The 105,534-nt window shown below is 42.0% G+C and overlaps 4 protein-coding genes and 1 pseudogene across 7 annotated transcripts; 2 read left to right on the top strand and 3 right to left on the bottom strand.

Annotated features, from left to right (window-relative positions):
• Positions 1–571: 571 nt before the first annotated feature.
• Positions 572–38,701, bottom strand: LOC135508278 (TOG array regulator of axonemal microtubules protein 1-like; annotated as a pseudogene).
• On the top strand, positions 38,686–51,029 carry LOC135508279 (kelch-like protein 28). Of its 3 annotated transcripts, none has more exons than XM_064928353.1 (6): positions 38,686–38,765; positions 42,418–42,678; positions 44,892–45,529; positions 45,639–46,082; positions 46,864–47,072; positions 47,182–51,029. In XM_064928353.1, the coding sequence occupies exons 1-6, from the start codon at positions 38,751–38,753 to the stop codon at positions 47,343–47,345; spliced, it is 1,731 nt and encodes a 576-aa protein (XP_064784425.1). In that variant the 5' UTR covers positions 38,686–38,750; the 3' UTR covers positions 47,346–51,029. The 3 variants fall into 3 exon arrangements, with proteins under 3 accessions (XP_064784425.1, XP_064784426.1, XP_064784427.1); XM_064928354.1 differs by lacking the exon at positions 38,686–38,765 and adding an exon at positions 41,038–41,129; XM_064928355.1 differs by lacking the exon at positions 38,686–38,765 and adding an exon at positions 41,093–41,152.
• Positions 51,030–51,080: 51 nt separating this feature from the next.
• Positions 51,081–59,765, bottom strand: LOC135508280 (uncharacterized protein C14orf28 homolog). The gene is made up of 5 exons (XM_064928356.1): positions 59,567–59,765; positions 57,275–57,799; positions 54,861–54,950; positions 52,961–53,095; positions 51,081–52,724 (listed from the first exon to the last, which is right to left on the bottom strand). The coding sequence occupies exons 1-5, from the start codon at positions 59,650–59,652 to the stop codon at positions 52,541–52,543; spliced, it is 1,020 nt and encodes a 339-aa protein (XP_064784428.1). The 5' UTR covers positions 59,653–59,765; the 3' UTR covers positions 51,081–52,540.
• A 304-nt stretch (positions 59,766–60,069) lies between these two features.
• Positions 60,070–77,982, top strand: LOC135508277 (C-1-tetrahydrofolate synthase, cytoplasmic-like). Its single transcript, XM_064928352.1, has 28 exons — positions 60,070–60,338; positions 64,709–64,793; positions 65,183–65,242; positions 65,541–65,594; positions 65,753–65,889; positions 67,722–67,822; positions 67,929–68,065; positions 68,315–68,426; positions 68,639–68,766; positions 69,450–69,547; positions 69,783–69,956; positions 70,131–70,267; positions 70,388–70,434; positions 70,538–70,645; positions 70,770–70,844; positions 70,946–71,048; positions 71,362–71,438; positions 71,532–71,672; positions 71,790–71,858; positions 72,332–72,443; positions 72,542–72,681; positions 73,992–74,033; positions 76,189–76,289; positions 76,378–76,555; positions 76,926–77,033; positions 77,248–77,400; positions 77,553–77,665; positions 77,798–77,982. The coding sequence occupies exons 1-27, from the start codon at positions 60,301–60,303 to the stop codon at positions 77,640–77,642; spliced, it is 2,805 nt and encodes a 934-aa protein (XP_064784424.1). The 5' UTR covers positions 60,070–60,300; the 3' UTR covers positions 77,643–77,665; positions 77,798–77,982.
• A 6,314-nt stretch (positions 77,983–84,296) lies between these two features.
• si:dkey-248g15.3 (uncharacterized) lies at positions 84,297–103,288 on the bottom strand. Of its 2 annotated transcripts, none has more exons than XM_064926947.1 (5): positions 103,265–103,288; positions 85,392–85,439; positions 85,143–85,153; positions 85,030–85,056; positions 84,297–84,617 (listed from the first exon to the last, which is right to left on the bottom strand). In XM_064926947.1, exons 2-5 carry the CDS (start codon positions 85,402–85,404, stop codon positions 84,414–84,416), a joined length of 255 nt encoding a protein of 84 aa, XP_064783019.1. In that variant the 5' UTR covers positions 85,405–85,439; positions 103,265–103,288; the 3' UTR covers positions 84,297–84,413. The 2 variants fall into 2 exon arrangements, with proteins under 2 accessions (XP_064783019.1, XP_064783018.1); XM_064926946.1 differs by lacking the exon at positions 103,265–103,288 and adding an exon at positions 85,572–85,628.
• Positions 103,289–105,534: the final 2,246 nt, after the last annotated feature.

The following is a 105,534-nucleotide window of genomic DNA, read 5'->3' as shown; positions in this document are numbered from 1 at the left end:
TGAAGGAAAGAATGAATCGGGCCATGTATCATGAGATTTTGAGTGAAAACCTCCTTCCATCAGCAAGAGCATTGAAGATGAAACGTGGCTGGGTCTTTCAGCATGACAATGATCCCAAACACACCGCCCGGGCAATGAAGGTGTGGCTTCGTAAGAAGCATTTCAAGGTCCCTGAGTGGCCTAGCCAGTCTCCAGATCTCAACCCCATAGAAAATCTTTGGAGGGAGTTGAATGTCCGTGTTGCCCAGCAACAGCCCCAAAACATCACTGCTCTAGGGGAGATCTGCATGGAGGAATGGGCCAAAATACCAGCAACAGTGTGTGAAAACCTTGTGAAGACTTACAGAAAACGTTTGACCTCTGTCATTGCTAACAAAGGGTATATAACAAAGTATTGAGATAAACGTTTGTTATTGACCAAATACTTATTTTCCACCATCATTTGCAAATAAATTCATTAAAAATCCTACAATGTGATTTTGTGGATTTTCCCCCCTCATTTTGTCTGTCATAGTTGAAGTGTACCTATGATGAAAATTATAGGCCTCTCTCATCTTTTTAAGTGGGAGAACTTGCACAATTGGTGGCTGATTAAATACTGTTTTGCCCAACTGTATATACACATATATATACATATATATATATATATATATATACACACATATATATATATATCCTTAACAAAAATATAAATATGTTTTGATCACGTCAGTACATTTTGGTCATGCAAAAAGTAAAACGCTAAGACATGCCAGAACACCACTTCATCAACAAATTGTTACAATAAGATTTACAAACCATATACAATAGATACATTATATACCGCAACATTGTACAGCATACAGATTAGGCTAATACTGTGCACTCACATATTTTTTTTAGCTATACAAAATATTTGAAATCATTAATCTTCACTCTGACAAATCTTTTAAACAACCGTATAAGACATCTTAGAAATTTCACATCAACTGAAACAGCTAAAATATACATCTTTCAGGTCCCGTTTCCTTTTTGTGCATTTCAAATGTACATTCTTCATAATGTTGTCTCCAAAATGCGTACAATAAGATTCATAAAAAACAACAGCAACAATCATATGACGATACATACCAAGCCATATTCATGACGACAACCATCATGATAGTGAGCGACATCTTCAAAGTGCAAAGAGAGCAGGTTGTTGAGAGTGTAAGACCTGATGCCAACAGCTGAAGTCTCTGTCTGCCTGTGCTCCTTTATTAAAGGACACCATAGCTTGCTGAGAAGAGGGTTGATTTAAGGGCTCTCATCTTAAGGACTTTCTATACTCTGTAGCGTTAAAAAAGTGCAGGCACTATCAGAAATGTAGAACATCTCTGTCTTTAAGGAAGGTCAGTGTTTCTGTTCTTCTGTCTAGGGGGGGGGTTGATTGTGTTTTGAAGGTTGTGTTTTCTGAGGGGCCCTCAGGGGTAGGAGAGGGTCCTCATGAGCTCGTTGAGGCTCTTGTGGACGTTGGCAGACTGGGAAGCGGCAAACTCTGCCAGCCCAGGCCCCATGTGGGTGTAGAGGGCTTGGCACAGGTTGGAGGTGGCTCCTCGCACGCTGCCACCCCGGCCGTGGACAGTGCCACTGTGGCTGGATGTGCCCAGGAGGTGCCACAGCAGGGGTAACGCCTTCTGTTCCACCACCTGGGGCTTACGGGGATATAATTCTATCACCAGATCTGAAAGACAGACCAGAGGAGAAGAGGAGGGAGGGAGGTTGGAGGATGAGGAGTCAGAGTTCAAACACGTTGTAACAAGGAACTTATGAAATGCTGAGAGCATATGGGCCTGACATATGTTTCTCCCTCCTTTTAAGAGGCTAAAGACTCTTTGGGTGACAAGGCAGAAAGACAGTTGCCAGTGAACTGTTGCTTAAGAGTTTTTGTCAACTCAGATCCTAATTGAAATGTTAAAAGCCAAATGAAGTTTACAAAGTGTCATCTATGTAACTTAGGTACTGAAGGGAATATCTCAAACAAACTGTTTCAGTGAACATACCTGCAACCTTCTCTATGAGATCCACCTTAGCCTTACCACTCAGGAACTGGGCCTTGGTGCAGAAGGGCTGGAGGAGGAGAGCGTTATCTGTGAACAAAGTCAAGCACAAAAAGTCAAGCTACGTTCAAGCCTCAAAACAGATGATGTGATGGGAAACATCATCAGACACCCACCCAGGTTTTGGATGAGTGTGTGGATGGCTCCAATTGCAGCAGTGTAGATAGCGTTGTTCTTGGAGTTGAGGTGATTGTCCACGATGGCTGGGACCAGGATGTAGATTACCTGGGCAAGGTTATCCTTCATCACAGTGACAATCTTCTGCAGAGACTCTAGAGCGTACAGGTTGACCTTACTGTTGGACTCCTGCAGTCTGGCCTTAAAGGCATCAAACACCTGCGAGAAGGAAAGAGAGATGAGAGAAGCATTACTACAGATTCAACTATGACCTGCTTACACAGGCCATTTTATCTATGGTACTTTGCATGGTTGATTTCATCAATAAAATGTATAGCTAGTATTTTTTGTGATAGTCAGAGGATTTCGGCCATTAGCATGTTAGGGTATATGAGGCTAAAAAATATCCAGTTTTGTTCAGCTGACATCAGTTACCGGAAAGATACTGCTGATGACCATGTTGGGGTTGTGCTCGCAGTCCACCATTAGCTGGTCGATGCCCTTGATGCGCTCTCTAAAGTCCTTTGAACCTAGCAGGGCTGTGAGCTGCTTGATGTACTCGATCTTGTCTGCAATGCTGTGAGCTTGAGGTCTTCCGTTATACTGCCCAGACTGCCTGCAGATACACAAACAGTAGGTAAGACATGGAGACGGAGTTCATACTGATGGATACACACATGAACAAACTCTACATTCATTGACACAAACTGTGCTAATGCAAAAACAAACAGCAAGGCTAGCCATGGCTTCAATCATAACAGTTCAGTATATAAGAGATGTTGACTTGAAGAGAGACTAAATTCAGGGATAGTATGGAAAGTGCTACATGTTTCAGTTGGTGCTGCGTTTTCCCACCTGTTGACCACTTTGAGTGGTTCCCTGTTGAGTGATGAGGCCCTCACTGTCCCACTGCCAGGGTGGGAACGCCGGCCCCTGGCTGACGGGGTGTCCTGGGGCATCTCTCCCAGGCCCTGCAGAACACATTAACACACGTAACTCATAGATCACACAAATGTACAGTACCAGTCAAAAGTTTGGACACCTACTCATTCAATGTATAATTGTTTTTATTTTTATTTTCTACATTGTAGAATAACAGTGAAGACATCAAAACTATGAAATAACACATATGTAATCATGTAGTAACCAAAAAGTGTTAAACAAATCTAAATATATTTTAGATGTTAGATTCTTCAAAGTAGCCACCCTTTGCTTTGATGACAGCTTTGCACACTCTTGGCATTCTCTCAACCAACTTCAACTGGAATGCTTTTCCAACAATCTTGAAGGAGTTCCCACATATGCTGAGAACTTGTTGGCTTCTTTTCCTTGTCCAAATCATCCCAAACCATTTCAATTGGGTTGAGGTCAGGTTATTGTGGAGGCCAGGTCATTTGATGCAGCACTCCATCACTCTTCTTCTTGGTCAAATAGCCTTTACACAGCCTGGAGGTGTGTTGGGTCATTGTCCTGTTGAAAAACAAATGATGTGTGCAAACCAGATGGGATGGCGTATCGCTGCAGAATGCTGTGGTAGCCATGCTGGTTAAGTGTGCCTTGAATTCGAAATAAATCATAGACAGTGTCACTAGAAAAGCACCCCCACACCATCACACCTCCTCCTCCATGCTTCACGGTGGGAACCACACATGCGGAGATCATCCGTTCACCTACTCTGCGTCTCACAAAGACAAAGACAGATTTCCACTGGTCTAATGTCCATTGCTAGTGTTTCTTGGCCCAAGCATGTCTCTTCTTCTATTGGTGTCCTTTAGTAGTGGTTTCTATGCAGCAATTTGACCATGAAGGCCTGTTTCACAGTCTCCTCTGAACAGTTGATGGTGAGATGTGTCTGTTACTGAACTCTGTAAAGCATTTATTTGGGCTGTAATCTGAAGCTGGTAACTCTAATGAACTTATCCTCTGCCACAGAGGTAACTCTGGGTCTTCCTTTCCTGTGGCAGTCCTCATGAGAGACAGTTTCATTATAGCGTTTGATGTTTTTTTGCGACTACACTTGAAATGTTCATAATATCTTCATAATATGGACTTGGTCTTTTACCAAATAGGGCTATCTTCTGTATACCACCCCTACCTTGTCACAACACAAATGATTGGCTCAAATGCATTAAGAAGAAATTCCACAAATGAACTTTTAACAAGGCACACCTGTTAACTGAAATGCATTCCAGCTCTTGAAGCAGTTCGACAAAATGCTAAGAGTGTGCAAGAGTGTGCAAAGCTGTCATTTAAGGCAGCTTTAACATTAGAAGCCTCCTCCCTGCTTTAACACACTCCACCAACCCGGATGTCCTAGCCGTGTCTGAATCCTTGCTTAGGAAGGCCACCAAAAATCCAGAAATTTCCATCCCTAACTATAACATTTTCCGACAAGATAGAGCTGCCAAAGGGGGCGGAGTTGCAATCTACTGCAGAGTTCTGTCATACTATCCAGGTCTGTGCCCAAACAATTTCAAGCTTCTACTTTTAAAAATCCACCTTTCCCAGAAACAAGTCTCTCACCATTGCTGCTGCTTGTTATAGACCCCCTTCAGCCCCCAGCTGTGTCCTGGACACCATATGTGGATTGATTTCCTCCCATCTATCTTCAGAGTTCTGCTGGAAACTTATATTTCCCTCTCTAACTATAAGCATCAGCTGTCAGAGCAGCTTATTGGTCACTATACATGTACACAGCCAATCTGTAAATAGCACACCCAACTACCTCATCCCCATATTGTTACTTATCCTCTTGCACCCCAGTATCTCGACTTGCATATCTATCACTCCAGTGTTAATGCTAAATTGTAATTATTTCGCCCCCATGGAATTTATTGCCTTACCTCCCCTCCCTACTCTTCTAAATTTGCACACACTGTACATAGATTTTTTGATTGTGTTATTTACATTTACATTACATTACATTTAAGTCATTTAGCAGACGCTCTTATCCAGAGCGACTTACAAATTGGTGAATTCACCTTCTGACATCCAGTGGAACAGCCACTTTACAATAGTGCATCTAAATCATTTAAGGGGGGGGTGTGAGAAGGATTACTTATCCTATCCTAGGTATTCCTTGAAGAGGTGGGGTTTCAGGTGTCTCCGGAAGGTGGTGATTGTTATTGACTGTACGTTTGTTTATGTGTAACTCTGTGGTGTTGTTTTTGTCAAACTGCTTTGCTTTCTCTTGGCTAGGACGCAGTTGTAAATGAGAACTTGTTCTCAACTGGCCTACCTGGTTAACTTTTTTAGGATAGGGGGCAGCATCGGAATTTTGGATGAAAAGCATGCCCAAAGTAAACTGCCTGCTACTCAGGCCCAGTAGCTATATATGCATATAATTGGTAGATTTGGATAGAAAACACTCTAAAGTTTGTCTGTGAGTATAACAGAACTGATATGGCAGGCGAAAACCTGAGGAAAATCCATCCAGGAAGTGCCATTATTTTGAAATGGCTGTTTTGCCAATGAAAGCCTATCCACCATTTAAAGGGATAGGACCCAGTTTCTGTTCCCTATGGCTTCCACTAGTTGTGAACAGTCTTTAGTAATTGTTTCAGGCTTTTTTCTGAAACATGAGGGAGAATGACCACATTGAGTGAGTGGACCCTGGGGTGACCCCAGAGCTGGTTACTGCGCACGACCGAGAGCGCACTTTTCTTGTTTTTCTTTTATATTGACAACGTTATTGTCCGGCTGAAATATTATTGATTATTTAGGCTAAAAACAACCTGAGGATTGATTGTAAACATTGTTTGACATGTTTCTACGAACTTTACGGATACTATTTGAAATTTTCGTCTGCCAGTTGTGACCGCATTTGAGCCATTGGATTACTGAACAAAACGCGTCATCAAAATTGAGGTTTTTGGATATAAAGAGGGACTTTATCGAACAAAACAAACATTTATTGTGTAACTGGGAGTCTTGTGAGTGCAACCATACGAAGATCAAAGGTAAGCGATTAATTGTATTTCCATTTCTGACTTTCGTGACTAATCTACTTGGCTGTTTGTAACTGTTTGTAATGTTATGTGTGCTGAGCGCTGTCCTCAGATAATCGCACGGTTTGCTTTCGCGGTAAAGCCTTTTTGAAATCTGACACGGCGGCTGGATTAACAACAAATTAAGCTTTATTTTTGACGTATTGCACTTGTGATTTCATGAAAGTTAAATATGTATAGTATTTGAATTTCGCGCTCTGCAATTTCCCCGGAAGTTGATCCATATGAAGTTAAATAAAGGTGAAAAAAAAAGTATAAATAAAAAGGCATAAGGTGGCTTCTTTGAAGAATCTCAAATATTAAATATATATTGATTTGTTTAACACTTTTTTGGTTACTACATGATTCCATATGTGTCATTTCATAGTTTTGATGTATTCTCTATTATTCTACAATGTAGAAAATAGTACAAATAAAGGAAAACCCTGGAATGAGTAGGTGTGCCCAAACATTTGACCGGTACTGTAAATTAAGTGCAGCAGGTTCATACAGGAACCCCAACTGATAGCATCAGCTAATATTGCAGCAATTAGATTCATCACGCTACCTTAATATGGCGGTTTATTTAGTTGACCGGGTTCTGCACACACATTCTGATGGCTGCTGCCCAGTGCCATGTGCTGGTGTTCTTGGTGACATGCCATTGCTGTAACACGTTACTCGCCATTCATTTCTGTTTTCTGCTTTCCCACCACTCTCCCCAGCCTCCACTTGTTTGGGCTCTGCTTTTGTACAGTCAGAGGCATTGGTATAGTATACCTTGGCATTGGTATAGCTACCATGAAGGAGCAGAGCCTAACGCAAAGACTAATGTACTGCATTTATTGTCGTCTTTTCTAATAAATGTTTAAACTAATGTGGCGTTTCCTGTCTAAACTGCTGCTTTCTTACAGTAACAGCGTCTTGTCTCAAAACGCAAGTCCCCAGCAAGGGGAGACTAAAATAGACAGGAATGACTCATAACAGTCCCACACACCTTCTCAGTTAGACGGTGTTCTGTACCTTAGTGTTCAGTGTGGAGAGAGTGTGCTGTACCTTAGTGTTCAGTGTGGAGACAGTGTTCTGTACCTTAGTCTTCAGTGTGAAGACAGTGTCTCTGATGGGAGCCAGGTCTTTGGCAGGGATATATTTCTCCAACATCTTATCGAAATCACTGTGCAGTGACAGAAATAACAGCATCCGGCGTCCCTGGTACCTGAGGAGCAGAACAGCCTCAGAGTCAAACAATGTCACTCACTCTATTGATTACAGACACACCTGCTACTATTAAAACAAACATTCATTGGTATTGAACAGAATTCCCTCCCTACCTAGCTTCCTGGGAGGAGTCTTGTGCCAGCTTGGTGACGGCAGGTAGTATTCGGTCGGTGAGGTCTTTCACTCCAGACAGCAGGCGGGCAGCACCAATGTTCTCCATCAGGTTGGCCATGTGATGACCCGCGCACTTCCTCACCACAGAGTTCAGGTGACTGTTCACAAGAGACAATATCAGGGATGTGGTCAGCACCACATAGAAAATAAAGCCTAATGACCTATTTTAATGATAAGATACAAGCATGATAAAAATGTAATGTCTACACGCAAAGCATGTAGCCCTAATTCAGGTAAAGAACTGCTAAAAGTGCTCTCTTGTGAGTGTGTCTGACCTGAGGCCGCTGGTGAGCAGAGCATTCAGGCTGCGTGTCGGGGTGCAGTGTTGCACCATGCTGTCCAATGCTGCATCCACATCCTGTCTGATGAAGGCGTTGGACTCCCCAGCTTTCTGCAGCAGAGCCTTGGCTGTGCCCTCCAGCTCCTGGTCCATGCCCTTCTGCAGAGCAGTGTACAGCTCACCCATTGCCCCAACCGCAACACGGGACACACCCGAACGAAGGTTCCTCACCTGAGGAGCAATACAATCAGATGATATCATTAAATCAGTTAGATACATTTTTTTTATAATCAGACATCTGAGGAAGGATGGTCAAATGAATGGTCAAATGTCCTCATTAGGACATGGGAAAATCAATCATTGAGGGCTAAAGTCTACAAGAACCACCCTGTATTGAATTGATTGAGGCAGAGATTATGAATAGAAGGGGATTGATTGAGGCAGAGATTATGAATAGAAGGGGATTGAATGAAGGTCCCCAGGACAATGGACTGCCGTTTCACGTGAACATTTATAGAAGACTAAAAGAATGAGGAGTCGTGGTCGTACCTCTTGGATGAGTGCGAGACAGACGTCATGCAGCCTGTTAAGTAGTATATCTGAATGGTACTGCGTCAGACCACGGAGAAAGGTCAGGCCCTCAATCTTCTTCTCCCTTCAATCAAAAATAGAGAAATATACATTTTGTAAATCCAATTCATTGCTTATATGCATAGAACAGTCATACATTGACTTTTGACATAGGGTCTTACTAGACAATGTTGAAGTATAGCATCTGGTTAAAGTAACTGTCCAGTTACAAATGAAAAGTCCAGTGAAAAGTAAATATTATGTTAACTCATACCCAAATAATGTTGTTGACTCGTCCTATACTCGTATTTCTGGCCAAAGCATAATTTGGAGAGAAAACACTTAAAAACTCAAACTGCGGCGATTTGAAAGAACATTTAAAAAATATATTATGAATGCTACAACCTTCTGTCTGCTGTAACAGATATTACTGTAGCACAAGCAAGACGCAGTCTACACAATGCATTGGGGCAAATCTATCAGCGTTTCTGCCATATGGCCAGAGTTGCTGAATAAAGAACACTATGACATTGACTGCCTGTCTGCCTCCCAGTAGCCAATGTTTGCACATTAAATCGATGTTGACTGCCTGTCTGTGTCTTGCTTGTTTGATATGCTGCAAACATATAGCTTGCCTAAATAGCTGCATATAGGCTAACTCACCTGAAAAAAGAACATGAAATCGCTACACTGCATGTTATGTGGTACATATGTTTGCAATAGATTACTGTTACAACAAAGAACTACGTGTGTTCAAACTGTCTTTCGTGTTTACGCAGCAGCGGAGCACTGAGCAGCAGCTGAAAGGAGGAGGAAGTGGTAGCGGATCCTGCAGAGTCCTCGGGATCCTCGCGAGTGGCGCAGAGGTCTAAGGCACTGTATTTCTTTGCTAGAGGCGTTACTACATTCCCTGGTTCGAATCCAGGCTGTATCACATCCGGCCTTGATTGGGAGTCCCATAGGGCGGCGCACAATTGGCCCAGCGTCGTCCGGTTTTGGCCTTCATTGTAAATAAGAATTTGTTCTTAATCTGACTTGCCTAGTTAAATAAAGGTTACATAAAAAAAATATTAAAAAAATGTGTAGAAATCCCTATATACACTATATAGAAAAGTATGTGGACACCCCTTCAAATTAGTGGATCTGGCTATTTCAGCCACACCCGTTGCTGACAGGTGTATAATATCTAGCACACAGCCATGCAATCTCCATAAACAAACATTTACACTATAATGGCCTTACTGAAGAGCACAGTGACTTTCAACATGGCACCGTCATAGGACGCCACCTTTCCAACAAGTCAGTTCGTCAAATTTCTGCCATGCTAGAGCTACCCCAGTCAACTGTAAGTGCTGTTATTGTGATGTGGAAACGTCTAGGAGCAACAACGGCTCAGCAGCAAAGTGGTAGGCCACACAAGTTTACAGAATGGGACCACCGAGTGCTGAAGCGCGTGGCGAGTAAAAATCGTATGACCTCGGTTCCAACAGTTATTAACGAGTTCCAAACGCCTCTAGAAGCAAAGTCAGCACAATAATTGCTTGTCGGGGATCTTCATGAAATGGGTTTCCATGGCCGAGCAGATGCAAACAAGACTAAGATCACCAACGTGCAATTGCCAAGTGTTGGCAAAAGGGGTGTAAAGCCCGCCGCCATTGGACTGAAGTAGAGGAAAAGCATTCTCTGAAGTGATGAATCACGCTTCACCATCTGGCAGTCTAACGGACGATTCTGGGTTTGGCGGATGCCAGGAGAATGCTACCTGCCCCAATGCATAGTGCCAACTGTAAAGTTTGGTGGAGGAGGAATAATGGTATGGGGCTGTTTTTCATGGTTCGGGCTAGGCCCTTTAGTTCCAGTGAAGGGAAATGTTAACGCTACAGCATACAATGACATACTAGACGATTCTGTGCTTCCAACTTTGTGGCAACAGTTTGGGGAAGGCCCTTTCCTGTTTCAGCATGACAATGCCCCTGTGCACAAAGCGAGGTCCATACAGAAATGGTTTCTTGAGATCAGTGTTGAAGTACTTGACTGGTCTGCACAGAGCCCTGACCTCAACCCCATCGAACACCTTTGGGATGAATTGGACTGCCGACAACGAGCCAGGTCTAATCACCCAACATCATTGCCCGACCTCAGTAATGCTCTTGTGGCTGAACGGAAGTAAGTCCCCGCAACAATGTTCCAACATCTAGTGGAAAGCCTTCCAGAATACTGGAGGCTGTTAGGAGGCCCATGATTTTGGAATGAGATGTTCAATGAGCAGGTGTCCATATTCTTTTGTTCGCGTAGTGTATTTATTTACAAAAAATTGGGTTTCAGAAAATTCAGAATCGCAGCCATGCCGCTCTGTTGTTGGGGTATGCCTACACCATTCCAACACAGAAAATCTGTTTTTTAAACACCCTTGATTACAATTTTTGTGAAGAAAAGTTATTTGACTCATTGTAATGAATTATTAGCCATATGTCATAGACATCCGGAAACACTGGACAGTTACTTTAAATGCGGGAGGTGGGGTTCAGTTGGACACCAGGAAGATTTGCAGTTGATAAAACGTCAGCTAATAGGGATCCAAATGAAGAATAAAGCTCACCAGTCGTCTGAGTTGAGGAGTTTGAAGCTCTGTGACAGTGCTAGCTCAGGTTTGGAGAAGGGCCGTAGTTCAGGCTGCTCTGTCAGGTCTCTCGTCTGGCTGGGAATGCCTGGGGACATCTCATCTGGAGGACAACCATATCATTAAATACAACACTATAATAACATATCTCTATGGCCACAACAACACACAGCAGATTGTTACATTACACCTCTATTGGTACATTACAGTTGTATCAGTCATTGGCTAAATGAAGCAGCATGCGTGGGAGGAGATGTATTAATAGAATGTGTGAAAACAAAGCATTGCACTCCATTATCTACATCTCATTTACCATTGCTAAGCTCTGCTACTGTTGGGGGGCTCTGAGGGGCTAATTAGTAGTGCACTGAAACACTTTAGAGTCAGGCTGTACCTAAATGCCTGAGTGAGATATGATGTGTTGACTTATTAATCTATTCACCATGTTAAAAAAACATCATTAAGTTGCTCAAATTAATGAGAGAAATCACAGAACAAACAGTTTTGTATTGAACGCTATAATGAAAAACAGTGTAGCGCTTTAGCTGCTATAACCCTATAACTGCAAAGATATTACATGATGACTGCCAGAATGTTACACTGACCTGAGCTGTGTGAGAGAGACAGCCGTGTCCTGCTGAGACTGGGAGCCCTCCTCAGGCGGGGCAGGGTGCTCCCGGGGTTGGCAGGGACCGTGGGGGGCTGGGCTGGTGGGGGGGACTGAAACATTTAATAGGGCTCTGGGATCCCTGGGGGCTGGTGGGTGACTCGTCTTGGAGAGAGTCAGCCTTGGTGGACGTCACCATGCTACCATTCAAATGAAAGTCTGTTAGGGGAAGAAAAAACATTTTAGAGATGAGCCACAAGCCCACGCAGGAAGACATCCTGCTGTCAGAGTAGAATTACCCAAATTATTGCAACATAACAAGTTAATTTAGATTCTACTGCATGAAGTGAAAGCTTGTACTAGGGTAAAGGATAGTCTTGGAGGGTTAAGGAAGAAATATTGCACCGTTGGAAATGGCTGCTGTATCCTCTGTAGCCACGTCATTTTGCACCTGTCTGAGGCGCAGACGCATCCTGTCAGCTCTGTGGCGATCCCCCAGGGCAACCTGGCCCTCCTGCTGCTCCAATCGGTGCTGCCGCATCTTGTCCCGAGCAAACCTTGTCATTCTCACCTTCTCCTTATCCTGCACACAAACACACAACCCCCAGTTACACACATTCCACAGACTGATAGCAGTGGTAGAGGGCAATTATTTTTCAAGCTGCAAAGCCTGATGGGAAATGTATATCAAAGAGGTTGTTGGTTGTGTATGTACAGTATGGTGGACCTGCTCACCCTAGCCACCTCTGAGGCTGGGATGTCGTCGGGGTCCAGATGGTTGCCGGGGACTGCATGGCCATAGATGCCAGCTGGGGGGTCACTGGGCAGCCTGGTCATACAGTCGCCCTGCTCCATCGACATGGCAACCCCTGGATGGCTGGACAGAACCACCGAGCCAAACACTCCTGCAGAGGGGGGAGGTGAGGAAAATTCAAGAGTGCTTAAGCTAATTTTCATTGAAACCATTATTCAGCAAAGCTGAAACTTAAGCAGCACAGTGTATTCACATAGCTAGAAAATACTGTAAGCAGTGATGACTTCCAAAATATGGCATGCTCTGTCCTTTGCATGTCAGCATCTGTTTATCTGCCAACAGTAAGTATATTGCCAACCACAAGAGTTATTCCAAACAATTCTTTAAACTTGGCCCTGATATTGTGTGGCCCCAGACAGGGCCTTGTGTACTGTGAGACTTGGCGATCTGTTGTTAAACACAGCCCTGAAACAGAACATCACGACCTCAGAACACAATATTGGATATCTGAACAATGGCACAGAGTCGTAAATAAGACGGATGTGGCCTGACCTCTGCCAACCACACCTTCAGGCATGTCAGTGGCTGGTGAGTTCCTGTTGCTGTAGCTCTGGGAACCTGAGGAACAGATAATGGAGAAACACATATACTGAACAAAAATATAAACTCAACATGCAACAATTTCAAATGTTTTACTGAGTTACAGTTCATATAAGGAAATTAGTCAGTTGAGATAAATTCAGTAGCCCCTAATTTATGGATTTCACATGACTGGGAATACAGACGTGCATTGGTTGGTCAGATAATTGTAAAAAATGTAGGGGCGTCGATCAGAAAATAAGTCAGTATCTGATGGGACCACCATTTGCCTTATACAGCACGACACATCTCCTTCGCATAGAGTTGATCAGGCTGTTGATTGTGGCCTGTGGAATGTTTAGGGTTGCACATGTTGGGGAATATTCAGAAGTGGAAACTTTCCGTGGGAATTAACGGGAACTCTTTTCAGCAAAACTCTAAACACATTCTCAAAACACATTCTGCACACTAATGCACATGTCATCCATACTGGTAAACACAAGTGGCAACAATCAAATACAAATAGAGAACATATGTCATTGATTGAACACAACCACTCAAAATTGATTTAACCTGTTTCAAATGATGCGAAACAACCAATATAAGCCAGTTCAGAGAGCAAACAGGTTGTTGAAGGTAGAAAGGAGAAAGTCTGAGAATGGATACTGTAGTACAGTGCATTGCAGGCTGTATACTGTACAATGGATGAATTGTATGGCCCTGAACATTGTGCTTTCCATTTATTAACAGTACTGACTGCTCAATAGATTTTGACTGGTTGTAGGTTCATATCAACAAAGAACAAGAATTACAGCATCACAGAGACAAGGACAAGTTTGTGAGATGCAGGGTACAGTACTGTAAAAATAGGGGTACAAGGAGGAGGAAGAACAATAAACAAAATTGCAAAGAGCAAAGCAGAGCAGTAATTTCTGATCAATTTCGAGCTACTATGATAGAACATGTTTTCGTTCATCAAAGGACAATGACGGAAAAATATGAATATTTTTGGGGATTAAAAATGTACTTCTCCCTGAGAATTGTATGTTTTGAACTATGTGTTTTCTATTTTTCGGTGTATTGTATACTGACTGCTTGAGAGTGTATATCATTTTGATCACTTTGTTTATGATTTGAGAGCAGTGTTTGATTTTGAACACAGGTAAAACTGTTTTGAGGCAAATGTTTCATTTTGCAAGAGGAGTCAGAGGTTATGTAAATAGTGCTTGAAGATGAGGTTTTGTGTTTAATGTTTTCAGGAAATGGAGCAAGGTTTCAGTAATTGTGTTTTAGCAATTGAGAAAAACTGTAATAACATTTAAATGTAGATGTTTTTTGCATTGGATAGATTTACCATATCATATGGAAACAGAAACAAACATGTAACCTTATCATAAGTAGACATAATTGCAAATGACTAAATCCTTCCAATATAAATTAAAAAATATATTTAGTTACGAATTGAACTTTAATTAAATGAGTTGACACTTCACATGGGATGATTTCACTGAGCAACAAAATAAAGAGAATATTGAATGATCCCCAATTATCCATCACATCTCCAAAAAACATTTTCAACATATACATAGTCTAGAAACTAAAGCTTTGGTTGTCTTCCTCTCAGGTTTCATGTCTTCTCCCTGGACCTCCTCAATGTCCACCTCTTGAACATCAGACTCTGAGGCCTCATCTACACTGTCACTTTCCAACCATGTTGAGGATGTCTTGTTGCCAGGCTCAAAAAGCCTCAAATTTGCCCGGATGGCCACCAATTTTTCAACCCTTGTATTCGTCAGCCTGTTGCATGCTTTGGTGTGTGTTCCCAAACAATGATCAGTTGCACTCGGAGGCGGCTGAAGTTGGTGGGATTTAGAGGATGATGGAGGCAACAGGGGAAAGAGCCTCAGATCCACAAAGTCCCTTCCACCAGGTGGCTGATGAGATATGTTGGCACGACTGCCATATTGCATCTCCATCCCAAAGCCCTTGCTTGGAAGTGTACTTCGCCAGATTACCAAGAACCCTTCTCTCATCCAGGCCAAGGTGGCGAGACATGGTAGTGATGACACCATAGGCTGTGTGGATCTCTGCACCAGACAGGATGCTCTTTCCAGCATACTTGGGGTCCAACATGTACGCTGCGCGTGCATGGGCTTCAGACAGAAGTCTTCAAGCTTTTTGATGTATTTCAGAACTGCAATTTCCTCTTCTTGAAGCAACAGTGAAGTGGGTAGGGTAGTACGGATTTCTTCACTTGTATCTGCAAGCAGAGTCTGAACATCAAACAGGATGAAATTGTCTCCCTCAATCCGTGCAATGGCTACTGCTATAGGTTTCAGGCTGCTTACCACTCTCTCCCAAAATACATCATCCAAGAGGATCCTCTTGATGTGGCTGGCCATATCGGCAGACTGTGTTATGGCCATTGCTTGGAGAGACTCCTTCCCCTCCAGGAGACTGTCAAACATGATGACAACACCATCCAAAGGGGTGAAGCTTCAATGTGGTGCTCTTATTCTTCTCACTTTGCTTGGTGAGGTAGATTGCTGCTATAACTTGATGACCCTTCACATACCTAACCATTTCCTTGCCTCTCTTGTAGAGTGTATCCATTGTTTTCAGTGCCATGATGTCCTTGAGGAGCAGATTCAATGCCTGAGCAGCACAGACAATGGATGTGATGTGAGGATAGGACTCCTCCACTTTATACCAAGCAGCCTTCATGTTTTCAGTATTGTCCGTCACCAGTGCAAATATCTTCTGTGGTCCAAGGTCATTGATGACTGCCTTCAGCTCATCTGCAATGTAGAGACTGGTGTCTCTGTTGTCACTTGTGTCTGTGCTCTTGTAGAATACTGGTTGAAGGGTGGAGATGATGTAGTTAATTATTCCTTGCCCACGAACATTCGACCACCCATCAGAGATGATTGCAATACAGTCTGCTTTCTCTATGATTTTCTTGACCTTCACTTGAACTCTGTTGAGGACCATGAGCTGTTGCTATCGATAAGGTGTCCGATTCATAATTTTCACCTCGAATAGAAGTAGAGGGACTTTTGTCAGAGGTTGCTTGTTGTGAGCACTGAGGGAACTTTATGCACTTGGCCATATGATTCTGCATCTTTGTTGCATTCTTCAAATATGATTTGGCACAGTATCTGTGAATGTACACAGTTTTTTTCTTCTACATTAGCTGCAGTGAAATGTCTCCACACATCAGATAGTGCCCATGGCATTATCCTCTAAAGATTAGAAAAAAAACGAGTACAAAAAAAAATACATTCCAGGGCTTAACTTCCGATGAAAAATTCCGGAAATTTACTGGAAAGTTTCCGACCCATTGCAACCATAAGACTGTTGTCCCACTCCTCTTCACTGGCTGTGCAAAGTTGATATTGGTGGGAACTGGAACACGCTGTTGCACACGTCAATCCAGAGCACCCCAAACGTGCTTAATGGGTGACATATCTGGTGAGTATGCAGGCCATGGAAGAACTGGGACATTTTCAGCTTCCAGGAATTGTGTACAGATTCTTGTGACATGGGGCCATGCATTATCATGCTGAAACATGAGCTGAATGGCACGACAATGGGCCTCTGGATCTCGTCACAGTATCTCTGTGCATTCAAATTGCCATCAATAAAATGCAGTTGTGTTCATTGTCCGTACCTTATGCTTGCCTATACCATAACCCCTCCGCCACCATGGGGCACTCTGTTTACAACGTTGACATCAGCAAACCGCTCGCCCACACGACACCATACATGCTGTCTGCCATCTGACTGGTACAGATGAAATATGAAACTGGGATTCATCTCTGAAGAACACTTCTCCGGCGTTATTTTCCCACTGAAGTTGGGTACCCCCGGAAATTGCAGTCAGGCCATGACCCTGGTGAGGACGGTAAGTACGCAGATGAGAGTCCCTGAGACAGTTACTGACAGTTTGTGCAGACATTCTTCAGTTGTGCAAACCCACAGTTTCATCAGCTGTCCGTCCGGGTGGCTGGTCTCAGACGATCCCGCAGGTGAAGAAGCCAGATGTGGAGGTACTGCGCTAGCATGGTTACATGTGGTCTGCAGTTGGGAGGCCGGTTGGAAGTACTGCAGAATTCTCTAAAACGACATTGGAGGTGGCTTGTGGTAGAGAAAATAACATTACTTTCTCTGGCAACAGCTCTGGTGGACATTCCTGCAGTCTGCATGTTAATTGCATACTCTCTCAAAACTTGAGACGTCTATGGCATTGTGTTGTGTGACAAAACTGCACATTTTAGAGTGGCCTGTTATTGTCCCCAGCACAAGGTGCACCTGTGTAATGATCGTGTTGTTTAATCAGCTTCTTGATATGCCACACCTGTCAGGTTGATGGATTATCTTGGCAAAGGAGAAATGCTTACTAACAGGGATGTAAACAAATGTATGCACAAAATGTTAGAGAAATAAACTTTTTGTGCGTATGGAAACTTTCTGGGATCTTTTATTTCAGCTCATGAAACATGGGACCAACACTTTACATGTTCTGTTTATATTTTTGTTAAGTGTAGTACTGGACAAACAACATATTGCAAACATAATGAAAATACACTGTTTTTAGACAGCGATATGCCTCAATGGAGCAGACCTCTTTGCAGTGACTGACCTTTGGCAGGCCTCACGGCTCTGATTGGCTCACGGCAGGCTAGTCTACTTGGGGGTGGAGAGTATGCTGTAGTCCTGTCCTCTTCCTCAGGTTCCATTGGTCCGTTCGAGTAGGTGACTCTTTGACCAACCACACTCACTTCAGGTATGATTTTATCTCTGAGTGGAATGCCTGGTGGAGAAAACACAGAAACACCATTAGAGCTAAATAGAAACAACGACTTAGCCAGTAATAAGAGAGATCGTTTTACATGTTAAATCCTCACTGTACCTTGAAGAGCACTGAAGTCCATGGAGACTGAAGATCTCAGCTTAGCAGAAGGCACTCTAGCAATGTGAGGCTTTGTTGAAGAGGAGGCAGAATTCCCAGGGCTTTTGAAAGAGGTCAGAGGTGAGTCATCAGGAGGGATATCAGATCCATCATACCTCGGGTGTGTGTACTTGAAAGTGGGACCATCATAGCATGGCCCCTTTGCCCACCATAATTCTTGAAACAGGATCTCATTTGGTTCAACCTAATTGAACCAAATGGTTCAACTTAGTCTACTGGTTGTCTACGTAGGTCTAAGAATCTTGTGGAATGTACCTGGTTTTGGTGCCATTGAGGGTGGTGTTTGGGGGTGAGTAGAGGCTGGAGAGGCCGCTCTCGCTAGCTGGGCTGGTGACGGTGGGAGAGTTGTGAGAGGGGAAGTCCAGAGCCAGCTCCAGTTTCATGGCTGAGTCTGGGCTATCTGGGTCAGGGTCTGAGCCACTCAGACTCACCTTAGCCGCCTTCTTAGCTGCGCTGCAGCGCAGAGAGCGCAGGGAGTTCAACATCTATAAACAACAACACATTAGCTCATCAGTAACCTGAGAGCAAGGCAAGAGGGTGCTGTGCATACAGATAATATTTTATGCAAGGGTGTTATATCCATGACAATTTAGATGTCAAGTACTATTTCCCCAGCACTAACATTACATCAAGGATACTTAGTCCCAAATATGACCCATTTCACCACCACTGCAGTAATGAAGGGGAAACATTATCCACATTGCATATTCTTGCACTGAGTTATTCTGAGTACAGATATGAATAAAACCCTGATGGCAAGATGGTAGCTTTAAGACAGTATCCTAGCTAAATCCATCTGGAGACTTCACTAAGCAGAACCTTGTGTGTAAAACATTGATCCTGACCTCCTGCCGGTCCAAGGGGTCCTCTTCTTGGTCTTGGTCCTGCAGGCTGAGGTGATCCAGGTCTAGGCGAAGGTCCCTCTCAGACAGGTGGTCCTGCAGGCTGGATGGAGATGGAGCTAGAGGACTAGACCACTGGCCATTCTGAGACAAGCCCCGCTCTGGCAGGAGAAGGCCTGAGGATGGGGAGATAGGCAGCCCGGTCCGCGTCCTGCTCAGAGCCTGTCGGAAAGACGAGGCAGATGAGGAGCTCACCAGAGCAGCACGGTGAGGCCGTGGAGAACACCTGCTGGATGAGAAGTCACCTGTGGGGACAAAGAAAGCACTCAACAACATGCCTCAAATAAATTACATGACTATCAAGATCTACCCAATATGCAGAAGACACCAGACCCATACTTGACATGTCTTTCCAGGGGCTGGGGTCTCGTCTTTGAGGGCTGCTCTCTCTCATGTTGGGCCAAGTGTTGGACATTGACAGTGAGGAGTCAGCGCGGCGGTGGGACAGTGTAGGGGTCAGCAGGCCCTCGGGGAGTGTAGCCATAGGGTAGGAGGGCAGTAGGAAGGTGCCCTGGGCCGAGGGGTTGGATAAGGTGTGCTCAAAGCCGGAGGTCCCAGAGAGGAGACGGGCCTTGTGTACCACTGCAACACAAAGATCCTTCAGTTACCTTTCAATGAAACTGTTCTGTAGAAGGCACAGACTGAGCAGAGTAAAGACTTCCTCACCTCCCTCTGTGTCAGAGAAGTTGGTAGATTTAAAGATGTCAGGGTCTAAGTCAAGGCTCCCACTCCTTCTCAAGCGTCCAGGGGATTCCCTCCTAGAGGACAGGGTTTTATGGGGCTCTGCAGAACCTAGAGGACAACAAATCAGCTATTACTGTAGTGTACCTCAACCATCATATATTGTCTATCAATACAATACGATGACTGGTTGCTTCAGCAACTCATATTAAGTTTCAAAGTGATATGGTCAATGGAGTCCTCTTCATTGAGGTCAAGCTAAAGCTGGGGTCAGGCAGGCTTGTGAGCCCAGTTCCTGGCATGGGGAATGTAATCGGATACTAGTTTGTTTCACTTGATAAATTATTCTGTCTAGGTTTAATACCTTTAGCTAAGCCAAAGCTTAGTTAAAACATCCAAACCCATTCGTTCAGTAATATTTAAAAACAGACTTTATGAGAGAGCAGCGAAGGGGGACATTTGTGCGGACACTGTTTGTTTATACTGTGCAGTAAAAGTTGTTGGTGTGTTCTGTAGCCTGCTTTAAAAAATACCAAGTCCAGTCTTGCCTGCAAGCACAGGCTAATCTTGTAAACAGTGGCTACGTAGAGGGTCACAAACACTCAACTAACTCACACAAGTTTTACTTTTGTATTTCACTGCATGCTTTACTAGCAAAAAACATACAGCAGAAATATTGTATTATCATTTTACATTATTTGTAGGCTACTTTAGCAAAGTCTTGTACAATATTTTGAACTCATTTCAAATTCACAATGCACCCGATTCAATAGTATTCACTCGTATACATTCAGCATTGTGTTAGATTACATACTGTAGGTATACAGTACGGATAGGCAATACAGTACCAGTCAAAAGTTTGGACACACCTACACATTCCAGGGTTTTTCTTTCTTTTTACTATTTTCTGCATTGTAGAACAATAGTGAAGACATCAACACTAAACTCAGCAAAAAAAGAAACGTCCTCTCACTGTCAACTGTGTTTAACATGTGTAAATATTTGTATGAACATAACAAGATTCAACAACTGAGGCATAAACTGAACAAGTTCCACAGACATGTGACTAACAGAAATTGAATAATGTGTCCCTGAACAAATGGGGGGAGGGTCAAAATCAAAAGTAACCATCAGTATCTCGTGTGGCCACCAGCTGAATTAAATACTGCAGCACATCTCCTCCTCATAGACTGCACCATATTTGCTAGTTCTTGCGGTGAGACGGCATCCCAGGCGGCATCAGTTCCAAGATGGCGTAGCAGTAAGTCGTCCTGTCGTATCGTCTCTCTGTAAATATCGTCTCTTTTTCGTTTTAGATATTTTTCTTCGCATATCTTTAAAAACATTTTTGCTCGCTTCCAAATACTCTCCTGCAACCCGCCTCACCCAATGTAGCTACTTTTCCTAAAGTATTTATATTTACTTCGGAACCGGAACCCCTCAACTGAAGCTAGCCAGCTAACCACCTGCTATGCTAGCGGTCTTCAGCTAACCGGTCATCAGCTAACCCTTAGCTCGGAAAGCTCTCGCCAGTTCGAACAACGCGACGCTAACCAGAGCATAACGGACCTATTTATTTTTTTAACCCCGGATTCCCACCGCAAACGGAACATCTTTCAGCTGGATCTTCACAACTAGCTATCAAGCTAAACCGCAACCCTGGTTGATTACTCCTGGCCAGCGTTTCCACCCACGTAGCTTGAAGCTAGCCCGGCCAGAGCTCTTGTGCTCATAGCATACTCCTGGGCTACAATACCCGGACCCACGACCGGTCTATCGATGTCACTGCATGAAGAGGAATAAACAGACTCACCCCAGGCGAACTCTCTAGCCCTCGCTATCTCCTTGCTTGCTAATTCGGCATGCTAACTGCTAGCTTGTTTAGCCCAGGTCCGCTAACTACTACCTTGTTTACCCCGGCCTGCTAATCTGCTAGCACAGGCCTGCTAATCTGTTAGCTTGTTAGCACAGGCCTGCTAACCGTCTGCATTGCCGCGTCCCAAACACTCAGTGGCCCATATGTACTTTCTATCTCTTCCCGATTTTTTTTTATTTTTATACCTTCCGGAAATCTGCCTCAACCAATGTGATACGGAATCGCTATTATTTTTAGAACACACTCAAGAACCTCCAGAAGCTAACCAGCTAACTAGCTACAAGCTATTTAGTCATTGTTAGTTTTTTAACCTGGATAACACTCGCCAGTCCAGCCCCCCTGCCCCATGGACTCTGATCACTTGGCTACATAGCTGATGCACGCTGGACTGTCCATTAATCACGGTACTCCATTCTGCTTGTTTGTTTTATCTGTCGGCCTCGTTGCCTAGTCAATGCCATTTTACCTGCTGTTGTTATGCTAGCTGATTAGCTGTTGTTTCACCCACTGTTTTAGCTAGCTTTCCCAGTTCAACACCTGTGATTACTGTATGTCTCGCTGTATGTCTCTCTCAATTGTCAATATGCCTTGTATACTGTTGCTCAGGTTAATTATCATTGTTTTAGTTCACAATGGAGCCCCTTGTCCCACTCCTCATACCCCTGATACCTCCTTTGTCCCACCTCCCACATATGCGGTGACCTCACCCATTACAACCAGCATGTCTAGAGATAAAACCTCTCTCATCATCACCCAGTGCCTGGGCTTACCTCCGCCGTACCCGCACCCCACCATACCCCTGTCTGCGCATTATGCCCTGAATATATTCTACCATGCCCAGATACCTGCTCATCTTATTCTCTGTCCCCAACGCTCTAGGCGACCAGTTTTGATAGCCTTTAGCCGCACCCTCATACTACTCCTTCTCTGTTCCGCGGGTGATGTGGAGGTAAACCCAGGCCCTGCATGTCCCCAGGCACCCTCATTTGTTGACTTCTGTGATCGAAAAAGCCTTGGTTTCATACATGTCAACATCAGAAGCCTTCTCCCTAAGTTTGTTTTACTCACTGCTTTAGCACACTCTGCTAACCCTGATGTCCTTGCCGTGTCTGAATCCTGGCTCAGGAAGGCCACCAAAAATCCAGAGATTTCCATACCCAACTATAACATCTTCTGTCAAGATAGAACTGCCAAAGGGGGAGGAGTTGCATTCTACTGCAGAGATAGCCTGCAAAGTAATGTCATACTTTCCAGGTCCATACCCAAACAGTTCGAACTACTAATTCTGAAAATTACTCTCTCCAGAAATAAGTCGCTCACTGTTGCCGCCTGCTACCGACCCCCCTCAGCTCCCAGCTGTGCCCTGGACACCATTTGTGAATTGATTGCCCCCCATCTAGCTTCAGAGTTTGTTCTGTTAGGTGACCTAAACTGGGATATGCTTAACACCCCGGCAGTCCTACAATCTAAGCTAGATGCCCTCAATCTCACACAAATCATCAAGGAACCCACCAGGTACAATCCTAACTCTGTAAGCAAGGGCACCCTCATAGACGTCATCCTGACCAACTGGCCCTCCAAATACACCTCCGCTGTCTTCAATCAGGATCTCAGCGACCACTGCCTCATTGCCTGTATCCTCTACGGTGCCGCAGTCAAACGACCACCCCTCATCACTGTCAAACGCTCCCTAAAACACTTCTGTGAGCAGGCCTTTCTAATCGACCTGGCCCGGGTACCCTGGAAGGACATTGACCTCATCCCGTCAGTTGAGGATGCCTGGTCATTCTTTAAGAGTAACTTCCTCACCATTTTAGATAAGCATGCTCCGTTCAAAAAATGCAGAACTAAGAACAGATACAGCCCTTAGTTCACTCCAGACCTGACTGCCCTCGACCAGCACAAAAACATCCTGTGGCGGACTGCAATAGCATCGAATAGTCCCCGCGATATGCAACTGTTCAGGGAAGTCAGGAACCAATACACACAGTCAGTCAGGAAAGCTAAGGCCAGCTTCTTCAGGCAGAAGTTTGCATCCTGTAGCTCCAACTCCAAAAAGATCTGGGACACTGTGAAGTCCATGGAGAACAAGAGCACCTCCTCCCAGCTGCCCACTGCACTGAGGCTAGGGAACACGGTCACCACCGACAAATCCATGATTATTGAAAACTTCAACAAGCATTTCTCAACGGCTGGCCATGCCTTCCGCCTGGCTACTCCAACCTCAACCAACAGCTCTGGCCCCCCCGCAGCGCCTCGCCCAAGCCTCTCCAGGTTCTCCTTTACCCAAATCCAGATAGCAGATGTTCTGAAAGAGCTGCAAAACCTGGACCCGTATAAATCAGCTGGGCTTGACAATCTGGACCCTCTATTTCTGAAACTATCCACCGCCATTGTCGCAACCCCTATTACCAGCCTGTTCAACCTCTCTTTCATATCGTCTGAGATCCCCAAGGATTGGAAAGCTGCCGCAGTCATCCCCCTCTTCAAAGGGGGAGACACCCTGGACCCAAACTGTTACAGACCTATATCCATTCTGCCTTGCCTATCTAAGGTCTTCGAAAGCCAAGTCAACAAACAGGTCACTGGCCATCTCGAATCCCACCGTACCTTCTCCGCTATGCAATCTGGTTTCTGAGCCGGTCACGGGTGCACCTCGGCCACACTCAAGGTACTAAACGACATCATAACCGCCATCGATAAAAGACAGTACTGTGCAGCCGTCTTCATCGACCTTGCCAAGGCTTTCGACTCTGTCAATCACCATATTCTTATCGGCAGACTCAGTAGCCTCGGTTTTTCGGATGACTGCCTTGCCTGGTTCACCAATTACTTTGCAGACAGAGTTCAGTGTGTCAAATCGGAGGGCATGCTGTCCGGTCCTCTGGCAGTCTCTATGGGGGTGCCACAGGGTTCAATTCTCGGGCCGACTCTTTTCTCTGTATATATCAATGATGTTGCTCTTGCTGCGGGCGATTCCCTGATCCACCTCTACGCAGACGACACCATTCTATATACTTCCGGCCCGTCATTGGACACTGTGCTATCTAACCTCCAAACGAGCTTCAATGCCATACAACACTCCTTCCGTGGCCTCCAACTGCTCTTAAACGCTAGTAAAACCAAATGCATGCTTTTCAACCGATCGCTGCCTGCACCCGCATGCCCGACTAGCATCACCACACTGGATGGTTCCGACCTTGAATATGTGGACACCTATAAGTACCTAGGTGTCTGGCTAGACTGCAAACTCTCCTTCCAGACCCATATCAAACATCTCCAATCGAAAATCAAATCAAGAGTCGGCTTTCTATTCCGTAACAAAGCCTCCTTCACTCACGCTGCCAAGCTTACCCTATTAAAACTGACTATCCTACCGATCCTCGACTTCGGCGATGTCATCTACAAAATTGCTTCCAACACTCTTCTCAGCAAACTGGATGCAGTTTATCACAGTGCCATCCATTTTGTCACTAAAGCACCTTATACTACCCACCACTGCGACTTGTATGCTCTAGTCGGCTGGCCCTCGCTACATATTCGTCGCAAGACCCACTGGCTCCAGGTCGTCTACAAGGCCATGCTAGGTAAAGCTCCGCCTTATCTCAGTTCACTGGTCACGATGGCAACACCCATCCGTAGCACGCGCTCCAGCAGGTGTATCTCACTGATCATCCCTAAAGCCAACACCTCATTCGGCCGCCTTTCGTTCCAGTACTCTGCTGCCTGTGACTGGAACGAATTGCAAAAATCGCTGAAGTTGGAGACCTTTATCTCCCTCACCAACTTCAAACATCAGCTATCTGAGCAGCTAAGCTATCGCTGCAGCTGTACATAATCTATTGGTAAATAGCCCACCCATTTTCACCTACCTCATCCCCACACTGTTTTTATTTATTTACTTTTCTGCTCTTTTGCACACCAATATCTCTACCTGTACATGATCATTTATCAATCCAGTGTTAATCTGCAATATTGTAATTATTCGCCTACCTCCTCATGCCTTTTGCACACATTGTATATAGACTCCCCTTTTTTTTCTACTGTGTTATTGACTTGTTAATTGTTTACTCCATGTGTAACTCTGTGTTGTCTGTTCACACTGCTATGCTTTATCTTGGCCAGGTCGCAGTTGTAAATGAGAACTTGTTCTCAACTAGCCTACCTGGTTAAATAAAAGGTGAAATAAATAAATAAATAAAAATCCCCAGCCGCGCCCTCAGAGCATGCGCAGACCAGCTGGCTGGTGTGTTTACGGACATATTTAATCAATCCCTATCCCAGTCTGCTGTTCCCACATGCTTCAAGAGGGCCACCATTGTTCCTGTTCCCAAGAAAGCTAAGGTAACTGAGCTAAACGACTACCGCCCCGTAGCACTCACTTCCGTCATCATGAAGTGCTTTGAGAGACTAGTCAAGGACCATATCACCTCCACCCTACCTGACACCCAAGACCCACTCCAATTTGCTTACCGCCCAAATAGGTCCACAGACGATGCAATCTCAACCACACTGCCCTAGACCATCTGGACAAGAGGAATAACTATGTGAGAATGCTGTTCATCGACAACAGCTCGGCATTTAACGCCATAGTACCCTCCAAACTCGTCATCAAGCTTGAGACCCTGGGTCTCGACCCCGCCCTGTGCAACTGGGTACTGGACTTCCTGACGGGCCGCCCCCAGGTGGTGAGGGTAGGCAACAACATCTCCACCCCGCTGATCCTCAACACTTGGGCCCCACAAGGGTGCATTCTGAGCCCTCTCCTGTACTCCCTGTTCACCCACGACTGCGTGGCCACGCACGCCTCCAACTCAATCATCAAGTTTGCGGACGACACAACCGTGGTAGGCTTGATTACCAACAACGACGAGACGGCCTACAGGGAGGAGGTGAGGGCCCTCTGAGGGTGGTGTCAGGAAAATAACCTAAGGAGATGATTGTGGACTTCAGGAAACAGCAGAGGGAACACCCCCCTATCCACATCGATGGAACAGTAGTGGAGAGGGTAGTAAGTTTTAAGTTCCTCGGCATACACATCACAGACAAACTGAATTGGTCCACCCACACAGACAGCACCGTGAAGAAGGCACAGCAGCGCCTCTTCAACCTCAGGAGGCTGAAGAAATTTGGCTTGTCACCAAAAGCACTCACAACTTCTACAGATGCACAATCGAAAGCATCCTGGCGGGCTGTATCACCGCCCTGTACGGCAACTGCTCCGCCCACAACCGTAAGGCTCTCCAGAGGGTAGTGAGGTCTGCACAACGCATCACCGGGGGCAAACTACCTGCCCTCCAGGACACCTACACCACCCGATGTTACAGGAAGGCCATAAAGATCATCAAGGACAACAACCACCCGAGCCACTGCCTGTTCACCCCGCTATCATCCAGAAGGCGAGGTCAGTACAGGTGCATCAAAGCAGGGACCGAGAGACTGAAAAACAGCTTCTATCTCAAGGCCATCGGACTGTTAAACAGCCACCACTAACATTGAGTGGCTGCTGCCAACACACTGACTCAACTCCAGCCACTTTAATAATGGGAATTGATGGGAAATGTAAAATATATCACTAGCCACTTTAACTATGCCACTTTGTTTACATACTCATCTCATATGTATATACTGTACTCGATACCATCTACTGTATCTTGCCTATGCTGCTCTGTACCATCACTCATTCATATATCTTTATGTACATATTCTTTATCCCCTTACACGTGTGTGTATAAGACAGTAGTTTTGGAATTGTTAGTTAGATTACTTGTTGGTTATTACTGCATTGTCGGAACAAGAAGCACAAGCATTTCGCTACACTCGCATTAACATCTGCTAACCATGTGTATGTGACAAATAAAATTTGATTTGATTTGAGATGTTACCCCACTCTTCCACCAAGGCAAACTGCAAGTTCCCGGACATTTTGGGGGGAATGGCCCTACCCTCCGATCCAACAGGTCCCAGATGTGCACAATGGGATTGAGATCCGGGCTCTTCGCTGGCCATGGCTGACATGGCCAACACTGACATTCATGTCTTGCAGGAAATCAAACACAGAATGAGCAGTATGGCTGGTGGTATTGTCATGCTGGAGGGTCATGTCAAGATGAGCCTGCAGGAAGGGTACCACATGAGGGAGGAGGATGTCTTCCCTGTAACTCACAGCTTTGCAGATTGCCTGCAATGACAACAAACTCAGTCCGATGATGCGGTGACACACCGCCCCAGACCATGACGGACACTCCACCTCCAAATCGATCCCGCTCCAGAGTACAGGCCTCGGTGTAGCGCTCATTCCTTCGATGATAAACGCGAATCCATCACCCCTGGTGAGACAAAACCGCAACTCGTCAATAAAGAGCACTTTTTGACAGTCCTGTCTGGTCCAGCAACGGTGGGTTTGTTCACATAGGCGATGTTGTTGCCGGTGATGTAAGGCATGTCCTCACCTGACAACAGGCCTACAAGCCCTCAGTCCAGCTTCTCTCAGACTATTGTGGACAGTCTGAGCACTGATGGAGGGATTGTGCGTTCCTGGTGTAACTTGGGAAGTTGTTGTTGCCATCCTGTACCTGTCCTGCAGGTGTGATGTTTGGATGTACCGATCCTGTGCAGGTGTTGTTACACGTGGTCTGCCATTGCGAGGACAATCAGATGTCCGTCCTGTCTCCCTGTAGCGCTGTCTTAGGCGTCTCACAGTACAAACATTGCAATTTATTGCCCTGGCTACATCTGCAGTCCTCATGCCCCCTTGCAGCATGCCTAAGGCACATTCACGCAGATGAGCAGGGACCCTGGGCATCTTTCTTTTGGGGGTTTTCAGTCAGTAGAAAGGCCTCTTTAGTGTCCTAAGTTTTAATAACTGTGACCTGAATTGCCTACTGTCTGTAAGCTGTTAGTGTCTTAATGACCGTTTCACAGGTGCATGTTCATTAATTGTTTATGGTTCATTGAACAAGCATGGGAAACAGTGCTTAAACCCTTTACAATGAAGAACTGTGAAGTTATTTAGATTTTTACGAATTATCTTTGAAATACAGGGTCCTGAAAAAGGGACATTTCTTTTTTTGCTGAGTTTATGAAATAACACATATGGAATCATGTACTATCCAAACGTGAAAACAAATCAAAATATATTTTATATTTGAAATTCCTCAAAGTAGCCACCCTTTGCCTTGATGACAGCTCTGCACACTAATTGCATTTGAGGTTTGGTCCAACAGAATCGGTAATTTAGACACCAAAAGATATTGAGAGATTATTTTACTGTAATAGAAGAGTAGTTAACCTTTCCAACGCTACCCTTTTTATGTATAAACTCCTCAAAGTGTGTGCAGAGTAGATGCTACTAAAACAGGAGTATCAGTGAACATTGATTCTGGAAAATGAATGCTCAGTTTGTCACGCGCGGCATTAAGCCAGCATTTTAGCCAGACTGTTATACTGGCTGTCTAGTCCGTTTATAAATGTGCAATAAGCATAAAACAATTATACACTGAGTGTTCAAAACATTAAGAACACCTTCCTAAAATTGAGTTGCGCAGGGATGCTGGCCCATGTTGACTCCAATGCTTCCCACATTTGTGCCAAGTTGGCTTGATGTCCTTTGAGTGGTGGACCACTCTTGATACATACGGGAAACTGTTGACCATGAAAAACACAGCAGCATTGCTAAGGGTTAGGGTTAACATACACAATCTATGTCTCAAAGCTTAAAAATTATTATTTAACCTGTCCCCTCCACTTCATCTACACTAATTGGAGTGGATTTAACAAGTGACATCAATAAGGGATCCTAGCTTTCACCTGGTCAGTCTATGTCACTAAAAGAGCAGGAGTTCATAATGTTTTGTATACTCAGTGTATAAGGAATTGGCAATTCGTTCTCATTCTGAGAAATAAGTAAATTCACTTGATTTCAACATCTGAACAAAGTGGACAAACTAGCATGCTGTTCAAATGGAGTGTGCAAGCTGTCATCAAGGCAAAGGGTGGCTACTTGAAAGAATCTCAAATATAAAATATATTTAGATTTTTTTAACACTTTTTAGGTTACTACTTGATTCCATGTGTTATTTCATAGTTTTCATGTCTTCACTATTATTCTACAATGTAGAAAGTAGTACAAATAAAGAAAAACCCTTGATTGAGTAGGTGTCCAAACATTTGACTGGTACTGTATATATCGTGATTTGCCCATAAGCAAAAATAATAATAATTAAGATGATTTTTAGGGCATATCGCCCAGCTCTAGTATACCAGAAGGTACTAAAAGTAGTGGAGGTACTAGTTTCTAAGTCCTATAACAGAACAATACTTATTATGTCCAAATCAACCAACCATACAAACCACATCAGGAGTGTGGCATGCATCTTATTCTCCTGTCACTACTCCGCTGCTTCACTGTAAGGTATCTAAACGAGAGGTCAAGTTGCACAAAAATACCCTGGCAATTGAATACCTAAGTACTATCGCTAGCATTCCCGCTTCAGATGATACCAAGTTTATGACACAGTATCTGCTGTATAATCTCTATTGGCTTCCCCACCTAGACTGGTCCTTTCCATCCTTTGAGAGCTTTTCTCCTGACCACTGCCTCTGGTTGTCTGACTGGGTCTTTTCAGTGAGCCAAGTCAACCGTGGGCTAGTTGACTGCAATGGGAAGGAAGCCTCCAACAGGGTGGTGGCCGTGATCACAAACCAACTGTGACTGCAAAGTGGAGGAACTCTGATAAATCACTGAAGCTAACTATTGCTTTCATCAACTTTAGTAATTACTGGCCTTCCTACCTAAAAATCAATACCTCATATATTCTCCTTTGTCAACAGAGAACACAAAATGAATGTATTTGATCACACTGTTTTCATAGTGAGAACCAGATCAAGGTTTAGTACTAACTTATTGCATTCTCAACAACTCATTCTCAATGCCAGCCTCCATGCCTCATATTAAGTGTCTATTTATTGAACGCCTACGAACGGCATTGGCGCTAAACAGCAGAAACATGAAGAGGAGTGACTGACTGACTCCCACTGACACATCAACCATGTTTAGAGAAAGCACCACCCCGTCACTTCAAGGACACATCCATATATTGTCACAATACATTACACAACTCTCCATCTACCTATGCATTCTTGTAGAGACATTTTTACACCAGTTCAAGATGGAAAGCACAACAGTGGTTAGGATTTCAAGGGTGAAACATGCTAATGTACTTGCTTGGTACTTGTCTTGTGTACTCAATGTCTTCCCAATAATGGCAGCAAAATATAGGCAATTACGCCATGGAATTGTTAAATACTAGTTTCTGATTGGCTTAAAAGGCGTTCTACTGGGCATTATTTCCCTATAATGTACAGAAATAACCAACGGCTATGAATTTGTTTAATCCTTGTTGCGCGAGACCTGCATGGCACTCTTCTTTCTACTCAGTCATGTCAGTGCTCTGAATGGTGTGCAATGGTGTGGATACATTGACTCTGTGTGATAATCCTATTCAAAACTGGTTTAATCTATAACCTGGCTAACTTCAGCACTGACAGCAACTGAACTGTCAGCTTGTGCGGTAGCTCTTGATGCATGCAAGAGACAGAAGTGGGCACTTACCGAAACTGGGGACATATGTCTCCGGACTCAGCTTCTGGGTATGGGACAGGCAGTCTTCACTGATGACCTGAGGAGATAAAATCAAGGGGTAACAATGGTGACACTTATCCATCACTGAGAGCTACAATACTGGGTCAAGTTCACGTCAAACATAAACGATTATTTGAAAACATAGAGAGCCTACCATGGATCAAATGTAATTTCATCCATTGGTGTCAACAAAGCAATGTTTAGCTCAAAGTAATTGTGTGCTCTGGGACTGTCAGTGTATAGACACGAGCTCAAATTGGCATCTGTCTACGTCAATGACATGTACCACTCTTATTAAACTTTTAAAGGTGTTGCCATGGCACATTTGTAAGCCTCACAGTAAAATAGATCTCTGAGGTAAGGAGAGTGATGTGCAGTTTTCACCTTAAACACCAAAGCTTCCCTCAGACAGGGTGTTGAGATCCATCTCACAGCTATCTGATTAAAAGCAACTCACATTGTCTTCAGACGAACCCACCTTTAGTCTGTTATCCCCACCAGTCTCTGTGACAGTGCTGGGATTTCTCCCCCGCAGATCTTCATCCGAGTGCATTGCCTATACTTTTGTTGCATCTTTGCGACTATTCAGTAGTCTAAGTAGGCTACTCTCTATTATGCGAAACAGGGAAGATGGCCAGTGTTTCCCACTACGAACCTATGCCACTGTCTGACACTGACAGCTGGGTGTTTCAGTATCTGAGAGAATGAAACGTGCAGATTAGCAAATTGACTTCCCTGATGAGTGGATCTTGGAGTAAACCCATTGTAGCCTGGGGTTCCCCGCAGCTACATAGATAAAGCTCTTTGGATTATCACTCATCGAGGTACAGGTGCCCTGTAATATTAGGTACTTGTCTCCCCCAAGCAGTCAAATATGTAGTCTCACCTTTTCTGTCTAATGTGGATCATGCAATAGATATGTATTCAAACCCTCTATTGATGTACAGTAGGCCTACATTATTATCCTACGTATTCTTCAGATATACTACATATTCTATCCATGTCTACACATCCCATCACTCACACACACATATTTTATACAACGGACTCCGACATTACTTGTCCTAATATTTCGGGCTCATGAGTGGCGCAGGGGTCTAAGGCATGGCATCTCAGTGCTAGAGACATCAATACAGACTCCCTGGTTCGAATCCAGGTTGTATCCCAACCAGTCGTGATTGGGAGTCCCATAGGGCGGTGCACAATTGGCCCAGAGAAGCACAAGGTTGAACTTCACTCAACTTTCCAGAGATTTCCACTTCAGTCAACACTATCAATGTTTCGCTCTACTGCGGGAAATGTGCTTGAATCAACGCAATATTAGCCACTTTCAATGTAACATACCGAAACAAAACAAACTATGCAAGACTTAGTATGCAAAACTATGCAAGAGATTTTGCTGTAGGCAAAGCGCATTGGAGTAGGATTCTATTGCATTGACAGACACGTGGGCCTCCCGGGTGCAGTGCCAACTGTGCCACCAGAGACTGAGTTCGCGCCCAGGCTCTGTCGTAACCGGCCGCGACCGGGAGGTCTATGGGCGACGCACAATTGGCCTAGCATCGTCCGGGTTAGGCCGGTAGGGTTTGGCCGGTAGGGATATCCTTATCTCATCGCGCACCAGCAACCCCTGTGGCGGGCCGGGCGCAGTGCACGCTAACCAAGGTTACCAGGTGTACGGTGTTTCCTCCGACACATTGGTGCGGCTGGCTTCCGGGTTGGATGCGCGCTGTGTTAATAAGCAGTGCGGCTTGGTTGGGTTGTGTATCGGAGGACGCATGACTTTCAACCTTCTTCTCTCCCGAGCCTGTACGGGAGTTGTAGCGATGAGACAAGATAGTCGCTACTAACAATTGGATACCAAGAAATTGGGGAGAAAAATGGGGTAAAATGTAAAAAAAAAAAGAAAAAAAAGACCTGTGCACATTTGTTCATATTCTTTGCTAGTTATTAAGTTATTAGCCCAGTTATCGCTCATTTCTAGTCAACAATGGGTGAGTGGTTGCTTCCTATAAGAGCACAAAATGTGTGCATTTTAAAATAGTTTTCTTAATGTCTTAAAGGAGCAGTGTTGTATTTTGAGACGGTTTTGAATAAGCGAAGTAGCCAATAGGCAGAGGGTAGCATAATTTGTCTGTTTCTCTAATAATGGTATGGGAATAATAATACATTTTATTTTGTAAAGTGGTTTCTTACATCAAACAACATTTTCAGTCACGTACTTGTTTGAAGGACAAGTGGATAAACAGGTTAATGTCAAGCCCTGTATGTTTTTTCAAAAGTATCATGGAATGTAGGGCTACATTGAACACCACACATTTGCTGTGAGAGACGGAATCTAAAACAAAATACCAGACAATCACATTGTATGATTTTTAAGTAATTAATTTGCATTTTATTGCATGACATAAGTATTTGATCACCTACCAACCAGTAGGAATTCCGGCTCTCACAGACCTGTTAGTTTTTCTTTAAGGAGCCCTCCTGTTCTCCACTCATTACCTGTATTAACTGCACCTGTTTGAACTCGTTACCTGTATAAAAGACACCTGTCAATCACACTCAATCAAACAGACTCCAACCTCTCCACAATGACCAAGACCAGAGAGCTGTGTAAGGACATCAGGGTTAAAATTGCAGACCTGCACAAGGCTGGGATGGGCTACAGGGCAATAGGCAAGCAGCTTGGTGAGAAGGCAACAACTGTTGGCACAAATATTAGAAAATGGAAGAAGTTCAAGATGACGGTCAATCACCCTCAGTCTGGGGCTACATGCAAGATCTCACCTCGTGGGGCATCAATGATCATGAGGAAGGTGAGGGATCAGCCCAGAACTACACGGCAGGACCTAGTCTATGACCTGAAGAGAGCTGGAACCACAGTCTCAAAGAAAACCATTAATAACACACTACGCCGTCATGGATAAAAATCCTGCAGCGCACGCAAGGTCCCCCTGCTTAAGCCAGCGCATGTCCAGGCCCGTCTGAAGTTTGCCAATGACCATCTGGATGATCCAGAGGAGGAATGGGAGAAGGTCATGTGGTCTCATGAGACAAAAATAGAGCTTTTTGGTCTAAACTCCACTCGCCATGTTTGGAGGAAGAAGAAGGATGAGTACAACCCCAATAACACCATCCCAACTGTGACGCATGGAGGTGGAAACATCATTCTTTGGGGATGCTTTTCTGCAAAGGGGACAGGACGACTGCACCATATTGAGGGGAGGATGGATGGGGCCATGTATCGTGAGATCTTGGCCAACAACTTCCTTCCCTCAGTAAGAGCATTGAAGATGGGTCATGGCTGGGTCTTCCAGCATGACAACGACCCGAAACACACAGCCAGGGCAACAAAGGAGTGGCTCCGTAAGATGCATCTCAAGGTCCTGGAGTGGCCTAGCCAGTCTCCAGACCTGAACCCAATAGAAAACCTTTGGAGGGAGCTGAAAGTCCGTATTGCCCAGCGATAGCCCCGAAACCTGAAGGATCTGGAGAAGGTCTGTATGGAGGAGTGGGCCAAAATCCCTGCTGCAGTGTGTGCAAACCTGGTCAAGAACTACAGGAAACATATGATCTCTGTAATTGCAAACAAAGGTTTCTGTACCAAATATTAAGTTCTGCTTTTCTTATGTATCAAATACTTGTCATGCAATGAAATGCAAATTAATTACTTAAAAGTCATACAATGTGATTTTTCTGGATTTTTGTTTTAGATTCCATCTCTCACAGTGGAAGTGTACCTATGATAAAAACATGCTTTGTAAGTAGGAAAATCTGCAAAATCGGCAGTGCATCAAATACTTGTTCTCCCCACTGTATGTGTATGCGATCAATAATATTATTTGATTTTCCCTGACTGACCACAACTTGAAATGCCTGAGAATGCATCTCTGAAATGACAAAAAAATGAATGTTCAATGTCACATCAAGCATCAAACAAATAGTTTGCTTGCCTTCAGAATATGGTAGAGCCCACCCCCTTTTCTTATCTCAAATTTAGACTAAGTTGATTGATAAACACTGACATGGTAGCTGTCATCTCTCTCCTCCTAATTAGCCACAAGGCAACTGACTGCTCACCAAATGGTTGTCATGGCAACAAAACAAAATAAACTACCAGCCCTTGCAGACAGGTGACAGTCCTTTTCAGGCCCTTTGCAATCAGTGCACTCGGGCTTTGATTGTGGAGACAAACAAATCAACTGAAACACAAACCCTGAGGTTGATGTTGAAGTCAATAGGAAAGATGCTACTCCAAGAGCACAGTAAATCAGTGACTGATTGAAAGGCAACTTATTCCATTGGATCTGCATTAATATTTTTAGAAGCCCTTTACACCATTAAACATGTGAACTTTGATTGCTGAGTCAATAATGTCAACCAAAGGGAAACATTTGCATCATCACTGCATACATAACTACACTGAACAAAAACATAAACACAACATGTTAAGTGCTGGTCCCATGTTTCATGAGCTAAATAAAAGATTCCAGAAATGTTCTTATACACACAAATATTATTTCTCTCAAATTTTGGGCACAAATTTGTTTATATCCCTGTTCATGAGAATTGTATCCTTTGTCAAGATAAGCCATCCACCTGACAGGTGTGGCATATCAAGAAGCTGTTTAAATAGCATGATCATTACACTGGTAAACCTTGTGCTGGGGACAATAAAAGGCCACTAAAATGTGCAATTGTATCACACAACACAATGCTACAGATGTCTCATGTTTTGAGGGAGCATGCAATTGAAATGCTGACTGCAGGAATGTCCATCAGAGCTGTTGCCAGAGAATTGAACATTCATTGCTCTACCATAAGCCGCCTCCAATGTCATTTTAGAGAATTTGGCAGCATGCCTCACAACTGCAGACCACGTGTAATGGCATCATGTGGGTGAGCAGTTTGCTGATGTCAACATTGTGAACAGAGTGCCCCATGGTGGCGGTGCAGTTATGGAAATGGGCGTAAAACAGACAATGAAATCAATTACATTTTCAATGGCTATTTGAAAGCACAGAACTACTGTGATGAGATCCTGAGACCCTTTGTGACGCAAAGGTATCTGTGACTAACAGATGCATGTCTGTATTTCCAATCATGTGAAATCCATAGATTAGGGCCTAATGAATTCAATTCAATTGACTGATTCTCAAATGAATTGTAACTGAGTAAAATCTTTGAAATTATTGCATGTTGCATTTATATTTTTGTTCAGTATATTAGGCCTACCATTTTCACAGTATGCAGTGAGCCAATTAATATAAATTGTGTCCTGGATTTTTGCACGTACAACTCCATATAGTCCTAACACAAGTATTTGTCAGTATCTAGTATACTGCGTGTTGTATACTGATGTAGTATACAGCGTGTTATTGATTCAGTGTAGACATGTTTGGGGTCGTTTTCATCAGGTTCCTGCAAACTAATATTTGATAGATTTATACTTTGGGTGGTTGCAAACCTCATTCTATTTGCACCTTATTCAATGGAATTATGGTGCCTCTATGGAAATAAGATTCTTATACCTATATAGCCTAGAGAGGATGTCTTGATATTTCTTTCTCTAATGAGACTTTGCTAAATCAAAACAGCTAGATAGACCAGTGTCGTCTTCAGACTTTTGCTTGATGTAACCTTGCTGTCATCGATGACCAACCTGATCAGAGGATTTCCCCTTAGGGGCACTGCGTGGCTGGGTGTTCACTGTGGAAGGGAGGCTTGACCTCTCCCAGGGCAGCTTGTTCTTCCCTTTGCCTGCACTGACAATTCTCCTCTGCAGTGGAAGGTCATCAACAAGGGAGCCCAAGCTTCCATAACCATGATACAGCCTGTCAGAGTCTGGTTCTGTCCTGATGCTCCTGGCACTGCTGATCCGCCCACCATTGAGCACCCACTCCAGGTCAGCTCCCGACCCAAACTGAGGTGAGCATCGTTGTCCTGGTTTAGGGATTACAAGGGCATACTCCACCATTCCATCCGAGGACAGTCTGGGAAGTATGTGTCTGGCTCTTCTTGCTTGCACAGCTGCCATAAGACCCTCCACATCCCCATTGAGCTCAACTCTGTTCACAGCCTTCATTAGGGGCTGTTTTTTCCCTGTGTCAAGGCAATGGTCAAAAACGGCAAATAGTTCTAGGGCTGCATGGCGGACCTTCTTCTTGCTGTCTGCCAGGTATGGTGCAACTTCAAAGCAGAGGCTGGGGATGTTGAAGTCCTTCCTGGGGTGGGTGAGCATAGCTGCTGTGATGATGTTGATGACATCCTCTCTGACCCGGGAGTTCTTGTGTCTCAGGTGTCCAATAACAAGGTCCAACACTTTCTGTGGCCCTACAATTCTAGTCAACTGCCTGAACACATTCATATACTCATTCCTGGTGACAGCGCGGGTGTCCCCAAGGGTTTTCAGAGCCACACACGCTAACTGTTTGAAATATGAGTCTACATTGTAATCCAATTTCTGAATGAGTAGGTTTATCACCTGTAAAGTGCCGTACAAAACTTTGAAGTTGCTGTCATCTAGAAGTCTGCGGAGAAAATTGATAAACTCCACAATACTGTCTGAGGGGACTGGCTTCAAGTCCAATCCAAAGAGGATATTTTTCAGCTGTTCCACACCATTTGTTCGATTTTGGTAGTTTTTGAGGTCTAGGAGCTTTTCGTGTAACTCTTGGGATATCAATCCAAAAATCATAATGGATGGTCCTTTGGATATGGTCAAATGGGGAAATCTAATGAAGCATTCACATTTCTGTGAGGACAGCAATATTGTCCTTTACTTTGAATCGTCATCTTGGTGGGTAGATTTAGCCTCTTCATTGCTGTATTTCACAGTGGCAATACTGTGGTTGCCGTCCAGTACAATTGCACTCAGATATGTCTTTATATGGTAATAGTCAGTTCAACAATAAGTTTTACACCTGTAGGCAGCTGGTATTAGGAAAGACATTTGAACATGTCCAAGCATAATCAATGCATGACATTAAAATACTTAATATTTGCAGCTTCTTATGAATAAATGTTCTTTGTTTTGTTCTACGAGACAACTGGAACGTGAACAGTGAAAGCAACGTTGAGTGAAAATAAAACCACTTGTAAGGTTGCTGTGCTTTCCCTACATAGCCACGACGGGGGAAAAAAAGCAGAGTGGAATGTTATATTTGAAAGCCCCTGTTGTATTTCAGCTAACTGCATTGGTAACTAGGTAGCCCACAATATGTTTCCATTGCTTCTAACATCATTCATTGTTCAGAAATGGAGTGTCAGGGCGACGTCGCTGCCAGTACCTCTTCCGATTGATGTTTTCCATATAATTCAATATCATAGCTAGCTTTTAGCTACGTCTTCAAGGCTTGCGGCTGAGTAGCAACTTGGTGGTGGCTATCTTGGCTAACTACTTAACGTTAACTGGCGAAGTTAGAAAACAGACAAATTCGGACTTCGCATTCCGATTAGTCGTTCAAATTTGACGTCCGGGGTACGAAAACGTTTTCCAAATCTTCATGACCTCCTCGGTTAAATGTCCGACTAATAATACGAATTGAAATCCCCTTGTAACTGTATGAGATTCTATGTTGAATGTTTGTAGCTAATCTAGCTAGCTGCGCTGAAGTAGAGACGTTCATCGCCGTAGCCCACGCCAAGAAGCATCAAAATGGCGAATACAACATGACACAAACGGACCGCTTCCATGGTGACGCGAGTGGTAGGTTGAGAATCGGATGGAATTTGATGTATACCATTCCAAGGTTTCTTTATTTTTACTATTTTCTACATTGTAGAATAATAGTGAAGACATCGAAACTAGTACCTCCACTACTTTTAGTACCTCCTGGTATACTAGAGCTGGGCGATATAACGTAAAAATAATCTCAATTCAAATGTTTTGCTTATGGGCGAATCACGATATACAGTACTCATTCAATGTTTTTTTTTCTTATTTGTACTATTTTCTACATTGTAGAATAATAGTGAATACATCAAAACTATGAAATAACACATATGGAATCATGTAATAACCAAAAAAAAGTGTTAAATCATATATTTTATATTTGAGATCCTTCCAAGTAGTCACCCTGCCTTGATGACAGCTTTGCACACTCTTGGCATTCTCTCAACCAGCTTCACTTGGAATGCTTTTCCAACAGTCTTGAAGGAGTTCCCACATATGCTGAGCACTTGTTGGCTGCTTTTCCTTCACTCTGCGGTCCAACTCATCCCAAACAATCTCAATTGGGTTGAGGTCGGGTGATTGTGGAGGCTAGGTCATCTGATGCAGCACTCCATCACTATCATTCTTGGTCAAATAGCCCTTACACAGCCTGGAGGTGTGCTGGGTCATTGTCCTGTTGAAAAACAAATGATAGTCCAAATAAGTGCAAACCAGATGGGATGGTGTATCGCTGCAGAATGCTGTGGTAGCCATGCTGGTTATGTATGCCTTGAATGGGGTGGTACCGCTGGACAGTGGTCATCCTATCCTACCTGATTTATTGAATTCTAATATATCACTGACAGTGTTACCAACAGAGCACCATCACACCTCCTCCTCCAAGCTTCATGGTGGGAACCGTGCATGCAGAGATCATCCATTCACCTACTCTGCGTCTCACAAACGCACGGCGGTTGGAACAAAAAATCTTACATTTGGACTCATCAGACCAAAGGACAGATTTCCACTGGTCAAATGTCCATTGCTCTTGTTTCTTGGCCCAAGCAAGTCTCTTCTTCTTATTGGTATACTTTAGTAGTGGTTTATTTGCAGCAATTCGACCATGACAGCCTGATTCACTCAGTCTCCTCTGAACAGTTGATGTTGAGTTGTGTCTGTTACTTGAACTCTGTGAAACATTTATTTGGGCTGCAATTTCTGAGGCTGGTAACTCTAATGAACTTATTCTCTGTAGCAGAGGTAACTCTGGGACTTCTTTTCCTGTGGCTCTCCTCACGAGAGCCAGTTTCATCGTAGTGCTTGATGGTTTTTGCGACTGCACTTGAAGATACTTTCAAAGTTCTTGAAATGTTCCGCATTGACTGACCTTCATGTCTTAAAGTAATGATGGATTGTCGTTTCTCTTTGCATATTTGAGCTGTTCTTGCCATAATATGGACTTGGTATTTTACCAAATAGGGCTATCTTCTGTATACCATCATTGTAGAACGTCATTGTAAATAAGAATTTGTTCTTAAATGACTTGCCTAGTTAAATAAAGGTTAAATAAAAATAAAATAAAAATATACCACCCCTACCTCGTCACAACACTGATTGGCTCAAACGCATTAAGAAGGAAAGAAATTCCACAAATTAACTTTTAAGAAGGCACACCTGTTAATTGAAATGAATTCCAGGTGACTACCGTATGAAGCTGGTTGAGAGAATGCCAAGCGTGTGCAAATATGTCATCAAGGCAAAGGGTGGCTACTTTGAAAAATCTCAAGTATAAAATATATTTTGATTTGTTTAACACTTTTTTGGTTACTACATGATTTAATATGTGTTATTTCATGTCTTCACTATTATTCTACGATGTAGAAAACAGTACAAATAAAGAAACACCCTGGAATGAGTAGGTGTGCTAACTTTTGACTGGTGCTGTATTGCATATCCGTACACGGTATATCAGTAAAAACAGATTCATAGATTGATATGGTGGGCACCTCTGCATGGCACCAGAGGACGAGTGCAACTTCTTGAGAAGCTGATGACGATGTCGCCTACCTGTATCTGCAAATGCATGTAAATTATATACATCAAACACGTAATATCAATGATAGGATTTTTTTTATGCTGACCATTTTATTTTCATGACACCTTGTTGGGTATTGCCTTCTTTCACTTTAATCTCTCCCCTAACTTGTATTTTGTATTATGGTTGTGCACAAAAAAAGACGATACATTTAAAATGTGTGCGAAATAGCTACAAAATTACCATTCCTCTGAAGTCGCCCGCGCGCTCCCGGAAGTTACGCCGCATAAAGTGTTTGGCGTTTGTTTCCTGACAGACGCTGAGGTTCCTGCCGCTATTGCGATAAAAACAGCTATTGTCGGGACATCTGACGCTCAACACAGGTTTCTCTCCGTTGCATATTCCTGTAAATGTTTGGACATGTGAAGTTTGATAGCTACTACATAACTGATTACCGCTCAACTAGATGGAGATCAATGTATAGCTTGCTTAGTACTGTTTATTTTTAGCAGCAAATTTGCACTGGCGTGCTCTGCAGTGCCAATGCATTGGACATAGCATGCCCTTGTTATTGTATTTTCTCACAAGAGGCCGCAGAACCTTCGTACATCCGATAGCCTGGCTATTCCAGCCTACGCCAATATTACAATGTTGTAAAATATAATATTCATCAGCGGATCTGAAACATCTGAACAGTACTTGTGGCTTGCAAGGCTGATGCTAAAAAAGTGGACCGACGACTCTAAGGCAGCAAACGTTAGCTCGCTAACGAACGTTATTGGACAGATTATATGTCAAGATAGCTGGCTAAACTAGTAAACGGATGTTACCCTTAGCTTGAGAAATGTCATGTTTATCTTTTACGTTTCTATTCTACAAGCCGTCGAGGGGCTTGTAGAATTCTTTTGAAAGAATTTGATCACCGAAATTTGGCAAATAGATTGTTGCGCTAGCTGGCTACTAGCAAGGTTAGCGTGTTTGCTCGCTGAGCTATAGCTACAGTATCTAGCTAAGCAAATGTAGAGTAGCTTGCTAACGACATTTGACAGCTAGTTGATTTGAGCGATTTGTGGCGTCACTCAAGCTTTGTCCATTGCTGCGAATATGCTAAATACTAAGGGCATAGCTAGTTACTATTATTTAGTAACCGGGGTTATTAGCTCACTAGATGAGCCAAACTGTAGAGTGAAAGAAGTGTTTTAATCGTGAGGATTATTATAAATGTAAACTTATTTCTTATAAAATTTTCACCGTGAAAAAAATAAAACATCGTGGTTTTTCCATCTTCTGTCAGGACAGTTTTGCAATGCCATTCGCTATTAATCAGATCTATATAATTAGCCTGTCTCTTAACTTGGCCATGTTCAGGGTTACACATGTCATCACACATTCTGATAATATCTGGTATGCAGTGCACTGCCACTGCATATAGTATGTTGTACTTGATTCAGTTAACTTATTGGCATGATGCATAGTCACTTCAGATTGTGTAAGTGATGGCTCACATTGCCAGAATTTCCTTACAAATGGCTTCTGTCATTCCCTTAGATTTCACCTGGAGAGGAAAATGTGGTCTTGAGTGTCTTCTTCAACTTGTCCATAGTTCTGTGTTTTTTTTCTCCCGGGTCTTTGACAGGATGTTAATGATGTGCATTTTTTCTCCCCCATAAGATGGACCAGCAGGCCCAGTCCTACATGCTTGCCAGTCTGACGCGGCCCCACTCTGAGCAGCTGCTGCAAGGCCTCCAGCTGTTGCGGCAGGACCATGAACTGTGCGACATTGTGCTGCGAGTGGGGGATGCTAAGATCCATGCTCACAAAGTGGTGCTGGCGAGCATCAGCCCTTACTTCAAGGCCATGTTCACGGGAAATCTGTCAGAGAAGGAGACCTCTGAGGTGGAGTTCCAGTGTGTTGATGAGGCTGCGCTACAAGTAAGGCTCAATTAAAGAAATCAAATGTTATTTGTCATAAGCACAGAATACAACGGGTGTAGACCTTACTGTGAAATTCTTACTTACAAGCCCTTAACCAACAATGTAGTTCAAGAAAATATTTACTAAATAAACTAAACTATTAACAATAACTAGGTTATATACAGCGAGTACCCGTACAGAATCAATGTGCGGGGGTACAGGTTAGAGGTAATTTGTACATGTGGGTAGGGGTGAAGTGACTATGCATAAATAATAAGCAGCAGTGTAAATTGTCCGGGTGGTCATTTTATTAATTGTTAAGCAGTCTTATAGCGTGGGGGTAGAAGCTGTTAAGGAGCCTTTTGGTCCTAGACTTGGCACTCCGGTAGCAAAGAGAAATCAATGACTTGGGTGATTGGAGTCTTTGAAAAGAATTGGGCCTTCCTTTGACACAGCCTAGTTTATAGGTCCTGGATGGCAGGAAGCCTGGCCCCTTTGATGTACTGGGCCGTAAGCACTACCCTCTGTAGTGCCTTTCGGTCAGATGCAGTTGCCATACTAAGCGGTGATGCAACCGGTCAGGATGCGCTAGGTGGTGTAGCTGTAGAATTATTTTTGAGGGTCTGGGGACCCATTGCCAAATCTTTTCAGTCTCCTGAGGTGGAAAAGGTGTTGTGGTCTCTAAACAATTGTCTTGGTGTGCTTGGACCATGAGTTGGTTGTGGACACAAAGGAACTTGAAACTCTCGCCCGTGTCACTTCTGACCCATCGAAGTGTACAATTGGCTCCTTTTTCTTGCTCATATTGGGGGAGAGGTTGTTGTCCTGGCACCACACTGCCAGGTCTCTGACCTCCCTATAGTCTCATTGTTGTAGGTGATCAGGCTTACCACTGTGTTGTCTGCAAACTTAATAATGGTGTTGGAGTCATGCTTGGCCACGCAGTTGTGGGTGAACAAGGAGTATTGGGGGGGACTAAGCACGCACCCCTGAAGGGCCCCAATGTTGAGGATCAGCGTGGCAGATGTGTTGTTGTCTACCCTTACCACCTGGGAGCGGCCTGTCAGGAAGTCCAGGATCCAGTTGCAGAGGAAGGCATTTAGTCCCAGGGTCCTTAGCTTGGTGATGAGATTTGTGGCCACTATGGTTGTTGAATACTGAGCTGTAGCCCATGAACAGCATTCTCACATGGGTGTTCCTTTTGTCCATGTGGGAAAGGGCAGTGTGGAGTGCGATGGAGATTGTCATCTGTGGATTGGTTGGGGCGCTATGCGAATTGGAGTGGGTCTAGGGTTTCTGGTCTGATGGTGTTGCTGTGAGCCATGACTAGCCTTTCAAGGCACTTCATGGCTATCAACGTGAGTGCTACGGGGCGGTAATCATTTAGGCAGGTTACCTTCGCTTTCTTGGGTACAGGGACTATGGTGGTCTGCTTGAAACATGCAGGTATTTCAGACTTGGTCAGGGAGAGGTTGAAATGTCAGTGAAGACACTTGCCAGTTGGATTGCGCATGGTTTGAGTACACATCCTGGTAATCCGTCTGGCCCTGCGGCTTTGTGAATGTTGCCCTGTTTAAAGGGCTTGCTTGCTCACATCGGCTACGGAGAGCGTGATCACACAGTCGTCCGGAACAGCTGGTGCTCTCATGCATGCGTCAGTGTTGCTTGCCTTGAAGCGTGCATAAAAGGCATTTAGCTTGTCTGGTAGGCTCATGTCACTGGGCAGCTCACGACTGGGTTTCCCTTTGTAGTCTGTAATAGATTGCAAGCCCTGCCACATCTGATCAGCACCAGAGCCGGTGTAGTAGGATTCTATCTTACTCTGTTTTGACGCTTTGCCTGTTTGATGGTTCGTCTGAGGGCATAGCGGGATTTCTTAGTGTCCCTTTCCTTGAAAGCAGCAGTTCTAGCCTTTCGCTTGGTGCGAATGCTGTCTGTAATCCATGGCTTCTGGTTACGGTCACTGTGGGGATGATGTTGTTGATGCACTTATTGATGAAGCTGGTGACTGAGGTGGTATACTCCTTAATGCCATTGGATGCATCCTGGAACACATTCCAGTCTGTGCTAGCAGAAGTCATGTAGCGTAGCATCCGTGTCATCTGACCACTTCCGTATTGAGCGAGTCACTGGTACTACCTGTATTTAGTATTTTGAAGATTTCACTGTTTACTAAAACAAGCCTTTTCTGGCTTTTTCACATCATGATTGTTTTATTTTCCCTCCTGTAGGCCATCGTTGAGTATGCCTACACTGGCACAGTATTCATCTCACAGGAAACGGTGGAGTCCCTACTGCCAGCTGCTAACCTACTCCAGGTCAAGCTGGTGCTGAAGGAGTGTTGCTCTTTCCTAGAAAGCCAGCTAGATGCTGGAAATTGTATAGGCATCTCTCGCTTCGCTGAGACCTATGGCTGCCATGATCTTTGCCTGGCTGCCACTAAATTCATCTGCCAGAATTTTGAAGAGGTGTGCCAGACAGAGGAGTTTTTTGAGCTGACACGGGCGGAGCTGGATGAAATAGTGTCAAATGATTGTCTGAAGGTGGTAACAGAAGAGACTGTGTTCTATGCCCTGGAGTCGTGGATCAAATATGATGTCACTGAGCGGCAGCAGCACCTGGCTCAGCTACTGCACTGCATCCGCCTGCCTCTCCTCAGTGTTAAGTTCCTTACCCGCCTCTACGAGGCAAACCACCTTATCCGGGATGACCACGCCTGCAAGCACCTGCTCAACGAGGCTCTCAAATACCATTTCATGCCTGAGCACCGGCTCTCCTACCAGACGGTGTTGTCTACACGGCCACGCTGTGCTCCCAAGGTGCTCCTTGCTGTTGGAGGCAAGGCTGGACTCTTCGCCACCCTCGAGAGGTAATGCTGAACCCCAAACAGTAGTTCAAAATGTTTTTTTAGCAGTTTCGTATGAATTGGAAATGCATTTAACAAATGTAACTAATGTTCTCATTTCTTTCTCTTGTAGCATGGAGATGTATTTCCCTCAGACGGACTCATGGATTGGGCTTGCCCCTCTCAGTGTGCCCCGCTATGAGTTTGGAGTGGCATTGTTGGACCAGAAGGTGTATGTGGTGGGTGGCATTGCCACACACATGCGACAGGGCATTAGCTACCGGAGACATGAGAGTACAGTGGAGAGATGGGACCCTGACAGCAACACCTGGTCCACAGTGGAGCGCATGGCAGAGTGTCGCAGCACCCTGGGGGTAGTGGTCTTGGCTGGGGAGCTCTATGCCCTAGGGGGTTACGACGGCCAGTACTATCTACAGTCTGTGGAAAAATATGTCCCCAAGGTGAAGGAGTGGCAGCCTGTGGCACCCATGACCAAGTCACGCAGCTGTTTTGCCACCGCTGTGCTGGATGGCATGGTCTATGCCATTGGAGGCTATGGCCCAGCCCACATGAACAGGTACGTTTTAATATAGTCAATCTGCGGTGGAATTAATTTAATTTAACAGGTAGTTTTGCTCATGTGGTTGTAGTAGGTTTTTGAAATACTATGCCTACTTCAACCTGCCGTCAACCTCCATTTGTTCCTACACATGGTAATGCTTACATCAGGAAGGCTATTTATGGTAGACCCCACAAGACATTTTGAGGTCTTTGATCCATCTATGGAAAGGGTTTCAGCCACCCTTTCAATCATGCTCTGTTACTAGCCTGCAATGCAACCCATATTCTGTAGGATCAAAATTAGTCTTGTATTCAGACAGACATAGTTGCTTTTGTAGAACAAGAGCTCTCTTGCTGGTTAGACCCCTGTTGCTGGCTTTGCTCACGAGAGAGAGAGATGTTGTAGTTACCAGTCTCCTTGACTCCCCAAACCACTCAGGAGAATGTGTTTGGACAGGGAAGCTGTTGAGGGTTTCAGTACTTGATATTTCCAGCAAAATATAGACCTGGAATAGATGGCCTCATTAAATTGAGCTGTGACAATGGTACAGCTATATAGTATCTAAAAGCAAAAAGGACCAATGGTGAATTGTATTGGCTTAGATTCAGAAAACGTTAGTCAGTCATTTTCTTTTATGATGGACTATTAGTATTAGTCTTGCTACTGTACTAACCTGTTAAAAAACAAACATCTGCAGTGACTGTCAAAATGCACAGTAACTGTACCCTTTTATTGACAGTTTTATTTCTTGAACTCTTTAAAAAAATATATATATATTTATTTTTTTACTGTGCAGTGTGGAGCGGTATGACCCCAGCAAGGATGCCTGGGAAATGGTAGCCCCCATGGCAGACAAACGGATCAACTTTGGTGTTGGGGTCATGCTAGGGTTTATATTTGTGGTTGGGGGACACAACGGGGTATCACACCTGTCCAGCATTGAGAGGTATGACCCACACCAGAACCAGTGGACAGCCTGTCGGCCCATGAATGAGCCACGTACAGGTGAGTTGGAAAATGACTCAAACAAGGTTTGTTATTTTGATGCAGAGAAGTTGACCATTCAGATTGCATGGCCAGAAATAACCATTTTATGATATCCATATTTTCCCAGGGGTTGGCTCAGCAATCGTGGACAACTACCTCTATGTGGTGGGGGGTCACTCGGGGTCATCCTACCTGAACACTGTCCAGCGGTACAACCCCATCACAGACAGCTGGCTGGACTCTAGTGGCATGATGTACTGCCGCTGTAACTTTGGGCTGACTGCTCTTTGACCCATGATACCCCTGGGTAGGACTCCTTAAGAGAAGAGTTGGACGAAAGGCTTTTCTTTTCTTTTTTTCCCCCCGTTCCTCACCAGCAGGCTGAGGGCGGTGCCACACTGCCGTGAATCCCGGCGAGCGAGCTTGCTGCTGGATGAATGTGCCCAGCTGGCGACAGGGGACCACTGAGATGGCCAGAGTGAGAAGGGTCTGGTTTGGGTGGAGGAAGGCGCGGGGCAGATCACCATGGATCTTGTCACAGAGATGACCACTACTGCTGCTGGACCACAACGAGGACTCTGCCATTTTACAGAGGACTGTGGGAGAACTAAGTGGAGGGGGGAGAAAAAAAAGAGAAAATAAAAAAAAGTGTAGACTTATGTTTATGCCATTATTTCTGTTAAACACTCCAGACTTTTTTTTCTTCTTCCTGCTATGAGCAGAACATGTGTTCCAATTTTCTGGATCCTTAAAGTTTGTGTGTGCGTGTGGCGCAGAATGTCTGTATGCTTGTGAGTAGACGCATGTCAGATTAAATGATTGTTATTTTGTTTCTGTGTGCTGGACTAAAGCTCAGGCAAGGTGATTGGCTCACACACTGAGTTTGAAATGTCTGCATCTAAATCAGTGCTTCACAAAGAGAAATTGGAATCTTTATATATTCACTTACAAGGGCTGCCTTTTTTCTCTGTAAATGAAAAGAAATAGATATGAATATATCCTCTAGTGCATTGCCTGTAAATGTTTTTTTTTGCACTGGTTACAAGTGTGTGTGTGTGTGTGTGTGTATATGAATCAAGGGTTGAAGGAGAGGTTAGGAAAGTTAAGCAAACCCCAATGAATTCTCCTGAGAGTACTTGCCACCTGTCTGTTTCATCCCCCCCCCCCATGTTACAGCTTCTATTACATCATCCTGTGGTAGGGTCACACTTCATCCCTCTTCATAAGCATTCAAAAGTGACCCTGTCCCTCTTCACTGTTGGGTTTGTATGCTGCTAACTGGTGCTATATTCAGGATTCTCTTATTTTAATTATTTTATTTGTTCCTCTGTTACTGTTGTAGATGTATATGCCCCAACTTGACAAGCTCCCATGCAATAAAGCAGGGTCTTTGCTTTGAGCCCCATGTTAAATTAAACTCTTGAGGCAGTCTATCAATACATTACTGATCTGATGATTTCATTCTTTAGCCCCAGGGATGCCATCTGTTAAGCTATGGTTTGCCTGAAACATTGTCCCTGCAATTAAATAGTAGTGCATCTGGTTGCCCACTATCACTGCCAGTTTCCTTACAAAGAAAGTCTGAGATTGTTGTGCTCTAATGGGTTAGGAGCAAGCCTCTTGTTTAGCATGTGAATGATCCCTACACCCTTCTGCTTGCTTGCCACCTCTCTGCTGAAGCATGTGTGAGGAGCTGCATGTGGCCAAGGGCTTCCTGACGAGCTTAGGGAAGAGTGCATATACACAGCCTCATAAGACATGCCAAAATATGCGTTCACAAGTCTGGTGTAACTTTCCCACCTACAGACAGAGCTACAAATAGCTTTCCTCTGTGTGCCAGAATCAAAGGGTGATTTTCACTGCTAATGTATGGTACGTGTGACATACTGCCCTGCTGTCATATGGAGGGGTGGATGTGGTGTTGTCACTGTCACAAAGTCTTTGACAGACCGACAAGGCCCCCCCCCCCTCCCTCCAGAAGGCTGCAGGCTGAGTCTGGGTGTTGTAGTTTTGGGTCACTCTAAAGGACAGGTAACATGAGGCAATAGAGATAACTAATGTGATGTGTAAACCTCAAGAGTCCCTGTTGTTGGTCCAGAATGAAAGAGTTGTTTCCTTGTATTGTACATTATAGATGTTTGCACATGTGGAAAACTTAAATGGAGCTCTGCATTGCACTTACCAAACTATTTGATATGAAGTGTAATTTCAATTTGTACATGGGTCTCAATTTAGGTTTATGGCATTTAAACAATGCAATATTGTTTTCAGTGGATACAATTTTTGCTTTGAATTTGACTTCCTCAAAGTCAGGGTGTCTCATATTGCTGTGATGTTATCACACGTGGCATGTCTGTCTGTTCACATGTTTATATTGTCTGATGAAAGACCACTGTTATTCAAACCTCTGTTTTCCTCATCCCACTTTGCATTGTGTGCTCTTGTCTTTGGGAACATTTCCAATGTTGTGCCTGTCAGTTCACATGTACTAGGAAAGGTTTGCAGACATGCATTGTGTACTCCAGTAAAAATACCAGTTATTGTTTTGCATTTTTCACAAGTAATGTAAGATTGGCACAAGACTTTGACTGTGTATGGGTCTTGCTCTAAGCCATTTTATCGGTCTCACCAGAGAGCAGCCTTGCAGTTACAATACTGCAGTTTTGTGTGTTCTTCCATTTAACACACTTGTCAGTTGTGGTTACAAATGACAGTACACTTTAGCTCATACCCTCTAATTTTACCTTGGACTATTTAGTCTTGCTCTAGCAATAAGAGGCCGAGTACGAGCTTGTCCAAACAAGTATGAGTTCTTCACTTGATGAGGACTCTTTTTCAAAATACTTAGTCTTAGGGATAATTAAATTGGATTTCAAGGTGTCAGGGTTAGATGGCTGCTGCTGTGTTTTTTTTCTCATCCTGGAAAAAGTGGGCTTTATCATTTCACACTGTAAACATCTCCAGCAATCCTGTCATTTTCTTCATGTTTTTTTAAAGACGCCATTGTTAAGTTGTCACGGGATGCAAGTAAATGGTGAGCCATTTTAACCTGCATGACTGTACAGCTCACAGTCATTTCTTTGGATTTTATTCATTTGGAATAATGTGAATGCAAATCTAACATTGCAAACAACTAATTGGGGAAACTTTACATTCTTGGGAGATCCCAAGATAGACAAACAGTGCATTTTTTGGGGGTGAATAAACGGCCATTTCAAATAGTTCAAAAGGATGTAATACTTTTAAACATTTGCCATTTTATTGAATATTTCTTCCATTTAGATTGTGTGTACTTTTTAACACTTGATGTTAGGTAAATGAGGCATTCGTCTATCCACAACAGGCTGCTAGGATGAGCCTGAACATCAGAACAGTGAAAATCACGCAGGCGTGATTGTCTGCAGCTGCCATCTATTGTCAAGCATTTGTTTCGCTAGCATGAAGGTTATCCTTGTGGGGATATTGAAAACCACAATGTTAGGGATGTATTTATACTGACTTATTCACTGCGTTGGCGGGAAAACTCTTGGTCATACGTGGAATCTGAAAACATCAAACTGCAAAATGAAGGGATGTATAGATGTGTGTGTGAAGTTAATTTACTTATTTATCATGGCCAAACCATGTCTTGTTTTGACAACTTTCACCAAAGTGCTTGTTTTAAAGAATGCAGAGGGAGTACTAATATCAAGTCTGGAAAAGACTCACTGCTGTCTCGTGTCTAAAAAAAATTAAAGAATTGAAACCGATGTCAATGTTAGCCAAATGAACACTGCTTCATTTCCATTTCCCATGCGTGTGTCTGAAGGTGATATTTTTGAATTGTATATCCTGTGGATTATTACTGGAACTACAAGAACCTTGCTGTAGAAGCTGTATTCCCCACATTTTATCATGCTTTGAACATTTTAGCCAGTTTATTTATTTGGTGCAGTTGTACCCTGTTAAAATTAATAAATGCCTGCCTTAAAGGTATGCTTTGTTCTTGTCTCTAGTTTTATGTGCAACAAACCAACATACAAATGCTAGAATATAAAAATATTTGTATTGCTTAAAACTTCAATGACTGCATAGAGAAAAAAAACCCACCATTCAATACATGAACAAGGATTGTTGCTCAAAGACACTGTTATTTAGCTCTGACAAAGAAGAAATTGGCAGAGGTCAATAACAGAGGTCAATGCTTAACAGTACATATGTGCATATGAAGCCTGTGATGAGCAGTAATGTTATTTCCAAATGATCAAATGCATTTCAAAATCACATTTATTTACTAATGCTTTGACATCTTGTTTAGATTGTTACATCCCAATGTACCTTATTGAATTGTGCAGAATAATTTGAATTCAGGGTATTATATGCTACTGTGAAAGGTAAGCACTCAAGAAGCACTTATGTAACATCACTATGCTGGGGTACTTGTAAGTACAAGTAATTACTTACATTTAAGACAGAACTGATCTTTTATCCAATGATACATTTTCACACAATATACAAATATTTGAGCAGGTATTCATTTTAATAGAAGTTAACGCTGTGTGACTCACTTCCAAGTTGAAGCCCAATGGACAGCTTAAAACAAGCAAGTAAATTAAGGATAATGATTGAATTTCCACAAAATGCAAATACTGTTTCAAATGTTTTTAAACAGGGGAAATAGTACAAAAAAGCACCAGTTTGATCTGAGGTCAGGGCTAGTATGCACAAAAGGATTGTAGTAGATGAGTCCTGTACAATCTCAGATGCTTCACTAGTCTAGCCTATATATATACCCTGTTGACAATTCTACATCAAAGTTTAATTAGCTGAATTTGCTTCTCTGAAAGTGCAACCATTTCACCCAAGACAACTAAACACGCTGCAAGCAAACTTTCTTTTTTTTTGTTGCAGTGGAGCTATTTAAGGTTGAGTTGATTCTTTAATATGCATACCTCCCCAGAACTATTATAGTCCATGCATATATTCTTGGATTCCAAGCATGCCCAAAGAGAAGATGAACTTATCATTTTGCACAGTGAGTGTTTGAGGCAACAGTCAGGCAAAATGAAGCACATAATTCCAAAAAGTAATCTCAAAGTATAAAAACAAGGAAGTTGTTGACATGATCTCCTAAAAAGTTTGGAAATGTGGTATAAGCCTTTTCAAACTAGATAAAAATTTCAATAAATATGATTAGGTGATAAAAGTATCTGGTAAGAGCTCACTGAGGAATGGAAGACAAAACCATCATGAGCCAAATGTAAAGTAACTCGGATACTATTTCTGTGAATGAAGGGCAATGAACAGGAAGGTGTTAGTGTGCATTTTTCAAAAGATGCCTCCCTATCAGTGTTGTCTAGTATCTACCTCCCTTCTGGACCATGGTGACACAATTGGGGTCAATTCCTTTTCAATTCAAGTAAATTCAGGAGAATTTATTTTCGTCCTGAAATGATGGAATGAAAAATGGAACCGACCCCATCCCTGCTTGGTTACATTAGTGCATCTCATTTGTCTGAGGCGCGGATGTAGACAAGGGAAGAGAGAAGGAGGAGTTCAGGGGGCTTGTTTAACAGAATCAGGTTGTCGCTCCTCAGCCCATCATAGTGCATCCAGTAGCCGTCTATCTGGAAGGCTGCAGAGTAGTGATGCTCCTCCTTGTTGAAGAGTGTGGCGCCCTCCAGTGAGTACCTGTGGATATGCAGAGAGTTGCAATTGGATTTTTCTGCATGTTGAAGACCATTCTCGGTTACCAGAAAAAGCTTAAAGAAATCGGTGCAAATAGCAAAGTACATGCAAGTGGGTGCTGTTTAAACAAAATAAAAACAGATAGCCAATCAATTACATTTAACATCCAGGGAGAAAAATAAACAGCACCTAAGACAATGAGGCTGGGATACGAGTCCTGCTCTACAAGATTTCTTTACCTGTGTTGGGATAGGGCTAGATGGTAGGGAACATAGGACAGCTCCTCAGACTTCCAAAGCTGCATGTTGAGAATGACAAAAGGAGGTGGTCCATGGCAGAAGACCCTCTGAGAGAACTCCCTCAACCCATTACACCTGAAGAACAGACAGCAAATCAGTCAGAATCAGAAAGAACATTAAAAAAAGATGGTGATTCAACATTATGTCTCTCAGGTGATTTGTTAAGCCACAGACAATCAACAATATAATAATACTATTGGATTAAAAGTGAAAGAGTTGTAATAGGAACAAAAACACCATATATACAGTGCATTCGGAAAGTATTCAGACCCCTTCCCTTTTTCCACATTGTTACATTACAGACTTATTCTAAAATTGATAAATTATTTTTTCCCCCCTCAATCGAAACACAATAGCCCATAATGACAAAGCGCAAACAGGTTTTTAGAAATTTTTGCAAAAAAACAACAGAAATACCTTATTTACACAAGTATTCAGACCCTTTGCTATGAGACTCAAAATTGAGCTCAGGTTTCATCCCGTTTCCATTGATCATCCTTGAGATGCTTCTACAACTTGATTAGAGTCCACCTGTGGTAAATTCAATTGATTGGACAGGATTTGGAAAAGCACACACCTATCTATATAAGGTACCACACAGCTGACATTGCATGTCAGAGTAAAACCAAGCCGAAGGAACTGTCCGTAGAGAACCAAGAACCGATGGTCACTCTGACAGAGCTCCAGGGTTCCTCTGTGATGATGGGAGAACCTTCCAGAAGGACAACCATCTCTGTTTTTCTCCACCAATCAGGCCTTTATGGTAGAGTGGTCAGACGGAAGCCACTCCTCAGTAAAAGGCACATGACAGCCCACTTGGAGTTTGCCAAAAATGCACCGAAAGGACTCTCAGACGAAACCGAGATTGAACTCTTTGGCCTGAATCCCAAGCGTCACGTCTGGAGGAAACCTGGCACCATCCCTACGGTGAAGCATTGTGGTGGTAGCATCATGCTGTGGGGATGTTTTTCAGCGGCAGGGACTGGGAGACTAGTCAGGATCGAGCGAATGATGAACAGAGCAAAGTACAGAGATCCTTAATGAAAACCTGCTCCAGAGCGCTCAGGACCTCAGACTGGGGTGAAGGTTCACCTTCTAACAGGACAACGACCCTAATCACACAACGCAGGCGTGAGTACAGGACAAGTCTCTGAATGTCCTTGATTGGCCCAGCCAGAGCCTGGACATGAACCCGATCGAACATCTCTGGAGAGACCTGAAAATAGCTGTGCAGAAACACACCCCATCCAACCTGACAGAGCTTGAGAGGATCTACAGAGAAGAATGGGAGAAACTCCCCAAATACAGATGTGCCAAGCTTGTAGCATTATACCCAAGAAGACAAGGCTGTAATTGCTGCCAAAGGTGCTTCAACAAAGTACAGTGTAAAGTGTCTGAATACTTATGTAAATGTGATATTTCAGTTAAAATGTGTATAAATTAAGAAACATTTCTAAAAACCTGATTTTGCTTTGTCATTATGGGGTATTGTGTGTAAACGAGGGGGAAAATGTAATACATTTGAATAAGGCTGTTTATGTAACAAAAAGTGGAAAAAGTGAAGGGGTCTGAATATATACGAATGCACTGCACTAATGTATACCATATATGTCGGAGTATCTTTTAATGTGTATACGAAACTGTATTTTTGTCATGTAAAACTGTGCATAAAAGTACCATGTATGTAAAAAATTTTTTTTTATGAATAATGTATATGTAACAAAATAGCGATTAAAAACTCAAATGTAAAACTAATTTACTTTTGTTCTATGGAGAGGGGGTGTGGTGGATGGGCCAATATACAGTATATAAATATATATTTTTAAACATTGTCTCTCACCCCAGTTCTTTGCAGAGAATGATCTTGGGACAGAAGAACTCATCCACAGCTGACTGAATGGGATCTCTAGGGGGCAGCTCGTGCGGAGGACTGGGATGGAAGAAAAAGGGTAAGAAGGCTAACTGAACACCATGTAGTGAAACCAGATAAAAGATATTATCCTTTATTGATGTCCCTTGTTAAATCCACTTCAAATCAGTGTAGATGAAGGGAAGGAGACATGTTAAATAAATATTTTTAAGCCGCGAGACAATTGAGACAGATTGTGTATGTGAGCCATTTAGAGGGTGAATGGGCAAGACAAAATATGTAAGTGCCTTTGAACGGGATATATATATATATATATATATATATATATATATATAACTAGTAGGCGTAAGCACCAGTTTGTCAAGAACTGCAACGCTGCTGGGTTTTTCAAGCTCAACAATTTCCCATGTGTATCAAGAATAATCCACCACCCAAAGGACATCCAGACAATTTGACAACTGTGGGAAGCATTGGAGTCAACATGGGTCAGCATTTCTGTGGATGCTTTTGACACATTGTAGAGTCCATGCCTCAACAAATTGAGGCTGTTCTGAGGGCAAAGACAGGGGAGGTTCATGCAATTCAATATTCGGATGGTGTTCTTAATGTTTTGTACACTGCGTATTTATAACTCTCTCAAGATAGTTAATCTGTGTTGTTTTCAATGGGAGCAAATAAAGCATAGTGGGTAGCACAAGCAAGGAGCTCCTATTGTCACATTCTAGCATACATTTCAATATTTCTGTCTTCTCTGTGAAGTGTGTTTGCAATAACTAAATTCGCCCTTGCACTCCTTGTAAATCTACCTCATCCCCATATTATTACTTACACTCTTGCTCTTCTGCACCCTAGTATCTCTACTTGCACATCATCATCTGCACATCTATCACTCCAGTATTAATGCTAAATCGTAATTATTTCACCTCAATGGCCCATTTATTGCCTGCCTCACTAGATTTGCACACAGATTTTTCTATTGTGTTACTGACTGTACGTTTGTTTATGTGTAACTCTGTGTTGTTGTTTTTGGCACACTGCTTTGCTTTTATCTTGGCCAGGTCGCAGTTATAAATGAGAACTTGTTCTCAACTTGCCTACCTTGTTAAATAAAATAAAAGGTGAAAAATTGTCAAATAAACAACGCAATGTTTTTAACTTTGGCAGAGTGTACTAAGTTATGTAGACGTGCCTATGTTCTTAACAGATTGGAGTTTTGGGAACAGAAAACTGGACTGAGCTTGGGCGCTTCTTCGATGAGAAAAATCGGCAGAATTTCGGCCCAATTCCATGGATGGGTTAGCTGATAACGTTATCAGAACGAAGCCCACGCTATTTGAAGTCCATGTGTTGTGATTCTGGACGGCCTGATAGTTAGTTTCGTGTTATGGTTGCTGTCACGTGGGGAATAATACATTGCTCGTTTGTTGGTTTCATCGTGTTCTTGATACCATGTCTTGTTTTGAGGTATTTGACCGATTTCATGACAATGCTAATACGGCAAAAAAATTGCTAGCTATCTAACCAACAACTGGCACGATGTATTTGAGAGACAAGTGCTCATTGTGCAAATGTTTTTGTTTTCAATAAACATCGAAGACAAAATATATTGTTTACATCATGTCAACAATCTAAGCCAATCCTGTCTGTTTTGCCAAATAGTTGCGCAAGTGGCGGTTTTGTTGCTAAAAAACAACAACCTGTCTGTACTCTCCCACTGCTGGCCACACGGGGCTTCCTATCCTCACCATATTTGGTGGAGAGTGGAAATTCCAACCAGAGGCTTCAGATTTATGAATCCAGTGAAACTCTATCCACCACCAGTATCAGGCAGCATACATGTACTGCATTTACACTAACCTAATCCACGTAATCTCCAACCTGAAAAAAAGTACCAATAACAAAAAACTTAAAATAATGGTTGGGATTTGATAATGGGCACAGTATAATCCACTGTTGACATGCAACCCACCGTGTGTAAACATTACTTTATAAGGCTCTGGCGGAGACTAGACCAGAGCTGTTAAGAAACAAACCACACTTCATCATTTCATACTATGATCATTAGAAAGCTGAACCTTATTTTAGTCAAGCAGCGTGTCAAGGGGGCAAAATAAAAGCCTCTTGAAGACAGAAGTGTAGACCAGCTGTCCAGAAAAATTAGCATTGCAAGCAATAGAGACATGGACGGTCCTCCCATTTGAACTCATAGCTTTTTGGCTACCTTATTTATAGTGAATCGATATTGGTTTTCATTCATTTTTACAAATTAAGGATTACTGGTCTCTGATCAGAAGCTGAACAAGCTCTGGGAGATATAGTGTAAAGCAAATCCTCCCACACTGACCAGAATACAGATTTTGGCTTACAGCTTTTGCCTCTCTTACTTGATGTTGATGGTTTTCTGTATGAACTCCTGGAAACGAGCAGGACAGCTCCAGTTGGTGCACAGACTCTCCTGCATGGTAGACATCATTGTCTCCAAGTTCTTGGTGAAGTTCTCATGTTCATTACCAAACAGGTCGATCTCCAACGCTGCATGGTGGATCACTGAGCGGTACTGCCTCTTGGACATCCTGTCCCAGATCCACAGCATCTTAACGGTGGTGTAGTCATACGAGTCCATCAGGTAGAGGAAATGCTCCACAAACTGCCTGCCCAGGAATATGCCCACCTCCCTGGGAAAGCTCTGGTTGTCTCTCAAAATTACATAAAGAATCATGAGGAACCCATCGATGGTGCAGGTGTTCTTTAGGCTTATCTTAACATACAGAGGGGTGCATGAGATGGCCTTCCTCCCTGCCCTGATGGTGTAAACGCCCCCCCATGGGAGCACAGGCCTCCAAAAGGAACGGTCCTCTTCATCATTGTTGTTGATGGATGCACGGATCTCCTCAAACAATGTCTTGGTCCTAGGGAAACAACATGAAGGTACATTATCATTCACTCTGTGTTGAAGTTTTGCCCTTAAAAAAATAACTTATCCTTTACAACCAAATCAAAAAATTGTAAATGGAATGTTATCGAAGGGTCCAGACACTTTTTTCCCACATTTTACAGAAACTTACCCCTAACAGCATTCCTTCATTATTGTTGTGTTGTATGGGGGCCCTGAAAAAATATGAACAAAATCTCCCAAAACGTCCTTTTATAGACGGCAAAGCTGTCAGTATTGTGATGAATGTCTTTAGATGTCGTTCCATTTTTCGTGTATCCTGCTGCGACAGGTAACTAGCAAAATAAAGGAAACTCGGTTTTATACACCAGTCAGCAACGGTTGTGGCTGAAATAGCCGAATCCACAAATTTGAAGGGGTGTCCTCATACTTTCGGCCATGTAGTGTACTTTGTATCCCTCAAGTGTTTCATTTTTTGCAAAATGGACCGAGCGGTAGTGCTCGAGTCGCAACAAAATGGAATATAACGTTGCGGATAAAGTTTGGAATGACATAATTTTGTTTACAATAGCTAAAGAAATGCATCACTACACTGACAGCTTTGCCGTTTCTAAAAGGAAGTATTTGGGAGTTTTTGGAGCCTTCGTTCATACTTTTCAGGGCACCCATACTACACAAGGATGAGAAAGTGATTTGCTGTTTGGGGTAAGTTAAAACATGTCAAATCACAAAAAAGCTGTCTGGGCCCTTCTATTACATACCATTTACATTTTTTTTAAATGTGGTGAAAAAAACTCCCAAAAAACACTTATCCTTTTAGCACAGTTCGATGATCTCAAATCCATACCTTCATCTTCCTTATGATTAATAAGGGTTTACCTGCATGGGATTGGTTAAGGAAGGTATTCATAATTTACTAAATAATTAAGCTACATGAGTGTGCATGGCAATACATCCCTCATGCCAGGGGTCATCCCATCTTGTAGCAAGCCAACTGTCAGATCTGAGGATGACATGCATAATTGCAATGCAAACCCCGGTAGCTAGTTACATAATGCATATTTAAAAAATATATATATATATATGATAAACGTTTAGTCAGCATTATTTAATAAATCGAATTGAAGACTAACATGGCAGCTAGATATAATTAATGCTCTCCTGCATGTAACTTCGATACTTTTAACATCCAAGATGCAACACACACTGGGGTGTAATCCGTCCAAACAGTTAAACCCAACGAAAACGAGAGTTTCTATTGGACAAATGCAGGTAGGTCCCTCCCCGTTTCGTTCGCAACCATGTAAGTAACGTTTTGCAACAGAATCAGGGTTTGACTAGCCTGCTGCATAAATTCTCCTGACCTGCAGCTTTTTTTCAGATTTGACATTCACGCATCAGGTTAGGAGAATTATGTTTAAGATTAGGAAAATGTTTAGGGCTAGCTAAAATACAAAAAAAAACTATCAACTTTACGTTAATTTGATAAAAGCAGTATCCCTTCCAGCCATTACCACATAACCAGCGTAATGAATACGCCCCTGGTATACACCAGCTGCTAGTAGACGTTAGCCTAGCATACCATCTAACGTTACTAGCTAGTTAGCTAACTCCCCTCCCCACGTTTTAGTGCCTTTACGTGTGGATGCAATATTACCAAATGTTGATGTCGGATTATCTACCAATGTTTTCAAATATATGTGTTGGTTGGTTGGTTAGTCTAGCTAGCTAGATCACATGCAAGTTAGCTTAGCAGCTGGCTACCAAACGTTAGTAACGTTACCTTTCAATTTGCAGACTCTCTTCGGTGCTCGAAATCAGGGTTTTGAGGTCTTCTGTTTCGGTCAAAATGCAGAATTTGCTCTCCATCGTTCTCTGTATTTCTTCATGTCTTAAATTAGGCCAACAGCCAGAAATCCTTCTCTGTAACCCTCGAGAAAGCTTGGCACTCAGCAAGCTTCAAAACATCCAGAGCAATGTCAAGTTACGCCCATTGCTTCGCGTGACCACGCCTATAAACAGTGGTTGGTTTACGCCCTTCATCTCTTTCTTTTAGCAATTCAATGCTGCCACCTGCTGTCTGAGACATTTTTGCTTTTCATGACATTTTCCTTCCAACATTTTCTGCCTCCTTCTCTTGAGAGGGCGCGCAGGGGTGGAAAGCATATTACGTCTTCTTATTGGTTGTATTGGATTGACATGATTTTGAGACTCGTGATTGGTCAATAATTCCTGCCCTCAACTCAGACTGTCCTCTGACGGGTTGACAGCATTTGATAGCCATACAGATTACTCCACCCAGTACTAGCTACGTCTTTAGTTACGCGTGCTAATATTCTCAGAAGTTTTTAAGGCCATATTGAGGCTTTTTTACAAGCATTATTGATTTGAGCTACTCTGGCACCGTATATAACTTACAATATTATCTCTACCGCCATAAGTAATCAGAATCAACACTCAGAGGGAAGAAGATAACTAGCTAACTGTGTTTAGGGGACGAGCTGGTTTATCCTAACGATGTCAGCACAAATCATTAGTGGAAAAGAAGTTTCAGCGTAAGTGTACATTTTTTAAACTAATCTGTTGGACGTTTTTGTAAATTTGCTCGCTTGCACTTATGGTACAGATATAACAAAGCACCATGTTGATTTTGTGTAAGTTAACGTTATCTATAGGAACATTGCAGGCAGGTTTCGAAGCAGGCAGGTTTCGTCACATATCTAACGTTCTGTTGCAGTCCATAGAAATATAATATGTCTTTGATATTGGGTCAGTGTTTGGATTGTTAACAACCACGTGCATCAAGCATGGTTTGGCAACCTCACATTCTATTCTCAGGATGTTCTGTAGAATCTCATCCCAATATATTGCAAACATCAAACAAAGTTGGATCAGATTCTAAAAAAAAACATAAGAATTCTTATATCTCTCATTCTCATGAAGTTCTAAATGCAACAGTGTCCATTTTGGTGATGTCGCTGTGAACGACCCTCCAACTGGTAATTACTAGTTAGAAAGTCGTCCTATACTGCTGCGTTCATAACCAAGTGGAATGACCAGTGCTGATGTTGTAAATGCCAGTTGGATGCATTCACGTGCTTTGAACTAGTTGAGGAACGTTGATTGGCTAATGGCCAACAAGCTGTCAACCATAAACTCGAAGTACAGCCAGCATTCTTGTAAACCCCATTATATTAGTTTTTAAAATATAAATAATGTTTTGTTCCATTTAACTGCTGGAAATTATGTTATCCATTTTTGATAGATTAGTTTCCCACAAGTAATTACCAGTTGGAGGTGTGTTCAAGTGGAATTTTCCAGTTCTATGTGGTAAATACCACCTTCTCACTTGGTTATGAATGCAGGGTAAGTCTCAGGTAAAGTAGATGTAAACAATATTGCAGTAATTTTTGCAGCTTCACTGGAATATTTTGAAAAAATTCTGGGCAAAATTGGTTTGATTCTCTTTTTTATTAGGGGTGGGTGATATGGCCAAAATATCATGTCACTGTATACAAATAAAACAGATGGATGGTATTTGACGGTATTTTATGTTTTTGATAATAAAAGTTCTACATTTGCTTTAAGAGTAGTGTGTGACGATGGCAACACACACATTCTGATGGATTTCAATGGGTGTTTCTCCATTCGGATTGTTTTTTACTGATCAGTTCAAACTAAAAATATCTTTCAGCATTTTCATTGATTTCTACATTTCCTGCACTCATTTGAGATCATTTTCACACTGCCCAGTAGGGCTGCACAATATGAGCAAACAGTCTAGGATTTATTTTTAACCAAATGATGCAATTGCAATTTCACTTGTGATTTAGAGCAAAACACTTGGGTGAACTGTTGGAATCATGGAAATTGAATGATTTTTCTAAAGTAAGAATATAACACTGGGCACTTTGGATATGGCATTTGACATCACAATGAATGAAAATGCTATGGAGGAGTTATTGTGACAGAGTAGGAACCAAAGGGTTGATAAGTGATTCCTAGGGGACCCTATAATCTTTGGCTACATTGAATGTTTTCTGTTAACTACTTCATTTATATTGAGAAGCAAAGTGAAAACAGCGTTGTTATCATCAACACAGCTGTATGTGATGCATTAACCATACAAACTGAAATAGTCTCTTGTGGTCGAGGAACAACTAATGCGCTCCTTGAGTGACATGGGGCGGGACTAGGTCTGTGGAAAGCAACAGGGAGAAAGAATGAGAACGAAGAGCGACGACTAAAGTAGCGATTTTAAACTATAAAAATGGATGTTGCGCACAACGTATCACATTTAACAAACCAAACATTCAAATACTTTTATAGAAGTAAAAACCCAAACCATTCCATGCATCAATACTGGTATATCGTAAAATATGGTATACCTACTGCCTAGCCCTACATTTTATGGTTGCTACATTATTCCCAACCTTGATACATTATCATGTAATGGAAGGTGGCCTTTGACCAATTATTTTATTCATGTGAATATTGACCTTGAGTGGATGGATAGATTGAACAACACTGATATGCTTTATTAAATTGTATGTAATCCAAGATTTACCTACATTTAATTTCAATTGATTCGTCTAGTAGATTAATTTGTAATGTCCAAAAAATAGAACAAGTAACGGCAAAGTTTCTCATCTGTGCCATATTTGTTTCCCAGCAGTGTTTTCATCAGGGCCAGGTTTCCCAAAGGTATCGTAAGGCTATTTTCATCATAAGATCCTATGGTTCGAACAAATTTAGCCTTAAGATGCTTTTGGGAAACCAGAACTGTTCAAAACTGAAATGGGTCCGAAGTCCAGTTCCACTTGATACTCACCTGACTGACTATGTCGTTTTATCAAGAGTATTTTAGGTGACAACCTGACTTTTGATATCTGAAGGGACTTTTATTCAGCAACTCATGCCTGTCACAAGACTCGATTGCCAGTACCCTCCTAACTGTGTAACTCATACTACCCATTAGTCAATTAGGCCTATTTCAAGCTGAGTGACCTAAAACCACATATTCTTCAACTTACATCCTTTCCTTTAAGCAGTTCAGTTGTGCTGTTCATTATATAATAATTTCAGAGGTAACATTAAAGCAGTACTGTTGTAATCTGTGGACTAGGCTGTTGCAGAGTAGCTGCCAAGGAACTACTACACTGTGGCCTTGATCAGAGTACAACACTTGTCTGATGGCCTTCTATGGCCAGTGTTGACCAATAAAATATTAGATAACTCCCTTCTACTGATACAATATAGACTAGTGTTGACACCACTGTTATCTGCAACATTTATAGAGAACCCGTAGTATTGTCAGGGTTAGAGACCTGAGGGTTGGTGACTGACTGGTTCAGCAAATTGTTAGTTGCTTTAATTGTGTCAGCCTTTTGTATCAATGAGTGAGAGAGAAAGCATAGGGTCCTATATAGTTAGCCTGTGCTTTGTAACAGTTTTGGTTATAAAACAAGTTGAGCCTAGCACAGTGTAAGTTATTTTATATTAATGTTTCACAGTAATAAACAAACTATTAGGCTATAAACAAATGCTCATTAAAATGGTGGATACAAACTGGTGTTAACTGTACTGGCTCCATGGTGGAAAAATATGTGTAAAAAGTATTAGTCCCAGACATCAGTTTCTCTCTGAAGGCAATATTATTCACATGATGCATTGGCATGTGACACTCCTTATTTTATATTGAACGCTGTTGTTTTCAGGGTCAAAGGTCTAGAGAAACTTTCTTTAAAAATGCCAAAATGGTAAAAACACTGTTCTGAGCAGTAGTTGATGTTGAAATGTGTCTGTAGGGCCTACCTTGATTATTGGGTATTCTCAATTGTGTGCAGAATGTGTAAACAAAATCATTGATTTCTCAATAGTAGTTGAAGAAACCAACTTTCAACCTGTCTGCAAGCAAGTCAATCTTGCAGTCATGAGTCAGTTTAAGCACTTGTCAGTCTTTTTGTATATTTTGTATTGCTTGGTCACTGTCAATTAAATTACCTTCCAAGACATCGTTATTTGATCTTGTTGAAGACCAGAGGGTGTTTTAAACACAGAAAAACATATGTATTACCTCACACCAATCTGTTGGAGACTATGATAGGTTGATAAAGCTTTGTCCTTATCTCACACATTTTGCTTTGGTATCTGTTCATCCAACTCTGCACTGTGGTTTTCAGTTGCATCTATGACTGAATCAAGAGGTCTTAATGTGGCGGTCTGCATCCAGACCATGAGAAGTTGCTGAGGACCCTAAAATCCCTCTTAACTCACTCATGTAACTGTTTAGTTGCAATAAAATGCTTAAGATGCTGTGCTGCTGAGATGCCTCTTCCAGATGGCCTTATTTGGGTGGACCGAAGGATTTCCATTGACATAATTTAGTGTAGGGCAATTCCATGGTAACGGAATTACGCTGAGACTCAGATTTTTCACTTTAAATGTATACCAAACAAAAACCATTGATTTCAAAGTTTAACAAACCATAGAACTCTATGCACAAGGACTACTTTGAACATTTAAAAAAACACATTTACAGGAAGAACTGTGCAGATGCATAGTAATGAGTTCTAAAGTTGTTGCGTAGTACATTGCGGTCTCTCCCACGCCAAAATGGCCAACTACACCCAAGATTGCCTGTGGTCTGAGTACCTACATGCCATTAGGGCTCCTTCCCAGCATTGCATTCCTGGGGGTGCTCTCCTCCATACCCCTGTAGTTGTCTCTCAGCTGGTAGTCATGCTGTACCTCACCTCTTGGATGCTCCAAGGTGCCATGTGGACGGTTGAAGGGTGGAGGTCCAAGGCTTCAGAGGTCTCTGGGCACACCACATCCCTGTAGGACATACCAGGTTCTAACCCTGAATAACTGTCCCCCTGCTTTCTCCCTGGGAGATTGACCGCAGCTCCTTTTGTGTCCACAGGCAGGTAAGGGAGAGGCTGAAGAAGGATGTGGCGCAGATGAAGATGCAGGACCCTAATTTTCGACCAGGTCTGGTTGTGTTACAGGTAAGTGCAAGAATATGTTGTAAGGGCTCTAGTTCAAATCTTGATTCTGATTCTTCCCATGTAGAGTATTTTTTTTTCCCCATGGCCCGTTTCCTTAAATGGGCAATGGGTAGGGTTTTGTATCATTTTGAGAGTCACTAATTTGTGCTCCATGCTAAAATGATTTCAGAATATAGCCTTGGGTCATATCTTCCCTCAGTCAGATTCAGAACCACTAGCTCCGAGTGGAGGGGCTAATTCCATTCGTATACTTTGTCTGTTATATGGCGCTAGCTAAAATATGAAACATAATGTATTAATGGTCTAACATTGGTTATTGACTAGTTTGTAAAAGCATTATTGGAACAAACAAAGACTATAGATTTCTTTTTTTGCTGTGCACTTTTCAGGTGGGGGACAGAGATGATTCAAACCTCTACATCAGCATGAAGCTGAAGGCAGCAGCTGAGGTAAATGACAGAATTCCTGATGTGATCGTTCCTGTTTCATACATATTCCAAATTCTTCTCTGTTCAGTTCTTAAATGGATACTTCAGGATTTTGGCAATGGCCCTTTATCTACTTTCCCAGATACCATAGACTTCGAGTCATTGAGCTTACGGTAGTTAGCATTGGCTGGCGAAACTACCTCCTTCGTACTGGATGCAGAGACATAAAAATGGTATCAACAAATTCATCTGACGCTGGGGAAGTAGATAAAATCCCGAAGTATCCCTTTAAACTCTGTTTTTCTTGTGCCTACTGTAGATTGGAATTAATGCCACACACCTGAGGCTCCCCAAGACTGCCACAGAGGATGAGGTGAGGAGGGATTCTGAGGGGGTTAACTTCACAGCTTGCATAGCGTTTCTGCTTGGTGGTCTCTGCAGGCCTCTTTCTGGTACTCTGTTTGTCTGTCATTCTCTCTCTATAGCTTTCTTTCCTTCCCACTCTATTTCACACACCCCATCACTCTGTAGGTGCTGCACAGCATTATGGAGGTGAATGAGAACTCTGCTATCCATGGCCTCATCGTTCAGCTGCCTCTGGACTCCATCCACAAAATAGATACTGAGAAGGTGACCAACGTTGTGGCCCCAGAGAAGGATGTGGATGGGTGAGCCCCGAGATGTGTTTTGTGTGACCAGTTTACAGATTTTCATGTGAATATTCTAAAATCTGCATAAATAAAATATGCACGTTTTCCCACCGGTTCCACCAAACTGACTTGTTGCAGATACAAATCAGTGCAACTTAGTGCACCCAAAATGTACTTTTTCACTTCTGTTTTGTACCGAATAAAAATCTAAAGTTCATTGCGTTTCCATTGCATTTTCAACTCTACCAATATAGTTTTGTCTCAAACTGTTGCGTTAAATAGCAAACGTACATACTCTGGTCTTGGAACGTGCTCTAGCCAACAATTCACAGATACAGTGCAGGTAGGCTAGTCTACATAATGAGATTATTATGGATAAGAGCAGGAATAGTTTTATTTGTCAAACGACAGTCAAGCATCGATCATCATTTTACCACAATCAGAACCTCGATATTTATTGGAAAGGAGCATCAAGATCACTGCACTTTCACCACTCTGTGAAGTTCATCAGAATGTATTTAATCTGTAGCCTAATGAACTGCATGGTTTCCCCAAGTCGTAGTGGGAGGACCACACACCATACCGTCCATTGACTACAAGTTTACTGCGATATGATGGTTTTTATATCAATAGTTGCGCATAATGGAATTTCCACTGCCATTTCTCACTTAATTAATTTTACAGACACAAAAAGATCCCACCATGTCGAACGAACAAATGTATTTATTTTTTATTTATTTCACCTTTATTTAACCAGGTAGGGTAGTTGAGAACAAGTTCTCATTTGCAACTGCGACCTGGCCAAGATAAAGCATAGCAGTGTGAACAGACAACACAGAGTTACACATGGAGTAAGCAATTAACAAGTCAATAACACAGTAGAAAAAAAGGGGAGTCTATATACATTGTGTGCAAAAGACATGAGGAGGTAGGCGAATAATTACAATTTTGCAGATTAGCACTGGAGTGATAAATGATCAGATGGTCATGTACAGGTAGAGATACTGGTGTGCAAAAGAGCAGAAAAGTAAATAAATAAAAACAGTGTGGGGATGAGGTAGGTGAAAATGGGTGGGCTATTTACCAATAGACTATGTACAGCTGCAGCAATCGGTTAGCTGCTCAGATAGCACATGTTTGAAGTTGGTGAGGGAGATAAAAGTCTCCAACTTCAGGGATTTTTGCAATTCGTTCCAGTCACAAATGCACTGTCTGCATTTATAAAATTGTAACGAAACTTCCTGTTTGCATCACAGCTGTTGTAATTAATTTTTTTAATCTTGTATGACTTTACTCACATAAACTGTATGGAAATTTGGTTAGTGAAACCATTTTTGCCACTCTGGAAGTGTTCTAGTTCCATTTGTGTAGTGTAAGCCGTGATTTATATTGTGTTTATTGGACAGTGATGCTGATACAGGCTGTGTGTTTAGAGGATGCAGGCCTTTTGTATTGGTGTTTAGGAAGCTCCATTAATCTCTTGCTCCTCTAATTGACTCTATTGATTCAGATTGTTCTCTGGACTTACTGAGATACCCGTAAAGGAGCTTCTGTACTGCACTTAGCTGGGCCTGTTAAAAAGACAGGGCCTGAATCATAACCAGTGTACTAACGATGACTAACAAAAAAAAATTCTGAGAGTTTTAATCATGCGTAGCTTGTTACGAGACAATGTTGAAAAGGGGAAACGAAATAAGGTTTTCTACGAAATACAATGTACCATCAGAAAGAGTGTGTGTGTGTGTGTGTGTGTGTGTGTATATATAGTACGTGAAAGTATGACTAACTCTTATTGGTTAGAAACTGGATGGCGGATGCTCATAATGAGTGTACTCTCTGTGTGTTCCTAGTCTGACCTGTATAAATGCTGGGAAGCTGTCTCGGGGGGACTTGGGTGACTGTTTCATCCCCTGTACTCCTAACGGCTGCATGGAGCTCATCAGACAGACTGGTGGGTACAGCAGAGAAACTAGTTATGAGCCAATGCTAATGAGCTGAATTACTTAATGTGTAGAAGTGCTCAATTTAATGATTGACACTGCAGTGCATCTGTGCAGGTGTTTCTGTGGCCGGGAAGAGAGCTGTGGTGATTGGCCGCAGTAAGATTGTGGGCGCGCCCATGCATGACCTACTGCTGTGGAACCACGCTACCGTGACAACCTGCCACTCAAAGACTGCTGACCTCGCTGCTGAGGTAACCCAAGCCCAGGACATGTCACATGCTCACTCAGAACATGAAAACACTCTCAACCATATATACAGGCCGTTCCAATCCATATAAACATGTATTACAGGCAACTCATCATGATGATGTATACAGGTAGATGACATGTCACATACAGATCCCACATACCGGAGCACTACTGTTTATTAGATTGACAGACTTGTGCCATGAAGCAAACTAGTATAGTGAGGAGATCCATCCAGTCCCCTCTCTTTCCAGGTGGGCAGAGCAGACATCTTGGTGGTTGGGATTGGGAAAGCAGAGATGGTGAAGGGGGATTGGGTGAAGAAGGGAGCGGTGGTCATCGACTGCGGCATTAATCACATCCCAGGTTAGTATGGTCCCCTCCATTGGATTCCATTTTGACAAGTACTCTTTTATTTTTTTAAATATTTTTTTAGAATAAATGTGAGATAAACATGGAGTGAATCATCAGTTCTCCATGGAGCTGGTACTTCTCTTCATGGGTAACATTTAGGGGCATTGTAGGTAACATTTAGGGGTGCTTGTGTTGACGGCATGGTTCCTTTCTGTGCTCCTCAGATGAGACGCGGCCCAGTGGGAAGCGTGTGGTGGGGGATGTGCACTACTCCTCTGTTAAGGAGCAGGCTGGCTTCATCACTCCAGTACCAGGAGGAGTGGGGCCCATGACTGTGGCCATGCTCATGCAGGTAGTTGGGAACAACTGGGTATTGAACACGGCGGTTGTCTGTATACCTTATAAGTTAGCCTACCAAGCTAAGGCGAGTCCTCAGATCTTAGGCAAGGTTACTCATCACGTGAGTGTAGCTTACCGATCCACCTCCACCACAAAGGCAGTGGCATCCCTACTAGTAATCACACAAACCACACCGCCTCAAATTCATCCTGTGAGAAATTTGTGATGGAGCAGCTCCCTGTCCTGTGACTTCATCAATGCCATTCACTCAACTGTTTACGCAGCATGACATCATGGCAAAGACAGACTGTTAACCTGAATGTGGAGAATTTTGTCTGGTAATCATCTGAGGTAATGGAATTCTAACAACATAAATTCATGGAAAGCAATGTTTTATTCCCTTTTATGGCACTGTGCAATCCACAGTTGCACAGAGCACATTCAGTGAGAATGAATAGCTTTTATCTATAAGGCATAACCATAGAAGCGAATTGTCTTTTGAGTTTGGTACAAATTCCAATCTATACACACATGCGCACTATACTCACGTGTACATGGATTTGGTGTTGTAGAGTAGTTTTTGCTGGATCCCAGGAAGGAGGCAGCAGCTAATTGGGATCCATAATAAATACAATCTAAATGTGTAAACTGAGCTTTTCATTGGCTGTGTGCTTTGTTGTTTCTCTTCATCTCCAGAACACAGTGCTAAGTGCCAAGCGCTTCCTGGAGTCTCACCAGCCAGGCAAGTGGAGCATCACCTACACCAAGCTCATCCTGCAGAAGCCTGTGCCAAGGTTTGTCCCCTCATCCTCTGCATAACTTTCCCTCTGATGTGGAATCACTTTATTTTCTAGTCGTTTAGTAAGTTTTCGTACTTTTCTCAACCTTCCACTAAAGTAGGTGCTCTAGTCTAATTTTGGTTCTCTACTTCATGTTTGAAAGCCCGACATTTGGTCCTCAGGGACTTGCATGACATTTCCTGTCTGCTGTTACTGCTGAATAAATGTGTGACCTGACTGTGGCCCTCAGTGACATTGTGATCTCGCGTTCCTGCGTGCCCAAGCCCATCGACCGACTGGCCACGGAGGTGGGGCTGCTGTCGGACGAGGTGGAGCTCTATGGGAAGACCAAGGCCAAGGTGCAGCTGGACATCATCAGTCGCCTGCGGGCACAGCCTGATGGGAAATACGTGGTGGTCACTGGGTATGCTCTGTACAATAAACTTGTGTTCTTGTTGTGTTGTAGATGTAACATGGAAAATGTGCTCCTTTTTCGACTACAGTGGCCTGGTACAGAACTCTTCATTTATCAAGATTGATTATCTATTATGCTCTCGGAAATGTTTCACACCAGTGTTAATGTTGTCTGTACCTCTAGAATCACCCCCACCCCACTGGGAGAGGGAAAGAGCACCACCACCATAGGACTGGTCCAGGCTCTGGGGGCTCACATGAAGCTCAATGTCTTCGCCTGTGTCCGCCAGCCCTCCCAAGGCCCCACCTTCGGAATCAAAGGTGAGCACTGAGTGATGCTGCCCTTTACTGACTGGTTGGATGCCTTTTGTGGGAAAATGTAAGGCTTTATCAATGCTCAGTTGTTATCAATGCTAAATGCCTGGAATGTTCTATCTACAGGAGGTGCTGCTGGAGGTGGATATTCTCAAGTAATTCCCATGGAGGAGGTACAGCACTGAATGATTTCCATTCTGTTCCAGACATTGATCATTCAGGAAGGTGTTTCGGTATAAAGCTATATTTGACCATATGGTTTAATTATGCTTTCAGTTCAACCTCCACCTCACGGGAGATATCCACGCCATCACAGCTGCCAACAACCTGGTGGCGGCCGCCATAGACGCCCGTCTGTTCCATGAAGCCACCCAAACAGACAAGGTGAACCCTCTCGGTTGCTGACATCTGTTCTTGAGAAAGATTGCACTGCACAAGGTGGTATTCCATGTTTGATTAATGTGTGTGTCTGTCCATTTATCTTTCTCACTCATTCCCTCTCCCACAGGCTTTATATAACCGTCTGGTCCCTCTTAGTGGAGGTCAGAGGACATTCTCCCCCATCCAGATAAACAGACTAAAGGTACAAAATTAATTGTATCCGTGGATGACAATGCCATTATTATCTTGACTGTCTTAAGGAGGGAATTTCTCTACTATTATCTCTGTATGTGATCCCTGTAGAGACTGGGCATTGAGAAGACTGACCCCACCACTCTGACCGAGGAGGAGATAACCCGCTTTGCCCGACTAGACATGGACCCTGACTCCATCACCTGGCACAGAGGTACTGAAGACTACTGGATATGTACCCTGAGTGGCCTGACTTGTGTATAATGTATACTATACTACAGGGCTCTCGAACCCTGGTCCTGGATAGCTACAGTCCTGTATGTTTTCACTCCTACCCTAATCTAGCACACCTGATTGTAATAATTAGCTGGTTGATAAGCTGAACCAGATTAGTTACAACTGGGGTTGGAGTGAAAACATACAGGAGGGTAGCTCTCCAGAAACCGGGTTGGAGATCCCTGCTATACTATGACATGTCAGTGTTGAGATGTAGAACAGTGTTTTAATGGGTCTTTGTGTCATTTCAGTGTTAGACACCAATGATCGTTTCCTGAGGAAGATCACCATTGGCCAATCGCCAACTGAGAAGGGACACACTAGGGAGGTATGTAAAAGTTCATAGTACACATGCTTTTCTTTCATTAGTTAGTCGCCCACTGATACTGCTGTTGACTCTAGTTCTGTCCACCTCCCCCAGGCTCAGTTCAGCATCACTGTGGCCAGTGAGATCATGGCCGTGCTGGCTCTCACCAGCAGCCTGAAGGACATGCGCCAGCGCCTGGCCAAGATGGTGGTGGCAACCAGCCGCAGTGGGCAGCCCATCACCACAGAGGACCTGGTAATTGGCCCTAGTCTCCCCCTCACACTGTCAACCAACACATAGACAGTTGAGGTTTGTGATGAGTGCTTGTTCCTTAAAAGATTCTCACCATTTCATTGTTCCCTCTGTGTGCAGGGTGTGAGTGGAGCCCTGACTGTGCTGATGAGGGATGCCATCAAGCCCAACTTGATGCAGACTCTGGAGGTGGGCGGGACAGGGAGGGGAGGGAGGGAGCTCCTCAGGGTGGAACTGTACTGGCCTGGCAACTGGAGGAGAGGAGAGGGAAGCAAAGCCATGTGGGAAAATGGGTTTCAGATTATTTAATTGGTTAGGGTAGTGTGGATGTGAAGCTTCCTATGTTCTCACGGAGCAGTGATAACACAGTCTGGAGAAGACAGATAGCGTGTGCTTGTGGCTGTTTTTAGTTTAGTTTCTAATCAATCCCCTGTTTCTCTTTGAGAAGTTCTGAGGCAGGATTGGGTACAAAGTAGCTAATCTATTTGTATCATATCAACAGATGTTCCAAAGCCTAGAACTTGCTTAGCTAAGTTTGTTGACTGCAGATTTGTGATTCTGTGTTTGATGTGGTAGACTTGACTTCTGTGAGTCAGAGTGGTGACATTGCCACTGGCTAAGTGTGTTCTGCTGCTGGATGATTGAGAGGAGTTTCTCTACAGGGAACCCCCGTGTTCGTCCACGCCGGACCTTTCGCCAACATCGCCCACGGCAACTCCTCCGTCCTGGCTGATAAGATAGCCCTGAAGCTGGTCGGCCCGGAGGGATTTGTGGGTAAGTGGAGCTGAAACACACAGCCTCTCCCTTGGCAAGAAACAAAACGATGAACACCTCTTGTAATGTGCGTGTTGGTTGTTTCTCTCATGGGACAGTGACTGAGGCTGGGTTCGGCGCTGACATCGGCATGGAGAAATTCTTCAACATCAAATGCCGCTACTCCGGCCTGCGGCCTCACGTGGTGGTTCTGGTGGCCACCGTCCGAGCCCTGAAGATGCATGGAGGTGGGCCAACGGTGAGTGACTGCACACTTTACTGGGGGCCTTTGAAATCTTTCTACCCTTGTTCTAATGGTGGTGCCAATGGGCAGCTTTCAGAAAGACTGCTTCAGAAAAAAACAATTAAAGGGCTGGTTTGCCCCCTCAAAAGAAGAGTAGCGGTTGCTCAGTGTAGTCAATTATAATCATCAGAACAACCTAGAGAATGTTCACATATTAATGTCATATATACCGTTCAAAAGTTGGGTCACTTAAATGTCCTTGTTTTTTTTAAAGAAAAGCACTATTTTTTTTTTTGATCAGAAATACAGTGTAGATGTTGTAAATTACTATTGTAGCTGGAAATATTCCATTTTGCATACAAGGCCAGCATCCCGGAGTCGCCTCTTCACTGTTGACGTTGAGTCTGGTGTTTTGTGTGTACTATTCAATGAAGCTGCCAGTTGAGAACTTGTGAGGTGTCCGTTTCTCAAACTAGACACTCTAATGTACTTGTCCTCTTGCTCAGTTGTGCACCGGGCCTCCCACTCCTCTTTCTATTCTGGTTAGAGCCAGTTTGTGCTGTTCTGTGAAGGGAGTAGTACACCGTTGTACGAGATCTTCAGTTTCTTGGCAATTTCTCTCATGGAATAGCCTTCATTTCTCAGAACAAAAATGGACTTTCGAGTTTCAGAAGAAAGGTCCTTGTTTCTGGCCATTTTGAGCCTGTAATTGAACCCACAAATGCTGATGCTCCAGATACTCAACTAGTCTAAAGAAGGCAAGTTTTATTGCTTCTTTAATCAGAACAACAGTTTTCAGCTGTGCTAACATCATTGCAAAAGGGGTTTCTAATGATTGATTAGCCCTCTAAAATTATAAAACTTGGATTAGCTAACACAACGTGCCATTGGAACACAGGAGTGGTGGTTGCTGATAATGGGCCTATGTAGATATTTATTAAGAATCTGCCGTTTCCAGCTACAATAGTCATTTGCAACATTAACAATGTCTACACTGTATTTCTGATCAATTTGATGTTGTTTGCTTTTATTTCAAAAACAAGGACATTTCTAAGTGACCCTAAACTTTTGAACGGTAGTGTATATATTCTCTCCTATAGAATGTCCTATCCCGCTTCAATCAATGCAGGTGCACTGCTGAGAATGTAATTCCATTTCCCTCTTGGAGGTCACACAGGAAGACCTGTCATTCTGCTGCTTTAGCTCTGTCCCCACAAACACTATGTTTCATGTCCTTGGACAGGGAATAGGGATACGGCCCCTTATTGTTTGTTCTAGGTTAGTCATTTAATAGGTTTTTGACTGATCTTTCTCCTTTGATGCAGGTTACTGCTGGGATGGCCCTGCCCAAAGAATATGTGGAAGAGGTAAGACACTTCTCTGCGCCTCACCCCCACTCTCACTTCAGCCCCAACCCTTTTACACCGCATCACATCAGGGAACGAGCAGCCATCCTAAATGTACCACTTCCCTTTTATGATAATGTTCTGTTAATGGCATATTGCTCATCCTCTGGTTTTAAGTAGAGCTGTGATGGTCATGAAATTGTCAGCCGGACATAGAAATTGATCGTTAATTAACATAAACACATGTAGCATCTGCTGGCTTCCACGCATAACCTGCAGACCTTTAGGAATATCTACATTTTAAAAAGTATAATAAATCCATGTAATATAGCCTACACCAGAGGAACAGTACAGCATAGGTTGTCCTTTTGTTAGGCTGTGATCTGGCTATGCCATAATTCTGAGGGCTACGCTAGTTCATTTAGCAGACAAGATTTGTTTAGAATTCAATGGCATTATTTATAGTAATAGGAAGGATATTTTCTCCGAACAATTTAAGGGAGTGTGCACATGCGGCAATTCTGTGTTGAGTGGTTAATAAAGAAACAGGTACTCCTATGCTTAATTTAGAGTTATTTATGTAACTTTAGTTATAGGCTAGATTTTTAATTAATTCTTAGGCTGCATGATGCGACTAATGATTTGAAAAAAGTTGCATGAAAGGCATGAGCTCTGCTTTGTTTTTTTTGCGCAGGCTGTTCACATTCATCAGTCTCTCATTCACAATTTGACAAGCACTTGATAATGCCTCGAATTTCCCGGCTGCATCCCCTTTGTGTGGCTGTAATGCCCCCTAAAAAAATCAATTCCTTTTGTGGCCGTTGTGCGTTTGGGCTGAATATAATAATTCCATTCTCCCAGCTGCCGAAGCACCTTTCACTCACATAGCTCTCATTCACATGATCAGGCCTTTCTCACAGGCTACAAGTGAAGACAGACACATCCAGGATGCAACTGCGCACGTCCTTATTCAATTCCGAGGTGCATATTGGAAGAACTGTCCACATTTACTTTTCGTCAGCCAACAAGATGAGTAGGCCTAACGAACAGCAAAAGCCCTAGCCTACTATGTCAATCTACTATCCTCCATAGTACAAAAGTTGACTTATTCTGTGTGATTTAAATAAATATTCCAAACATATTTTAGGGCAGTTGTGGGATGTGATAGATCCCGAATTAATACAACCACGAGCATCAAAAAACCTGTTTTTAAGCAATGAGCCTGACTCAATAGATGAGCAGGTTTAGCCTAAAATGTTGAACTATTTGGTTATTTATTCACATAAGTGCAGCAATGCACACACTGCAGTCGGTTGTGGGAATGTTCCATTAGCAGGAAAACACCATTCTCAAAAGTGACCACAAATGCGATTATGCATGTAATGCTTTTATTATTAAAGTGCATTTTTATAGTGAAAATGAACTTCCCCAAACTTGCGTATGTATGTATGTATGTATGTATGTATGCATGTCAGCCAGCTAGCCAGCCAGCCAGGCTTGCTCTACACCCGTTGTAAAGCGGATTAATGTGCCAGGCTCTACACCCGTTGTAAAGCGGATTAATGTGCTTCATTTTAAGAAGTTTTTTGATTACTTTAGTTGTGATATCAACCTTACCAAAACATAAGCCTGTGGGCTAGGCTATATGAGGTGTGCGAATATGATTTGAAAAAGTAGGAGGAGAAAAAAAGCATGTGCTGTTTTCCTTATGATGGGCATCATTCACAAATAATAAGGCTAATATTTTCACACATCACACTATTCTTGATTTAAACTTGTCTTCACATATATTATTTAGTTTGTGAAATTTGATTTAGAATGGACCATTATCATGTGGCTGTAATACAGTCACCGTAAGCGCCCAAGTCGTAAGACTTCATTAGAACGCATCAAGAGCATGTGCATGGTATTTGCTTTGTGTCTTGTGACACAATTCTCATCTGATGCAATTAGTTCATCCATTATGCAGTGCAATTAGGTCCAGTTCACATGCTACCTTGATTTTACATGGACCATTGCCCAATACCTACTGGCTACATGTGATCATTGATGTGAGTAGAAAATAGCTCCACTTAACTCCCTCTCTGGTGTCTCTACAAAGCCAGACTGTACGAGGTATATTATATAATAGCTGTATATAAAAAATAAAAATACACTTTTGTGTGTTTCTGTGTAGAACCTTGAGCTGCTGGAGAAGGGCTGCAGTAACATGAGGAAACAAGTGGAGAATGCCAGGCACTTTGGAGTGCCAGTGGTGGTGGCCGTCAACGCTTTCAAGTAAGTCCTAGTCATGGTGAGCATCTGAAACTATTTTACCCCTCTTGTCCAGTGTTTTGACCTCTGACCTGTGTCTCCCTGACTGCAGGACAGACACTGAATCAGAGCTGGACCTGATCTGCACCCTGGCCAAGGAGGTAGGGGCCTTTGATGCGGTGCGCTGCTCTCACTGGGCTGAAGGGGGTGCTGGTGCCGTGGCCCTCGGACAGGCTGTGCAGAGGGCTTCTGAGGCCCCCAGTGACTTCAAGTTCCTCTATGATGTCGAGGTAAAGCGAGCGTCGGCCTCGGTCAAAGACCTTGTTTTTCACTATATGACATGGATGCATTGATTTCATCCTGCTCAGGAAATCAATTGATGAAATCAATCATTTTTCTTCCATCCATCTCATCAGTCATGTCTGTAGATTAAATAAATTGCTGATTTAGATGAGAGCTAGATGACTGTTTTGATCATAATATTTATACATCAAGTGATTTCCCAGAATAGTATAACTTAATCTTTCTCCTCATGTACTGTTGCAAATGCGTGCATTACATTTAAACATGTTGGAGAATCAGTGTAGATGACCTGAATCAGTTCTATGGTACTCATATGTTGTATGAATGTGTATGTTTGTCTGTCTGAATCGCTTGTAGCTGCCCATTGCGGATAAGATCCGGATCATTGCTCAGAAGATCTATGGGGCTGATGACATAGAGCTGCTGCCAGATGCCCAGCACAAGGTGGAGCTCTACACCAAACAGGTACAATAGCTGTGAGACCAAGGCGTTTAATGGAGACGGTTCTTTGTTTACATGTTTTGTATAAAACCTATTTGTTTGGAGCACACTACTCATTGATTTCTGGAGCACATTTTCAACCTTTACCTTGAAGGTTCAAGAAAACAGTCTGGAGGGTTCACATTTCTATTTGAGGTTTTACTCTCCTTTCAATGAACGCCATATTTGTTTTGTTCAGGGCTTTGGGAATCTGCCCATCTGCATGGCAAAGACCCACCTGTCCCTGTCCCACGAGGCGGATAAGAAGGGCGTGCCCACAGGTTTCGTCCTGCCCATCAGAGACATCCGTGCCAGTGTGGGTGCTGGGTTCCTCTACCCTCTTGTTGGCACGGTAAGAAAGCACTGGCCTGGAGAATAACTATATTTAAAATTATCCATGAGCTCAACAGAAAATCAACTGAATCAATGAAGAGTCAAATCAATCTCTTGATCAGAGGACACAAAGTACTAGTACAGTTTATTCATTTTTTGGCCCCATCCTAGATGCCCACAATTCCAGGGCTGCCCACAAGGCCCTGTTTCTATGACATTGACCTAGACCCTGAGACTGAGCAGGTCAACGGACTCTTCTAAGAGGGGCTCCACCCTTTCTAACGGTAAGGAATCCGCTACATTACAGCTATACAAATTATGCAACAACCCATACAAGCATACAGATATGGTTGATGTCTGTAATGATTCTTGTTATTTTTCTCTCTGTTGTGCGATCTTTATCTTTCCATTAACAGAGGTGATCTGTGGTCTGCAGCCCCCAAAGCAAGGCCAAATGAAATGTGATGGAGTAGTAACTGGAAGCTCTTCTCTCCCTTGTCAATAATGTCCTGTATTTTTCACTGTCGCTGACGTCTGTCAATAATAAATTTTCTCTGCCCATGGTCACTGAAGGGTAAAATAAAGAAACTTAATTAAGAAACGGTTTGTCCTCCTGATATTATTCTGTATTAAATTCTAGATGGGGGGAAATTGCCTCTTTACATTCATTTAAAAATATTCTCCAGTACCTTTTTGTATACTTTTTTGCCAGTAGCTCTGAAATTAGCACTCATTAGACAAAAGCGGTCCCTAAAAAATGTGTACTATCACATATGTGCACCACGTCATTGCCCTCTCATGTCCACTGAGCCATTAGGCCCACCCTGATAACACTGGGCAGGCCTCTTGCTAGCTGTTGCTCAAATGTGAGGGGCTGAAGCTAGAACTCGAATTTCTAGGGTGCTGGCCCACGTGCAGGGAAATATAGGGAAAATGGCGCGGCACAGCTTCCAGAAAAGTTGCTTCCAAACTAGGGATTTCATGGCTAATTGAGTTGAAAGATTCATTTTGCTCTTAGATCATTCATCTATGAACTACACCTTGAGACATACAGCCCAAAGTGGGAGGTTTAAAAAAAGACTTTCTTAATCACCAAAGTACCAGAGCATGTTTTTTAATAATCACCTCTGAACATAAACAAACCTTCCCAGGAGCTACTGTATCAGATCCTTCAGATGTTGTGTTGTCTGATAATACTGTACATGGTAAGGAGACACTGGGGAGAGGGAGACCTCAGATCATGAATCGGGTGGTTATCAGTGTGATTTGTGTGTAAATTAGACTGTCTATTGCCATGAGCTGGTAAAGGACAGTTTGTTTTGAATCCAAAAAAAAAAAAAAAATGTTGAAAATTAGGCAGATCAAATTCTGACATTGCTGCCTTGTAAACAGTTCTGTGACAGTGACTATTCTTGTGGTTTAAAGATTGGTCGTAATAGTGTCTCTTCAAATGTGTTCTTGTTGCCATTCTTTGTTCGGTATTCTAATGTAGAATGACTAATACTGTTAAAGTACTGTACACCAATTGATTCTGTGTAATTTGAGCATGTTACTTAATGACTGACTTTTATATCAGAAAATTATTTCAATGGATAAGGTATTTTTAAATGTCCATAATGACAAATCGAAAACAGGTTTTTAGGATTTTTTGCAAATGTATTAAAGAAAAAAACAAACCTTTAATGATTTGGAAAGGCACACACCTGTCTGTATAAGGTTCTAGAGTTGACAGTGCATGTCAGTAAAAACCAAGCCGTGAGGTTGACGGAATTGTCCACAGCGCTCCGAGACAGTATTGTGTCGAGGCACAGCTCTGGGGAAGGGTACCAAAACATTTCTGCATCATTGAAGGTCCCCAAGAACACAGTGGCCTTATGTGGAAGAAGTTTGGAACCACCAAGACTCTTTCTTAAGAGCTGGCCGCCCGGCCAAATTGAGCAAACGGGAGAAAAGACTTGGTCAGGGAGGTGACCAAGAACCCGATGGTCACTCTGACAGAGCTACAGAGTTCCTCTGTGATGATGGGAGAACCTTCCAGAAGGACAACCGTCTCTGCAGCACTCCACCAATCAGGCCTTTATGGTAGAGTGGCCAGACAGAAGCCACTCCTCAGTAAATGGCACATAGCCCGCTCCTCAGACCATGACTCTCAGACCATGACCTACAAGATTCTCTGGCCTGATGAAACCGAGATTGAACTCTTTGGCCTGAATGCCAAGCGTCACGTCTAGAGGAAACCTGGCACCATCTCTATGATGAAGCATTGTGGTGGCAGCATCATGCTGTGTAGATGTTTTTCAGGGCAGGGACTGGGAGACTAGTCAGGATCGAGGGAAAGATGAACAGAGCAAAGTACAGAGATCCTTAATGAAAACCTGGTCCAGAGTGCTCAGGACCTCAGACTGGGGTGAAGGTTCATCTTCCAACAGGACAAAGATCCTAAGCACACAGCCAAGACAATGTAGGAGTGGCTTTGGGACAATTCTGAATGTCCTTGAGTGGCCTATCCAGAGCCCAGATGGGCTATGTACAGGTGCAGTGATCTGTGAGCTGCACTGACAGCTGGTGCTTAAAGCTAGTGAGGGAGGTAAGTGATTTTTGCAGTTTGTTCCAGTCATTGGCAGCAGAGAACTGGAAGGAGAGGCGGCCAAAGGAAGAGTTGGCTTTGGGGGTGGTCAGTGAGATATACCTTCTGGAGCGCATGCTACGGGTGGGTGCTGCTATGGTGACCAGTGAGCTGAGATAAGGCGGGGCTTTACCTAGCAGATACTTGTAGATGACCTGGAGCCAGTGGGTTCGGCGACGAGTATGAAGCGGGCCTTCCAACGAGTGCATACAGGTCGCAGTGGTGGGTAATATATAGGGCTTTGGTGACAAAACGGATGGCACTGTGATAGACTGCTTCCAGTTTGCTGAGTAGAGTGTTGGAGGCTATTTTGTAAATGACATCGCCGAAGTGGAGGTTCAGTAGGATGGTCAGTTTTACGAGGGTATGTTTGGCAGCATGAGTGAAGGAGGCTTTGTTGCGAAACAGGAAGCCAATTCTATATTTAATTTTGGATTGGAGATGTTTTAATGTGAGCCTGGAAGGAGAGTTTACAGTCTAACCAGACACATAGGTATTTGTAGTTGTCAGAACAGTCCAGAGTAGTGATGCTGGATGGGCGGGGCAGGTGCGGGCAGTGATCGGTTGAAGAGCATGCATTTAGTTTTACTTGCATTTAAGAGCAGTTGGAGGCCACCGAAGGAGAGTTGTATGGCATTGAAGCTCGTCTAGAGGTTAGTTAACAGTCTCCAGAGAAGAGCCAGAGGTATACAGAATGGTGTCTGCATAGAGGTGGATCAGAGAATCACCAGCAGCAAGAGCGACATCATTGATGTATACAGAGAAGAGTCGGCCCAAGAATTGAACCCTGTGACACGATGGCCGGGGTGTTAAGCATGTTACAGTTTAGGTCACCTATCGGAAAGGTGTGCCAAGCTTGTAGCGTCATACCCAAGAAGACTCGAGACTGTAATCGCTGCCAAAGGTGCTTCAACAAAGTACTGAGTAAAGAGTCTGAATACTTATGTAAATGTGTTCTTTCCATTTTTGCTTTGTCATTATGGTGTATTGTGTGTAGATTATATTATGTTGTCAGGGAGGTCAAGGGGCATTGCTCTGAGACATTAACAGTGAATGTGGATGGATGTCACTGAGAGCCATGAAGTTAGAGAACAGTTAGGTCGGAGATACCATAGAAACAAGTAAAGAAACCAAGGCTTACGAAAACCCTGCCCCTATAACTGATAAAATGGAACTGAAAAAATCTCCTGAACATTGACTGAAGCAGGTGGATGAGATGCTGGTAACCCAGTATCCCATAGAGACCTATAGTGGTCCCAGGAATGGTGGGGTGAATCCTTTCTCAGAGGAAGTGGAGGTGCAGAAACTTGGATCCCCAGGGGATCTTTAGTGCAGGATATCGTATTAAAGGTTATTGTCAAACACATTGACTTAAATGCAATTTCCGAGTGAACTAAGTTACCACAGTGAACCAAGAAAAAGAGTGCTGAATATTCAGGTGCAAATTCCAAGATCCAACAACTCTCATTCAGAAGTACCATGACCTTTGTAAATAGTCTGGGTAGCCATTAGATTAGAAGTTCAGGAGTCTTATGGCTTGGGGGGTAGAAGCTGTTTAGAAGCCTCTTGGACCTAGAATTGGTGCTCCAGTACCACTTGTCGTGTGTTAGCGGAGAGAACAGTCTATGACTAAGGTGGCTGGAGTCTTTGACAATTTTTAGGGCCTTCCTCTGTCCTGGATGGCAGGAAGCTTGGCCCCAGTGATGTACTGGGCCATACGCACTACCCATTGTAGTGCTATGTGGTTGGAGGCGAGCAGTTGCCATACCAGGCAGTGACGAAACCTGTCAGGATGCTCTTGATGGTGCAGCTGTAAAGCCCTTTGAGGATATGAGGACCCATGCCAAATATTTTCAGTCTCCTGAGGGGGAATAGGTTTTGTCATACCCTCTTCACAACTGTCTTTGTGTGCATGGACCATGTTAGTTTGTTGGTGATGTGGACACCAAGGAACTTGAAGCTCTCAACCTGCTACACTACAGCCCCTTCGATGAGAATGGGGGTGTGATCGGTCCTCCTTTTCCTGTAGTCCACAATCATCTCCTTTGTCTTAATCACGTTGAGGGAGTGGTTGTTGTCCTGGCACTACATGGCCAGGTCTCTGACCGCCTCCCTATAGGCTGTCTCGTAGGCCTGATCACCGTCAATGACAACTGTTGTCATCTGCAAACTTACTGATGGTGTTGGAGTCGTGCCTGGCAATGCAGTCATGAGTGAACAGGGAGTACAGGAGTGGCCCCTGTGTTGAGGATCAGCGTGACAGATGTGTTGTTACCTACCCTTACCACCTGGGGGCAGCCCGTCAGGAAGTCCAGGATCCAGTTGCAGAGGAATGTGTTTTGTCCAGGATCCTTAGCTTAGTGATAAGCTTTGATATTTGTGAATGTTTTATAAATATTATGATATCATGGATGGATAATATTTGATCAGCTTTTTTTTCTTTTTTTCTGTCATATTGTTTGTATGAAGCAACATCCCAGATTGTGGAAGACATGTTTCCATAGCAATGAGACACTTAAAATGTGATTTAGGTTATTATACTGTACTTTTTCATAGACATGTGCAAGACACTTTTGTCATGTTTTGTTCAACTGAACTAAAATATATACATGTTATCTGTGTACAAACATTACAGGAAATTGGAGGAAATTGGCCCTTTTACTGTGGCTGCATTCCTACGCTGAGACGTTGCTTATGCCTGACAAATCTTACAACGTGTGGATAGGTATTTTAAGTATCGGTTAACCACACACGTTACAGCAATTTGTCAATCGATGACAAAGTCGAAGACGGAGCACACAATTATTATTGCCTTGCCTTATGGTGGTTTCAAGACAACTGGGAACTCGGAAATCATTGACTTCAGTGCTTTTAAATGGGAACTCCACAACAAAAAAACAAGCGCTGACTGGGAAAAATCGGTTTGAACGGTAATCCAACTCGGGAACTCTGGCCTTTTTCTAGAGATCTGACTTTCTGATTTGAAGCTCACCAACGTCACGACACTAAGGTTGGAAGTCTGAGATTTCTGAGTTCCCAGTCGCTTTGAATGCGGCATTAGCCGACCATCATTTATCGATTCAGGCTGGAATAGTAGCCTATTTTGTGGGCTTTGTTGAAAACGAGTTATTTTTCTATCCAATTGGCGACAGATTTTTATGCGAATATTTTTTAAAGCCGTTTACATAAAATATAAGTATTTTCCCACCACAGATATTTTTCCATCAAATTGATTTGCTGCTGATAACAGTCTGTGCGTGATGACGTAGTGCACAGAATATATATATTTTGCATTCAAATACAAGTAAATTGTTTCCATCGCATTTTCAACTCAGATTTTTTTGTGCGTTATATAGCGAGTGTGCTCACTCTGGTATTGGCACGTGCTGTCCAGCCAACAGTTTGCATATATATAATCAGTATTTTAAATTATTATGAACAAAAGAGCGAGATCATTTTAATTTGTTAAGCGGCAGCCAAGAATCGATCATCATATCACCAGAATAATACCTGCGATATTTATTGGAAAGGAGCATCAAGCTCATCACCTTTCACCACCCTGTGAAGTTCATGTATTTAATTTGTGGTTGCCTAATAAAATGTCTGTTTTCTTGAGTCGTAGTGGGAGGACCACGCAACATGTCATGTCGTGAATTTACTTTATATGATGGTTGTTATATCAATATTTGCGCATAAAAGCGTTTCCACCGTAATTTTACCTAAACCTGAAGATCACACCTTGTCCTATTTTGTTTTGACGACATTTGGAAAGTTTACCGAAATTTTCTTTCCATCAGGCCTATTGTGACATGTTTTTATCCGTCAAGTAGGCCTACTTTACGCGCTTAAAAAATGTTGGATGGTTAATAAAACATTTGGGATGTTCTTCCTGAATGTTGTCCACATGGAAATGATTGATAACAACGGTTAAACAGAGTGGTGCAAGGGGAGACAAATATCCACAAGAAAGGATTATATTTCCAAGACTCAGGGACATACATGGTCATTGTTCCGGGTTTATTACTACCCCGTCGGTTAATGTTCTGTATGTGAGTAAAATGATAAAAATGGCGTTGAGCTGTCCTTCACTGAATGTTTGATGTGTTGTTCTGGTATGGGCTACACAGGAATGGTGTAGTATGATAGTATCTCGACGACTCTGACATATAGTGACTTGTTTACATGGCAAAAAATGACACATTTTGCTATAATTTTTGTGTTTCTATTTTGTAAAATGTTCATTGTATTGCATTATTATTATGCATTAAGAAGTTCTACAAACATATGACTCTGTTTTCTATGTAGGTTTTATTAGAGATTTGTCAACTTTAATAAATCGCTCAACATGTTTTTTTCCGTAATAGCTACCGTGATGAAACAGATGCAAATGGTGCATGATTAAATCTTTAATGTCCTCCACGACCTGCTTTTCCTCCGTGGTCACCTCCTTTTCCTTTATGGTCGCCTCCATGATCTCCTCCATGCTCGCCTCCTTTTCCTTTATGCTCGCCTCCTTTTCCTTTATGGTCGCCTCCATGATCTCCTCCATGCTCGCCGGCTTTTCCATGCCCATGGCCGTGTCCCCCCTTTCCACCTTTTCCCTTCTTCCCCTGGAAATGACAAAAATAACATTACTAGACTCACCTATTGGTATCGGAAAACCTTTCCTTTATGAATGGAAATGTTTTCCCTTCAATTGTCTCAACGATTACACCCATTACCCTGACATGTGAAAATCTAAATTCCATTTTTTGGGGGGTTTCCGAAACAATATTAATGTTATTATGTTAATGTGTATGAACTATTATTTTGTAAGCCTCCTAACTCTCCCTTGCCCTCTCCTCCGGAGCCCTGTGAAACAGACAGTATTCTGTTTACATCCACCAGGACAACACTGGGATCTAAGATATAGCAAGCTAGAAAATAGTTTTGTTCTTTACTTCGCTTGATTTGAAAAGTTTTTTAAGACTGAGTTGACTGAAGTAAAGAAGCAGAGATAGACAAATAATGCAGATATCTTACATCATCAGTCCCAGGTGTGGACTCCGCCTGGAACAACAACACATTATGTCAAACACATAGCACACATGTCTGAAGGTATTTTCTGTATTTGAAAAGTAAGTTAACCAACTTACCGGTTTCTTTGCTGTGGATAAAAAGTAAGGAATATTTTGAAGTTATTCAAATAATAGAGGAATGCATTTTCATTGTTTCCCATTAATCATCGAGAAAGCATGTATGGCCATACTAGTCTACTCCTTGAAATTGTAAATGCAATATATTCTCAACTTCAGGGTTGAGTTGTGAACCTACATAACTACATATTCCTTTAAAACCTCAGTGCACATAATACAGTAAATGAAGTGAACAACTTCAACACTTACCTGGATCACTCATTTTCTCAGACAAGAATTGGCACTGAAATCACACTGCTGGACAAAATAATCAGAATATCAAATTAAAATCCGGTATTTTCTTATCCTTGTAAATATCAAAGTTACTTTCGTCATATAAACAAGAATTGCATAAGAACCCATCCATTTACACATTAAAGCAAGCCTCACCTGGTACTGGTTGAAGGACTGTACATAAACTGTATTTTCAGTCTGTATTTATAAGAGAGTGTCGAGTATGTAAAAACCACACCCAGTCCTTTTAATTACAGGTGGAAAGGTGTTTGTAGTCGGACAGAAAAAGCAGGGCGGAGAAATGAGATGATAGGTGACCCAAAATATTGGCATGGTAATGATGCTGACAGTTAAAAACGAGGTGGTTAAAAACAAAGACAAAACAGGGACATCATAATTATGTCAAACCTGAAGATTGATGATAAAAGCAGCAATCTACCCAGCTTTGTTTCATAGAGCTTGGTGAGAGTGTGGTTTTCCTATGATTATTTTCCATACAACCATCCCACAATCTTCTGGGAATGGTGCAGGATAGCTGTTTGTTTTTTTGTAATTCTTAGCGCATTTAAGGAACTTGACAAAAAAAACATTTTCTTGATACACTACATGGCCAAAAGTATGTGGACACGCCTTCAAATGAGTGGATTCTGCTATTTCAGCCACACCCGTTGCTGACAGGTGTATAAAATCGAGCACACAGCAATGCAATCTCCATAGACATTGACAGTAGAATTGCCTGTACTGAAGAGCTCAGTAACTTTCAACATGGCAATGTCACATTTCCAACTAGTCAGTTCGTCAAATATCTGCCCTGATAAAGCTGCCCAGGGCAACTTTAAGTGCTGTTATTGTGAAGTGGAAAAGTCTTGGAGCAACAACCTCTCAACCACAAAGTGGTAGGCCACACAAGTTTACAGAACGGGACCTCAGAGTGCTGAAGCGTGTAGCCTGTAAAAATCGTCTGTCCTTGATTGCAACACTCACTACTGCCTTTGGAAGCAACATCAATATAAGAACTGTTTATCGGGAGCTTCATGAAATTTGTTTTCTATGGCCGAGCAGCCACACACAAGCCTAAGATCACCGTGTGCAATGCCAAGCGTTGGCTGTAGTGGTGTGAAACTCGCCACCATTGGACTCTGGAGCAGTGGAAACGTGTTCTCTGGAGTAATGAATCACACTTCACTATCTGGCAGTCTGACGGACGAATCTGGGTTTGGCGGATGCCAGGAGAACGCTACCTGCCCCAACGCATAGTACCAACTGTAAAGTTTGGTGGAGGAGTCTTTGCCCATGCCAAGTATACCCATAACATGATGCAGCCACGACCATGCTTAAAAATATGGAGAGTAGTACTCTGTGATGTGTTGTGTTGGATTTGCCCCGAACAAAACACTTTCTATTCAGGACAAAAAGTTAATTACTTTGGCACATTTCTGCAGCATTACATGTTTAGTGCCTTGTTGCAAACAGGATGCATGTTTTTGGAATATTTTTTTATTCTGTACAGGCTTCCTTTTCATTTAGGTTAGTATTGTGGAGTAACAAATGTTTTTGATCCGTCCTCAGTTTTCTCCAATCACAGCCGATAAACTCTGTTACTGTTTTAAAATCACCTTTTGCCTCAAATCCCCGAGTGGTTTCCTTCCTCTGCTGGCAAATCAGTTAGGAAGGACGACTGTATCTTTGCAGTGACTGGGTATATTGATACACAATCTAAAGTCTAATTAATAACTTTGAATATCCCTTTGAGCATGGTAGTGTCTGCCTATTTTTGTTTACCTATCTACCAATAGGTGTCCTTCTTTGCACAGCATTGGAAAAGCACCTTGGTCTTTATGGTTGAATCTGTGCTTGAAATACATTACTCAACTGAGGGACCTTGCAGATAATTGTGTGGGGTACAGATATGGGGTGGTCATTAAAAATCAAGGGTGAGTCCATGCAACTTATATGATTCCTTAAGCACTATTTCAATCCTGAACCTATTTAGGCTAGCCACAACAAAGCTAGTAATCAAGACATTTTAGTAGTTTATTTTGTATTCATTTGTTTAAAAAAATAAATAATTTTCTTTTCACTTAGACATGAGCTATTTTGTGTGGATCAGTGACAACATTTTTAAATTGTATCCATTTAAATCTCACTTTGACTCAACAAAATGTGAAAAGTTCAAGGGGGGTGAATACTTAGTTTCTGCATATACAGTGCATATCATAACTTTGATATTCACAAGGATAAGAAGGTACCAATGACCTAAGCCCCTCTCAGTTAATCCCTACCATTGTGTCACTGAGTCATCATAATGCTTTAGCAAATGTACATTATACCAGGGGCATTGGTAGACACAATGTAAGTAACCTATTTTATGTCCCTCTAATTGCCTTGAATGCCTCTGCTGATCCTACAGCTATTGTATGCAGCAATCATGTGTCTATGAACTAGGTTTATGCTGTTAGCACTGAGGCGGTGTGCCCCAGTAGGAAGTCCAACTAACATAACATATATACTAGAATATTTACTTCTGCTAAGCTTCCCAGTAAAGCAATGAAAACAAGCAAGCATCCCAGAAAAGTGCTCAAAATAGCCCACGTTAACATATGTTGCTTAAGAAACAAGGTCCATGAAATTAATAACTTGCTCGTAACAGATGACACTCAATAGAATTGCCCTGGTAAGCTTCTTACTTTTTTCAATCTTTATTAACAACATGCTACAGGCTTTGAGTAAAACCAGTGTGTCTATGTATGCAGATGACTCAACATTATACACATCAGCTACTACAGCAACTGAAATGACTGCAATACTTAACAAAGAGCTGCAGTTAGTTTCAGAATGGGTGGCAAGGAATAAGTTAGTCCTAAATATTTCTAAAACTAAAAGCATTGTATTTGGGACAACTCATTCACTGAACACTACATCTTGTAATAAATAATGTGGAAATTGAGCAAGGTGAGGTGACTAAACTGCTTGGAGTAACCATGGATTGTAAACTGTCATGTTCAAAACATATTGCTACAACAGTAGCTAAGATGGGGAGAAGTCTGTCCATAATAAATAGATTCTCTACCTTCTTAACAGCACTATCAACAACGCAGGTCCTACAGGCCCTAGTTTTGTTGCACCTGGACTACTGTTCAGTCGTGTGGTCAGGTGCTACAAAAATGGACTTAAGAAAATTGCAATTGGCTCAGAACAGGGCAGCACGGCTGGCCCTTGGATGTACACAGAGAGCAAACATTAATAATATGCACATCAATCTCTCCTGGCTCAAAGTAGAGGAGATATTGACTTCATCACTACTTGTATTTGTGAGAGCAAATTGACATGTTGAAAGCACAGAGCTGTCTGTTTAAATGACTAGCACACAGCTCAGACACCCATGCATACCCCACAAGACATGCCACCAGAGGTCTCTTCAAAGTCCCCAAGGCCAGAACAGACTATGGGAGGTGAACAGTACTACATAGAGCCATGACTACATGGAACTCTATTCCACATCAGGTAAATGGTGCAAGCAGTAGAATCATATATATAGTGTGTGCCCTCAGGCCCATACTCCACCACCACATATCTGCAACACAAAATCCATGTGTACATGTCATCATGTGTGTGTATGCATGTGGCTGTGCCTATGTTTGTGTTACTTCACAGTCCCTGCTTTTCCAGAGGTGTATTTATATACCTCTATGTATATATAAATACACCTCTGGAAAAGCAGGGACTGAAGCAACACAAACATAGGCACAGCCACATGCATACACATGTATACACATGTATCCATGTACACATGGAATTTGTGTTGTATCTACGTGGTATTTGAGTAGGGGCCTGAGGGCATACACTGAGTGTTGTGAATTCGGTAATGAATGTATTGTAATGTTTTTAAAATTGTATAACTGCCTTAATTTTGCCGGACCCCAGGAAGAGTAGCTGCTGCCATATAAATACCAGATTTTGATTTGATATACAGAATATTTGGAGTATAGGCCTATACTATCAATTTAAGGAAGACTTGGAGTTTAGTATCAGCCAGGCAATGTTCTCTTGAGACAATAAGGGCGTGATTACTCGCCAAAGAAGCAGTGAAGGAGAGAGAGAAATTATTTACATTTCTCAGTGGTGAGGTGGATAGAGTTATGGGTGAGACGCCCTGGCCTTAGGCAATTTGCAACCTGAGAGAACATCAAACCTCGTTCCAACAGAAATACCTTTAAAACTTAAAAAAATGAAATGTCTTTTGAGGTGTAAAACTCCAATTGCATTGGAGTAGGTTGATTTAATAGAAATGGAAAGAGCAGCTGATGTTTCAGCAATTTTGTGAATCCATGATCTACAACTTCCTCATAAAAAATCTGTATTTTTATATTTTAATTTTTTAACCTTTATTTAACTAGTGTATGAATTGACAACTGCCAATCATGCTGTCAAAGAGTAAAGAGTTTACCCAGCTAACACATCACCTTCTGAGAATCATATGTGTCTTAGAACGTGGTGAGAGTATGTATGTGAAACATCACAGCACAGCTGAAAAATATATGGAACATGAAAATCTTAAGGGTTTAAAAGCTAATGTTCTATAATAGTTATGATTGAAAACAATGTACAATGTATAAGTACTATATATCTAGATGTGGCTGGATGGATATCAAATTCATTAATAGTTGTTATGTAATAAAAAAAACAAATTTACATGCAACAACAAAAGTAAAAGCTGTAAAAACAAAGTTTATTTTGGTCCTCCGAAGAGTTAGGGGTGGTGGAAAGAATAAATAAATACAGAATAAAGAAAAATAAATAAATACAGTGGGGCAAAAAAGTATTTAGTGAGCCACCAATTGTGCAAGTTCTCCCACTTAAATAGATGAGAGAGGCCTGTAATTTTCATCATAGGTACACTTCAACTATGACAGACAAAATGAGAAAAAAATACAGACAATCACATTGTAGGATTTTTAATGAATTTATTTGCAAATTATGGTGGAAAATAAGTATTTGGCCAATAACAAAAGTTTATCTCAATACTTTGTTATATACCCTTTGTTGGCAATGACAGAGGTCAAACGTTTTCTGTAAGTCTTCACAAGGCTTTCACACACTGTTGCTGGTATTTTGGCCCATTCCTCCATGCAGATCTCCTCTAGAGCAGTGATGTTTTGGGGCTGTTGCTGGGCAACACGGACCTTCAACTCCCTCCAAAGATTTTCTATGGGGTTGAGATCTGGAGACTGGCTAGGCCACTCCAGGACCTTGAAATGCTTCTTACGGAGCCACTCCTTCGTTGCCCGGGCGGTGTGTTTGGGATCATTGTCATGCTGAAAGACCCAGCCACGTTTCATCTTCAATGCCCTTGCTGATGGAAGGAGGTTTTCACTCAAAATCTCACGATACATGGCCCCATTCATTCTTTCCTTTACACGGATCAGTCGTCCTGGTCCCTTTGCAGAAAAACAGCCCCAAAGCATGATGTTTCCACCCCCATGCTTCACAGTAGGTATGGTGTTCTTTGGATGCAACTCAGCATTCTTTGTCCTCCAAACACGACGAGTTGAGTTTTTACCAAAAAGTTATATTTTGGTTTCATCTGACCATATGACATTCTCCCAATCTTCTTCTGGATCATCCAAATGTTCTCTAGCAAACTTCAGTTGGGCCTGGGCATGTACTGGCTTAAGCAGGGGGACACGTCTGGCACTGCAGGATTTGAGTCCCTGGTGGCGTAGTGTGTTACTGATGGTAGGCTTTGTTACTTTGGTCCCAGCTCTCTGCAGGTAATTCATTAGGTCCCCCCGTGTGGTTCTGGGATTTTTGCTCACCGTTCTTGTGATCATTTTGACCCCACTGGGTGAGATCTTGCGTGGAGCTCCAGACCGAGGGAGATTATCAGTGGTCTTGTATGTCTTCCATTTCCTAATAATTGCTCCCACAGTTGATTTCTTCAAACCAAGCTGCTTACCTATTGCATATTCAGTCTTCCCAGCCTGGTGCAGGTCTACAATTTTGTTTCTTGTGTCCTTTGACAGCTCTTTGGTCTTGGCCATAGTAGAGTTTGGAGTGTGACTGTTTGAGGTTGTGGACAGGTGTCTTTTATACTGATAACAACTTCAAACAGGTGCCATTAATACAGGTAACAAGTGGAGGACAGAGGAGTCTCTTAAATAAGAAGTTACAGGTCTGTGAGAGCCAGAAATCTTGCTTGTTTGTAGGTGAACAAATACTTATTTTCCACCATAATTAGCAAATTAATTAATTAAAAATCCTACAATGTGATTTCCTGGATTTCTCTTCTCATTTTGTCTGTCATAGTTGAAGTGTACCTATGATGAAAATTACAGGCCTCTCTCATCTTTTTAAGTGGGAGAACTTGCACAATTGGTGGCTGACTAAATACTTTTTTGCCCCAATGTTCTTCTCTGGGAATTTCAGTACTTCAGCGTCACGTTTTCTGCAGGTTTCCTCATGGTTCTGTGAAAAGTAATGTTCTCAGAACAATAAGAAATAAAAACCATAAAAACCACAAGAAAATTATTAGTAACATTCTATGGAAAGATGAGACTCTCACGATGGTGTTCTCTGTTTTGCTCTATGACCCCCACAAGCCCCACGGGACTTGTCTGAAGTTGGTACCATCGATGTGTGAACCGTTTGGGCTACAAACTAATATGACCCAACTATGGAAAGGGGACACTCCCACAATGGTGTTCTCCATTTTGCTCTATGGCCCCCATGAGTGTCACGGGACGTATCTGAAGGTAACCTGGTATCGTCTTTAAGAAATTATGGAAGTTAGGAAGTAAAATTGTGCCGCCCGCCCAAGAAAGGGGTTAAATACCTGTCCCAAAAAATACATATATAGTTCTTGAGCTTTTTTATATCATAGTTATAGGAAGGGCACTTCAAAACCTTGTTCTTTATGATATTTTTTTTTTTACTGTTTGTTTTGCCATTTGTGAATGTGTTATTCAATGCATGTCTGTGGGTTATAGTAGTAAAGGACAAATTCTATATTTGATCAAATAATTGTTAAATCTTTTTGTTGTATACCTACAGAGGTCCAAAATCTCAAAATCAAATAGCTAAATGATCTATGGTATGACCAAGAAGACAATGAATGTTCCTTAGAGGCCTCGGTACAGTTTGGACTTGAATCTGCTTGAAAATATATGTCAAGACTTGAAAATGTCTGTCTTGCAATGATCAACAACCAACATGACAGAGCTGGAAGAATATTGCACAATACAGGTTTGCAAAGCCCTAGAGACCCAGCTAGCACATAACGTTCTGAGAACCATATGTTTATTAGAGCTTAATGAGGGAGTGGTTGTCCTAAGGTTATTTTGCATACAATCGGCCCACAATGTTCTGGGAATGGAGCAGGATACCTAGCTAGCACATAACGTTCTGAGAGCCATATGTTTCTTAGGTTGGAATTTCAGTACTTCAGCATAACGTTTCCTACAAGTTTCCTCATGGTTTTATTTAAATTAATGTTATCAAATTGTTCAGAGAACATTAAGAAACAACATTCCTCTTTTGAAATTTCAGTACTTCAGCATAATGTTTTCTACAGGTTTCCTCATGGTTGTATACTGAACAAAAATATAAACGCAACATGTAAAGTGTTAGTCTCATGTTCCATTTGCTGAAATAAATATCTCAGGAATTTGACATCCTCACAAAAAGCTTATTTCTCTCAAAACATGTGCACAAGATTGTTTACATCCCTGTTAGTGAGCATTTCTCCTTTGCCAAGATAATCAACCACCTCACAGGTGTGGCATATCAAGAAGCTGATTAAACAGCATGATCATTATACAGGTGTACCTTGTGCTGGGGACAATTAAAGGCCACTCTAAGGTGTGCAGTTTTGTCACACAATATAATGATATAGACTTCTCAAGTTTTTAGCGAGCGTGCAATTAGCATGCAGACTGCAGGACTGTCCAACAGAGCTGTTGCCAGAGAAAGTAATGTTCCTTTCTCTACCACAAGCCATCTCCAATGTCGTTTTAGAGAATTTAACAGTACGTCCAACCAGCCTCACAACCACAGACCATGTGTAACCACGCCAGCCCAGGACCTCAACATCTGGCTTCTTCACCTGTGGGATCGTCTGATACCAGCTACCCAGACAGCTGATGAAACTGAGTATTTCTGTCTGTCATAAAGCCCTTTCGTGGGGAAAAACAAATTCTGATTAGCTGGGCCTGGCTCCTCAGTCGGTGGGCCTGGCTCTCAAGTGGGTGGGCCTATGCCCTCCCAGGCCAACCCATGGCTGCGCCCTGCCTAGTCATGTGAAATCCATAGATTAGGGCCTAATTCATTTATTTCAATTGACTGATTTCCTTATGTGAACTGTAACTCAGGAAAATCTTCAAAATTCAGCATAACGTTTTCTACAGGTTTCATCATGGTGCTATTTAAGGTCATGTTCTCATTTTTATGAGAACATTAAGAAAACGTTCTTCTGTGGGAATTTTAGTATTTCAGGTTTCCTCATGATTCTATTTAAATAGTCCTGTTCTGAAAACATTAAGAAAACTTTCCATAAAAACCACAAGAAAACATTAGTAATGTTCCATGGAACGATGGTGTTCTCCGTCTTACTCTATGTCCCATATGGGAGTCACCGGACTCGTCTGAAGGTAACCTGGTACTGGTTTTAAAAATGATGAAGTATGGCAGTAGTTTTTTGCCAACAAAAAAAGGGGTGAAGTACAGTACGTGTCCCCCCAAAAAATATATATTTATTGAGCTTTCTTATATCTCTAAGATATAGGACAGACACTTCAAAACCTTATTCCTTATGTTTTGCCATTAATGAATGTGTTATTCAATTAATTTCTATGAGCTATTGTAGTAAAGGCCAAATGTAATAATTTATCAAATATTTTTTTAAATATATTTCTTTATTCCTACAGGGATCCTAAAGTTCAAAATCAAATAGCTAAATGATCCATGATATGACCAAGAAGACAATGAATGTTCCTGAGTGACCTAGTTACAGTTTTGACTTGAATCTGCTTGAAAATATATGTCAAGACTTGAAAATGTCTAGCAAACAACCAACTGCACAAAGCTTGAAGAATTTTGAAAATAATAAATGCATTGCAAACATCTCAACCAGCTGATGGAGTTACACAATTAGAGTAAACTAATTTGGGATTGGAATTTCCATCATCTAAAACAGTATACATTAATTTACATTATTTCTGCTTAATTTACTTATAATGTAAGACAAGCCTAGTTAAATGAGGACTGATGTCAAATTTTAATAACATATGATGCATTCTAATATTCATATTTTGACAGAAAATGTATGTAAATTAATGTTTTTACAGTTTATATGCTTAGAATACCAATAACATGGAATATGCTGAATGATATTGTGAAACATATTGAAGATAATAGGCTGTCATGCCCTGGCCATAGAGAGGCTTTTCTTTATTCTCTATTCTCTATTTTGGTTAGGCCAGGGTGTGCCTAGGGTGGGCATTCTAGTTTATTTATTTTTATGTTTTCTATTTCTATGTTTTGGCTGGGTATGGTTCTCAATCAGGGACAGCTGTCTATCGTTGTCTCTGATTGGGAATCATACTTAGGTAGCCGGTTTTTCCACCTTAGTTGTGGGTAGTTGACTTTGTTAGTGGCCTGTATAGCCCTAGTAAGCTTCACATTCGTTTTCTTGTTTTTGTTGGCGACATTCTAAATAAAAAGAAATATACGCTCGCCACGCTGCACCTTGGTCCGGTCATTTCCCTGACGAAGTTAGTGACATAGGCAGACAGTGAATAATGTTATGGATTTTAAATTATTTGAGTATTTGCACAGACAAAACAATGCCATTACAATATTTCTCCATTATTACTAGCTTTGACTTAATAGCCTTGACTAAACGGTGATTGACTCTATACCGGTACTCCCTGTATATAGCCTCACTACAGTTATTTTACTGCTGCTCTTTAATTACTTGTTACTTGTATTTCTTATTTTGTTAACTAATCTATTTTTTACAAACACGTTTTTCTTAAAACTGCATTGTTGGTTAAGGGCTTGTAAGTAAGGATTTCACTGTAATGTCTACACCGGTTATGTTCATTTGAACTGACAAATACAATTTGATTTGATTCCTTTAATGGGAAACTCAGCCAATCTGTTAGATATTATTTTCAAGAGTTCCTAATTTTGTAAAACAACATATTAATAATTTAATCATTCTTAAATTATGTTTTAGAGGTCAACATTTTACAATGTTGTAATTTCCCATTTTATACACAATTGGTAATTTTAAAAAGTGTGATAAGTGAGGTTTGGTTTTGCTCACGTTCACTTCCTGGTTTTCAACCATAATTGGAGTCCAATAATGAAAACCAATAGGCATGTCTTAGAGATATTCTTTATTGGGACAGTGGTTAGGGTGTTTGTAATTGGTGCTGGTGGCCTTGGTTTGAGACTTGCTAGGGCAGACACGGTAATCTTATGGAAATATGTTAATGTCATTATTTAGCAAACACATCTATCTGATCTAATTAAAATTAGTTTCTCATTGAAAGATGGGAATCTGTAGGATTTTCCCTTGAGGACGAATTATGACCACATTTCCACTACCTCGTAAATTGTCAATATTTATTAGTTCTATAAAGCTGAGTATCTCAAAGAGAACTCTATCATATTTTTTAAATCTACACCACACATGGTATACCATTTACAACAAATGTGTCATTGAGAAACCATTTTAATTAGATCAGATACAGTGCTTTCAGAAAGTATTTACACCCCTTGACGTTTTCCACATTTTGTTGTGTTACAAAGTATGATTAAAATGGATTTAATTTAAACATTTTACACAAAATTCTGAAAAATGCTAACATTAGTTACATTTTTTAAATTGAAATAAAACATGAATATATCTTGATAAAATAAGTATTCAACCCCTGAGCCAAACAATACATGTTATAAACCCCTTTTGGCAGTGATTACAGCTGTGAGTTTTTCTGGGTAAGTCACTAAAAGCTTTGCACACCTGGAATCTACAATATTTGCACATTATTCTTGTAAACATTCTTCAAGCTCTGTCAAGTTGGATGTTGATCATTGCTAGACAATTATTTTCAAGTCTTGCTATTGATTTTTAATCTGATTTAAGTCAAAACTGTAACTAGGCCACTCAGGAACATTCAATGTCGTCTTGGTAAGCAACTCCAGTGTATATTTGGCCTTGATTAAAGGTTATTGTTCTGCTGAAAGGTGCATTTGTCTCCGAGGGTCTGTTTGAAAGCAGATTGAACTTTGCTTAGCTGTATTCCATTTATTTATCATCCTAAAAAACTCCTTAGTTCTTGCCGATGACAAGCATACCCATAACATGACGCAGCCACAACTATGCTTGAAAATATGAAGAGTACTCAGTGATGTGTTGTGTTGGATTTGCCCCAAAAATAACATTCTGTATTCAGGACTTAAACGTATTTTATTTGCCAAGTTTTTTGCAGTTTTGCTTTAGTGCCTTGTTGCAAACAGAGTGCATGTTTTGGAATATTTTTATTCTGTACAGTCTTCCTTCTTTCCACTTTGTCATTTAGGTTAGTATTGTGAAGTAACTGCAATGTTGTTTTCTCCTTTCACAGCCATTAAACTCTAACCATTTTAAAATCACCATCTCTGGAAACTGAGTTAGGAATGACACCTGTATCTTGTAGTGTCAGGGTGTATTGATACACCATCCAAAGTGCATTTAATTCCTAATTGCTCAAAGGGATATTCAATGTCTGTTTAAAAAAAATCTAACTAACAATAGGTGCCCTTCCTTGAGAGGCATTGGAAGACCTCCCTGGTCTTTGTGGTTGAATTTGTGTTTGATTTTCACTGCTCGACTAAGGGACCTTATAGATAATTATACACGTCCAATTTTTCAGTTTTTGATTTGTTAAAAAAGTTTGAAATATCCAATAAATGTCGTTCTACTTCATGAATGTGTCCCACTTGTTGTTGATTCTTCACAAAAAAATACAGTTTTATATCTTTATGTTTGAAGCCTGAAATGTGGCAAAAGGTCGCAAAGTTCAAGGGGGCCGAATACTTTCGCAAGGCACTGTATGTGTGGGATACAGAGATGAGGTAGTCATTCAAAAATAATGTTTAACTCTACTACAAAGTGAGTCCATGCAACTTATGAGACTTGGACTCACATTTGTAGGCTGGACTCACATTATTTAGGCTTGCCATAACAAAGGGGTTGAATACTTACTGATTCAAGACATTTCAGCTTTAATTTAAAATTTATTTTTAAATATATGTTTTTAACTAAATTCCTCTTTGATATTATGGGGTATTGTGTGAAGGCCAGTGACACAAAATCTCAATGTAATCAATTATAAATTCAAGCTTTAAGATAAATTAATATATATATACAGTTTTGAGAATGACACAAATATTAATTTCCACAATGTTTGCTGCCTCAGTGTCTTTAGCTATTTTTGTCAGATGTTACTCTGGAATACTGAAGTATAATTACAAGCATTTCATAAGTGTCAAAGGCTTTTATTGACAATTACATGAAGTTGATGCAAAGAGTCAATATTTGCAGTGTTGACCCTTCTTGTTCAAGAGCTCTGCAATCCGCCCTGGCATGCTGTCGATTAACTTCTGGGCCACATCCTGACTGATAACAGCCCATTCTTGCATAATCAATGCTTGGAGTTTGTCAGAATTTGTGGTGTTTTGTTTGTCTACCCTCCTCTTGAGGATTGACCACAAGTTCTCAACGGGATTAAGGTCTTGGGGAGTTTCCTGGCCATGGATGCAAAATATTGATGTTTTGTTCCCCGAGCCACTTAGTTATCACTTTTGCCTTATGGCAAGGTGCTCCATCATGCTGGAAAAGGCATTGTTCATCACCAAACTGTTCCTGGATGGTTGGGAGAAGTTGCTCTCAGAGGATGTGTTGGTACGATTCTTTATTTATGGCTGTGTTCTTAGGCAAAATTGTGAGGGAGCCCACTCCCTTGGCTGAGAAGCAACACCACACATGAATGGTCTGAGGATGCTTTACTGTTGGCATGACACAGGACTAATGGTAGTGCTCACATTGTCTTCTCCAGACAAGCTTTTTTTCCGGATGCCCCAAACAATCGGAAAGGGGATTCATCAGAGAAAATGACTTTACCCCAGTCCTCAGCAGTCCAATCCCTGTACCTTTTTCAGAATATCAGTCTGTCCCTGATGTTTATCCTGGAGATAATTGGCTTCTTTGCTGCCCTTCTTGACACCAGGCCATCCTCCAAAAGTCTTTGCCTCACTGTGCGTGCAGATGCACTCACACCTGCCTGCTGCCATTCCTGAGCAAGCTCTGTACTGGTGGTGCCCTGATTCCGCAGCTGAACCAACTTTAGGAGACGGTCCTGGCACTTGCTGGACTTTCTTGGGCGCACTGAAGCCTTCTTCACAACGATTGAACCGCTCTCTTTGAAGTTCTTGATGATCCGATAAATGGTTGATTTAGGTGCAATCTTACTGGCAGCAATATCCTTGCTTGTGAAGCCCTTTTTTTGCAAAGCAATGATGACGGCGCATGTTTCCTTGCAGTTAACCATGATTGACAGAGGAAGAACAGTGACTCCAACCACCACCCTCCTTTTGAAGCTTTCAGTCTGTTATTCAAACTCAATCAGCATGACAGAGTGATCTCCAGCCTTGTCCTCGTCAACACTCACAGCGGTTCTTAACGAGAGAATCACTGACATGATGTCAGCTGGTCCATTTGTGGCAGGGCTGAAATGCAGTGGAAATATTTATTTGGGATTCAAATAATTTGCATCGCAAAGAGGGACTTTGCAATTAATTGTAATTCATCTAATCACTCTTCATAACATTCTGGAGTATATGCAAATTTCCATCACAAACTGAGACAGCAGACTTTGTGAAAATTAATATTTGTGTCATTCTCAAAACTTTTTGCCACGACTCTATATATATATATATATTATATATATATATTATATATATATTATACATATATAACAATACATATATATTATACATATATATATATAAACTCAGCAACATGTGTAAATATTTGTATGAACATAACAAGATTCAACAACTGAGACATAAACTGAACAAATTCCACAGATATGTGGCTAACAGAAATGGAATAATGTGTCCCTGAACAAAGGGGGGGTCAAAATCAAAAGTAACAGTCAGTATCTGGTGTGACCACCAGCTTCATTAAGTACTGCATTGCATCTCCTCCTCATGGACTGCACCAGATTTGCCAGTTCTTGCTGTGAGATGTTACCCCACTCTTCCACCAAGGTACCTGCAAGTTCCCATACATTTCTGGGGGGAATTGCCCTAGCCTTCACCCTCCGATCCACAGGTCCCAGACATGGACATGTCTGGCCCAGCGACGGTGGGTTTGAGCCCATAGGTGACATTGTTGCCGGTGATGTCTGGTGAGGACCTACCTTACAACAGGCCTACAAGCCCTCAGTCCAGCCTCTCTCAGCCTATTGTGGACAGTCTGACCATTGAAAGAGGGATTGTGCGTTCCTGGTGTAAATCGGGCAGTTGTTATTGCCATCCTGTACCTATCCCCGCAGGTGTGATTTTTGGATGTACCGATCCTGTGGAGGTGTTGTTACACGTGGTCTGCCACTGCGAGGACGATCAGCTGTCTATCCTGCCTCCCTGTAGCGCTGTCTTAGGCGTCTCACAGTATGGACATTGCAATTTATTTCCCTGGCCACATCTGCAGTCCTCATGCCTCCTTGCAGCACGCCTAAGGCACGTTCATGCAGATGAACAGGGACCCTGGGCATGTTTCTTTTGGTATTTTTCAGAGTCAGTAGAAAGGCCTCTTTAGTGTCCTAAGTTTTCATAACTGTGACCTTCATTGCCTAGCGTCTGAAAGCTGTTTGTGTCTTAACGATCGTTCCACAGGTGTATGTTAATTAATTGTTTATGGGTCATTGAACAAGCATGGGAAACAGTGTTGAAACCCTTTACAATGAAGATCTGTGAAGTTATTTGGATTTTTGAAAGACAGGGTCCTGAAAAAGGGACGTTTCTTTGTTTGCTGAGTCTCCCGGCTATGTTTTCACCTCCAAAGAGATTTCTCTTTTCAAAAGAGAGTTTGAAATGTATTTCTGTTTGAATGAGATTTGACATTTGCTCTCAGGTTGCAAATTGCCTAAGGCCAGGGAGTCTCAGCCATAACTCTGCCCAGCTAGCATATTTGGTTCCTTGGAAGTTGTGGGAACGTATGTTTTTTGTTTTACATTCGTTGTGGGAATGAAGACGTACGTTTCCTGACCAGTAAAGCTAAAAAAAATCTTTTTATGTTCTGAGACCAGAAGTGAGAATTTAGCCTGTCCTGGGAATGTTTATTTTTTGATTGCAGTGAGGTTCTGTGAACATTTTACTCTGCTTCTTTGAGGTTTTAGAGAGAAGTTTTATTAATGCTCTTGGAACAGAAATGCTGTAATGGCCGTCATTGGTGGAAGAAGGTGAGGACCAATGCGCAGCGTGGTACGTGTTAATCTTTTTAATAAAGTAAACTGAACACTGAATAACAAAACAACAAAGAAACAACCGGAACAGTTCTGTCTGGTGTAGACACACAAAGACTGAAAACAACCACCCACAAAACACAATGGCAAACAGGCTACCTAAATATGGTTCTCAATCAGGGCCATCGATTGACAGCTGCCTCTGATTGAGAACCATACCAGGCCAAACACAGAAATAGAAAATCATAGACAAACTAACATAGACAACACACCCAACTCAGGCCCTGACCATACTAAAACAAAAGACAAAACAAAGGAACTAAGATCAGAACGTGATAAATGCTAGGTTATTTGGAGGTTTTTGAATACTTCCTTACAACTTTCACTGAATGTTTTAATCAGGGTTTTAATAACACTGCTAGCTTATTTGGGGTTAACTTGTTCTTTACTCCAAGCACAGATGGGACACATGGAAATTAATTTCCTTAGGCATTATTCAAGGAAAAACATGTATTTTTTATTGGGACATGGCCTCAGTGAGATTCAAACTTATAATCTTCTGTCCTCTATCCATGGAATTAGACCCTGCAACACCAGGATGGAGCAACTGTAGCATGCCATGTTTTTTATGAATACAAAGCTGTTCATATTAGTCTATTCAATAGATCCCATTCCAAAGGAAACCAGTACTCATTAAGATCAGGTGTGGCAAATTAGTAGGTGCGGCCAACACACCCGAACACACTTAACAACATCGAGGATAGATTTTTGTTGATGCTGAGAAGTGAATGCATATATCTTTAAATAACATTCTTATAATGTTATTTAAGTTTGCTTGAGGTTTGTATGGAACGTTTTCTTGTCGGAAACGTTATGCCAAAGTGCAGAAATGCCACAGAAGAACGTTGTTTCTTAACGTTCTTTGAACTATTTGAGAACGCTTCCAATGTCAAACCATTTGGAGAACGTTCCTGAACATTACCAAAATTGAAATGAAATGTAACCATGTTTGAACTTTTAGGAAACGTTCTGTTGAAGTCAGTAGTGTAATGTACTTAAGTAAAACTACTTTAAAGTACTACTTAAGTAGTTTTATGGGGTATCTGCGCTTTACCTTACTATTTATATTTTGAGCAACTTTTACTTTTACTTCACCACATTCTTAAAGAAAAGAAAATACTTTTTACTCCAAACATTTCCCTGAAACCCAAAAGTATTTTGACAGGAAAATGGTCCAATTCACAAACTTATCAAGAGAACATTCCTGGTCATCACTACTGCCTCTGATCTGGCAGACTCACTAAAAACACATGCTTAGTTTGTAAATGATGTCTGAGTGTTGGAGTGTGCCCCTGGCTAACCGCCAAAAATAAAATAAAATAAATTGTGCTGTCTGTTTTGCTTAATATAAGGAATTTGAAATTATTTATACTTTTACAATTGATACTTAAGTACATTTTAACGATTCCATTTACATTTGATACTTAAGTATATTTAAAACCAAATTCTTTTAGACTTTTACTCAAGTAGTATTTTACTGGTTGACTTTCACTTTTATTTGAGTCATTTTCTATTAAGGTATCTTTACTTTTACTCAAGCATGACAATTGAGTACTTTTCCACCACTGGTTAAAGTAATGCAATACCAAGAAAACAAGGTTTTTGTCAAGTTCCTTAGATGTGCTGAGAATGTTCCAAATAAAATGCAACTATCCTGCACCATTCTCAGAAAGTTGTGGCAAGGTTGTATCCAAAATAACCATAGGACAACCATGCTCTTGCCAAGCTCTAAGAAACATATGGTTCTAAGAACGTTATGTGCTAGCTGGGTATCCACCTCACCACATAGAAATGTACAGAAAATGTATCTCCCTGTCACATCATGCCACTGCTTCTATGGGAAGTAATTATTCCCTTCTCATCTCAAGAAAACATTGCCTGGCTGATACCAAACTCCAAGTCCTCCTTACTTCAGCTTGGCTACACCAATCATTGATGCAAACAAATGAGACACACAGTTTTACTGATAAATCCTTGTCTTATTGGGTCTATTCTATAAAATATTTTTGTATGTGACAGAGAGCTGACTTATTTAGCACTTCACCAGACTGACCCACTAATCCATGGCCCTATGTAACACAAGTGACAATGGTCTCATTGGGGCTATCTAACCCTATAGTCGAGTTATGCCTGAAATTGTTAGTATATACTGAAAAGAATCTGTATATCAAATCAAAATCTGGTATCTTCTTGTCCTTGTAAATATCAAAGTAATTTTCTGCATATAAACAAGAATTGCATAAGAACACCGCCATTCTCACATTAAAGTGAAAGCCTTACCTGGTGCAGAATGTTGACAGACTGTACATAAGATGTATATTCAGTTTGTATTTATAAGAGCGTTTTGATACATCGGTAGAGTATAAAATAACCACACCCAGTCCTAATTTGATTACAGGTGTATTGGTGTTTGTTGTTGGCCAGGTAAAGTAGGGCGGAGAGATGAGACAATGAGTGATAATTGAATGACTGAGAGTACCACCCTAAATGTTGTCATGATGATGATACTGACTGTTGAAAATTAGGTAGTTGAAAACAAAGACTAAATTAGGACATCATAACTATGTCAAACCTAAAGATCCAGGAGATGCACATTTCAAAAAGAAGATAAGATGAAAGAAGTCATCTGAGGACAGCTTGACTTGGCCAACCCATCTTAATACTGTACATTTAAAAGGAAGAGCAAAAGCTAATTGTAGCTAAAGATGATCAACAACTCCCTTAACTCAAGAGAGAACACTAAAACCAACCATAATCTCTTTAGTCTTTGACAACATGATTGACAGTTAACAATTCATGCAAATTGCTGAAACATCAGTGGCTCTTTCCATTTATGTGAAAATTACTATTAGTTTAGTAAATATTTTAGTATGTGACAGAGAGCTGGTTTATTTAGCACTTTATCAGACCTACCTCCGCTAACCCATGGCCCCATATGAGACCGGTGACAATGGTCTCATTGGGGCTCTCTAACCCCATAACCTAGTTGTGTCTTTCAGTTGAATCTCTTGTGTCTTTCAGTTGAAGGTTTATCATAGGCAATAAATATGATATATAATATATAAAATGGTCTTTCCTTCATCAACAATGATATGACAACATAGACTTATGCATGAAAACATGCAAACAAAGGCTGATTGATGCAAGCCTGTGAATACCTGCAGTATGGCAAGTGAGGTGTTTACACGACCAACCAGAAGGATAAAGCAAGTACTCCACCTAGAGGGTAAAATGCATCCTCACTTGCCATATTTCCACACAAATTACATCTCAATTTGCACAGATGCTGAACTATTTTTATTTGAATGAAGGGTGCACACTTCGCCATGATGATATGTTAAAGTTTTGATAGCCATATATGTCAAAGAGTTGAGATAAGCTTACAATAATACACACTGCAGTCACCATCTATCCTATAGCAGATACAGTTACCAAAGTGTTTTACCCTGGCTTGCAACATCTCAGGTATAGATAGCTAGCAATATTTTGCTCTCTTGTCATTAAAATAATTTGACTTGATAAATTACAATCCGTCAAGGACAGTTAAATTGATTTGTATATTTAGCTAGTTCAATTCATCATGCATGCAGGTTATGCATAACAATTTATAATTGAGTGTCACTGCAAATCTTTTAATGTGCTGTTTAATGCAGTTATTATTGTAATTATGCAACCATCTTTTTAGCAAGCCAACTTTCAACAGTTGGGCAAGTGGGTATGGAATACCTGCACAAAGAGATTGGCTATGTGGAAGAGGGCCTAGCCCTGTAGTGACCATGCTGTGAACCAGGGCGTGAGTGTTTTTTCATCTTCACTTCACCTGCTGGAACTCAGTGAGCCTGTGACAAGGCCGGCGACATTCCCAAGGTCTTTTTAAACATGTGAATTATGTTTTAAGAGGTCATAGTTTATATAACAAGACTAGCCTACTTGTTTTCACCTGTCCTGACATTTGAAAGGTTTCCACTAGTTACCACAGCCACAAAGTAAAAATGGTCTAAATCTTAAAAATGTATGAAAACAAAGATGCCCTTTTTGGTCTTAATTTAGGGTTAGGTATAAGATTAACAGTTGGTTAGGGTTAGGTTTAAAGTTAAATTTTAAGGAGATAAATTGTAGAAATAGGTGACCAATTTCAAACTTGCATGTTCTGATCTAGGCCAACGTTTGATTACACTTAATCGGCTATTCCCAAACAGGGGTACGTGCAATGCCGTCGGGGGTACGCCAAATAAAAATGTGATTCACATTTTCAAACAGTCCATTTAGATTTTCCAACAAGGGCTATACATTTTGGTGATGTTTTTTTTCTCACCTGAGTATTTTTTTAAATGTTACCTTTATTTAACTCTCTTGCACGGACATTTTGAAATGAAACATGGACATTTGAAAAATAAGCTACGGGAGTTTATTGAGCGTGAATTAAGACTACTTTCATGTAGTAAGACATGTATAAAAGCAACAGATACCATTAATAAGACGGGGCTAGAAGCATCTTACATGTATATGGTGAACTACCGAGTGTCTAGGACAGGCAAGCCCCATATTAT

This window comes from Oncorhynchus masou, chromosome 21 (genome assembly GCF_036934945.1).
Source record: "Oncorhynchus masou masou isolate Uvic2021 chromosome 21, UVic_Omas_1.1, whole genome shotgun sequence".
Lineage (NCBI taxonomy): Eukaryota > Metazoa > Chordata > Actinopteri > Salmoniformes > Salmonidae > Oncorhynchus > Oncorhynchus masou.
This window is presented reverse-complemented; position numbering and strand designations above follow the sequence as displayed.

Excerpts from the sequence above, each read along its gene's own strand:
- LOC135508280 (XM_064928356.1), bottom strand. The coding sequence starts at position 59,652 with ATGGAGAGCAAATTCTGCATTTTGACCGAAACAGAAGACCTCAAAACC. Across the intron at positions 57,800-59,566 it reads GAGAGTCTGCAAATTGAAAG|GACCAAGACATTGTTTGAGG; the intron begins GTAACGTTACTA and ends TTGTTTCCCTAG. Across the intron at positions 52,725-52,960 it reads CTAGCCCTATCCCAACACAG|GTACTCACTGGAGGGCGCCA; the intron begins GTAAAGAAATCT and ends GCATATCCACAG.
- LOC135508279 (XM_064928353.1), top strand. Across the intron at positions 42,679-44,891 it reads TTGATGAGGCTGCGCTACAA|GCCATCGTTGAGTATGCCTA; the intron begins GTAAGGCTCAAT and ends TCCCTCCTGTAG. Across the intron at positions 46,083-46,863 it reads GGCCCAGCCCACATGAACAG|TGTGGAGCGGTATGACCCCA; the intron begins GTACGTTTTAAT and ends TTTACTGTGCAG.
- LOC135508277 (XM_064928352.1), top strand. The coding sequence starts at position 60,301 with ATGTCAGCACAAATCATTAGTGGAAAAGAAGTTTCAGC. Across the intron at positions 76,556-76,925 it reads AGTTCCTCTATGATGTCGAG|CTGCCCATTGCGGATAAGAT; the intron begins GTAAAGCGAGCG and ends AATCGCTTGTAG. Across the intron at positions 77,401-77,552 it reads TCTACCCTCTTGTTGGCACG|ATGCCCACAATTCCAGGGCT; the intron begins GTAAGAAAGCAC and ends GCCCCATCCTAG.
- si:dkey-248g15.3 (XM_064926947.1), bottom strand. Across the intron at positions 84,618-85,029 it reads CCACACCTGGGACTGATGAT|GGGAAGAAGGGAAAAGGTGG; the intron begins GTAAGATATCTG and ends TGTCATTTCCAG.